The 144,179-nt window shown below is 42.7% G+C and overlaps 1 protein-coding gene across 2 annotated transcripts; it reads left to right on the top strand.

Moving 5' to 3' along the window:
- The first annotated feature begins 24,870 nt into the window (after nt 1-24,870).
- Nucleotides 24,871-139,222, top strand: LOC115466983 (uridine-cytidine kinase-like 1). 2 transcript variants are annotated; one of them, XM_030198593.1, is made up of 15 exons: nt 24,871-24,989; nt 42,205-42,398; nt 48,877-48,983; nt 49,328-49,498; nt 53,731-53,802; nt 60,118-60,307; nt 62,523-62,584; nt 93,628-93,647; nt 103,027-103,125; nt 119,453-119,546; nt 121,475-121,537; nt 122,335-122,457; nt 122,893-123,000; nt 127,907-128,063; nt 137,196-139,222. In XM_030198593.1, the coding sequence occupies exons 1-15, from the start codon at nt 24,886-24,888 to the stop codon at nt 137,273-137,275; spliced, it is 1,644 nt and encodes a 547-aa protein (XP_030054453.1). In that variant the 5' UTR covers nt 24,871-24,885; the 3' UTR covers nt 137,276-139,222. The 2 variants fall into 2 exon arrangements, with proteins under 2 accessions (XP_030054453.1, XP_030054454.1); XM_030198594.1 differs by lacking the exon at nt 93,628-93,647 and adding an exon at nt 67,575-67,591.
- The last annotated feature ends 4,957 nt before the right edge of the window (nt 139,223-144,179 follow it).

Here is a 144,179-nt window from a genome sequence, read left to right as displayed (position 1 = left end):
AATTAGACCATTCTCTTGAGGCTAGAGTAGTGGAGGAACAGGGGGAGACAGAGAGGTACATAAAGGAGACCTACAGGGACATGTAGAGAAGTCCCACCTCTAGTCTGGCAGCCCCTGTGCTGCCTTGGAGGAGTGTTTAGCCCCCCCCCCTCCCCAAATCCCTGGGAAGGATGATCAGTGGAAGGCTGTACAGGCTAGACCTTCAGGGGTGCTTCTCCTTGGATTCACTCTTTTACACTTTAAATCTTATCTGTTCTATTATCATCACAGGAAGAGATATACTCTGAATAAATTTGTAAAAGAAATTTCCTTTAATTTTTTTTTTATTTTAGATACCAATCAAATAAAGCCAATTATTGCATTGCAATTTCATAAAACATATATTCTGTAAGAAGCAATTGGGTCTCTTTCTTCCTGTGAGGGAAACTGAAGCACAATCTAAAGCAAAATGCTAACCAATTCTCCTAAAGTTGCCTTCTCTTTCTTCAACCCTATTTTTATAACTTTCTTCCTTTCACTTCTGACTGTATATGTGCAGAGCTCAATATCTACTGACCCCCTCCCACCTTCCTAGTTTCTGATGACACTGCAGTTAATTTCTTCTACACCCTACCCCCTTCTTTTTAATAAAACTCCTTAGTTTCATTCCTTCAGAAATGCTCGTCTTATCACTAGTTTGCATTCCATTCTTATCTTTAACCTGCACTTTGTCCTAGAGTCTGTCCATCTTCACCCTTCTGATATTCTGCTATGACAGGCTGTCATTCTTGTTACACAATCTCTCCTAATGAAACAGTGCTAGTCAGGCTCTGCTTCTGTCAGAGGTTAGAGTACACAGACTCAATTTTCATGAAAAGCAGCCATTAGATTTCCACAGGCAGGAGGGCTCCTAAAATGAGAACATCACCCTAGTGAAGTAAGAAGTAATCCTGTAGCTAGGAGCTGCCCACCAAGGAATGCAATATCCTCTTACACCAAGGATGTGTCTCCAGGACTTTCTGCCCAGGAGGGAAGGATTAGGACAACTGTTGTGGGTGATTCGATTATTAGACATGTAGATAGCTGGGTGGCGCTGGGACATGATCATCTAGTCACTTGCCTGCAGGTATGAAGGTGGTGGACCTCACGTGTCACCTAGATATGATTTTATATAGTGCTGAGGAGGAGCCAGCTGTCTTGGTACGTGTGGGTACCAATGACATAGGAAAATGTGGGAAGGAGGTTCTGGATGCCAAATTCTCTTAGGTAGAAAGCTGAAATCCAGATCCTTCAGGGTAGCATTTTCAGAAATGTTCCCCGTTCCACGTGCAGGACCCATGAGGCAGGCAGAGTTCTGCAGTCTCAATGCATGGTTGAGATGATGGTGCAGGGATGACAGATTTAGATTTGTTAGGAACTAGGCAACATTCTGGGAAAGGGAGCGCCTGTTCCAAAAGGATGGACTCCACCTTAACCAGGATGGAACCAGGCTACTGGCACTAACATTTAAAAAGGAAATAGAACAGATTTAAACTAAAATGGGGGGGAGCCAACAGTCACCCAGGAGCGCACAGTTTGGTGTGGAGTATCCTTGAACAATACTATTGAAATAGGACATTTAGGGAATCCCAATAGAGAGGTTTCAACAGTGTTGAAAGAAAGCCAGGAGTGTTTAAGGGAAGAGCAGACTAAGTAAAGGGTGCAAATTATCCCTGTCAACTTCTAAGCAGCTTCTAGATGGAAGGAAAAAGCACAATTTGTATACAAATGCTAGCAGCCTACAAAATAAGATGGGAGAGTTAGAGTATATTGCACTAAAAGAAAAGGTAGATATAAATAGACATCTCAGAGACCTGGTGGAAGGAGGACAATCAATGGGACACTGTGTTAATAGGTACAAATTATATCGCAGTGATAGAGTGGATCAAATTGGAGGGTGTTGCACTATATGATAAAGAGGGAATTGAGTCAAGCAAAATAAGCATTCTGCATGAAACGGATAGTAGCATGGAATCCTTATGGATAGAAATTCCATGTGTGAAAGGCTGGAGAATACTGGTAGGGCTGTATTACCATCCACCAGGACAGAAAGAACAGACAGATGAAGAAATGTTTGCAAAAATTAGGAAAGCTGGCAAATTAAGCAACAGTATAATAATGGGTGATTTCAATTACCCATCCAATACCAATACTTCTACAGTAATATTCTGTATCAGAGAGATTGACACAAAAATGTATAAAGTGGAGAAAAAATACCTCAGTAGAAAAGGAGACACACCTAATTTGTAAGACAAGCAAAAAATGGCAAAACAACTTACTGATACAGAATAAGCTAAGGAAATATTATACAGATACCAGTTGCTTTTCATATATTATTTATCTTGGAAGCCAATGTCTCTGTCATCCTGATGATAATCCAATATCGCCACTCGAATCCCGACGCTCCTTTAAGTGAAATTGAGCCAATTTCACTAAAAGGGGCATGCAGGACATGAGGGGGAAGAGAGAGCAGGGCAACGAGGCGGTGCTGGAGACCGGCGCTGACAGGGGTTGGAGATCCCTGCCAACAAAACCAGGGGCCAGGAGGAAATTTGGGGGGGCCCAGGCCCCTGTGGCCTGACTTAGCTATGCCACTGGGGTATAGTACGAGAGGTAATGGTATTGGATCCACTGGGAAACAGTGATCATAACATGATCAAATTTGAGCTATCCGAAGTCAAAAGGAAATCTACTGTAGCAGCATTTAAAATGAGGAAAATGGTTAAAAAGAAGGTAAAAGGATTGGCTGCAAAGGTTAGGACATTAAATCAGGCATGGACATTGTTCTACCCCCTTACATGGGGCAGCTTGTGCTGTCTGTGTATAACAGATTACATGTCTGTACATGCACACCATGATAAGGAAAAGGCAGAGATACAGCATTAGAGAAGGGAAGGGGAGCAGAGGCTTAGCCAGGTTTTGATCTCAGGGGGAGCAGACATTTATAAAATAGGCGCCAGTTGGTATCAGCTACACAACAGTGTCTGTGTTGTTGCTCAGGGGCTGTAGCAGGCACTGATTAAAACAGTCTGTCTCTGTTGTGTTGTGCCTACAAGGAAACAGTAAGTTACATCAGGAGGCAGGACACAGAAGAGGACCCTGGACTGGCCAGAGCAGGCAACCTGACTTCTTAACCACAAAGTACAAATGTTCAAATTGTGACCATCACCTCAGGAAAAGCACACACATTTCTTCCACTGCTAGACACCTTGTTTAAATCAAATGGGCTTTTGTTTGTGAGGTGACTCTACAGGATGTGAAGAACACTAGTCCTGAGCATTTTTATTTTGGGTGACAAAGGCCACCAAAGGTGGACCTTGCCCCACAGCCTACATTCAAATAGGGCTAGACACTTTGTGAAATAACACAAACCCCTGCAAAAAGACACCCAAAACCTATACTGAAAACTTACCACACCATAACAGCCGTAACCTACCTATGAAAATACAGTGCCATATATATTACACTGGAACACCAATATACCTACTATTGGGAAACTGGAACAAGCTGCACTGTTACACATTCCTACACAGACTACATGCTAGCAGAATCCTTCACCTCAGTCACACATACAGAACATGGACAGACCCTCATCTATATAACATAAGAGTAGCCATACTGTGTCAGACCAATGGTCCATCTAGCCCAGTATCCTGTTTCCAACAGTGGCCAACCCAGGTCACAAGCACCTGGCAGAAACCCAAATTGTGACAACATTCCATGCTACCAATCTAATACAGAATAGACAGCAACAACAACAACAACAAATCAACAAAAATTGAAATAGAGACCCCCCCCCTCCTCTCTGCCCAAGGAAGCCAGACTCTATAAACAGGCAATACTGGTAAAAAAAGAAACAGAAATGCATTTTCTCCTGTACTTTGCAAAATAAAAATAGAAAAAAATGTACTTTTTACAAAGCAGGTACATCTCAGTCTTTACAAAGTATTAAATAAAAATAATTGTTTTCTACCTTTGTTGTCTGGGAATTTGGCTGGTCCCAGTCTTTTTTTCCATGTTCCATGAATCAGCCATACAAATTCTTTTCCAGGTTGGCCTTTCCATTTCTTCTCTTGTCTTCTTCCTTTCCTTCTTTACATCTGTTGTTACTGATCTTTCGTTTTATGTCCCCACTATGAAATAGCTGTGCATAGAGCTGCCAAGTGATTGAGCTCCAGAGGGGAGATTTTTCAACCAGTCCTAGTGTGAACTGACATCCCAAATTCATGTGGGATTTGCAGTCCCTGATTCTACCCATCAAAATCTGTGTTGCAGTACATTCAAAATGACTTAAGAAAATGCATTCGGACCCCTGCAGTGTTGCTAATTTGAAGACATCGGAGATGTGCATTTTTAAATACTGTCATATTCCTAAAATCAAATTCAAAATAAAATACCTTTTTCTACTGTTTGAACAATTTATTTTCTCATTTGCTTTGGTCCCACTGTCTCTTTTCTGTTTTTCTCCGTTTCTTCTGCCTTTACAGGGTCTCCTGCCCATCTGACATTTCTTCTGTCGCCAAGTGCACCATCCTTCTTTCCTCTGCACCACTATTTGTCCTGTCTAGTATCTCCCTTTTGTGTCCCTTGTCCCTATCTTACCCCCAAATTCAGCTTCTGACCTTTCTGTGTCCCCATCTCCCTCCCCCCTTTTTCAGTACAAGCCTACCTGGTCTCCTCATCTCCCCTTTTATAATATCTGCCCTCCTGGTGTCTCCATCTTTCCCTTTTTCTAATATTGCCCTGTGTCCCCATCTTCCCCCTTTTTCCAGCATTACCTCTTTCTCCCCATCTCACCCTTCTCTCTATATTCCCATTCCCTCCTTCCAGTGGTGCCTCTTTGTGTCCCTATCTCCTCCTCCTCCCCATGCCAGTAGTGCCCTCTCTGTGTCCCTATCTCCTTACCCCCCTTTTTAGTAGTGCCCCTGTGACCCTATCAGTGAACAGAGAAGAAAAATGAGCTCTACCTATAGAGTTTATAATTGTGGTTTCTACCGGCTATAATAATTTTTGAAGCTGTTTAGTGATATTTGATTATTTCTTTTCTCCTCCAGCTTTTATTTGAATCATTTTATTAAGTTTTCAAATTTTACAAGCTTAATACTTGCAACAGGAAAAAAACAGATTAAATAATAGCTGGAAATTAACAAGTAATATTGAATTACAATATACATAGGAAAATCTTTTGCCCTCTTGTATTAGACCACCATACAGAGAAGACTAATCCATATATCTCAGGAGACAATTTTAAACAAAGAAATATATAAAAGCAATTGCTTAACACTAAATCCACTTAAATTTTCTTATTTAATAAACCCATGGTCAAGTTGCTTTTCCCAACTAGGTTTATAATACTTGTTTCTGTTCGATAAATTGCTTTAAATGTTCAGGCTTAAAGAAAAGATATTTTATTCCCATATATTTAACATTGCATTTGCAAGGATAGTTTAAATTAAACGTTGCACCCAAAGCTACTGTAGCAGTTCTTAAAGCTAAAAATTCCTTCCTCCTAAATTGGGTCTGTTTAGTCACATCTGGGAATACCCAGATCTTCCCACCATAAAATGGTACTTGTAAGTTCTGTAACGCCATTTTTCTGACAGCTTCTAAACCCTGATGGAAAATAAATGATATTAAAAGTGTTTGTCTTTCCATTATAGCTGCTGATAGGGAAGTTTCTAATAATTCTGATACATTCAATTCTCCTTGTGGTTGTGCAATCTGTTGTTCTTCCTCTTTATTCTTTTTCATTGGTAGATAATATATCTTGTTCAGGGGTGGTATATTTTCAGGCAAAAATTTTAAATTTTCAACCAAATATCTTTAAAAAATTTCTTGAGGCGAATAAACTGATGTTCTTGGAAAATTTAACAACCGGAGGTTCAATCTACGGTTATAATTTTCAAAAGTTTCCAATCTATTGTGTATCAGAGTGTTATCTTTAATAAGTTTCAGTGAAATTTCTCTCAGTTTTATATTTTCTTCCGTTATAGAATTTACTTTCTCATTTATTTCTATTTTCATCTTTGCAAATGCATCAGTCAATTCTTGAACATTTTTCGATAAAGTTTCTACTTTACCCGTGGAAGTTTTCACAGCTTGATCCACACTCTGGAGAGTTTCCCAAATAGCTTCCAGAGAGACCTTCGTCAGAGAAGCCTTAGTTGTTCCTGTTCTCGACGCCATTACGGCAGTTACAACCTCAGTTGGAATTGAGGTGTCAGCTGGTAACCCAGTGGTAGAGCCCTGACACGGCGCTCCTAACTCCGACTTGCGGTTCAGGAAAGCTTCGTCCCCGCTGAATACAGCTGGTTGCGGAGGTGGGGGTCTAACCGGAGGGGACAACGACGTGTCCTGCCCCTGAATCTCGGCGTCTCCTTGCGCCGTCGAGTCAACGGGGCCTCCGGTCACTATAGAAGTGGATTGCCTCGTTATGAAGCCCTCAAGAGTTTGCTGGATCGGCGTTGATGTTAGTGTCGGCGGGGCTCCGACTCTAACGGCTCCCTTCCTCTTATGCGGCATATCCGCCAAGAAAAACAAAAGCAGGTAAGACTTTTCGCTACTAAAGCAAGAAAAAAGAGGGTATCTCCAGCAGACTGAGGTGAGTCATTCACGAGGGATCGTTCGTGCCGCCATCTTGATCAGCCTTCTCCAACAGGTTGGTTTCTCCTCCAGCTTTTAAAGCACTGCCTATCCAACTGAAACTGCTTTAGCCTTGTTACAGATGGACCAACAATACAAAATTACAAGGTGGATGCAGCAGCTCATAAGTTTGCTTGCTTTGTTTCGTGTGAACGGCAATGACAACTGCGCGGGGGAGTAGACACAGATTAACCAAAACTGGCTTCCTTGCTTACAACGGACTAGATAGGCTCAATTCCACTCCTGTCTATTAAACCTTCTTGGGCAGGGGGTCACGTGATGCTGTGAGCTGGGAAGGAAGTGAATTTTCGGCTGCTGGGAGCCCTGCCCGAAATTCGAACCTTTAAAGACGTCTCCGACCCCAGAAAGTAGAGAATCTAAGGCGCACACGCTCTCCCAGTATATGGACAAATATTTAACGCGATCGGCGATGGCGCAAACCGCAAAAAACACGAAGAAAAAAGAGGAGAAACCGAGACTTGGCGAATCCAAGATGGCGGCCGCCTCGCCGGCGAATTCACCCTCCCGCCCGGCCTCTGATTTCACGCTGCCAGAACTTACAGAAGCAGTGGTGGGCGCATTGGCCCCCCAGTTTGATCAGCTTTCTGCCCAGATAACGGGGCTGTCGGCGCTCACGACAGAACTTTCCCGTCGGACTGGGGAGCTGGAGGCCCGGGTTGCGGAGGTGGAAGATGGTCAACAAAATAACTCGGGAGAGATAGAAAGACTACAACGCCTGGTCCAGGAGAATGTGCAGCGAGTAGAAGATTTGGAAAATCGCTCGCGCCGCGATAATCTCCGCTTTGTGGGATTTGCAGAATCCTTGGCAGATAAAGACTTAAAACGCACATTGGAAACATGGCTTCAGGCACATTTCCCGGAGGCTGGAGAAGGCCGTACGATCCGAATTGAACGTGCACATCGTGTAGGACCTAGGCCGACAAGAGAATCGAGGCCCAGAGTGGTGATAGCAAAATTTCACTGTTATGCCCAAAAAGCGGCAATATTGCGACAGTATAAAAGCTGCAGGGAAACTACAAAGTATGATGGAACCTTAATACGTATCTTTCAGGATTACTCTGCGGCTTTGGCAGCACAACGCCGTGCTTTTTCCACGGTTTGCACCTGTCTAGTGGAAAAAAAGTTCAAATTCACCCTGCAATATCCAGCAACCTTGAAAATCTTGGCGAATGGAACCTGGACAACTTATACTGAACCAGATGCTGTAGCGGAGTGGTTGAATCACCACCAGACCTGACATTGGGGGGATTGCCAATATATTCCACAGATGGTTTAACCACACAATATGTTGATGGAGTTCTTGGTTGGCAGTTGCCGGTTGGATTACTACTTTGCTTGAGTTCTAGAAAGTTCTTGTTGGGCTGCTAACGGCGAAAATTGACTGTGAAAAAGAGTGAGACCGAATGGCTGGGTGAACAAGATGGTAGACCAGAGACATATGGCGGAATGGCTCAGGAATGGACTGGAGCGGAAAGCTGTTCGAATACCTGACGGTGTGATCTTGGTGGCTTTCTGGGCTATGTGAGACACTAACTATGATACATTTATTTTGATATGAAAGAAGGGTAGGGCTCCTATAGCATCTAGACCTCTGCCTGCTACACTCACTGAACGCAGTGAGATTGGTAAGACAGGCCAGATAGTTAGTGGGGGGAAGATGGGGGGAGGACAAGGGGGGGAGATACAGGGGAAGGGGGAGGGAGAGGGAGGGAATGGAAGCAGAAGCGAGCAGATTGATGAAGGGACACAAAGAAGAGCTGTGGGCTTGGGTAAACCATGGTATGATTGTGTGTTGGTTGATATAAGGAGCCTTTGGTTGAGGCTGGGCAACCGGGGCGTTAAGTTAGGTTTGCTATATGTTAAATTGACGAAGTTAGAAGATTGCTTTGACTGAACATTTAAGATTAGTGACCTGGAATGTGGCGGGGATTACCTCTCCAATTAAGAGATCAAAAATTTTAACACACTTGAACCGCCTAAAGGCTTCCATAGTATGCCTACAAGAGACCAAACTCTCAGACGAGGAACACCGAAAGCTGCGCCAGCAATGGGTGGGGGAGTGTTATTACTCCTCCTCCGGGGCTAGACGGGGAGGAGTGGCGATATTGATTAGGAAAGGGCTCCCATGCACTTCTAAATTAATAGGGAAAGACCCTAAGGGAAGATACGTCCTACTTCATCTCAATATTATGGGACAGGAATACTACCTATGTGTTGTTTATGGGCCAAACGGTTATGATGCAGAATTTTTCCAGACATTGATAAATCTGGGTCTCAAATACGATACGGCCCCTTGGATTGTGGCGGGAGATTTTAACCAAGTGCTTGACCCGGACCTCGACCGCTCGACGGTCGGGGCATGGAGCGCACTACCCCGCAGTAAAGGATTACCTTATCTCTGTAAGTTAATGGACTTAGTAGATCCCTGGAGGTTACTATTCCCGCAAAGGCGGGACTATACCCATCTGTCGAAGGCCCACAAAACCTGGTCCCGTATAGACTACATTTTAGTTTCCACATCGCTTTTTTCTCGGGTAGTTAAGACAGATATGGCAACAATGGCGATATCAGATCATACCCCAGTCTGGGCTGATATAGCACTGGGACAAAATGTAGACAGATTTAAGTCATGGAGGTTCCCATCCTACTTAGCGGGGGATGGAGACTTTGGCAATTTCCTAGTACAAAAATGGAAATTGTTTGAATCTGATAACGTAGCCCACAAAGACAACCCGACATTGTTCTGGGAAACTTCTAAAGCAGTTATGAGAGGGGAAATCATCGGATACTTAAGCGCAAGAAATAAAAAGATCTCCCAAGGCATAATTTTACTGGAGCGTAAATACCAACAAGCTAAACGTGCGCACATACGATGTAGAACCCAGACCAATTATGACAATGTGATTGCGGCACAGGTGGCCCTAGACTCACTACTCCACGAACGGGCCAAGAGGCAAGCTTTTGGCCGTAAATATCACTATTTCAAATATGGTAATAGACCTGGGAAATTACTAGCTAAAGTTGCAAAGGCCTGGTCAGAGAAGACATTTATTTCTACGGTGTTGGCACCTGATGGTTCCCGTAAATCTTGTCCTAAGGATATATTGGCCATATTCAGAGATTATTTTTCCCGAGTATACCAACCGGAGGCGCAGCAGGGGGGACCAAAATTGGATGATTATTTGAGAGACGCAGGCCTCCCGGTACTGCCACAGGTGGTCCGGGATCAGTTGAATGCTCCCCTCCAGGCCCGAGAGATTCAACAAACGATCAAGGGTTTGTCCTTGGGAAAATCTCCGGGCCTGGATGGTTTCTCTACAGAATACTATAAATTATTGTCGACCCAACTGAGTGTTCCCCTGACACTTCACCTTGAAGCAGCTGTGGGAGTGGGGAGGCTGCCCAGGGATTCGAATGAAGCCTTAATTGTTCTCATCCCGAAACTGGGTAAACCACCCGACTTGCCAGGGTCTTACAGGCCAATATCTCTTCTCAATGTAGATGTAAAAATTTTAGCTAAAGTCCTTGCTGACAGGCTGGCTATACATCTCCCGGCTTTAGTAGGGGACCATCAGGTGGGATTCGTGCGGGGGAGACACCCAGGTCTCAATGTCCGTAGGGCCCTGATGGCAGTGGCGTATGCGGAAGCCACGGGTCATCCCTTAATGTTGGCAGGCCTGGACGCTACTAAAGCATTTGACCAAGTGAATTGGGACTATCTCTTTCAAACACTTAAATACATAGGGTTGTCCGGGTGGTATTTGCATGCAATTGATACACTATATACGGATCCTGGAGCCAGAGTCTTAGTGAATGGAATGTGTTCTCCACGTTTTTTGGTAAGACGGGGCACGAGACAGGGTTGCCCCCTGTCTCCACTTCTGTTTTTGATATACTTGGAGCCCCTGCTGCGCAATATTATAAAAGACCCAGAGGTGGAGGGAGTTCAGCTACCACAGCTTCATGTTAAAGTATTGGCTTATGCAGATGACATTCTCCTAGTGCTGACACAACCTCAGACATCGTTGACAATAGCTTTAGATCACATAGCAGAATTCGGATATTACTCGGGGTTCCAACTTAATTCACAGAAGTCCGAGGTGCTACCAATACCTCTCTCCGTGCGGGAGCGCTGGGAGGGAAGGTTCCCGTTGAAGTGGACCGCTGATTACTTGGTCTACTTGGGGATCAGATTGCCAACATCGCTCAAGCAACTTTATAAAATCAACTTAGCCCCCTTGTGGAAAGAGACTCAACACACTTTAGAAATGTGGCAGCGCCTTCCCCTGTCCTTGTGGGGGCGTGCAGCTCTGTACAATATGGTCCTGGTTCCGAAATGGCTATATGTGGTCCAGGTGCTATCTCTATTCTTCTTATATAAAGACGAGCGGAAACTACACAGATTACTAGCTAGATATCTATGGAATGGGAAGAGACCCAGGGCTACACTACAACAAACATACCTTCCAATACAAAAGGGAGGATTGGGTGTACACAGCATTCAACGTATGTCAGTGGCGGGTTGCATGAGACATCTTACGGATTGGTTTAGGGGCACATCCTTTTTTTCCTTTCCCACTCCTGAAACTAAACTAGTGAGCAAATATCACTTTAGCTATTGGTTGCATGCACCAGTTGGCAAAGCACCCACCGCCAAAGGATATGCTCCTCTTTTCACGCCGCTGAGACGTGCATGGCGATGGCTGGGCAAAGCTGGAGGGTTCGAGTGCCACTCTTCCCCCTTCCTACCGATTGGTGGCAATGTAGATTTTTCAGTGGGCACGGATACTGAGACTTTTCAGACATGGAGGGAGGGGGGGATAATATTCCTGTTTCAAGTATTAACAAAAGAAGGCAAATGTAAGTCCTTCAAGGATTTGTGTGAGAATGTTGGACTTCCAGCACAGGCTACCCTTTCCTACTTGCAATTGAGCCATTACATTGCCTCCCTCCCCCGAGCGTCGTTGACCTCGCAGAGACGAAGACAAATTACAGATTTGCTAGATTTGGAGGCGCAGCTTTCGGTTCCTCTAAAATTCTATCATTTTAAACTCAAAGAGCTTTGCCCGGAGATATCATATGATCAGATTGCTGGGGCCTGGACTAGAGACTTGGGCTGTTCTATTACTGGAGTGATGGTACAGGCTAATTTGGCAATGGGGTATAAGACCTTTAGAGAGGTGACACTGCAGGAATCCCAATATAAATTTAACATGAGAATGTACATTTCGCCACATAGAGCGTTTAGAGCTGCCTTAAGACCTTTGGATGACTGCCCTAAGTGTGCGGGAACTGGGGCGCATTTGGGACATATGTTCTGGTTGTGCCCCCAGGTCCGTGTCTTCTGGACACAGCTTTGTGCATTCGTCTCGAGTATCTGGGGGTTGCAGTGGTGCCCCTTACCTACCCTTTTATTTGACAAATATAAGGTGAGAGGGAACCGAAGGAGGGGTATGTTACCGTTCCTACGCAGGGCGACTGCTATGGGAAAGAAAACGATTTTATTGAATTGGATCTCATCGGAACCCCCTTCCATGCCACGGTGGCGATCCCTTATGATCTCCCTAGGAGCCCTAGAACGTAGGGAAATAAATGACTTAGCATCCCCAAAAGGAGATCGACTATTACAATGTTGGTTACTGTTCTGGGATACCTTGACTCCCATGGCTCGCAGTAGAATTCTGAATGGGTAAGCTTGCAGGGTGGAGGGTGGGTGGGAGGTGGGAGGGTGGGAGGTTAGATAGGCACATTATGAAAGCAAAAATTATAAATGACCAGGTTGACCATGGATGTAATTAGATTATTGGAACACACTTGTAATGCAATGTTTTTTTTTCCACTTTATTGTCACCTGTATCTTTTGGTCATTAATAAAAATGATATTAAAAAAAAAAAAAAAAACCTTCTTGGGCAGCTTTCTCCCTTCTCCAGCCCCCCCCCCCCCCCCCCGGTCTTACATGTTTTGTCTGTGGTGATTTTCATTGCCCTCCCGCGCGAATCTTGCACCTGCTCCTGACTCTTCCGCCCGCTCTCTCCCTTCTGCGTGGTCGCTCTCCCTCCGACACCGGCGATTCACATGGCCAGCCTTCTGCCAGCGTCGGAGCACGTCTCTGTAATAGCAACAATATTACATTTTTCTTCAAACATCAGGGCTTGCAAGTCTTGAACCTTTTTACCTAGACTACGAGCATTTGTACTCATTGCTTTCCATGTGCTTAGTGAGTTTAGGTGGTTTTCTATATTTAGGTGACCTTTCCCTCTGCCATCATGTTTATTATGGCGGTGACTTTCTGAATGCCCATGTTTTCTTTTGTCACCCCTGCCTTCTAGTTTAAATGTCTAGAAACATACTGTCTGAATTTCTTCCCAAGGATCCTTTTTCCCATCACGGAAAGATGTAGCCCATCATTACAGTACAGCCTGTTATTTTTCCACATATTACCCCATTCTCCTATGTATCTAAAACCTTCTTCTTTACACCACGACTCAAGCCACTTATTGAAATCCACTGTTTTGCATAGTCTTTCCTCTCCCTTCCACTACGTGGGAATTACTTCAGAAAAAGCCACAGTCTTGGCGGGGGTAGGATTGCTTTTTGTGAGGAAGAAGGATGGATCCTTATGACCATACATTGATTATCGCGGTTTAAACATGATCACCATTAAGAATAAATACTCCTTGCTGCTCATAACAGAGGTGTTTGACCGTTTACAGAGGGCCACCATTTTCACCAATCTGGATCTCCATAGGGCCTACAATTTAATCCATATTCAAGCTGGCAATGAATGGAAAACAACCTTCAACACACGGGATGAATATTATGAATACCTGGTGATGCTGTTTGGATTGTGTAATGCCCCTGCCAGTTTCCAGGACTTCATAAATGAGATGTTCTGAAACCTCCTGTACTCTTGTGTCTTGGTATATCTAGATGACATCCTGGTTTTCTCTACTTCCCTGTCCGAGCACCGAATTCATGTCTGTTGGATCTGGAATTCCCATGTGTGATGCATTGAAAAGAGCATTTCTTTTTACCTCACTATCAAAGAAGTTTGATGTTTTTAGGTCTGTAAATGAAGCCATTGAAGGGCAATCTTTTGAACAGGCAGCATCAAAACTGAGGCAGGAATGCATAATTAATGATTCTGAGGAGATGTGTTCTCAAAGACAGTCAGAGAGAAATGAAACAAATTTCTTGGCAAAGAATAGAGGAAGGTAGAGCTATGGGAAAACTCCACCCAAGGGCAAGCTGATTTGCTATTCATGTGGAAAGGAGGGACATGTATCTAAATGGTGTAAGGAAACACAAAACACCCCCTCTAGCTCACCTAAGCCAATGGAACAAAATAATTTTCCAAGCAATGATAAACATAAGAGCTTTCTAATGGTAGAAAAATCTTTGACTATGGTAAATAATAATTCAAATGAAAGTACTTGGATTTTGGATTCAGGGAGCACATGCCATTTAACCAATTGTAAGGATTTCTTTCAGGAAATGAGTCCAGAAGAAGGTGTTCTTCATACTGCAAACGCAGGGACTACTCAGATCCAAGCAAAAGGCATTGGATTCTTAAAATGCAAAGTGTCTAATGAAGTTAAAGAAATTCCTGTAAGTGATGTCTTGTATATTCCCCAAGCAGTTTGCAATATGCTTAGTGTATCTACATTAGATAAGAAGGGATTTGCGATTCATTTTGAAAACAATAAGTGCACAATCTCTAAAAATGATGAAGTGTATGCTGAAGCTTTTATGCATAATGATGTTTATAAACTGAGCATTTCAGGTGAAGCCTCACATATGGCGCAAGTAAGGAAGAATGATGGTAAATGTAGTCTGGAAATCTGGCACCGCCACCTGGGACATCGTGATTTTAAGGTGATCCAGGATCTTCACAGTGGGCAACTAGCCACAGGCATTCAGATAAGTGCAGATACTGGTAAAATGGAGAAATGCATAGACTGTGTTACTCAAAAAGGTGTGAGACCCTCATTTCCTGCATACACAGGAAATAGGAGTAATAAAGTACTGGACTTAATACACAGTGACTTATGTGGACCGTTTAATATCCCATCATTGGGAAATAACAGATTTGTGCTAATATTCTTGGATGATTTCTCTAGATATTGTGTGGCCTATTTGCTGAAAGAAAAAAGTCAAGTCACAGACATGCTGAAGAAATACATAGCCATGGTGAGCAATAAATTTGAAAGAAAACCAAAGGTTCTTCAGACCGACAATGGTGGTGAGTTCACTTCACAAAGCATGCGCACATTTCTAGAACAAGAAGGCATTCAGCATATCACAACAGTAGCTTATATATCAGAGCAAAATTCTGTTGCAGAGAGAAAATTTAGGTCACTTGTGGAAATGACCAGATGTATGCTGTCAGATAGCAATCTCCCTAAAAGACTATGGGGGGAAGCCATTCTCATAGCAGTGTACCTACAAAACAGAATGCCAACTAAAGGCGCTGAGCGCACACCACATGAGACATGGCATGGTAGGAAGCCAAACCTGTCGCACATAAGAACATTTGGAAGTACAGCATATGCTCATGTACCAAAGCAAAGAAGGCATAAGCTGGATTCCACAACAGAAAGGGGCATTTTAGTTGGCTATGCTCCAGGACACAAAGGATATAGAATTTTGAATCTGAAAACTGGCATTGTTGGCATAAGACATGTTACATATTTTGATGAAAACAAAAGGGTTGATAAAGGCTGGATTATCCCAGATGAGCCTTATCATCCAGAATATGAAACTAGAACCATAATAGACATGCCAGTGTATATAAATGCCATACCAAGGCAGATGTCTGAAAGCAACTCATCTGTATCTAACGAGGAACAGGCAGAGGAAGCAGACACAGAAAGGATCATTGCAGGAGACAGTACAGTTGGAGAAGGGGAATCAATTGGAGAAGGACTCTCAGATTTAGAGGATGCGGAAAGGTCAGACCAACCTGTTGTCAGACGCTCATCCAGGGAAAACAAAGGTGTTCCACCCCCAAGACTGTCTTACCTAACAAAGTCAGCAGAAGCTCAAGAGCCCTTAACATGGGATGAGATTGAGAAAATGCCAGCAGAAGAAGCTGCTGAATGGCGTAAAGCTGCACAAGAAGAAATTGATGCATTGCATAAAAATAAAACTTGGATTCTTACAAAATTACCTCCTGGCAAGAAAGCTATAGGATGCAAATGGGTATTCAAGTTAAAAAGGAATGCACAAGGAAAAGTGGAAAGGTATAAAGCCAGATTAGTCGCAAAGGGATATCTTCAAAAATATGGAGAAGATTTTGATGAAGTGTTTGCACCTGTAGTGAAACACACGACAATTAGAACACTTCTTAGCATTGCAGTCTCAAAAGGCATGCAAGTCAACCACATTGATGTGAAAACAGCATTTCTTCATGGAGATATAACTGAAGACTTGTACATGGAACAGCCAACAGGTTTCATAAATACAAAACAAAGACAGCTAGTGTGTAAATTAAACAAAGGTCTTTATGGATTAAAGCAAAGTGCAAAATGTTGGAATGACAAATTGCATGAAATATTGACAAATTTAGAATTTAAGCAAGGTGAAGCAGATAAATGCTTGTACACTAGGTGCAGAAATGGACAATATGCATACATTTTAGCTTTTGTTGATGATCTGCTCATTGCAAGCGAAAGTGAGCAAGAGTACAAGGACATTGTAAAATATTTAAACCTGAATGTTGAGATAAAAGAACTTGGTAATGTGTCATACTATCTTGGTATAGAAATTGAGAAACAAAATGATGGTTCTTATCTTCTAAGCCAGAAGCAGAAAATAAATGAGCTTATTGAAAGTTTAGGTATGCAAGATGCCCAAGTTGTAAGCACTCCCATGATCACTGATTTTCTGAAGGATGAAACAGTAAGAGAACCTTTACCAGATAACATCCAATATAGATCAGCCATAGGTAAGCTTTTATATCTGACTACCACATACAGGGCTGATATAGCAAATGCAGTAGGAATTTTGAGCAGAAGGGTCAGCTCACCTACCAAATCAGATTGGACTGCAGTTAAAAGGATGGTAAGGTATTTAAAAGGTACCATTGATTGTAAATTAAAGATTTCAGCCAATAGTAATCCAAAACTAATATGTTACTGTGATTCAGATTGGGCAGGGGATCATTCTGATTATAAATCCACAAGTGGATATGTGTTTATGTATGGAAATGTAAAAATTTCTTGGGCCAGTCATAAACAAAGTATTGTGAGTCTGTCTTCTACAGAAGCTGAATATGTGGCTGTATCAGAAGCATGCAGAGAACTGATGTGGATTGAAACACTTTTGCTGGATTTTGGAATAGCTGAACAGAGACCAATCCAGATAATGGAAGATAATCAGAGCTGCATCAGACTGTCACAGAATGACAAGGTTCAGCCATGCACCAAGCACATCGCAACGAAATACCACAACGTGCGAGAGTTGGCGAAAGAAGGGGTCATCAGTCTAGACTATTGTCACACCAGTGAGATGACAGCTGACATCATGACCAAACCGTTACCCAGAGAACGTTTTGAGAATCTGCGAATAAAGCTTGGACTTTGTATGAATTAATAATTGCATGACAGTTATGCATGAGAAGGGGTTTGTTGGAATAATGTATTGTATTTTACATGCATTGTCTGTCAGCAATGTTTTTCTCTGTGATTACTCTGTGACCTCTGATGTGAATTGCCTAGAGAGGTCACACCTATGCAACTTCCTGTGGGGGTTAGGCACAGCACATGGAGCTCATGATCTCTCCTAGCCTGAGGATCTATGGTGTGAGCATCCATTACCATCTAAGCACATGGAAAGAGCTGATAATCCAAATGTATAGTATTATGTTTATATAAGCCTGTCTGAATATAAATCTAACTACAAACTGTGAGTAAACAGATGTTTTGTTACTTCAACTTTAAAGTGACTCAGCAGTGAATTATTCTGGGGTGTATGTGAGAGAGATGAAGAAAAGAAATTAACATTTCTAAAGCTGAAGCTGTGTGTATAAAATCTGCTAATTATTTACTACAAATAATCCAACAATGTCAAGACAGTGCTACAGTGCCCGCAGGATAATGGTCTATATGCTAAGGTGGAAAAATGTTATTTTCAGCAGACGGCCCTTTCCTTTTGAGATATATAGTTTCTTCTTCTGGCCTTCAGGGGGAGCAGACCTTTTGTAAAATAGGCACTGGTGTGAGGCTGCAGGCCCAATCCACAGGCACAGTTTCATTGAAAATCTGTTTGAGGGAGCAACCGCTTCCCTTGCACCCCCCTCCCAGCTATGCCTCTGGTTTCAGTTCACGTCTCTGTAACCATTCATATGTCTGGGTTTGATCAACCTATGGTTCCTTTGATTTACCCTATATCACCATTTTCAGTAAATTTGATCCCTCTTCAAAATGCACTTTCCTCATTCGCTTGGTTAACTTCTCATAAACTTGTACTTAATCCTGCAAAAATAACTGCTTGTTGGATTAGTGGTTCATTTAGTACACCATCTATACCACTGATACTTTTTGATCAAATTACTCCTGTTGTTTCATTTCACTATTTAGGTAGGTGTACATATTGATTCTAAGCTTTCATTTGATAAGCAAATTTCAAATGTTGTAAAATCTGTGGGTTTTTTTGGTTACGTATTTTGCAATCAATCCAGTATCACTTAGATTTTAATTCATTACATATACTACTTCATGCTTTTGTCATCTCCTATCTGGATTACTGCAATACAGTTTACGCGGGTCTTCCGCAATTTCAATTATGTCTACTTCAAACTCTTCAAAATTCTGCAATTGGCATGCTGTTGTGAAGAAGGGAATAAGGGAAGAGAGAGGGGGGGGGGGGGTACCGGCGGAGGAGAAGATAAGGCCCAGAGGAGGGGACAGCCCAGATTCTTAGCTCAGGGAGTTCCACATGTCAGGAGAAAGCATAGATCATTTTCCCCAGAGGGCTGGAGGCAGGGTAAAAACTATGATTCCTAGCAGCCCTTGAGGAAGTCTTACAACAGAATCAAAGACTTCCTATCCCAGCAGCCCCCAGTGGAGCCCAAGGGAAAGGCAGGTAAAGATGAAACCCAAGACACGGAGGGGAGGCCAGGAATGGAGGGGGAGCCTCTAAGCAGAGCTAATCAGGGGGAGGAGGATCAGCTGGGGAATGGGTGGGGCGAGGAGCCCATGGAATGGAAGGGGGAAGAAAAGGAGGAAGAAGTGAGGCAAGAGGAGCCGATGGAGATTGCAGCCCTGGCAAGATCCACAAGTAAAAGGTTCAGACAGCAGGTAACCGCTTGGTGCAGGGTCTTGGTAAACAAGGGAAGGCAATGGCTATCGTGGAGGAGCCAGGGAGCGACTGGGTCAAGTGGGAGGAAGCCAGGAGATAGAGCTGGCCAGAGGAGGGAGGGGACTCCTGGGAGCTCTCTGCCTCTGAACTGATAAGTAGTAGTAGAACTGCTGATGGGATTTCTAAACTGCTTGTTTGAACTGCTTATTTTTCTTTGTGGAATGTTTTTTGCTTTTGGGATTACTTATTTTGAATTACATCATTGGGACTGCTGAGATTCATGTCCTGTTGGTTTATGAACTGTATTTTTTAAGCTGTGGAGATTCCTGAACTGCTTTGCTTTTGGAACTGCATTATTAAAAACTACTTTTTCTAAACTGTTTTTGGGATTGCATTCTTGAAACCACTGGGACAATCTTGGGAGCTGTGCAGGAATAGAACTGCTGACGTACCTCAGGTCAGAGGGTACACCTGGAGGATTACAGGGAGTTGTACCTAAGTGGAATATCACATATAAAACTTGGGCTGGAGGCCAGAGTTTTCCTGAGAGGAGTGGAGGGATCCTTCACACTGTTTAGGGCAAAACATTTTGATCCTGTAACTTCATTATTTCTTAAACTTTACTGGTTATCTGTTTTATATCGTATTTGGTTCAAAATTTTGTTTCTTGCTTTTAAGGCATTACATTCTGGCAGCCCTGCATATAATTCCTCTTTAATTATTCCCTATACCCCTTCCTGTACCCTTCGTTCACTTGTCGCCAACCATTTTGAATTGCCATTCCCTAAACAAGCTTGTTATGAGTCAACCCGGAATTCTATATTTTATTTTTTAGCCCCGTTTCTATTAAATAATAAAATTTAAAAAGCAACTTCAAACTTCACTTTTTTCATTTAGCTTTTTAGTCCAGTTTTTGTTAGCTTCAACTAACTTGTTCCTGATTGGATTGCACACATTATAGTTTGCAATTTTTAAATGTGTTCATTTTATTTTCATCTCCTTTTTGTTTGGATGATTGTCTACTTTCGTATTTATGTTTCAAAGTTTTTATTGATGATGTCACAGATTAATACAGTTCTTTGATTAAATACATAACAGTTTTAACTTTGTCAGTCATATGTACACCAATCCGCTACCATTATCATCAAATTGATTTACAGTTTTCTTCCCAGTTCCCCCCCTCCCCCCCTTAATACTGTCTTTAACCTATTCCTTATTCCAAAATAGAGTAATAAACATCAATAAACATTATCCGCCATCCGCACTTTCCAAGAATAATAACTTGTATTTGCGTTGCGGTTAACCCCTTATCTAATATCTCCCTCCCTTCCATCCCCTTCCCCCTCCCCCCCTTTTTCATGAAATATTCCACCTTCACTTCCTGAGCCATTCAGTTGCTTCACCCACTCACCCTTGTGTTACTGTGTTGGTTAAGATTCTCTACCTTATGTTGTGTTATTGAACTCTATTTACCATTATCCTCTCCCACCTTTATGATCCCCTATGTGGAAAATCTGTTTAATATTGCACTTCTCGCTTTATGGGATATACTTTGTATATACGTGGTCCAGATGGAGATAAACTTCTTTCTTTTCTTGGAATTGCCCTGGGCTTCCCTGGCCTCCCATAGCATCAATTCATGAAACCTATTTCTCCAATGCCAGAAGGAGGGCGGCACCTCCTGCATCCAGTGTCTAAGTATGTATTTTTTCCCCACGGCATAAGCCCTGCATACCAATTGTTCCAAATTCCTATCCGAAATCCCGTAGGCTGTCTTTCTATTTAAAAGTGCTCCTCTCCAGGATGGGAGTATTTTTTGATCAATGATGCTCTCTAGGTATTTATGCACCGCCCTCCAAAATATTTTTACTCTATCGCACCTCCAAAATGCATGCAAAAAGGTATTCCGTCCTCTGTTGCATTTGGAACATTGGGCATCGGGTGTCCACCCCGCTCTCGCTGCTTGTGTTTGTGTCATGTATCCCCTGTGTATTATTCTGTATTGACTCTCCTGCAGCTCTGCCCCCCCCCACCTGTTTTGGGATATCTATGATCAGTTTCGTAAAATTTACTCCTTTCAATTCATATCCCAAGTCCTTACTCCAAGCTGCAGTGAGTGCTTCATAATTGCGAGGTGGGCAAAGCGACAGAAGCGCCTTGTGTAAACTTGATATGGAAACCTGATCGTATGCATCCCCCTTTAAAAATTCCCTAAGCTTTTGACCCATTTTTGTACCCAGAGCCTCTTGATCTAAACTATACCAGTAGTGATGTAATTGTCTATAAGTGTAGTGATCCTTGTTTGTTAGGGATAGCCTCTGCTGCAGATCTTGGAATGTATACAACCTTTCTACTTTCGTATTTAAAATGGTGTTTTTTTCCTATGATGTGATTTTATGTTATTTTGTGTTTTATATTGTTAACCGCTTTGATTTATTATTGTGTAAAAGTGGTATATCAAGTTTTAAATAAATATAAGCATACACAAATGTGTATTTGTCACTTGTTTATATTTTTCTGATCTAATTTTCTTTTTTTTATTATTATTTATTTTCAAGAATGTTTCAATTTTTACAAGGTTACACTCTTGATTCAGAAAGTGTTATAACAATTTAGAATTTCAAAGTAAATAAGGTAATATAGGTAGTTTATAACACTCAAGTCCAACATAATATGGATCCAAGTTACATTATACAGGAAATATAAAGGAAAAGCATTTAAAGGTTTAGTCAGCACCTAGATAGGACAAAATAGATTAGAAACTTAAACTCCTTCCGTTCTTTTAGAAGATATGAAAGATGTCAATTGAGAAGGATCCTGGAAAACGTATTTAGAAGATTTATAATGAATAACACATTTACAAGGAAACCTTAGGTAAAATACACCTCCCAGTTGGAGAATAGCAGGTTTCAGCAACAAAAATTGTCTTCGTCTTTTCTGGGTTTTTTTGAAATATCAGGAAACATATTTATATGTAATCCCAGAAAGAGTTTATCTCTAGTCTTAAAAAATAAACGAAAGAGCCATTGCTTGTCAGGATTTAAGACCACAGTTGCTATCAAAGTAGCTGCTTGCACTTGCTCAGTTTCAGAAGATTCTAGAAATCTTGTCAAATCTAAAGATTCTTTTTTATCCCCTTGGGGAGTCTCTTTTTGAGGAATATAATACATCTGAGTGAAAGGTGGTATATTAGACTCAGGACTTTCCAACACCTCACGGAGATATCTTTTTAACATATCTATCGGATTAATGATTCTAATCTTTGGAAAGTTCACAAATCTCACATTATTACTTTTCCAGTAATTGTCACACATCTCCGTTTTCCTTCTTAAATTGGTAATATCTTTTAACATTGCTAACTGCAAATTATCCATGTCTGTAATTTTTTTCTCCATGGTTTGTCTTTTCTCAGTTAATAATTTTATATCCATTTCTGAATTCAACAATCTTTGTTCAACTTGGGAAACTTTTTCTGATATAAGATTTGATTTTTGAATAGTAGACGATATAAACTGCGATATTAAGTCCCACAAGGAATCAAGTGTCAATGGCTGGCTGCTGTCCCAACGCCTCCTCCCTGCAGAGCTTCCCTGATGACATCACTCTAGAGCTGTGAACTGATTGGATCTGACTTCCTGGTGTCCCCCTCCAGTAGTGAGTGGGCAGGACATCCCAGGGTGACACTGTCCAATTGGTTTTAGTCCCTCTCTGTTGTGCTTCTAGCATGGAGGATGCTGTTTCCACAGATGCTGTTTGATGGACCCTTGTCTTCCTTGCATTTTTGGTAAGTCACCATTACTTTTACGCTTTACATTTCAATACTGCCCCCCCCCCCCCACAATTTCTTGCCTTTAAAATGTCATTTGAAAAAGAAGCATGGCACGGCTTTCATACATGCAAAGAAGCTGTGTGTAAGCCTGTGAACTTTTTTTTTTTTGTGCTCCATCTTCCCTGCCTTGTTTCTTTTTTCTCCTACTTACAACAATGAAGAACGACCTCCCGTTAAAATGTCCACGGTAAAGGTAGGGACTGCTTTTGTGCAAGAGGTCAGAAATGGCTGTGCATTGCCTTGCATACAGATTATAATAGTAACTAGCACATTATAATAGCTTTGCATTCCGTTTTCGTTAGTTGCTACCATGACAGGAAAATGACGTCAGAGGAGGGCGGGCCCAGGAAGAAAGAAGGGACGTCTGAGGAGGCCTTCTGACTCGCCGATCAGCTGTTCTTGCCCGTGCAGCAGAGGTGAGAGGCGCTGCACGGGCCGGTAAGGCAAATGGGGGGGGTCGTTGGACGGGGGAGCGGCAGCCACGACCAAAGAGGGGGCGGCGGGGGCGGGGCACGGGACCGGAGCATGGCAGGAGGCGGAGCTAGTGTGGGAGAATACAGGAAGGGAGGAGGGCCGGCCCAGGGCTGCTAAAATTGGAGATTTTTCGTGCGGGGGGGGGGGGGGGGGGGGGCAAGGCGTCCATACAGGACGCTCATGACGAGTGCCTTTGCCCCCTCCCGAAACACACGTGTTTTTGTGGGTTTTTTTTTTTTGTTTTGACAGCTGGGCCTTTGTGGCATGCGCAGAGCAGCCAGCATAACGCTTGGGCTGCTCTGCGCATGCTTTAGGCGCTGATTAACGACGGGTTTAACGATTCTGTGATACATCCTACCTACTTTGCAATACCGATCCGAACATTTCTGGAGTGGTTTTGTAGTGCATGCCTCGTTTTTTAAAAATCGTTAAGCACTTTTACGATTCTTATTTTTTAACGTTTGGTTGATGCATCTGGGTCCTAGTCCTTAAGAGGGCAATTCTATAATTTAGGTGCCCACATATACATATCTCTTGCATGCATGCATAAATATATATGTATATAGAATATCAGCAGTTATGCACATTAGTGTACACTTACCCAGAGAAAGTGTCAGCAATTCGTTTTAAGTGATATTCTGCAACAGTAAGTTTAAGTACAACTCGCCTATTTAATTTTAGAACTGTCTCCTAAAATCTGCTTGTATATTACTACTTCGCTTTTCTCATCATGCTGACCAAGAACATGCAATACCAAATGTTTATTACTAACATTCTTCCACTACTCATGATGTATTGTAAGCCACTTTGAGCCTGCAAAGAGGTGGGATAAGGTGGGATACAAATGCAACAAATAAAAAAAGAAAGCAAGAAAAAAAGAAAGTACCATTGTGCATAAATACAAGAATGTTTTAAGCTATGCGAGTCCCTGCTGCATGTAGACATCTACAGTTGTACCAGATCTATAGCTGGTATAACTGTGGGCACCTAAGTGTAAGGTACACCTTTTGGATATACTAGTATTCCGTAATAGAACCTGGGTACCCAGACACCCATTGCCTTTATGGAATAGGCTCCCACTGCACTGCTCATCCCTGGGGCACCTAAAAATGGAGATGCCCTTGTAGAATTGCTTTCTAAGATGTAAGATGTAGTACCCCTCACCGCCAATCTTAGAAATAAAACAGAAAAGAGATTTAAAAAAAACAACCTGAAAATACACTAAGAATGAGCCAAACGAACATTTAATGATGATGAAGGTTTTATGTACGGCGAATCCGTGCACTGTATTTCTAGAAATGGAAATTCCCGGTTTCCGCGGCGCCGCTGAGTCACTCGTCTCTACTACACATTGTTGTTCATTACACCCTTTGTTCCTTCGCGCTTCTGTCTGCTGCCGCGATGCAAACGCAGCTGGGAGTTATAGTTCCCCGGCGAGACCTTCTACACGGGAGCTTACGTGGCTGAGACTACTAGTCCCGGCGGGCCGTGCGGGCCGTGCGGGCCGTTGCCGGTTAGAGTGGGCGGAGAAGGCGGGAGGGAGACAGACTACTACTACTACCTAGTAGCAGCCAGCAGCCAGTAGCAGAGGGAGCGAGAGATGGCTGGGAGTGGGGAAGGGATGGCGGAGGAGCGCCAGGAAGAGGAGGAAGCAGCGGTAGTGCAGGACGGAACTGAGGAAGGTGCCATGTCCCGCTCTGACAGGTAAATCCGGGGCTGAGTTGGGCGCAGTATGCCGGACGGGAAGTGTGGAGACGGACTAGTGCCTCCCGGATGCGCCTTCTCTCCTTCCAGACACAACACCCCATGCGGGCTAAAGACCTGAGGGAGGCTCTCCCTCCAGACACATCACTCCATGCGGGCTACAGAGCTGCCAGAGCCTTTTCCCCAGACACCGCCCCAAGTGGACTAGAGAGTTGCTAGAAGACTCTCCCTCCAGACACGCCATCCCGTGCACCCTCCAGAGATAAACCACACGGGTTACAGTCTCTCTCTAGATAGCACCGCTCCATGCGGGTTACAGAGCGGCCAGAGAGTTACTCTTGCTCAGTATGATCAAAAACTACACCTTCTGTTCCTACTTCCTAGCTCTGCTAGGCTATAACACAACGTATGTCCAGCGCTACCAGAGTGTGTTCAGTACCCAGCTCTGCCAGCGTGTAATCCAAATAGTACACCTAACCGCAACCAGTTTTTAATACAACAGACAACTGATATTGCTAATATAGAAGGTAATAAGATAACGCTTAACCGGTGACCACTACTTTTAATATACAGTATAATACAGTCAGTGATCAACTCTTCCAGTCAGTGATCAGCACTCCAGTATATGTCACAACCAGTAATTAAAGATGGCCAGCATACAATTTAGTACTCCTGGGGAATTCCGTGCAAAAAAAAAAAGAGAATTTTTTTTATTTTCAAAATAACACAGTATAATTATTTTTGAGTAATATATAACTTTTTTTTAGTATATTACCCAAAAATGTAGACTTTTTAATGTTTTGTGAAGTCACTTGAGTGCTGTAAAAGGACAATATAAGACCCAGCCCCACCACATAAATCTGGAAAACCCTCAGATTTCCCTCTTCTGTAGACTTGACCCTTTCACTCCACACTGAGTCCCCCACAGTTTTTTTCCCTCCATCTTGAGTTGATGCCCCAGATTCACTCTCTTTGCCCCCCCCCCCCAAAAAAAAACAAACAAACAAACCTGTTCTACCCACCTCAGGCTGAACTCTCCAGCTCATTGTTCTACAATACCCTTCAAGTTCACTCTTGCCCATCTTGCATTCTCTCCCCCTTCAAGGCTCAATTAATTTCTCCCTCAGCTCTTTCTCTCAATTTATCTCTCCTGCAGCTTGCTTCCTCTGTCATAGTAAGAGTAAATGATGGCATATAAAGACCAGCATGACCCCTCAAGACTGGTCAGAAAAGCAGCCAAGGTTGTACCTACAACTCCATGTGGGTTATCTCCCTTGTCTTTAGGGTTTGTGCTGACACCTGGTACAATCTATCCTCCTCTATGCCTCTTTATTTCCATTGAAATTGTGAAAGTTATTTTAAGGCATGGTAGAGTAGCCTAATGGTTAGTGCAGTGGTCTGAGAACCAAGGGAACTGAGCTCATTTCCCACTGCAGCTCCTCGTTGCTCTGGGCAAGTTACTTAATCCTCCATTGCCTAGGTTACAAATTAAGTACCTGTATATAATATGTAAACTGCTTTGATTGTGACAACAGAAAGATGGTATATCAAATCCCATCCTCTTCCCTTCCCTACCGTGAGTGTAAATGCTCACATTTTTCTTCCATCTTCATGCCAACTGGTTGGGTTTTCATAATGCCTGTAATGTATAAGCATAAGTTAGATTTGCATAGATTGCCTTCTTGGTTGTGCATATTTATCTCATGCATATTCATTGTGGATATCATGATAACCTGACTGGCTAGGTGTGCCCTGAAGACTGGGTTGAGAAGTGAAGAAAGCATTTCCAGATGTTGCGTTTCAATTTCCCTCCTTTCAAATTCATGTCCTATAGTTCTGTAGCCTCACAGTTTTTAGAAACGTTTGTTTTGTTCCTTATAATATAGCTATTTCATTCTTGAAAGACAATATCTCCCCTGTCACTCTTATCCTCCAGGATATACTGTACTTATTCAAATCTCACACATCCTCTGGCATGATTCATTACCGTTTTGGTCACTTTCTGATGAACGTTTTCATGTCTTTTTACATCTTTGGAAAGATAAGGTTTCCGAAACTGAACATAGTACTACAAATGCGGTCTCGCCAACAACTTGTACAGGGGCATTGCAACCTCCTTTTCTTTTTTCTGCTGGTTATGACCCTCTCAATGCGGCCAACTGATTCTGTGCTGTGTTCTTCATTATTTGCATTCCATCAGGTCTGCTCAATATGCCCTCTTAAACTACATCAGTAAGCAAGCATGAATATAAACTAAGGATACACATCAAAAATTTAAAAAATGGTTTATAAGGCCAAAGCATATAAATCAACTTATGTTATTTCAAAATAAAAAGGTACAGACTTAAAATAAAAAAAACATGTAATATTTAAAACCAGTAGCTCAATAAAAGTAGAGATAAAAAAGAAAGACATACAATAACATGTGTTTCCAATGTATAAAAAATCATAAACACATCACCATCTGGTTTATGAAACCTATATAAATAGATCAATGGCAAAGAATGCCTAAATCAGAACAAATGGATCAGTGTAAGCCTATATTATATAGGTGCAAATAGATGCAAAGCTAATCCATAAATCTATGAGTGTATAAAACGTAGGTGATTCAGACCCAAGTAAAATATTTTAAAAATGCAATGATAATAAATAAACAGAACATTTAAAACATGTGGATTAGTTATTAAGATGCTTATAAAACACGATCCAAAATAGATTGACAATTTGAATAACAAAAAGCAAAAATGTTAAAAATGTGTGTTCAAAATAGTGAAAACTTAAAGCACAGAAGAGTCAAGTTAGGATGCACAAAAACGTCAAGCACAGGAGAGTAAACTTCAGATGCAGAAGTGTGCATGAAAACATGATTCAGGAAAACTCAAAGTGAATAAGTGTCAACCAATATATATCAATGAATAATGTAAGTGTACAGTTATTAAACAAAGGTACTTATGAAATGGCAATATAAACAAAAAAAAACAACAATCTGATGGACACACAGAATGAAAAATGAAAAAATAAAATAAAAAAGCAAACTAATTGTAATAAGCAATGAATGTCAAAAAGAACTTACCATGCAGAAGTTGGAAAACAACTGTCAGTAATCCCGCCAAAATCTCTTACTAAAATAGGTCGCTTGTGTGATTAAAAAAAAAATAGGCACATTCACATGACGTCACGACATGCCTCCAAGGAAACTAATGCATAGATGGCTTTGGCATATAAAACAGGACAGTTCTAATAAAATTTTAAGAAAATGTAAACATCCATATTTTAAAAAATAGATATCTAAAAACCACATATGCTTAAAGAGCGTTTTTGATGAAATATGCACTGAGTCTCATCAGTGAGATAAAATATCCATGCCAATTATAAACATCATGAATTGGTGTATGTTGATGAAATATAATCTTCATCAATTTTAAACATTATGGATTAGCTTATAGTAATTATGAACAACCCAAAAACTACGCTAAAATGAATCCATGGTCATTTTAATACATACAGCTTAATCAATATAAGCTATATTTCCGTACTAGAGATAATGTAAATACATATCAGCTAGTCCACTGTAAAATAATGGAATTGTGAGACTGAAAGATGCTGTGAATCACTATATGGAAAATGATGAAGAAAAAGCAAATGTGCTAAACAAATATTTCTGTTTTCATGGAAGAAAATCCTGAAGAAGGACTACGATTGACTGGTAAAGGCACATATGAGAATGGAGCGGATATTGCACTCTTCACGGACGAGAGTGTTTATGAACAACTTGAAAATCTTAAAGGTGGACAAAGTCATTGGACTGGACGGGATCCATCCCAGGATATTAAGGAAGCTCAGAGAGGTTCTGGCAGGTCCTCTTAAAGATTTGTTTAATAAATCCTTGGAGATGATGGGGGTTCTGTGGAATTGGAGAAGAGCGGCTGCAATCCCTCTTCACAAAAGTGGTGACAGAGAAGAAGCTGGAAACTACAGACCAGAAGCCTCACTTCAGTTATTGGAAAAGTAATGGAAGCAATGCTGAAGGAAAGGATAGTGAATTTCCTGGAATCCAATAAGTTGCAAGATTTGAGACAACATGGTTTTACCAAAGGTAAATCGTGCCAAATGAATCTCATTGAATTCTTTGACCAGAGAATTCAATCAAGGACGTATGATAGATGTAATCTACTTAGATTTCAGTAAATCCTTTGACACTGTTCCTCATAGGAGGCTGTTGAATAAACTTGACAGGCTGAAGATAGGACCCAAAGTGGTGAGCTGGATTAGGAACTGGTTGACAGACAGACGCCAGAGGGTGATGATTAATTGAATTCACTCGGAGAAGGGAAAGGTGGAGTGTCTCAAGGATTGGTGCTGTTCAATTTATTTGTGAGTGATGTTGCTGAAGGGTTAGAAGGTAAAGTTTGCCTTTTTGTGTATGATACCAAGATTTGTAACAGAGTGGACACCCTGGAAGAAGTGGAGAACATGAAAAAGGATCCTCGGAAACTAGAAGAATGGTCTAATGTTTGGCAATTAAAATTCAGTGCAAAGAAGTGCAATATGATGCACTCAGGGAGTAGAAATCCATGGGAGATGTATGTGTTAGTAACATGGTAGATGACTTTCCACCTATCAGGCTCATTTTTGAAAGAGATGGACGTCCATATTTCAATGTAAATCGGAACATGGACGTCCATCTCTCAGAGGCGTTCAAATCGGTATAATGGAAACCCGATTTTGGACGTCTCCAACTGCCGTCCGTCGCAAGGACGTCTTAATTTCAAGGGGGTGTGTCGGAGACTTGGTGAAGGTGGGACTTGGGTATGCCTAACTCTTGGATGTCTTTGAGCCATAATCGAAAAAAGCAGGGACGTCCTAAAGTAAATCTTGGGACGTTTTCACCCGGACGTGTTTTTTTTACGAATAAGGCACAAAAAGGTGCCTGAAATGACCAGATGACCACCTGAGGGAATTGGGGATGACCTCCTGTTACTCCACCAGTAGTCACTAACCCCCTCCCACCCTCAAAAAACATCTTTAAAAATATTTTGTGCCAGCCTCAGATGTCATACTCAGGTCCATGACAGCGCATACAGGTCCCTGGAGCAGTTTTAGTGTGTGCAGATGCACTTCAGACAGGCAGACCCAGGCCCTTCCCTCCCTGTTTGTTACATTTGTGGAGGAAACAGTGAGCCCTCCAAAACCCACTGTACCCACATCTAGGTGCCCCCCTTCACCCGTAAGGACTGTGGTAGTGGTGTACAGTTGAGGGTAGTGGGGTTTTATTTTTGGGGGGGGGGGGTTTGGGGGCTCAGCACACATGGTAAGGGAGCTATGTACCTGGGATCAATTTATGAAGTCCACTGCAGTGCCCCCTAGGGTGCCCGGTTGGTGTCCTGGCATGTCAGGGGGACCAGTGCACTACAAATGTTGGCTCCTCCCACTACCAAATGGCTTGCATTTGGACGTTATAGACATGGATGTCTTTGGTTTTGAAAATTGCCGAAAGTCAAAGACGTCCATGTCTAGGGACTTCCAAATCCAAGGACGTCCTTGGTATTTTCGAAACGAAAAATGGACGTCCATCTTTTTTCAAAAATACGGTTTTCCCCGCCCCTGGATTTGGACGTTTTACAAAGACGTCCAAATTACAACTTGGGCATTTCTTTTGAAAATGCCCCTCTATTTAAATGAAGACCATGAGGCTAAGATATTCTACTGTAGTGAAATCAAATCAGTATCACCACCTCACTGTCTTTTCTGAATGCTCTTTATGACAAAAAAAATTTAGATCATCTGTCGAGTGATCCAGCAAATTCCAAAGGTGCAGAAGTCACATTCCTGAAAATACAGCTTCTATGTTCTATAAGTCTGGTTTTAATCACTTGGTTTTCCCAACATAGAGCAAACTGCAAGGACTACTGTAACGGAATCTATGAGGGATGCAAAGATCAAATCATAAAGAAACTTCAGACCGCCCAAAACACAGCAGCCAGTTTTATATTTGGAAAAACGCGTTTTGACAGCACCAAACCACTCCGAGAAAAACTACATTGGCTACCAATCAAAGAACACATCTCTTTCAAAATCTGCACAACTGTTCATAAAATTATGTATTGCGAGGCACTGGGATACATAGCAGACCTCATCGACCTGCCAACCAGAAACACTACAAAATCTGCACGATCATACCTAAATCTCTACTACCCAAGCAACAAAGGACTCGAATACAAATCCACTTATGCATCCAGCTTTTCCTACTTAATCGCACAACTGTGGAATGCACTGCCAAAAGCAGTAAAAACTACGCTCGACCACCTAAATTTCTGGAAAGCGCTAAAGACAGAACTGTTCAGAAGAGCATACCCCACCGACCCAACATAAAATACCTGGACACTTGCGACACAATGTAAGCAAAGACCGTAATGGACTTTACCTGACTCTTCCTCCCCTCTCTCTCTCTTAAGTTTCCCCAGTTGTAGATACCATACATGTACCTCATTCTACCACAATATCACTTTGTATTCATTCAAACCATGTATTTGTTCCAGGGCTTTTTTTGAGGGGGTACTTGGGGGTACTGAGTACTGGCACCTTTTTCATTGTCTGCTAAAAGTGACCCATGGTCCCCAATTTTTAATGAAAGAGCTCAAGCTCCTCACACCAATTCTGCCTTGTCATAGATTCTGTGACTGGTTGCAGGGGGCCTGGCTATTGTGGGGTGGGTCCCTTAGTGATCACCCCACCCCCTGAAGGGTGGCCTGGCATTTGAGTACCGGCACCTTTTTCGCTAGAAAATATGCACTGATTTGTTCGGACCTAAATTGGCTAACGCCGGTAACGGTAATATGTAAGCCACATTGAGCCTGCAAAAAGGTGGGAAAATGTGGGATACAAATGTAACAAATAATAATAATAGTATATCACGTGAGTTGAATTGCACATGGTGGACAGTGTTGTTCAAAATACTAGGCCAAAATACTTCAGTAAAAGTAAAAAGTAGTGAAGAACACATTAAAAAAATTTACTTATGTAAAAGTGTAAAAGTTATTGCCTAATATACTTTTTGAGTAAAAAGTAAAAGCACCACTACTACAATGAACGCAACTATTATTAACTTATTTGCCCAACAACTTTATTGCTCTGCATTTCAATCCATTTTGAAAATGATTGTCATTTATGCGAGTGTGCCTGTGAGTCATTAATCCAGCACAGCTAAAAAGGTTCAACTTCACAAGCAGAAAGTAGATTATTTAGTCTGATGAAAAGTTCTTTCAAATCGAGCCAGTTTGCAATATTAATGATGTCTTCTGACTGGGTCTGCAGTTTATGATCAAGGGAATCTCTGAAACATTTGAGTTTCATATAGCAAACAGTACTTCATCATCATTATTGTCATTATCATCTACATTAGAAGTAGTGGTGTCTGATTCATCATTTGCATCTTCATCTTTATCTTCATATCATCATCATGCTGTCCAATTACAAAGAAAGCTTTCACAAAGTTGGAATCGTTGTTCTAACAATTTTTCATCTGATGGCAAACTCTGTTTGAATATCTTTGAGAAATGATACAAGAACATCAAATTTGTGGGAACCCTTCAGTCTTAAGGCCAAACAAACAGACTTCCTCTCTAAAGAGTCTATCAATCCGATGGGCAATCACCCCAATGTAAAATTTCTCATGGGATGACATACAGTCTGTTGTGATAGAGGCATATCTGTTCACCAAGAACTGCTACCAGCTTCAGCTTCATCACCTCTTTATGGTTCAACAATTTTTATTGATGACAAAAAAAAACCACATATCAGTTACCAAATACTAATAAACAGACATCAAAAGTTTTACAGTTGTTCACTCCACTCCCAAACCCAGGTACCAAACTAACACCAGAAAATCAAACTCCTACTCCTCAGGAGAAGCACGAGAACCATACGAACTCCAACGACAACTCCCGAGAATAGTAAAAGAAAACCACAAAAGAATTTGAGGGTCTAAACTCTGGTGACCCTCCAACTCCCTCAACAAGCTAACCTACCAACCCCCCCTCCCCCCACACACTGCCTTACCCCTTCAAAGCCCCCCCCCCCCCCCATCTGTGGTACTGGAGAAGCAAGAAAGAAAAGATTTGCAAATAAAAGATCATGACCCCTTGGTAATAATATATATAATAATAAACCTCCCAGATTTTAAGAGAGCGAACTTTATGCTTAAAGGAACCCTTCGCCTCCCTTGCCTCCTAGGTGGCAAGCAGGTGAACTTGATTTCTCCAAGGCCAGTAGGACAGACCAAGTGACAAGGTCAGTACTGTAAGATACACTTCTGTGCCACCAACGTAAGCTAATGGAGCAACATGGCTCATTCCCTAGAGACTCCCTTATCTGGACTAGGTTGGTCCACGATCAACCATTTCATAGAGCCACAAATTGTACATCTAAAAATAAACTCCAAAAAACACAGAGGACCAGAAGGCTTGAATCCTTTTTCAGCACCAAAAAGAGTGGAGAAAGATGCCCTCAGCAGCAGCACATTTATTACAAGTAGGTGAGTGCCCCCTCCCCATCCTAGAGTTGAAGCTGCATAAGGAAGGACCCGAAAGTAGCACTCCTGAAGCCAGGTGCCTGAGACCAAACATGGAATGCCACCAGTAGCAGCCCAAATATTTCAGTCTCTTGAGGAGTGGCCCAAATCCCTATCCCATTTATCTTGGAGCTCTCTGAAGTCGGTCCCTGGCACCACCCATTGAAGTGCCCTATGAATAACCAGAAACAGAAACCCCTTGTACAGAAATATAAAATAAAACCCAACCCAATTCAATCTCCATACTAATACTAAGTGCTCCCTCATCCAATGGAGCAACATAATGCTTAATTTGACAGTATGCAAATCGATGCCACCAATGCACTACAATATGTTTCTGGAGATCTTCAAAAGACACAATCCTACCATTGCCAGCCAAAATATTCTCTATTTGTACTGTGCCCTGCCTCTCCCAATCTAGAAACACTACATTTTCCATTCCAGGCTGAAAATCCCCATTCCCCCTAATAGGTAATTGATCTGTAATCCTAGGATCCCCCCTCCCCCCAAGTAAACTGAATATACACCACAGTACACGTAGCGGCTTAAGTAGGACATTCCCTTGCACCTGTACTGGCAATCGAGCAAAAGTGCATGAAGAAGATAAAAACATTTATAGTAGGCAAAAAAAGCCTGTTCCCATTTCAAAGGGTTATGCCAGCATTTCAGACAAACCCAGTCACGCAGGTACTGAAAAAGGCAAGCCTGATTGTACCATTTAAAGTCCAGAATGCCCAAGCCACCCCAGCCCAGCTGCCCATCAAGAAAGAAAACCGCACTTTTGCCTTCTTGCCTGCCCAGTATAAGCGATTGAAAAGCCGATACTGGCAACCTAAGTCTTTCCGTGTCAGACTAAGGATAGGATCTGCAGAAGATAGAGGCACCTGGGAAATATGACCATTTGGATAAGATGAACCCTATCCAGTAAAGAAACTGGTAAATCCCTCCAGCCTTCCAACTGTTTCCGGGTGGTCTCCAGCTCCCAGGGTATATTAACAGAGTACAGTGAAGTTACCATAATGAAGAGTTGGATGCCCAACTAAGTAAAATAGTCGTCCGCCCACCTTAAATGAAATCCCTCACCCTACAAGGTCTTAACCTGCACTGACTACAGTAGCATCTTGGACTTAGTTTTAAATGAAAGCCCGTGTAATCCCCATATTCCTGAAATTATTCCAATAACTGACCATGAGTCCCGGGGGTGCAAGATTTGAACCAGAATATGATCCACAAAGGCTGCTGCCTTAAAACAATCAGAGCCTGTCAGGACACCAACAATATCTGGTCTATCATGAAAATCACACAAAAGTGGATCCAGCGTCAGCACAAATAGCAAAGGGGCAACCCTGCATAGTACCGTGCAAGATAGGAAAGCAATCAGATATGCAATCATTAATTGACAAAAATGCTTGAAGGGCAGAATATAAAGATTTAATAATTGAGACAGAATAACCCTGAAAACCGTAGGTCTCCCAAGTTGCATATAAAGTCCCACTTCACTGTCAAATGCTTTCTCAGCATCTAAACTGATTAACAATGATGCTCCCCTTATCCTTGCCCTCTGCTCCAATGAAAGAAGAAAATCTTCCTCATTTTTGGTAATAGATCTCCCCTTAGTAAAGCCCACTAGAGATTAATGGATCAAGGACAGAAGTAACCCCACCAGCCTATTCAGCAAGATTAACAATTTAGCCTCAAAATTTAACCTTAAGAGAGGCCTATAAGATTCCAATAATAACGAGTCTTTCCCTGGCTTCAGGAGTGCTATAATTTTTGCCAGGCTCAAAGAAGGAGGTGATGCCTCCGCATTAACCATAACATTAAGCATATTTGTAAGATCACCAACCACTTTCTCCCCCAATAGTTTTTAAAAATCTGGCTGGTAACCGTCAGATCCCTGGGCCTCCAGCAAAGGGGTCTTTCGAATGGCACCCTTCCAATCCTCTCGAACAATGAAAGGCACTGGGAGTGCCTGGAATTTAGATGTGTAAAATCTGCAAGCTCTCTATACTGAGGATCAATTGAAGTGCTCTAGGCAGAGTATGTTGCGGATTAAAAGATCATCTGCATATTCTAAAAGCATTATAGTCTACCCATGCATGTGTATCCCAGCTACTCCCGCATCTACTCACAACACACAAAGCAAAGGCTCTAAAGATAAAAGAAACGGGGGGGGGGGGGGGGGGGGGGGAACACCTGTGCCTTGGGCAATGTCAAAAGAAGGCGTGTGTATTCCGTTAACCAACAGGGAAGCCTGGGTATGAACATACAAAGTGGAGACCACCTGATAAAGTCAACCCTTCATGCCCACATAGCTCAAAGTATTAAAAAGGGCCAGTGAACCTGGTCAAACACCCGTTCGGCATCCAAACTTGCAACTAACAGAGGGACCTGTATTTGGGAACCATGTAATATTGCTAATAGGTTCCGCATGTTCACGGACGGACGTCCCTTGACAAAGCCAATCTAGTCATCCATTATTAACCCTGGCAAGCAGCCCGCCGATCTGTCAGCCAAAATCTGAGATAAAATCTCCATATTTGTAAGAGAAATAGGCTGAATGGCTGGCCTACCAGGCTTAAGCAAAAGACTAATAAATGCCAAGTTGGCATGTGGGGGGAAATTGGCTTTGCACAATAACCTGTATATAATAATCCAGCAAAGGACCTATGAGCTTTTGCTGCAACTTGGGAGATGCTATCAGCTAAAGATGTTTTCGTATCTTTTCCCACTTATCTTTTTTGAAATATCAAGCCTAAGAGAATATAAGTCATTTGAGGATTGTTGGGGAATATTTAAATGTTCGAGTATCTATCTATATTTTGATATTATGTAGTGATTCAACATTATAGTAGTTCATAACCAGTAAAATATAAAACAAAATTGGTAATGATAATTAAAAATATGAAGGGCTTTTATGACCAATGATGGTGATATGACTGTAAGGTTCTTCCATGCATTCCTTATTGGAAGTATGAGAGCCACTGAGATCTTTTCCCTTCATTAGTAATTAAGTATAATTACATGCTTGAGTATCTTTCTCTAGTGAGGGGTCTATCTATAGATTTGTATCATCGATAAGATTTAGTCCCTGTTAGTCCATTAGTAGATATTGTAGTCCCTTTTTTATAATCATTTGCATCACGTTTTATTTTTTCTAACTTGTCTTAATATTCCTAAAACTATCCAACTTTCTTTTTACATCATCTATAATCGTTTAAAAATTATCACTTCATTCTTCAGAACATCAGTCTTTTCATTCAAAGTGGCTTTCAATACATCATTTTTCCTCTTTGAGGTTTCATCTATCAAATCAAGGGAACATTTATTTAAAATGGCGCACCACTGATCTAAAAATACTTGGTCGTCTACAAGTAGACGAGGCCCCTTCATGCCCCTGAGGCCTCTTGGGATAAATTAAGAGCGACACTACTGTAGTAAAGTTGTATAATAAAGTTCATTATGAATAACATTCTTCCTTAACCATTTCAGTCCACTTGTTAACAAATGTTTCCAGGGTTGCTTCATCTTTATCAAAAGGTGAAGGTTCTTGCAATAAATGTTGGCGGCATTCCTCAGGAAAACTTAAAACATTGTCCCAGGGCTGGAAAGCCATGGTTGTCCTTCAATTGAACAAAGAAAGGAGAAAAATAGAGGGACTAGTCTCCACACCTTTAAAGATAGCAGCAAAACAGTGGAGATGACCAAAAGACCAGTGTGCAGCCAGAAAAAGGGAAATGGGACTTGATATACCGCCTTTCTGAAGTTTTTGCAACTAAATTCAAAGCGGTTTATATATATTCAGGTACTTATTTTTGTACCAGGGGCAATGGAGGGTTAAGTGACTTGCTCAGAGTCACAAGGAGCTTCAGTGGGGATCAAAGCCTTCAGAAAGGTCCTTTATTGAAAGCTGCTGAGATAACATTAATTGAGAGCAAATTTCTGTTCAAGGGACTAGACACGAGCCATGTTTTGCCTTTATTGCCTGCATCAGTAGCCCTCAATAAGTCTTGGGCACAGTGGAGTGCCACAGGCATCTGTCCTATATCTGATTCTGTTCATTATATTGGTGATGAATATTGTGAAGGGTTAAAATTTATTTATTTAAAAAATGTATAACCCGCACACACAGCTCAAGTCTTAGCAAAGTGACACATGGGCATAATGACTTACTTCTTTAGAGTTTCTGTTTATTGGGCCCTCCTTAGATAATTCTCTTTATTTAGGTATTTCTGCTAAATTAGTACATATGTAGGATTCAGCTTATTCAGAATACAGCAGCAAGATTGTTCTGTTGTAAGTCTAAGTTTGACCATGTTTGTCCACTGTTTGGAGAACTACACTGGCTTTCAGTGCAGGCCTGAATACATTTTAAGGTGGTGTGTCTGATTTTCAAAACTTTAGAAGGCCATTGTCCCAATGGTTTGGTCCTTTTTGATTAATTTGTTGGGCTTATTTATAGAAAGTCGTAAGTGTAATTATCATATCTGCTTTTGGGTTTCTCCTCTGCTAAAATTGTTAAATATACATTGTTAGTAAATTCATTTATGTATTAGCGAAAATCTGGAACGACTCTTCTATGTGTTTGTTTTCGAAAGTTGGTGAAATCATATTTGCTTCCTAAATTTTTGTAATAGGTTTTTCCTCCTTATTTTAGCGATGATTGTAATTCCTGGCTATTGTACCAGTAATTTCTTTTGTTACCCCACTTTGAACCTTATTAAGGGATTAGTGGGGTAATAAGTCCTATAAGATAAGTTAAAGATAAGTGTGCTGTAAATGAATACAGTGAAAAAGATGTTGGATGGCTTTGAAGTTTGTTTTTTCCCTCTAAGGAAGTAGCCTGTGTAATGTAGAGTTCATGTACATCATTATCTTTATATGATTTCATTGGTCAATTGAAAGGCACCATAGCTTACTTAAGGGGTCGATGTGGAAAGCGGTGCAGTAAAAGCACTGACCACACAACTTCATCATAAACTTTCCATAAAATTTCTGGTGGGATGCAGTATTCAATGAGCATGCACATTACCACTGTGTTAAAAATGTGGCAGTAATCCACAGTTTATTGCAAAACTAGGAATAAATGCCCGTTTCTGAGGGCAATGAAACGGGCACTAGCAAGGGGCCCCCTCCCTCCGAGCTACTTGCCTTGTTCGGTGTTGGCGTCGCTGTGTGTGGGTAGGGTTTTGTTTTTTTTTTGTTTGCTGCGCCTCTGTGGCCGTGCCTGTGGCGTTTCGGTTTCGGGCCTCGAGTGTTATAGCTCCGCCCTCGACGTCATGACGTTTTGACGCGAGGGCGGTGCAGACACTCCAGGGCACCCCGGATATCTCGGGCGCCTCAACTTCCGTGGAGGCTTCAGAACGTTGGGGTTGCCTTTTATATATATAGATGTTGCCCCACTTGTCTGTATGAGGTGATTCCCTGATGTTTAATGGCACCCCTCCCTAAGGCCCCCTTAGACCCCTGTATCTCAAAAAAGGAAGGAGTGATGCCCACTCGCTTCTGCTTTGGCCCCACAGTCTTTCAAAATGGTAGGCTCTGACCATGCGCAATTCATCCTTATTTCATAGTCTGGGCAGAGACACTAGGGAATTGTTTTATTGTTGGGAGAAGGGGAACGGAGTTGGTGCCATTAAACACTAGGAACTGATGCAGAAAGCTATCGGGGCAGACAGGTTGGATTGGGGGGAAGGAGTGGGTGCACCCAGACGCACATACCTCCTAACTAACCCTTCTACGCTGCCCCAGACCTAATGAAAAATTTCCTGCATTGTGTGAGCATCATAAACCATTGTTTCCTTCTGTGCATTGCAGCAGAATGCTTAATGGTCTCATTACCATCCATTTTAATAGAGTTTGCGGCCATGTCTTCCGGGGAAGTTAAAACCCTTGCTCAACCCTAATGTACACATACAAACAGTAATAACTGTGCTGTTAGGCTTGCGGTAGCTTTTTGCATTGGCCTCTTATGTTTACAGTGTGTGGAAAGAGTTGATTTCTTTCAGCTTCTTAGTTGAAGGGTGCCCAAAGCCATAAAACCAGTTTCACAGTTAGTAGTACCAGCAGATCCTTCCATTGGAAGTCCCGGCAGAGAGGCTAGGATTTGAATTAATCTGGAAGCTGAGTTCTTTTCTGACTCAGAGATGACCCCTTTTAGAGGGGGGTGAGGCATTTTAAGGGGAAGCTGACCATTCTGTATGTGCTTTGTGGTTTGACACAGCATGTTCAAGACTCCATTTTCCAGTACAGTGTTTTTCATCTTTTCAGACACACAAATGTAAATTAATCCAATCTTAATATTTCCTTGCATCTCCCCTACTTTGTCTGTAAGAGAAACAGTAACCACTTTTCTCTTTCAGCTCAAGTTCATACAGAATCATCATCCATGCCACTGACTGCCTAGACAGAGAGCATTCATTTTCATGTCTAAATTTAACTCGGGATAAGCTTGTGAAGTTGCTTCTCCAGATTCCTATGCCTATGTTTGGAAGTCTTCCCCCTGTTGGAGAGCATTTTTACATGGTCTGGTGAATGTAATGAAGGGGAGCTTGCTGCTCTTTCTATAGAGCCCCAATCGGACTGTGGCTGACTGGTTGGCTGCTGTTCCTGATAGATTCTGTCCTATCTCACTTGAAAAGTATGAGCCCTGAAGGGAGTGAGTACTGTTATGGAGCAGTGATCTCAAGCCACTCCAACTTCAGCACTTCCAGCAGGTAGGAAAGAACTCAAGTCTCCTTCCCTTCAGCACATGGTGCTATCCACCTACCCTGCTAGTGAAGGAGAACAATGATGCTTATTAGAAATCTCAGAATAAATGTCTTGGGGGGTGTGGGGGGGTGTCACCCCAAAGTTCGGTTTGGTTTGGGAGTAAGGGGGGAGGATTAAAAAAAAATCCTGTTATAGCATAGGAATAGCCATACTGGGTCAGATCAGTGGTCTATCTAGTTCAATATCCTGCTTCATTCGGTGGCCTATTCAGGTCACAAGTACCTGACAGAAACTCAAATAGTAACACGATTCATGCTGCTGATCTCAGGGACAAGCAATGACTTTCCCCATGTTTATCTCAATTTCAGCCTATGGACTTTTCCTCCAGGAACTTGTCCAAAACTTTTTAAAACTTGGATAATGTTAACTGCTGATACCTCATTCTCTGGCAACGAGTTCCAGAGCTTTAACTATTCATTGAATGAAAAAAATATTTCCTTCTGTTCATTTTAAAAATAGTACCATGTAACTTCCTTGAGTGTCCCCTAGTCTGTCTTTTTGAAAGAGTAAAAAATGGATTTACATTTACCCATTCTATATCGCTAAGTATTTTGTAGACCTCATCATATCCTCCCTCAGCCGAGTCCTAACCTCTTAAGCCTTTCCTCATATGTGAGGAGTTCCATCCCCTTAATCATTTTGGTCACCTTTTTTTGAACCTTTACTAATTCTGCTATATTTTTTTTTAAGATACGGCGACCAGAATTGCACACAATACTCAAAGTGTGGTCGCACCATGGAGCAATACGGAGGCATTATAATATTCTTTGTCTTATTTTCTATCCCATTTCTAATAATTCCTAGCATCCTGCTGGCTTTTTTGGTCACCGCCACACACTGGGAGAAGATTTCTTCGTATTGTTTACAATGACACTTAGAGCTTTTTCTTGGGTGCTGACCCCTAAGGTGGATTTTAGCATCAAGTAGCTATGATTTGAATTATTCTTCCCAATGTGTATCACTTTGCATTTGTCCACATTAAATTTCATTTTGCCATTTGGATGCCCAGTCTTCCATCTTCCTAAGGCCTTTTCAATTTTTCACAATTCGCATGCGTTCTAACAATTCTGAATAGTTTTGTGTCATCTGCAAATGTAATTGCCTCACTTGTCATTCCCATTTCCAGATTATTAATAAGTAAGTTAAATAGCACCAGTCCCAGAACAAATCTTTGGGACACTCCACTATTCATCCTTCTCCACTGAGAGAAATGGCCATTTAACCCTACCCACTGTTTGCTGTCCATCAACAAATTCCTAATCCACAACAGAACATTGTCTTTTATGACATGACTCTCTAATTTTCTCAGGCATCTCTCAGGGAGTTTGTCAAAAGCTTTCTGAAAATCTAGGTACACTATATTGACCGGCTCACCTTTACGCACTTGTTATTCACGCATGTTCTGGTGGTTCTCGAAAGTCTAAAACCAAGAATATATCTACCTTTAGCTTTCTTACTATATCTCTTCCTGGGCTTGTGTATGGATTTCTATCCATTATCAATTTTCCATATAGTAATTAATAATCCAGGCCATCACCAAATACTTTTTTATAAAACCTTTTTTTGAAAATGTGCTCATACGTTTTCAAAAGTACAGTCACAGACATACTGGCCTTAAGCTATGTGCACAAGCATTTAATCATTGCATATTTTACAATCATTTTATGTGCCAACGCATAGCTTATCATGTGCTCAAATACTTAGCTGCATTGAAATATAGGGTATAGAGGTGGGGGAGGCATGACACAGGGAGGATTGAGCTGCTTTAGCAGTGTTATGATGTGGCAGACCAGTGTTTTTCTTTTGGAATTAGATGGTTTTCCTTGGTAATGTGCTTTTTTGATCCATTTTCCTGTCTTTTATTCACGTCATCAGTGATAATGGGGAAGACTCCTTGGACACTTTGTTAACCCGCCTGCCACTGACTCCTTCTCCCCGAAAACGTTCCACCAGTCAGACTAAAACAGAGCCTTCGCTTCTCCGGACCAGCAAGCGAACCATCTATACAGCGGGCCGTCCTCCCTGGTATAATGAGACTGGGATCCCCTTTAAAGAAGCCTTTGTGATTGGTAAGTGTTCTCGCTCATCTGCATGGGGAAGGATGGGAATGGCTGCACTTGGAGCCATGGAATGATTCAAGTGGGGCAGTAATACATGCTGCTTATGTCATAACACATGAGGCAAATCAGTTCAGCACTGATAACTGAAATTGTTTAGCTTTACTCCACCAGGGACATTTGAGGGGATGCTGGGGGGGGGGGGGCTGGAGACCCACTGAATCTCGATCCCCCCCCCCCCCCCCCCGAAATTCTGTTGAGGGGGGGGGGGCTCGAGGGGACCGGAGGTCCACTGGACCTCCAGTCCCCGTTTCACTTGGTTCGTGATGGGGGTACTTGCGGTCTGGTGGTCCCATGGACCTTCAGCCCCTGTGTTGACAGGTCTGGGCTTTTGACAGCCCAGACCTGTCAAACAAGAGCGGGAGGGTTGTGCAAATCTCCCGCACTTCTACCCTATGATCAGAGAGAATAGCGTGCTTAAATTTGCATGCTATTATCTCAGATCATGGGGGTGGTAAAGCCCCGCGCTGTTCCAGCACTATTTTTAGAGCGCTGTTTGGAACAGCGTGGGGCTTTCAATCATCTGCCCATCTGTGCTTTACTTCCAAAGAAGTCTATGTACTCTTTAATAGCTGAAGGCAAAATGCACAGCTTTTGCAGAGGGCAGATCTGTTGATGTAGTAACATAATACAATGATACATAGAGGCATATTTTCAAAGCACTTAGCCTTCCAAAGTTCCATAGAAACCTATGGAACTTTGGAAGGCTAAATGCTTTGAAAGTATGCCTCAAAGTAACATAGTAGATGATGGCAGGTAAAAACTTGTATGGTCCATCCAGGCTGCCCAACAAGATAAACTCATAGCATAAGGTACGATGTGATGCTACATATGTATATTTGATCTTGACTTGTCATTTTCATGGCACAGACTGTAGAAGTCAGCCCGGCACTGGCCTTGTTCTCCAACTTCTGAAGTTATCATTGAAGCCTCACTGCAGCCCATCCAAATCTGTCCAGCCTCGGTCAGGGCACAGGCTGTAGTAGTCTTCCCAATGTTGGCTTTGCTTCTCAATTACTTGTGTTGCCATCTAATCACCTCTAATCTTGATTGGTTCCATGCCTTCTATACAGGATTCCAGAGAGGGGAGGGGAGGGAATGGGGGATGAGAAGGCTGACTCAAACCTTTTACTTGTACTTCTGCAGTGCTTGTTCAACTTCTGCACTCACTGAGCATGATGGCAGACAAAGATCAAAATGATGGGTAGGTGCACTTACAAATTCTTATTTGAACTCAAAACCCAATTCTCTTTCCTCAGCTTCTTGAAGCTAGTACTCCTGCCTCTTAGGGCTGTAATTGCATCAGGTGTTGGTGCCGATGTTGGGGCATGCAGTACCCCCTTCTACTTCGGGGGAGGAATCTTTCCTGGTGTCTGAGGGCACGACTGCACCTCTGGGCTCTTCAGAGCATGGACATAGTTCCACAAGGTCGAAGCCGGTGCAGACTCAATCTCCTGATCCTCAGTATGAGGAAGAGTCTGATTGGGACCACTCTTGAGAGTCAGGTGAAGATCCACATTACTTCTCGGAGGAGAAGTCATAAGGTATCCCACCTGAACCCTCATCTCCTTAAGAGAGATGAAAATCTCTTCCAGATGTGCTTGCTTTCACCAGTTTTGTCAGGAAGATGGCTATAGCTGTCCTGTTTAAGTTGGAGATGGAGGAGAAGCTCAGGGCGGAGATGTTATCTGTTTTTGACCATGTCTTCTCCTAAGGAAGGAGTCACTATGCCATTCACCCTATCCTTAAGGATGCACTGTTGAACAACTGGGAGTCTCCCTTCACAGTGCAGGTTGCACCCAAGAAGGTGGATACACAATATCATATTCAGAAGGCTCCTGGATTAGAGAGGGCCCAGCTGCCTCACTACTTCATGATAGTCAAATCTGCTCTCAAACAGGCCAAGAGTTCCTGGTCTCATGCCTCGGCACCCCCGGGTTGAGAGGCCAGAACTTTGGATTCATTTGGGAGGAAGACTTTTCAGACCTCGATGCTTGTTGCCTGCATCGAGTCCTACCAGCTATTCACGATCGTGCACTTGGAGGCTCTGAGAAACAGTACACTTAGTCTGGCAGACTCTATCCCTTTGAAGCAGGCTGCTGATCTTTGCCAGTTGGCCTGCAAGCAGATGGAGAGTAGGCATTATCTGGCCATGGGTGCCGATGATACTTTTGATGTTGCTTCCAGGCTCTCTGGGTGTGGGGATATGTAGACTCTCCTGGCTGCATGTCTCTCACCTCAAAACAGGCTGTTAAAAAGAGACTAGTGGACATGCCATGCCTAGGGAACAATTTGTTTGGAGAGAAAGTAGAAGAGGTCGCTGACGCAATCCATACTCTTTCTTGGCATCCTCCATCTACATCATCTTCAACAAGAACATTTTCAATCAGGCAGCGATATCGCTCCTACTACTCTCAAAGGCGTACATACCTGCCTCCTGCCCGCTCAGCTCAGGCGACTTAAGCCTAGCATCCCACGAGCCCCGTCCCCAGAAGTCCCAGCTGGCTTCCCAATCAAAGCAGGGTACAGGCTTTTGACTGGCTCCAGCAGAGCATAGCCGTACAAAGAGTATCTGTTCCAGATGACTTAACGGTCAGAAGGAGGCTAATTTTTTTTACCAACACAGATGGCCCCTTGTAACCTCCGACCAGTGGGTTCTTCAAATAGTCTATCACGGGTACACTCTGAATTGGTGTCGACAGCCTCAAAATAGAGAAAATCTTTGCCCCTTTTACAGGCCCAAGCAGTCGAACCCGTACCACCAAGGGAAGAAGAGAAGGGATTCTATTCCAGGTACTTTCTTGTGATCAAGAAAACGGGGGATGTGGGGATTCTGGCTCATCCTAGACCTAAAGGCTCTAAACAAATTTTTGGTAAAAGAAAAGTTCAGGATGGTTTCCCTGGGCATCCTACTCCCTGCATGAGTGGGAAAATGTGGGATACAAGTGAACAATAAATAAATAATTCAGGAAAACGATTGACTATGCTGTCTGGACTTGAAGGATGCCTGTACCCACATTTCGATACTTCCAAGTCACAGGACATATCTCAGATTTCGAGTGGGGAAACACCACTATTAGTATCAAATTCTGCTGTTTGGCCTGGCATCTGCCCCCAGAGTTTTCACCAAGTGTCTGGTGGTAGTTGCAGCATATCTACACAGACTGGGGGTGTATGTGTTTCCCTATTGGGCTTTCAATCATCTGCCCATCTGTGCTTTACTTCCAAAGAAGTCTATGTACTCTTCAATAGCTGAAGGCAAAATGCACAGCTTTTGCAGAGGGCAGATCTGTTGATGTAGTAACATAATACAACCAGTGGTCCAATATTTCTTTCTCCTCCTCCTTCCCTACCCCACCCATTGGTCCAGCTGATCTTCTCTCCTCCCCCCCCCCCCCCCCCAACCAACAACTGGTCCAGTTTTTCTCCTCCCCCCCCCCCCCCCCCCGCCCATCATTGGTCCAGCTTTTACTCCTCCTTTATCCCCCACCCACAAACCAACAACTATCCAGCTTTGCTCCTTCTTCCCCCACCACCCACCACTGGTCCAGCTTTTCTTCTTCTCTCCTCCACCCCATCCACCCACTACTGGTCTAGTTTTTCTCCTTCTCCCTCACTTACCTACCCACCATTGGTCCAGCATTTCTACTTGTCCCTCCCTCCCTCCAGCCAGCCCCCCAAACCATAGGTCCAGTTTTTCTCCCCCCCCCCCCCCCCACCCCATCCCCGCAGTCATGTTTCTCTCCCTTTTGCTCCTTGTCTAAAGTGTGATGGCATCTCTCCCTCTCACCATGCCCCCCCCAGTACCTTTTCAAATCTGTCTTCCTGTTTCAGAGGTTGCCAGCAGTGAGCAGCAATTCACAACACACTACTCGTGCCGACATTGGAGTCTTCTGTCTGATTCAACTTCCTATTTCCACATAGGCGTGAGATCAGACAGAAGGCTCAGATGTTGGCGCAAGCAGCTCGTTGTGAATTGCTACTGGCAACCTTTAAAACAGGAAGACAGCTTTGAAAAGGTGTGGGAGATGGAATGGGGAGAGGAAGAGAGGGTGGGATGCCATCAGGCATTAGAGAGAGAGCAAATGAGAGAGAAAACCGACTGGGCATCACTTCATGAGCCCAAAAAGGTACCGGAATGATGTTCTGCTCCATTCTTTGGAAAGAGATTGCTGGAACGTTTTCTCCTTCACAATCATATTTCGTGTTTCGAAAGAAGATAAAAGCTTTCTTATTTAAAAAGTATCTATTATTAATGATTTCTGCTTGCCTCCAAAGGAGCTATTGTAATTCTCAGAGGAGTTTCCTGATCTCTATATCTCTTTAAGATGTTTGTAAACCAGCTCATTGGAGTGCCTGGGAGTCATAGGAGCCAGTGTCCTAAGACAGCAGTCATCTTATTTTCCCCGTTCAGTAGACTGTTCTAGGGAAAAGCTGAGCCAACCTTACTTTGATGGCCTACATGAAAAATCTCCAAACTGCCCAAAACACAGCAGCCAGACTCATTTTTGGCAAATCACGATTCGAAAGCGCAACACCACTTCGTGAAAAACTTCAAGGAAAGAATAAACTTCAAAACTCACACAATGATCCACAAGATCCTCAATGGTGAATCTCCAAGCTACATGTCCAATTTGATCGATCTTCCAGCCAGGAACTGGTCCAAATCTTCTCGAACATATCTCAATCTTCATCTTCCCAACTGCAAAGGCCTCAAATACAAAACCTACTACGCATCCAACTTCTCTGTTATAGGCAGCCAACTCTGGAACGCCTTACCTAGACATATCCGAAAAACCAATGAACAGCTACCCTTCCGAAAGCTGCTGAAGACTTACCTCTTCAAACAAGCCTACCCAAACGACCCAACTTAATCCTCGAACCTAGACCACACCACCAGTACTACCCACACTCCAATTCTTTCCCCACATCTTTTACTATTGTCCCACTCTATATAGCTATGTTATCTCTGTGATACATTGTACCATACTTTGTATTACCTCTGTGATACCTTGTACCATACTTTGTATTACCTCTGTGATACACAGAGGCATATTTTCAAAGCACTTTGGGAGGCTAAGTTCCATAGGTTTCTATGGAACTTTGGGAGGCTAAGTGCTTTGAAAATATGCCTCATTGTAACATACTTTGCACTGTCTCTGTGATACTTTGTAACATACTTTGTATTGTATCTGTGATACTTTCTACCATACTCTGTAAGCCGCACTGAACCTGCTATCAAGTGGGAAAGAGCAGGGTATAAATGCTACACAAAAATAAAACAAAACATTATGGTCTTCTAGATTGCAAAATGGAGACTTGTGTGCCAGCCTATTGGGTTACCTGTTTGATAATATATGTATTGCAGTTGCATTTACTTGTAGGATCCAGCCAGTTTCATCTAATTTACACTGGCTATTTATAGCACAAAGATGTGTTTTAAAATCTGGACTTCAGTTTTTAAGGCTCTGGCTGGTGATGGTTCTCCTAACCTACAGGAGCTGTTCGTTCTATACACTCCGTCGATCTCTACAGTCACATGATTCTAATTTGGCACAGGTTCCCTCTTTTAGAGTCATCTTTTTTTGTAATAGGACCCATGTTATGAAATTTGGTGATGGATAATTGAGGCAGGAAAAAACTTAGTTTCCGCAAGTACTTGAAAGCCTGGTTGTTGACCAGGCTTTCAGTAACTGCTGATGAGTTCCCCCCCCCCCCCCCCCCTTCAGTATTTGTCATACTATGTGTGTATTGCTTGATTTTATGGATGTTATGATGTAACCCACTTTGGATAGTCTTTTTGACTAAAGTTAGTGGAATATAAACTGCAAATAAAATAAGAAAATAAATGTATCAGTGAATTCTAGGATTGCATTAGGTCTTGGGGTTCTCGATAGTCTGCATTCAGTGGGCAAATAGGAAAATGTTTAGGCAAGTATGTATTTGGCAGACTTGCCAGTATGGCACTATATCTTTTTAAGATTCCAGCTTAGCATGATTTCCCATGGAATTGCATATGAGGGATACTAGATAATAACTATCAGAAAACACAGTCCTCTGCAGTCTGCCCTATCACCTGGTAAGGAGTTGCTCATGAACAAAGAATACTACTGGACTTCTAAGGCCAGATAAATTCCAGAATTTTTACATCTGCCTCCTCTGGGTCCAGAACAAACCATAACTTACTTCTGTGGCCAGATGTATGCAACTTCTGTTCATGCCTATATAACCCACTCTAGCAGAACATGATGTCCTGGTCAGAGTGAGGAGTAAAAGTTCCTACCTGGCCCCCAAAAATGTATGTCATATTTAGTTCTTATTGTAGTCTGATAATGGTATCAAACCTGCCAAAAAAAGTATGCACATAACTATTTACACAGATACTGGAAGGAATGTGCTCATTACACTGTTCAATGTTTGTTTTCTTTAGGTCTCTGTGGGGGGAGTGCCTCAGGGAAGACCACTGTAGCTAATAAAATCATTGAAGCTCTGGATGTTCCTTGGGTAGTGCTGCTGTCTATGGATTGTTTCTACAAGGTGGTACCCCAGTGTGATCCTCCTCCTCCTTTTGCCATCCTTTTCTAACTCTCTAATAGTGTTCCCCCACTGCCTCTCTTCTGCTTCACTGTATCCATGGCATGCTTTAACAGGGGACATTCCGTTGGTTCTCTCTTTCTCCCCTAATTTATACTCCCCCACCTCATCGTCATCATTGTTCTACACTTCGGTGGCAAGTCCAGCAGCTGTTCTTTTCATCCATTCCTTCCTCTTTCTGTGAAACTATGTCTTTCTGTATCCTCCTCTCTGTCTACTCCACATTTATTGTCTTGTCTTTGTATGTCTTTGCGGTATTTTTAATTGTCCACTTATTTTTTGCTTAGGTGCTGAATAAGGAGGAACAAGAATTGGCAGCAAAGAATGAGTACAATTTTGACCACCCTGATGCCTTTGACTTTGATTTGCTAATTAATATTTTGCGGAAACTGAAGAAGGGAAAAAGCGTGAAAGTGCCTGTGTATGACTTCACCACACACAGCCGCAGAAAAGAATGGGTATGAACATGCATCAGTAAGACTTAGTGCAGCTGTTAGAATTAAAGTAGGAACAAGTGTGTTTACAGGGTACAACCACAAGAGGGGTTGCCTGTGAGGGATTCATAGAGTGTTATTTCACACAGCCACAGGGAGGTGTGTAGGGACTGGCTCAGCAATAAGTATGGAGATATGCTGCATTTCTTTGTGTGCGCATTCAAAATATTGAGACAAAATAAAAAAGCATGACTGATTTAGCTGGGATAATGCCTGTAGTGGTTTGGGTTGCTGTCCACTGAGACCTAGTCTGGCCTTTTTGTGCTGTTCACAAGGAAAAGGTTTCTTTATTAACACAATGGTTTTTATTCAAAACTGCCCAGAGGATCAACCACCAAAATGGAGGAACAAGGAACACTACGAACGTAGGAGAGCAATCGAGAGAGTAGTGTAGACAAAATACGCTTCCAGCAAACTCAAGGGAGTTGAATCATTCAAAGAATTTATTAATCAGCTAACACTAATTGACTCGACATGGTGCTGTGTTTCGGCGCTGAAAAGCACCTGTCTCAGGAGTCTATAAAAGTACATTCAATATTACAATTAGAATACGAATAGATACATGAAAAAATGAAAAAACAAAAAATTATATGTTAAACACATGAGTAAAAACATCTGAGAAGTCAATAAAATTAATTATTAACATATGACTAAAATTAGAACATAAAAATCTAAACACTTAAAAATGTGCTCGACATGAGCATGTTACACCCAGCTTGGGGCTGCGTCATGGGACAAAACAGCAAGATGAAAAACAAACTCCCTCTGAAAAAGTTGAGCACTGATGTTCAATTCACCAGCAATTACAGTGGAAGCAAAGCAGCTCACAGCACTTCAGTGATCTGCATTATTTATACTTTTGCCTCTTGTGGATCTAAGAAACCTCTCCTGTTTGGACTCCTCCTGTGCTGTGACATGCCAGTGTCAGGCGTGATTCTTTTAGTAGCTGCTATTGCAATATCAGTTCATTGAAATAATTTTCTGGAACTTTCTAATACGTTTGTATTGCTCAGTAAATAAATGTATAAAAAGTTCATTATTTTTTTTAAATTTATTAGATTATTTATGTTTCTTTTTTTTTAATGTTTCTAGATTATTTATATACTGCCTTTCTGTGGTACAACCAAAGCAGCTTACTTATATATAAGTACTTTCTCGTTCCTAGTGGGCTCATAATCTAAGGGGCAATGGAGGGTTAGGTTACTTGGCCAGGGCATTAGGCTACTCATTAACCATTAAGATGAACAGGTGTGACCTGTTAGGCCTAGAACTTCCATATGTCATCAATTCCAAGGTCTCTACTTGGCAAAAAGCATTAGGAGCCACCATCATCTAGTGATGCTTCAGGAAAGATATTGGCAGATCTAATACCTTGGCCTGCTTTAATTTACATTTCCTGCAGTGTATGTTTTTCAGCTCTTTTTCCTTTATTGGGAATAAATGCACTTGACTAAGCTTAGTTTATCTCTTTTATTAAAATAATAATAATTATACCCCATTGTAACCATCATTTTGTTTCATCTCCAACCCTTTCAATTTCAAATATATTTGGTTTATAAACTGCTTAGATAATTTTTATTTATTTGCAGTATATTAAATAAAATTGAACTGTGTACAGAATTGCACAGAAAAGTATACAACACTACACATCAACAGGAAACACTCACCCTTAACAAACATAAACTGATAAGGAAAGGACATAGAAATATAAAATTGTATAAAGAGAGGGAGAGAGAAGTCATGTTTCCGTAATATTGCTAGGACAAAGTACTCCTTCCCACTTGACTAGCTCTCACAGAGGGCTACATACCCAGGAGATATCAGGATAATCCTGTGAGTGTGTTTATTTTTGTTAAAATTTGAGGTACCACCCTTCATCATGCCATCTAAGCAGTTTACAAATAAGCATGACATAATTGGAATAAAACATAAGAGCTAATATTTATAAAAACAAACAATATTTAAATTACATAACAGGAAAGGGTAAAGGAAATACAAAAGGACATAACTAGTCAATCACATCATAGTTCAAAAATCCAAAAAAGGGCTTTAATGGGACAATTCCAGTGTCCAGTCACTGCATGTTGCAACAAGGAGATGGCCATTGGGAACTTGTTTTCCAGACCTTATTTGGCAGCTTGACCCTTATGTTTATTTAAAATTTGATATACCGCTTTTACACAATAATAGATCGAAGTTAGCAATAAAATACTAATATAAAATTAAATCAAGGAAAAAGAACGCCATTTTCAGTAGGAAAGAAGACAATCATTCATTCAGACAAAGATAAGATAAAAAACAATAGTTGAAAACCGCAAGCCAGAGTGTGTGCAATCCAAACAGGCTAAAGTTAACAAGAACTAGATTGAAAAGCTAAATGAAAGAAATGAGTTTTGATCATAGTGATAGTACTGTGAAATTGCCACTAGGGGTCAGGAGTGCATTTTGAAACAGATGCTTGTTGGGGTAGGAGCAACTAAGGATTTCTCCTGCTTCTCATTAGAAACCATGGAAAGCCCTAGTAAGGCCTGGGGAGGGTGTTTGTTGGGGGATATGCTTTATGTTGAGAGATGTGAGGGAGAATGGAATGGGGTTCCATTGACTTTTGTACCTGCCCCTTCATTTAGATCAATTTTCTAATTGGGTGCTGACACTTGCGTGTGCCTCAGGACACGCAAAAGTCAACATGGACATTTGAAATTTAGATGTAGCTTTCTATGGTAAAATGGAACGTATGCACCTAAGTTTGGAGTGTGCTTCTGTCATGCCACCTTTAAATTTCTATGTCTAAGGAGGTTATGCATGTTCAAATGCAGTAGCAGCTTTCTAAAATTATTTGGACATGCATGCAGTCAAGTCATGTAAATGCCACTGTTCGCATATCTAGATGCCTTTTAGATAAAAGCCATAACCTGATATTTGCATGTTGCAAAGGAACGACTTTTTAAAACGACGTGAAGCTCTAAACAAATTACCCTCTGTGGGCATGGTGTAAAAGTATGCTTACACAAAACTAGCACATATATACAGTATCTCCATGTCACAGTATAATCTCTGTGCAAATAATGATTTTTCTGCAGCTAACACCCAATACAATAAACTGTTTGTGGCAGCTTTCTCACCCCTGTTTGTGTACAATTTGTTGTGTGCTGTAAAGAAATCATATGCAAATAATGTGTATCAGGTGTACATTTTTTAAGTGCATGCATTAGGAAATTGCACAGGGTTCTTGTGCACGGTTTATCACATCAACCCCAGAGCTGGCTGTTCTGTACTGATGCCTATATTTCTTGGCAATGTAGCAACCGAAAAAAAAAAAAAAATTCTGCTAGGTCTTGTAATTGTGTCCTGTGCTGTCTTCTCTATGCTTGTTGGAGGATGGGGCCAGACTGCTGGAATTCTGGACAAAACAAGCATGCTTAGCAGTATTTTGAAACTGTTCTGCAGCCATTCTTCTTGCTTGTTTCTGTCTTTGTTGGGGAGGTGAGCATAAATTGGAAGAGTGAAATAAACTAAAGAAAAGAGGCGAGTAACCATGCTTTTTGCAGACATGGTTTACAAGAGGAGATCATGTCATCTCCAAATTTTTATGGCAATGTGTAAAGCAGCTCTTGTTGTTTCCAAAGTCAACAGATCCTCAGTTAAATTATTTCCTTAATTATGCAACCATGATGAGAACTGTATGTAAGTACCGGAGTACACAGCAGGGACATGAACGGAGCTGTGGTTGCAGCAGGATTTTATTTATTTATTTGTTGCATTTGTATCCCACATTTTCCCACCCATTTGCAGGCTCAATGTGGCTTACAAAGTTCCATCATGGCATTCGCCATTCAAGAGTAAAGAAACAATAGGTATTACATAAAGAGCAGTAGGTATTAAATAAAGAGCAAGTATAACGTAATAGATTTAAGCACTTCGGTATATAAGGAAACAGTCCAAATATCAGGTAAGTAGTGATGCGATAGAATTTCTATTATTAATCATTATGGTATGCCTTGTTGAAAAGATAAGTCTTTAGTGATTTTCGAAAGTTGATTAAGTCGTAAATAGTTTTCAAGTTAAGTGGCAATGCATTCCACAGCTGCGTGCTCATGTAGGATTTTCCAGTCTAACCTCTGCTTTGTACCCCACAATATGTTCTGTTACTTCCACTCATTTTTAAACTAATTCTGTTCTTTTTTTGCCCCCACCAGAAACCTGTCTATGGAGCAAATGTTGTTATATTTGAAGGCATTTTAGCCTTTGCCAACAAGGAACTGCTAAAGGTATTTAGAATGCTTGAAAGAGAGTATGACAATGACTGTGTAGCTATAAGAGTATGATACTGGGATGTACCTTTGAAAGGGTATGTAGAGCTGTGATCACATAATGGTGTGTGAGCAATTGGTGGTTGTTATGATGTGATTGTATATTGGTTGTTGTGATGGGATATCTTGTAGCTGTTTGTGTTATGTGTGTGCATAGATGTGTGTATCACAGTTTGAGTGTGTGCAAGTGTCAATATAACACCGGGTAATTTTTGTAAGGCTTTTTTCTCCAAGCAGGCCTTAATTCTCACAACTGAGTAATGCGACCTGCGTTGCCCAATCCTGAGCTTATGACAAGCTTAAAAGAGCTTTGTGGAGCACGAGCAGCGCTCCACTGCTCACGAGCAAGTGCCTTCCCCCCCGCCAGAAGAGCTCAGTTTCTGCAGTTCTTCTTTTGCGTCAGTTTGGACAGGACGTAATTTTTTCTTGTTCTTCACAGCTCAGTCTGGTAGAGCTTTTTGTGTGCCTTTCAGCTAGTTTTTTTGGCTGTTTTTTTTTTGATCTGTGTTTCCTGTGTTTGAGTTTTTTCTTCCCCTCCCTTTTATTGTGTTTAGTGAATTTTTGCCTGCTTTTAATTTTCCTTTTTTTTTCTGCATCATCTGGCCACTTTTAGGCCTTGACTCCAGTTGGGTTCTCTCCGTTTTTCTCTGGTTCTTGGCTCCTATTTTGGCATCATCAAGTTGTTTGATTTGGCCATAGAAATTTTTTCTTCCATGTCCACAAAAGTTCCCAGTGGCTTTAAGCGCTGTACCCGCTGTAGTCGGACCATCTCTGGTACAGACATCCATTCTTGGTGCCTTCAGTGTCTGGGGCCTGACCATAGCCCTTCAAGTTGTGTCCTGTGTCTTCGTATGAAGAAAAGGTCCCAATTGGCCACAGAGGCGCTCAGCGTGAGAAGAATTTTGGAGCCTGGTCTGAATCTTCAACATCAGCGTTGACTTTATCAAAGTCAGCATCCAGTATTGCATCAGGGGCATTGGTATGTATGGCTGCGAGACCCATTGACACTGGAAGCAGTTGTGCATAGAATGGGTCTCCACCTGCCTTAGTGCCGACTGCTGTGCAGAGCCCACAGGTAGGACCCGACCCCAAGACAGCATGAGGAATTGATGTTGTTCTCTGAACCGAGGAGCCTTGATGACCAGCGTCAGGTAAAGGCCAAGAAGCATCAGCATCGATCCCCCTTGACTCACAGTGCCAGAAGTGTCGGGAGGACTTCTCTCTCCTTGTACAAAAGGCACCTTTGCAGGGATCTCCGTGTAGCCAGGACCAGCCTCCGTCTTGATTCCAGCAGTTCTGCAGACTGTCTCTGAACCAATGCCCCAGCCTTTCTTGGTGTTTGCCCTTGATGAGTACATCTGGGCCTTGCTCCCTGAGCTGCTGTCTGGCTTTATACACCAGAGTGCATCGGCATCGAGGTTGCTTGCTCCAGCCATGCCTCTGGTTGCAGCCCTGGTTGGCCCGCAGACTGGTGAAGTCTCCGATGCCGGTGTCGCATGCGGCCCCAGCATCAACTGCCGACCACGTTGGCACCTCTCTGTTGTTGGAGGAAGATTCTCTAGAGTCCATGCAGGAGCTGACTCCTCGATGCCCCTCTCGAGGACATGGCTCCTCTAGGTCAAGGCAGTCTTGTTCTCGGCTCTCTCCACAGGAAGTCTTGGCTGATGTCGACGAGGAGTGCTCTTGGGGGTCAGATGATGACTCTCGATACTTCTCGGAGAAGGAGTCTTATGGGATACCAACCATCTGACCCCTCACCTCCACAGAAAAAGAGACAATCTCCCCCAGAGAGCATTCCTTCTCCTCTTTCATTAAGGAAATGGCAGCTGCCGTTCCATTTCCTTAGAAGTGGAGGACGAACCCAGGGCTAAGATGCTCAAGGTCCTGGACTACAAATCCCCTCCTAGAGAAACTGTGACGGTCCCACTTCACAAGATATTGCAGGATGTTCTCGTGTGGAATTGAGAGTCCCATCTGTCTGTCCTGATACTCCCCCCCAAAAATTGATACTATGTACCAGATTCATAAGTATCCTTGGGTTTGAAAAGCTTCAGCTGCCTTATCATTCCCTGGTCGCCAGGAGTTCTAGAGACTATGCTTCGGTGTCCCCAGGCAGAGAAGCTAGAATCTTGGACTCTTGGGCGTAAGATGTTCCAGGCCTGTATGCTCATGTCGCTTATTAAATCACACCAGCTCTTCACAAGCGTGTACTTGTGGGACTTGGTGCACAAGTTGCTAGATTTGGCAGACTCTTCTACTGGTGCAGGCCAAATCGCTTCGCCAGTTGGCCAAGCAGCAGAAGGCATATCGAAAATTCTTGACAAGGGGTGCTTACAACGCTTCTGATGTGGCTTCCAGGATCTCTGCCCAAAGTGTAGCGATGTGCAGACTCTCATGGCTGAGTGTCTCTGACTTGGAACTGGCGGTTCAGCAGAGGATGACAGATTCCCCATGCTTGGTGGTAGCCTTTGGTAGCCTTTTTGGAGAGAAGGTTGAGGTCGCAGACCAAATCAAGAAACGCACTGATACCATCCGTTCTCTCTCCTGCCGGGCATCTTCTGCATCTGCTGCCTCCTCTAGGAGGTATTTTGGCATTGAGGAAGGATGCCTACTATTCGCAGAGGCATAAGTACTCTACCTCCTCTCTCCCATCTCAGCAGGCTCAACCCCAGCCTGCTTGTTCCTGTCAACAGCATTTGCTGAAAGCCCCAGTAGCTCTCCAGTCGAAGCAAGGGTCGAGCTTTTGACTAGCTGCAGCAGAGCATAGCTGCAGTACCAGTGACATCCTGGATTTCTTGCCAGTTGGGGGGAGGCTAAAATTCTTTCATGAAAGGTAGCCCCTTGTAAATGACCGGTGGGTTTTTCAAATAGTCCATCTTGGTTACGCCTTGCATTGGCAACAAAGATCACCAAATTGCCTGCCGAGAGCTCATTACTTCAGCTCTCGGTACAAGCAGGTACTTGCAAAGGAACTCTCAGCCCTTCTGAAGGCCCATGTGGTTGAGCCTGTTCCACCAGAAGAGGTGGGGTGGGGATTCTATTCCAGTTACTTCCTTGTGCAAAAGAACACAGGATACATTCCATCCTAGATCCAAGGTCCCTGAACAAATTCCTGGTCAAAGAAAAGTTCATGATGGTTTCCCTGGACACCCTTCTGCCCGTGATACAGGAAAAAGATTGGCTATGCTCTCTGGACTTGAAGGATGCTTACACTCATATCCCAATACTTCCAGATCACAGGAAGTATCTCTGATTTTGGTTGGGAATACAGCACTTCCAGTACCGCGTGTTGCCTTTTGTCTTCACATCAGCCCCCAGGGTATTTACCAAATGTCTAGTGGTAGTTGCAGCGTTCCTATGCAGACTGGGAGTCCATGTGCTCCCTTATCTGGACGATTGACTGGTAAAGAGCATGTTGCAGGACGGTGCTTGGGAATCCATGCAAAGGACAGCTCGGGTACTCGAGCAACTAGGGTTCATTTTAAACTACCCAAGTCCCATCTCCACCCTGTACAACGGTTGGACTTCATTGGAGCCCTGCTCAATACGCAGAAGGTTTGAGCCTTTTTCCTGGAGTCAAGAGCAAGCACTCTAGTCGCACTGGCTTCTCAGGTTCGATTCTCTCAGCAGGTCATGGCTCGGCAGATGTTGAGGTTCTTGGGCCACATGGCATCCACAGTTTGTAATGCCCATGATATGTCTTCACATGAGAACTGCCCAGTGGACCCTAGCATCTCGGTGGTACCAAGCTACAGAGAACCTGGCAGATGTTATTCAAATGTCAGTGGAGCTGACTCACTCCACGTGTTATCCAAGTGTCCCCGGAGCTGACTCACAGCCTGTTGTGGTGGACAATTCGATCTAGTTTGACTCTGGGACTTCCATTCCAAATTCCTCAGCTGCAAAAGGTGCTGATGACAGATGCATCTCATGTAGATGGGCTCCACACTCAAAGTGCTTATCTACCCAGGAAACAGATCTCCAAATCAATCTCCTGGAGCTTTGGGGTATTTGGAACGCTCTAAAGGCTTTCAGATATTGGCTGTTTCACCAAATTGTACTGTTCAAATGGACAATCAGGTTGTGAAGTATTATACCAACAAGCAGGGGGACACCAGATTGCGCCCTTTGTGTCAGGAGGCCGTTCGGGTGTGGCATTGGGCACTCCAACATGGTATGCCCCTCCGCGCCACTTATCTGGCGGAAAAAAAACAATAGCCTGGCTGACAGACTGAGCAGGGTCATAAAACCACACGTGGTCTTGCAACATGGGCTTCGCCTGTGAGATCATCTGAGCGTGGGGCACCCTCTCGGTGGATCTCTTTGCCACTCATTTCAATCACAAAGTCCTTCAGTTCTGTCCCAGGCTCCAGGCCCATGACAGACTAGCATTGAATGCCTTCCTCCTTCCTTGGTGGTCAGGTCTTCTATAAGCGTATCCTCCCATAGTACCTCTTGTGGGGAAACTTTGCTGAAACTCGAGCAAGACCACGGGACCGTTATTCTGATCGCTTCTTACTGGCCATGGCAGATCTGGTTCCCTCTTCTTCTGGAGTTGTCCTCCAAAGGAGAGTGGAGTGTTTTCCGACCCTCATTATGCAGAAAGATGGCTCTTTTCTAGATCCCAACCTCCAATCTCACGGCCTGGATGTTGAGAGCCTAGAATTTGCTTTCTTGTGTCTTTCAAAGGGTGTCTTCTGGGTCTTACTGACTTCCAGGAAAGATTCCAAGAGGTGTTACTCTTTTAAATGGAGGAGGTTTGCCATCTGGTGTGAGTTCAAGGCCCTAGATCCTGTTTCCTGCCCTACACAGACCCTGCTTGAATACCTTCTACACCTTTCTGAGTCTAACCTTAAGACCAGTTCCGTAAGGATTCACCTCCGTGCAATTAGTGCTTATGTGCAGAGGGTAAGCCCATCTCTGGACAGCCTCTAGTTGTTTGCTTCATTAGAGTTTTGCTTTTGTCAGAACCCCCTATTGAACCGCCACCTATGTCATGGGAACTCAACGTCGTTTTCAGCTTATGAAAGCTCTTGAGCTGCTGGATTCCTGCCATCTTAAGTACTTGACCTGGAAGGTCATATTATTGGTGGCTGTTACTTCAGCTTGCAGGGTCTGTGAGCTTCAGGCCTTAGTGGCGGACGCACCTTATACTAAGTTTCATCACAACAAAGTAGTCCTCCTCACGCAGCCTAAGTTCCTGCGTAAGGTGATGTCGGAGTTCCATCTGAACCAGTCAGTTGTCTTGCCCACATTTTTCCCCGTCCTCATGCCCATCCTGATGAGAGTGCCTTGCACACCTTGGACTACAAGCAAGCATTGGCCTTTTACTTGGAGCAGACTAAGCCGCACAGACAGTCCACCCAAATTTTTGTTTCTTTTGATCCCAACAGGATGAGGGTTGCCAATTGACCTATGGTGGTTGTTTTCGATGAGCCTAGGTGCTAGGGATTCCCCATTTGACAGAATTATGGCCTGCTTGTCCTCGGAGAAAGTGAAGATGCTTACCTGTAGCAGGTATTCTCCGAGGAAACAGGCCTTATAGTCTCACAAACCCTTCCTCCTTCCCCTGGAGTTGTTTCATTTTTTTTCTTTTGCTTTAGTATTGTACTGCGGGAACCTCGCTTTTGCGGCTGGTGGGAAGGCACTCACGCATGTGCATTGGAGTGTGGCTCATGCTCCACAAAGCTCTTTTAAGCTTATCATAAACGCCAGACTGGGCAACGTGGGTTGTGTTACGTGTGAGAAAATAAGGCCTTCTGTTCTTGGAGAATACCTGCTACAGGTTTGTATCTTTGCTTTTTATGTGCAAAGCTTGTTTTATGTGCAGAAAAGGCCTTTTATGAAATTGCATCGCTGCATATGCCAATAGAAAGTAAGCTTCAGAGCAGGTTTAAATAGGGCTGGATCTGAGATCTTACTTTATAAAACTGCCTTTATAAAATAGGTGCCTTTTTTGTCTTCTTGGATAGGGCCTGATTTTATAACAGTATACTATACATGAATCTGTGCACGAGTCTACTTTTGTAGATTAATGTGGTTGACCAAGTGTATGTTAAGGTGTGAGCTTTCTTTGTCTCTTAATTTTTTTCCAGTCCTAGTTAGACGTCTGGTTTTAATGCTGTAGCTGAGCCCTCGTATTATAATGGTGATTACTTTTTTAAATACTGAGCCAGGCTTGGGTCTGACACGGGACCTTTGTGTGGAGGTCAGAGGATACACTATTTTCTCCTTCTCTAGTCTGGGCTGTTGAGTTCTTTTTTCTGTTTGCAGCTGTTGGATATGAAGGTTTTTGTGGACACAGATTCTGATATTCGTCTCGTCCGCCGTCTCAAACGGGATATCACAGAGCGAGGACGGGACATTGTGGGTGTCATCAAGCTGTACAACAAATATGTGAAGCCAGCCTTTGAGCAGTACATTGAGCCTACTGTGCAGGTGGCTGACATTGTTGTCCCCAGAGGTAAGATCTCCAAGCCTTCAGATTATAGGGGTGTTGAGGAACAGAGGGCTGGAAATGGGCTTAATTTATTTCAGTTTTTGGTTTAATTTAATTTTAAGTCAGTCTGAAGTAAAGTTGGTCCCTTGTACACAGGGCCAGCCCGTTCACTAGACATCACGTAGAGGGGCACAATTAAGGGACAACGCTTGTCTCTAGTAGTCAGTGTGGTAATATGACATTTGGTTAATCCTGGTGATAGTTCCATTATGGACTTGAAAACATAGCAAATATTTCAAATAGTTTTGTAATCAGTATGTCTGACTTTACCTAAGAACTTTGAGCTCTGTTTTCTGACTGCCTGGAGCACTTCCTGTTTTGTTTTTTTGTTTATAGCTCCTCTTATGTGGAAGGATGACCCCCTAACAGAAGTATGATTAGACTACCTCTGGGGGGGTCATCAGTGCCATTTTGAAGCAAAGCCAGCTCCAGGATGGGAGTGGAGGGGTACCACTCCCATTTCTTAACACTAGACTACCAGGGAGACTCACGAGTAAGTCTCAGGGGACAATCGGGGAGGGGATAGGGACAGGGGGTATGGGAGGGCTACTTTTCAAGATATTGCACTCTGGGGGGTGGGGGGGTCACCTTTGATGGGAGTCAGATGGGAGGTTAAGCTCTGTGAGGTTGTATCAGGCTGCATTAAGCTGTTTGGGGAAGGGGAGGGGGAGGCGGTTGCCATCATGGATATTCATTTTGTATTTTTTTCTCTAGCCTAGCACCATGTTATATGCTTTGGCATCACAAGCGCTCACATACTATCTGCCAAACTGTGTGACAGTGTGCCTTTGTGGTGTTTGGCCTGTTCAGTAGATACAGGGCAGATGTTTTATATGCCCCTGCATTTTCAGCAGGGGCTTTGCTCATACTGTATCTTAACTTTTGCAGTTAATGTGTGGTAAGAGCAAACATTTATCACATTTTAGTTTAAAGCACGCCAAAATCCCTTAAAAAGAACTTTATATGATCATTTCTACATTGCTCCTTAATATATCTTCCCCATATAGGCTTATATTTCGAACAAATTTCCTATCACTTTGGTGGACACATACCAGTTAACCCTGCATCTAGATCTGATGAATTAACCAGATCTTCACACTTTGTCTAATTGAAGATGGCTTCCTAAAAAAAAAGGCCATAGACCATTATTAAAAAAGAATTGGGGAAAATCCACTGCTTATTTCTAGGATATAACAAAATATTTAAACACACATGAATACAAGTGTATTGCTTCTTCAGCTTATAGAGAGTGGTGATAGGACAGAGTAATGCTGCAGTTGCACTTGAGACAGTTACTTGAACTGGTGACTCCCCCTTGAAAAAGTAGCCACGAAACGGGGACCTGTCGGGGTTTTAAGAGCACCAACTTGTTCAAGCTAAGTGCTGCATAAAAGTAGATGATAGCATATTGATAAACAGAAATATATTTTCATATATAAGATTAGCAAAGGGTGGTGGAGGTCAAGTCAATGATTAGACAATACACACAGATAATACACCCAGTCATTGGGTGAAAAATCAAATAATCTTTATCGTGTGTTATATATGAGACTACTCCACTCTCTATAAGCTGAAGAAGCAATACACTTGTATTCATGTGTGTTTAAATATTTTGTTATATTTTGATGCTCGACAGAGCACAGGCACAATTGTTTATTTCTAGGATAAGCAGCATAAAATGTATGTTTTTGGGATCTTGCCAGGTACTTATGGCAATACTTATGTACTTATATATCAAGTGCTAGCCAGTGGGCATGAGTGAATCTTCATATTATTTTGCTTTTTTTGACTTGTTAATTTTTACTGTGTGAGCTAGTTTCTCTTGAAGTTGAATAGAGTAGGGATGGACTACTGTTTTCCAACAATGTAGAGAGGAGGCAATAGAGGTATAACGTCAAATGGAAAAATCTTTTTTAATCAAAACCAATAAATACTGGCAAGGTACTGATTTGACTTTTTGTACCTTGCATGTTGATTGACGTACATTGCCATATTTATTGGTTTAGATTTAAAAAAAAAAATTTTTCCACTTTGTGACCTCCTTGTTGGCTTCATGTGGAGTGATTCATCTCCTTTGTTTTGTGTTTTTCTGGTTCACTAGTTTTTCTTGAAATATGCCCCACTGTAATGGTAGACACTCTGATAATGACAGGTGGTGATGTTTCTCCTTGACCCACAGGTGGAGAGAACTTTGTGGCTTTAGATTTGATTGTACAGCATGTGCACAGCCAGCTGGAAAAGGTAAAGTACTGAGCCTAAGCCTGTTTTGAAGCTTGGGATATTTGGGCAGGAAGCATTGGGTAACAAGTTATAGACCAGGAGGAGAAGGGCACTGTCAAATTAGGTTACCATTTCGTTTTGTAAGTGTGTTGGTTTATGAAAGCTTTTTGTATTTGAGTTTTATTGATGGGGTAACTAGCTTTCAAATGTAATATCCCTCCTTTAACTTCCAGCCCCCCCCCCCCCCCCCCCCGGCCCCACTCCATTTCCAGGTTAACCTGAGGCACACAAACAAAGTGGAAGAATCATTTTACAAAATAATCTTGTATGAGCAGTTATGTGGTGATAGTGCATTTGGGTTGTTAGTTGATCTGCTTGGGGGGAGGGGAGGAATGTTTCCAGCAGTTTCCATCTGTTGTAATGCCACAGCTGAGACACATTCTTAACAAGTTCATTTTCTGAAAGTTGTAGCCCTCTTAGTATAGAGGAAACAGCAGAATAGTTACTTTTGATATCAGTGAATGCTTTCTGCCCTTTGGTCTCAAATATCTTGAGTAAGGAGCAGTCTGGTGTTACAGCCCTCTGCTGGGTTGCTAGCAATAAATGAGAACCCTACAGTGGGCCACAGTATTTTTTCAGGTACTTACTGTGACCACATTAATGATTTCATGGGAATGTAACAGTAGGGTCCTCTGCAGAAATGGTACTCATAGCACTGGGGGTTTATTCCTAAATGAACACATTGATATCCTCCATGAGAAGAGCATTTTGTAAGAGCTCCCTTTAGAGTCAGGTTTTCATTGGTAGGGAAGTTCTGTGGACTTGCCATTGTCAAAAGGTGGAGAAAAGGACCTTAGTAGCAACAATATTAAGTTTATATATAAGCTAAAAAAGAAATGCCATTATAGATCTAGAAAAACTCCACCTAAAGACATTCTCTCATACACAATTCAATTCAATACATTCAGTAAATTCAGTATATAAATGGAAAAAGTGTACTTAACTGAAATGTTTCAAAGATATGCAGCAAAATTTGAGGCACTTTGTCTCCCAACAAAAAAGAAGTGCTGGATTCCACATATACCAATTCTCTTTAGCTAACATGCTTTCAAAAAAGGTGTCCACTCTCGACAAGTGCCACTTGTTTCGCCAGTTACAGCTGCCTCAGGGGATATAGTGTAAAACAGAGTTAATTTTCAAAGGCAAAAACCATGAAAAATAAACTCTCACACCATGTTGCAAGTAGGCTCCAACTCCAGGTAGAAAGAATGGCTGCTCAGTGTTCTTTAAAAGCCACTTAAAAACTCAGCTACCAATCTTCAAACAACCAACAGAGCTCCTCGTATCTGATTGGATCATAAATTAAGACATTAGAAAAGCACCTACTCAAAAAAATGCTTCCACTCAGCCTCCAAATTTAGCCCAGAGAGCTTTACAGTATGTAAGCAGTAAATCCATTATTGTCTTTGAAGAAGTATCCATGTGATGTCACCTCTGTGTGCCAAATTAGTTATATGTTGCAACCCCCAACAATATAGGCTTGAAAAATCATGTGTCTTATTAATACAGTGTTTAACCAGAGGTGCAGACTCTTCACAATTAGTGACACAATACCTATGCTCAACATTCGAGAAGTTTATCTCACATACAAAAGGGAACAGGGCCATTAAATTGCATACATAACTGCATACCTAGCCATCAGAAGCTCTTGCTCCATTTTACAAGAGATAGAGGTAGCAACTAATTTTTAGTTTAGTTTGAATTCTTAACCCCTTCCTCCCTCAACAAAAGTTCTCTGTCATTTACCATAATCTAAAATAAAAAAAGATAAATCATCTTGAATTATTTTGTTTTGTTAAAATATTTCATAACTTGATACAATCAGCAGATTGTGAGAATCCTTTCTCTATGAGCTCCCTTTAAATTAACAATCAAATATCTCCCTGGTTAGGGTTTGCTAACACCCTGTGTTCTGTAGTCTTCGTTATAGAGACTTTAAGACAACCATGTTTTTGCTGCTGATTTAAAAGAACCCTATTGAACATCCTTGTGAGAAGTTTCTAGACCTTAGAAATTACAAATGTTAAGCGTGGATTTTGTGAGCATGCTAATCTTAACATCATTGATCAATTATTACACACAGCCAGTTTTCATTTTATGACTGTAAAGAATGAGCTGAGCAATATGCTTTAGATAAATTGGTGAGATGTTGCACTTAAATGCTAGAATCACGTTCTTAGACTTAATCTGTGCTTCTACTGGAAGCCAGTGAAGGTGCTGTAGGGATGGGATTTGATATATTGCCTTTCTGTGATTAGAATCAAAGTGGTTAAATTTTTATGGTTGTGTTCTTGTTCTCTCCCCACCCCCCACCTCAACAGTGGACTATAAATATTATAAGATTCTGTTCCATAGTTTTGGGATATCTTTTTTTGTTGTTGTTTCCTTTTTTCAATTATTTCTGTAATTTCTTTTCAAAAATGATTCCATGAGTTTGTAAAGTTTAAAAACTAAATTTAAAAAAAATTCCGTTAGAGTAAAAAAAAATTGTCATAAATAGTTTAAATCCCATCCTTTTATGTAAAAAAAATAAAGAAGTTACAGAAGATCAAACATGTAAGTTTTGCCAACTGCTTATGGACCCATAATGTGAAAAATGAGCCATTCTCAACACTACTTTAGTCATCTTTTCCCCAGAGATGGGCATAAATTGTATCCTGGCTTAGGATTGAGGTGTTTTACTGTTGTGCATGGCACAGAACTAACTTATTTTGATATATTGCCCCCAGAGATCAAACTGAGTTAGTTGCCAGCATTGCTAATGGGAGTAGTAGTCATTCCAGGCTTATTTATAGGATAACTGCCATGTGTAACAGACAGCATGTAAAATTGGGAGCAGCTCCCTGGTGAGCAGCCTTGCACGGTGGAGCTGGCCTGTAGAATCGGAACATCAAAAATGTATGGCTTATCCTTGCCAGCCCCCTCCACCAACTGGTGGGATGGCAGGCAGCACCAAACAGTGTCAACATCTGCCCACAAGTTCAGTTTATATGAATTGTGAGATCAGTGGTCCTGCAGTTTATACCATAGGACTGGCACAGTGAACAGGAAGCTGCCTCTTTTGTTAAGTGTAGCTCCTTAATGTAAATGGTGTCTAATCTCCACTGGGTGATCAAAAGGTAAAGAGAATCGGAGAGCTTTGGAGCGAGTGTATTGAGAGCTCTTTGAGGAGGGGAGAGGAAAATATGCAATTTTATGAGTTGGTGTCAGCTGTGTGGTCACATCACGCTGGCCAGTGAATACAGCCTGCTTTCATCAGCTAGAAAAAGAGTGTTTTCATATGTGGAACCTTCTCTTTGGAACTTTTTACTTGAGGAACTACAAAGGGCTTCTTTCTACCTCAGTTTTCGTAAATTGCTAAAAACTTGGCTGTTTCGGCAATTTTATTTGTAGTGCTGTTGAAACGTTTTATTATGGAATGTTTTTGAAATGTTTTATTATAGAATTGTATGATTACTGTATTTTGCATGACTAATGGTTATTGTAAATTGCTTTGACACCTAAGCATAAATGTGGTATATAAAATGAATAAATCCAATCCAAACTATTCCTAAACATGAGTGGTGACCAGGGCTCAGGACTTGCTATTTTTTCTCTCCTCTCAGTTGGTGATGCCTTGTGAAACGGTAGCACAAACTGCTTGCTGAGTAATGGTGTTCCTATTTAATCTCTTTGGGTAGGGGAAATGCCCTGCATGTGCATTAGCCGCTTTCGTGCTCCAACATTTTCCTTGTATAAAACCTTGGCCCAAGGACACACTAATAGTAGCTGATACATGTAACTGCAGATAAAACTAAATCTTGGGGCTGGGAAGAGGGATGAGAAAGAGGAGACTGTTCTGGGGCTGAGGTTGGGGAATAGAAAGAAGGAAATGATCTTAAGGCTGGGAGGAAGGGAGAAAGAAGAGAAATTTCTTTGTTAGGGGAGGGACAACTTGTACATCCAGACACCCTTTTGATGAAATTGTTCTCTCTTAAGGAGAATATACTTGGTGGTATACGTTAATCTCCAAAACCATCGGATTTGACCAAGCACTGTTCCGGTGTATTGTTGTGCTGCCTTTTTTTGGAATCTGCTGGAATGCAGCTTTAGTTTCAGTGTTACTGACTTAGTATTGGAAGGGAATGATTTCTTCTTCCTCTCCTCCCTTGGCTCCATTCATAGCCTTTATTACAAATCCTAACCACAGATTTGTGAGGTTTTTTTTTCTTTTGTGTTTTTGTTGTTATAACACTTCATTGAATTTTCAAAGGATAATGTAAAAGAAAAAAGCTTCCTGTAGATATATAGTCAATCAGCAATTTTCCATAAAGTAAAAGAAGAAACACACATAACTAGTATCTTTATAGAACATAATTTCCTTCTATACATCACCAAAAGTACCATAGCCCACTCTTTCCAACTTAGTAAACAATGTGGTATCCGGGCTATATCAACAATGGAAAAACCCCTAAATCTATCCTCCCTCCATACCTAAATATCATCCAGATGAGACAGTGGTTTACTACTGATAAAGTGAAACATTCAATTTAGCCAGATAAGAATAAGGAGGGAAATAGTCACAGATCTTAACCAGCACATAAAAGAAGTCATTTGTAAAGTTAAATTCATCCACAACATCTTGAGCACAGTGAAAAAAGGTGCTTAAAGATCCCAAAACACTAGACTTTTGTCTATTTGTGAGTTCTTCAGTGTAGGAGAACTTAGGAGCATGGGCCATTGCATTAGTTGGAGCATCATTCAGGCTCCACTTAAGTTTCTTTGAACAGTTTTTTTGTTTTGTTTTGTTTTGCGGATTGGCTTGGCCATCCAAATGACTCCTTATTGTCTGTTTTATTTCTCTCCTCCCTGTTGTACCCCTGGCCTGGCCCCAATCCGCCTCGCTCCCACGTGTTGTAATGAATTACTTGCCATGACCTAACCTTGACTGACCTTTCTCTTGCCATCTCAGCGTGAAATCACTGTGAGGTAGGACGCCAGCAGGGGTAATGTAACCTCTTCTCATTTTACTTTATCTGCCTTTCTTTTATCTGCCCTTCTTAGTGGGAAAGGGGAGAGTGAGAAGATGCTGTGGAGCACAACCAAACCGGAGTTGGAGGGAAAAGGGGCACCACTTCTATAGCATGGCCCTTTACTACAGATAATCTGTTTGTCAGATGGCTCTCCCTGCTGGATTTTGTATTAGCTACATAGCTGTGCACCCTCAACAGGTCACACATACCAGTGCCTTAACCCACCAGCACTTCATAACCAGTGGCACACATACACACACTGTTAAAGCACCTCCACCCACCGACACAGCATACAACACACACACACAGCAACACATACCCTCACATGTTATTCATATACGGACACACACTTTGACACCTCATATACGCTGATTTATGTATTTACTCTTAAAACAGCATTTTATGCACACTGTACATTGTAAATCACTGAATCTGAAGGTACATCTGCAAGGCTCCTTCTCTCCCTTCATGCATCACAAGGAAATGACCATCTTTGAATAATGTGTTCTTGTCAGCAAGTACAATGGCTTATAAGTCTTCATACCCCTGTGCATTTTTTTCACATTCTGCTACCTAAAAAATGCAATTGAAACTGGACTAGGAGTTTGTTTTAATGATCTAACCTATGCTATGTTCTCAACAAGAAAGAATTATAGAAATATTCAAAATGTTCTTAAGAATAAGAAACCAGAAAATATTGACTGCGTAAGTCTTCACACCCTTTGCAAGCCAAAATTTGCTCCATTTCCAAAATTTGACTTAAGGTCCATACTTTAGATATAGCCCACATGTCCAATTACAGTAGTTGAGCTGATTCAAATACTTCTTGATGAAGAGCCAAGAAATTTTCAGTTGGGATTTAGCTCATAACTTTCTCAGTAGTTAAGGCACGTTATATCTGGATACAGTAGGTGTTTTCCTGTCCCCAGAAGGCTTATATTCTTTGTACCTGAGATAATAGAGGGTTTAGTGACTTGCTTATCAACACAGAGGTGAGATTTGAACCTAGCTCTCAAGTTGTTTCTGTTGTATGAAATGAATTCGAAGCAAAACATGCCCAGTATGAAACAGCTGAGGAAAGTCTGGGAGAAAGTTATTCAAAGGTACACATTGGAGAAGGCTATAAGAAAATTTCAGTCTGTTTTGAATATCCCTGGAGCGCTGTCAGGTCTATCATTGTAAAGTGGAAACAGTTTGATACTACTATGACACTGATTAAATCAGTAGCTGTGGGTTAAAGAACACCTGAAGAAGGTCACTGTGAGACCTGAGATTATTTTAAAAGAACTGCAGAGGTTTCTGACTGAGGACAAATATCGACTGTTCATTATGATCATGACGCAAACATGGCCTGTGTGTGAGGGCAGAACTAGCTGCTTTTTTGCCAAAGTAAAACCATATGATGTGCTCGTGATGGAGTGTGTAGAGTAAACCTGTTTGCCCCCAAGTACAATCCCTCACAGAGCCACATTGAGAGATGTAGCTCTAGACTGCTTAGCCAAGAGGACATAGTCTAGCCGGGAAAGTTAAAAAAAAAAAAAAAAAAACCTGAACAGGAAGGAACGGCCCTTCATGGTTGGCCTCCACAAGGTATTGGCAAGGAACCAGAAGAATGGCGTTGGTAGGGAAGTTGAACATTGTGAAATGCTGACCTCGTGGCTTGACAGAAGACAGGGCTTTCCTTGTCTGTTATTGTGGATTTTATGTTTTTTATGTGTGCTTTTTTTTTTTTTTTACTCTGCCCTGGATAAGGGTGGACTAGAAATAAATTCTGTTGTAAATGCTGACCTTCAAGTTGATATTCCTGCGTATACAGTGACTAATGTAGCCTGGCAGAAGTCACTTCTTTTATATTAGAACTAAGTTATAAGAGGATTATGCTTGCTTCTGAGTTACCAAACCTGTGACAGGAACAAATCTTTGTGTATAATTGATACTCAACTTAATAAGTGTTTTGTTCTACTTTATTCTGTGGTTTGGCTGTGTTTATAAAGGGTCTGTGCTTGACTTCCGGTGGAGCTGCCGGCCAAGATGGCCGCCGCAAGAGAGAGCTCCAGCTAGCTGCGACCGGGGACCCCACCAAAACGAGATAAAATAACTCCCAGAGTCGGCGGTTTTGCTTCCCCTCCCCTCCGGAAGATGCAGTGGCGCGATGGAGACCCGTAAACCCCGATTCGGGGGCAGGAAAGGAAAGAAAGGGCGAGGAACAGATCGACGACGGATGTCCGCCCACGTGGTAGTATAGCGCCGAGAAAAGAGCGCTGAAAACCGCAAGCCGAGAAATCTTCTTACCAGGCATAAAAGTGAGTAAAAGAACTCGGCGAAGTTAACGGCGAAACGAAGGGGGAGAGGGGAGGCGTGCCGCGAGGCACGGAGGAAACAACAAACGCAGCCCCGAATGGCGATCGCGAAGCAGAATGTACAAGGTTCAGAGAATTTAAAGAACTAACAATAAAAAGAATCGTAAACAGCTCTCCAACCCAGTGCAATAGCCAGCAAAATCGGAAGTCTGGGTCTGGGCTAAAAATTTGAGCTATCACAGCAGTGAGCCACGAGGCTCCCCAAAGTAGTCGGTTAAAGAAGTGATATCAACAAACTCCACAGACAGATCAAACTGTGGTTATCCCCAAAAACTGTTTGCATGGCGACTAGAAGTACAAAAAAAGAGCTGGAGAAGGACAAAACTAAGAGCGGAGGACCAAAAATGTCGGAGAAAAATCCGCCTCCATCGCCGCCAGTGAGCTCGGTTTGGGCCTCAGAAATAGTAGCAGAGGTGAGGATGGCGGTAGAGGAAACCATGAGCCACAAGTTACAACAAATAATTGATAAGCTTGATGGCATGGACCAAAGGTTTACTACATTTACTAATGAACTCCAGGAGGTCCAGCAGCGGATAGGTGACGTAGAAGATGCCTCACAGGAAGCCTCCAAATCTATTGAACACCTCCAAAAAACGATATTAACTTTAGAAGAGAAAGTGGACGATTTGGAAAACCGTTCGCGTAGAAATAATCTCAGACTGATAGGCATACCAGAGTCAATATCAGATGCAGATCTGAGAGACTTTCTGGAACCCAGGCTCACTAAGCTATTGCCAAATCAGAGCACAGTGGGACAACTGAAGATAGAACGGACGCATCGTCTGGGGCCGAGGAAGGAGGCAAATGCACGCCCACGCGTGGTCATACTGAGACTTCTTAATTATCAACATAAGATGGAGATCCTAGCAGCTCTTCGGAAAGGAGGAACGTTGGAAGTGGAAGGACAAAAGATATTATGCTTTCAAGACTACTCCACTAAAGTGTCCTTTCAACGTAAGCAATTTTCGCCCATTTGCGGGCGACTACACAAAATGCGGATAAAATTCAGCTTACTATATCCAGCTAAACTCAGGATTCAACATAATGGGACAGTGAGAATCTGTGACACGGTAGAAGCCGCTCAGACACTGGTGGACCGCCTGGAGAGAGACAGTTCGGAAGCATCAAGAGACACATGAGTAAAAAACCCGAGATTCATCAGTGGGAGTGACATTGCTGAGGCAGAAGATCTGTAACTATAACTGTTGTGATTACTAAAGTTGGTCTTGATACTGTTATTTGATGTTATACAAGGGGGGCTGTGAATTTAAGGGGGAGGGAGGTAATATGTAACATAAGCAAAAAGTAGGGGTGGGGTCCCTGATCGGTAGCACGGAGGCAGACAGCACATTTGGTGCTGTTCAGACTTGGGGAAGGGGGGAAGACGGGAGGATGGGAGAGGGGAAGGGGGGAGGGAGGGAGGGAGGGTAGAGGGAAGATTAGGTATTACAGGGCAGAAAGGGAGAAGGGCAACACAAGGAATACACAAAGAGCTTCAAAAGGAGGGGAATCTAGAGAATTCTTACAACATCAGAAGTGGGAGGGGTATAGGCTGGGAGACCCCTCCTGCACACAGAGAGATAATTGCCAGGTGCTCAAAAAATGCTTGAGGATATGTGATGGTCCTTAAGGTGGTGACATGGAACGTGGGAGGTATCTCATCACCGATTAAACGGCAGAAGATCCTCCAAGCACTTCATAAGCAACAGGTATCGGTAGCAATGCTTCAGGAAACACACTTAACAGCCAAAGAACATGAGAAATTATGTCGATGGTGGGTAGGATCATATTATGATTCACCAGCACTGGGGAAAAAAGCAGGGGTAATAATACTGATCAAGAAAGGGATCCATATCGTTACCCATAAGATCATAGCAGATAAAGAAGGAAGATATGTGTTGGCACACCTGACAATAGAACGTCAACCCATGGTTTTGTGCAATATCTATGCTCCAAACACTTATAACAAAACATTTTATAAAAAACTTCTACATCACCTAACAGGTCTAGAAGGAGTTCCCCTGCTGATAGGGGGAGATTTCAATGAAGTAGGAGATCCCAACTTGGACAGGTCACATGGGGATAAAAAGAGGAGAGCGGGAGCAGAATCTAGAGGAATTGGGCTACTGAGTGGGGTCCTTGACCTGGTGGATGTGTGGAGAACCTTACACCCGTTGGAACGAGATTACACCCACCTGTCTCGGGCGCACGACACCATGTCGAGGATCGACTATATTTTTATCTCCCGTTCACTATTTACAAAAATTCGCAAGGCGGAAATAGGACCCATAAAAATATCAGACCATGCAATGGTAATGGTCTTATGGGAACCCACAGAGAGTAAGGCTAGCACATACCAATGGAAGTTCCCTACAAGGTTATATAAAGACAGAAAATTTCGGGAATTTATACTAGCCAAATATAGACAGTTTCAAGACACTAATCAGGAGCATAGGGCGACCCCCATATTATACTGGGACACAGCAAAGGCAGTATTAAGAGGTGAGATTATTGCGTATACTAGCCACCAGAAAAAGATATGGGAAAAGGAACTGCAAAGGTTAGAAAAAGAAATCACCCGCTTGAGGCGCGAGTATGGACGCCATCATGATATACAGCTGAAAGTTAAGCTTTTAGAAATGCAGCAAACACTGAATGAAAGAATACACGATAAAACACAAAAAAATTATATGTATTATAGGTATCAATTATACAAATATGCAAATAAAAGTGGTAGGATGATGGCCAGGATGGCAAACCCAAGACAAGGAAATTATAAGATAAACGCGTTATATTCTTCAGAAGGGGTGTTAGAAAATAAAGATGAGTGTATAAATCGTATCATGCAAAAATATTATCAGAGGCTTTATGCCTCACCTGACCCGCCCCCGATGGATAGTGAGATTTACCTGGCGGGACAGGAGCTCCCGCAGATGGACACACAAAGTCTGGCCATGTTAAATGCTCCCATGTCAACAGAGGAGGTATCATGGGCAATACAGCAAGCGCCACTAGGGAAGGCCCCAGGCCCTGATGGATATAGGGGAGAATTATATAAATTGATGAAGGAGGAAATAGTAGAACCCCTTACCGCAATGTTTAACATGATAGTGCAAGAGCAACGAATGCCCACGTCACTACGAACAGCACAGATTATAGTACTTCCAAAACCAGGAAAAGATGTACAAAAGCCTGAATCATACAGACCTATTTCGCTACTAAATTTTGAAGCAAAATTGTTTGCAAAAGTCCTGGCAAATCGTTTGTCCCGAATATTACCAGATGTTATAGAAGAATCACAGGTAGGGTTTGTACAGGGCAGAACTATTACTAAAAATGTAAGAAAGATATTGGTAACATTAGAGGAGGTATTTATAAAGGACACGCCCTCAATATTAGTAAGTTTCGATGCCGAAAAGGCGTTCGATAGGGTGGTCTGGGATTTTTTATTTGGCACACTAGATGCATATGGCATAAGAGGATTATTCCAGGACGCAATCAAAGCCTTATATTATCTTCCACAGGCCCAGGTATGGGTTAATGGAATATTATCCCCATCATTCTCAGTCCATAGAGGGACCAGGCAAGGATGCCCCCTGTCACCTTTACTGTTTGTGTTAACACTGGATCCACTGCTTAGAGATATCCAGCGCAACCCTGATGTGCAGGGAGTCAGAGTTGGCACAGAAATTTTTAAAATAGCTGCCTTCGCTGATGATTTGCTGGCTCATGTAATTTCTCCAGAGACATCACTGAAGGCGCTATTAGAATGTATGGCAGAGTATGGGGATTTCTCTGGCTTTAAGCTAAACCTGGAGAAATCAGAAGTATTAAGTAGGAAAGAGGCTCAAATGGGAGAGTGGCACAGACAGCTGCCATTGAGGAGGGCAGGGGAATCCTTTCGATACTTAGGGGTACGATTAACTATGGATACTACCATCCTGTACAGGATAAATATTGACAAGCTGCTACAAGATACCAAAAGGGTTCTGGAAAGATGGAATTACCTGCCTTTATCATTAATAGGCAGAATAAATCTCTTCAAAATGATCATATTCCCGAGATGGCTCTATATCTTGCAGGTGTTGCCAATACATATACTGAGTAAAGATTTAAGGAAATTAAATAGGATGTGTCGGCAATTTGTGTGGGGGGGAAAGAAGTCTAAACTACGATTTGAATACTTATATGATGGATGGGCTCAGGGTGGATTGGGTTTCCCCTGTATTAGACGTTACAATCAGGCATGTCTTTTAAGACACATCAGGGATTGGATACTTAACACACATCAACACACGCCAACTAGCTGGGAGCGTGCATTCTTTGACCCGTGGCACTTGAATTTCCTTCTGCAGGCAAAAACAAAGAGTTTACCAACTACCTGCAGAAGAAGTATACTGTTGCAACCATTGCGACGTGCTTGGCAGTCTCTTATGCATAACTGGGGACAAGACCCTAATGTTAGTGACCAACTTCCAATACAGGGAAATAGGGACTTCCCCCCCGGATTGGAGAAAGGGGTAATGGCTAGATGGTTGGAAATGGGAATCACTCTATTTGAACACTTAATGAATGAAGAGGGGAATCTGCATAGTTTTCAGGACCTGCAGCAGAGACAGGTATTGGCCCAGAGGGATTATTATACATATAGACAATTGCATCATTACTGGCATAGTTTGGATCAGGCAGCCCTGGGCGCAAAACTGGGTCAGAGGGTGCGGGAATTCCTGGAAGGGGACGCACATGGACAGGTATCAATATCGAGCCTACATAAAGCCCTGGTCCCACTTGGACCCCCCAGAACATATGAGAAGCTCAAAGACAAATGGAGCAAAGACTTGGGATATGAGCTGAAGGGAATAAATTTTGCAAAACTAATTGGAAGCATACCTGGGCAGATGGGGGGGGCAGAATTACAAGAGAGTCAATTCAGGGTTATTCACCGAGGCTATATAACACAATCTCAGGCTGTAAGGGCGGGATGGAGCTCTGATTCTCAATGCCTTAAATGCCACAGAGAGAAGAACACATTTTTGCATGCATTTTGGTGGTGTGATAAAATAAAAACATTCTGGAGAGCGATACAGGAGTACTTAGAACAACTATTGGGACAAAGGTTACACCCCTCTTGGAGAGGAGTACTTTTGAACAAAACTAATGCATATGGGATATCGGATAAAAATTTGGAGGTATTTTTATGTAAAGCATTTGCAGTGGGCAAAAAATGTATATTGAGACATTGGATGCAGGAAGAACCACCATCTGTATGGTTATGGAGGAATAAGCTACATGAGCTAATGTTGTGGGAGGCAAGAGAAGCATATGACAACTTGAGGAGAAGAAAGAAATTTCTTAACGTTTGGAATCATTATTTACAAAATATATCCCACAAAGCCAGAAGTGCTGTACTTAACAGGCTGGGGTCGATATAATGAAGCCAGAAGCCCACGTGTAAGCAATTAAGGATTGGGCAAGGTTTGATGAGAATGTTAGTAGGAATCATGAAGCTCAAACTCAGAGGTTGTTGCTTCTCATTTCTTGGAAGGGGGGAGGGGGGGGAGGGGGGGAGGGGGGAGGCAGTAAATGTTTTAAAAAAAAATGATGGGATAGACATGTTGTAAGTTATGTTGTTAATATAGAAATATTGGAAAAGATATAAAATGTAAACATTTCCTATGCTTGAACTGGAGTATGTCCATCAATAAAAACCGTTTATATATAAAGGGTCTGTGCTTGCTCACGCTATCAAAGTACATGATAGCATTTGCAAAGAAAAGGGGAACGTTGCACACATGTGGCAGAAAGTTTTCCAGTCTGAGACCAAAGTGGAACTTTTTGATCTCATTGTTAAGTGATTTGCATGGTATAAATTGCAGTACATCACTCTGCTAATGTCATTCATACAGTAAAGCATGGTGGTGATTAGCATTCTCCGAGAACAAGCAACCTTGCTTCTTCTCACAACTGGGTAGATGCCATCCCACATCACCTAGTTTGGCAAATATGCCATAGAAAAATTGAGAGCTTTTTGGAGTGCGAGCAGCGCTGCAGCACGTATGCTCGAGTGTCTTTCCGCCTGCAGCATGAATGCGCTGATTCAGTTTTGTTTTCATCTTGTGAGAAGCAGCGGCTTTTTTGCTTGCTCCTCACACATCTGTTAGAGAGCTGTTTTTCAGTGCCTTTTGGCAGTTTTTGCTACTCCTTCCTTTTTTTCTTTTGTTCTGTCTAAAAAAAACAAACAAACTAAAAAAACCCTTACAGGCTTATTTTCGAAAGAGAAGGATGCCCATCTTTTGACACAAATCGCAAGATGGGCGTCCTCACAGGGTCTCCCAAATCGGTATAATGGAAAGCCGATTTGGGCGTCCCCAACTGCTTTCTGTTGCGGGGACGACCAAAGTTCCTGGGGGGGTGTCGGAGGCATAGCGAAGGTGGCACTGGGGTGTCCTCGACCCATAATGGAAAAAAAAAAGGGTGTCCCTGACGAACACTTGTACGTCTTTACCTGGTCCTTTTTTTCTTACAACCAAGCCACAAAAGTGCCCTAAATGACCAGATGACCACCGGAGGGAATCTGGGATGACCTCCCCTTACTTCCCCAGTGGTCACTAACTCCCTCCCACCCTCAAAACAAAAATTTAAAAATGTTTTTTGCCAGCCTTAAATATCATACCCAGCTCTATGACAGCAGTATGCAGGTCCCTGGAGCAGTTTTAGTGGGTGCAGTGCACTTCAGGCAGGTGGACCCAGGCCCATCCCCCACCTGTTACACTTGTGGTGGTAAATGTGAGCCCTTCAAAACCCACCAGAAACCCACTGTACCCACATCTAGGTGCCCCCCTTCACCCGTAAGGGCTATGGTAGTGGTGTACAGTAGTGGGTTTTGGGGGGGCTGAGCACTCAAGGTAAGGGAGCTATGTACTTGGGAGCTTTTTCTGAAGTCCACTGCAGTGCCCCCTATGGTGCCCGGTTGGTGTCCTGGCATATCAGGGGGACCAGTGCACTACGAATGCTGACTCCTCCCGCGACCAAAGGGCTTGCGTTTGGTCATTTCTGAGATGGGCGTCCTTAGTTTCCATTATCGCCGAAAATCAGACGACCAAGTCTAAGGACGACCATCTCTAGGGACAACATAAATGTCAAGATTTGGGCGTCCCTGACCGTATTATCGAAACGAAAGATGGATGTCCATCTTGTTTCGATAATATGGATTTCCCCGCCCCTTCGCTGGGATGTCCTGCGAGAACGTCCTCAGGAAAATGTGGGCGCCCCTTTCGATTATGCCCCTCTTAGAGGCATATTTTCAAAGCACTTAGCCTTCCAAAGTTCCATAGAAACTGATATGATATCCAGGATCTCTGCCCAAGATATAGCAATGTGCAGACTCTCATGGCTGCGTGTTTCTGACCTTGAACATTCTGTTCAGCAGAGATTGGCGGATGCCCCTTGCTGGGGGGATAACATTTTTAGAGAGAAGGTCGAGGAGATCGCTGACCAAATCAACAAGCATACTGATGTCTTCTGCAACCGCCTCCTCATCCAGTAGGTATTTTGGTAAGTCGCAGAGTGCTCCCTATTTCTTCTCTAGGCATAGGTACACTTCTGCGGCTCTCCAGCCTACTCAGGCTCAACCCCAGTGCGCTCGTTCTTGTTAACAGCGTGTGTCCAAGGCCCCTGCCGCTCCCCAGCAAAAGCAAGGGACAAGCTTTTGGCTGGCCCCAGAAGAGCATAGCTGCAGGCAAAGTGTCTGTCCCAGACAACTTGCTGGTTGGAGGGAGGTTAACGTTTTCACCAAAGGTGGCCTCTCATAACCTCCAGCTGGTGGGTTCTTCAAATAGTCCAGCTCAGATACACCCTCAATTTGCTTTCCAAACCTCCAAATTGTCCACCAAGAGCCCATTCTTTCAGCTCTCAACACAAGCATGTAATTGCAGAGGGACTCTTTGCCCTTCTAAAGGCCCATTCAGTGGAGCCCATTTCACCAGGGGAAGAAGGCCAGGGATTCTATTCCACGTACTTCCTTGTGCAGAAAAAGACAGGTGGACACGTCCCATCCTAGACCTAAGGGCCATGAACAAATTCCTAGTCCGAGAAAAGTCAAGATGGTTTCCCTGGGTACCCTTCTTCCCATGTTTCAGGAAAATGATTGGCTATGCTCTCTGGACTTAAAGGATGCATATACACACATCCCGATACTTCCAGCCCACCAGAAGTATCTTCTTTTTTGACTGGGAACACATCACTTTTAGTACCGCCTATTGCCTTTTGGCCTCACGTCAGCTCCCAGGGTCTTTACAAAGTGTTTATTGGTAGTTGCAGTGTTGCTATGCAGGCTGGGAGTTCGTGTTCCCTTATCTCGACGATTGGCTGATGAAGAGCACCTCGGAGGACGGTGCTCGGGAGTCCATGTGGACGACTGTTCGGGTGCTGGAACTACTAGGGTTCGTTATCAACTACCCCGTCTCATCACCATCTGATTCAACAACTGGAGTTCATAGGAACCCTGCTCGATACGAAGACTGTCTGAGTCTACCTCCCGGAGACATGTGCAGACAACCCTCTTTCCCTAGCGTCCTCGGTTTGGACATCACAGGAGGTCACAGCTTAGCAGATGTTAAGATTGTTGGGCCACATGTCTTCCACATGCACGTTACACCCATGGCACGCTTGCACATGAGATCTGCTCAATGGACCCTGGCTTCTCAGTGGTACAGAGTCATGGGAAGTGTAGAGGATGTCATCCAAGTGTCCCTGGAACTTATGTGCTCTTTCAGTGGTGGACAATTTGGTCCAATTTAACCTTGGAACTTCCATTCCAACTTCCTCAGCTGCAAAAAGTGCTGACGATGGATGCATCTCTCCTGGGATGGGGAGCTCGTATAGATGGGCTTCACACTCAAGGAGCTTGGTCCTTCCAGGAAATGAATCTTCAGATCAATCTCCTGGAGCTTTGAGCGATCTGGAACGCTCTAAAGGCTTTCAGAGAATGGCTGTCCCATCAACTTATTCTCATTCAGACAATCGGGTTGCAATGTATTACACCAAAAAGCAAGGGGGCACCGGATCTCACCCTCTGTGTCAGGAAGCTGTCCAGATGTGTCATTGAGCTCACCAGCACGTCCTGTTTCTCCAAGCCACTTATCTGGCTGGCGTAAACAACGACCTGGCAGACAGACTGAGCAAGATAATGCAACCTCACGAGTGGTCTCTAAATATGGGCATAGCCCGCAGGGTCTTCTGAGCATGGGGCACCGCCTCGGTAGATCTTTTCACCATTCAAATCAATCACAAGGTCCCTCAGTTCTGTTCCAGGCTTCAGGCCCATGACAGACTAGCGTCAGATGCTTTCCTTCTTCATTGGGGGACAGGCCATCTGAATGCATATCCTCCCATACCTCTAGAAGGAAAGACTTTGTTGAAACTCAAGCAAGACCGAGGAACCATGATTCTGATCACGCCCTACTGGCCGCGACAGATTTGGTTCCCTCTTCTGGAATTGTCCTCCGAAGAACCATAGAGATTGGAGCGTTTTCCGACCCTTATCACACAGACAAGGGATCACTTCTACATCCCAGCTGCCAGGCTCTGGCTCTCACAGCCTGGATGTTGAGAGCCTAGAATTCGCTTCCTTGGGTCTTTAGGAGGGTGTCTCCCAAGTCTTGCTGGCTTCCAGGAAAGATTCCACTAAGAGGTGTTATTCTTTTAAATGGAGGTTTGCCATCTGGTGTGTCAGAAAGGCCATAGATCCATTTCCTTGTCCTACACAGACTGTGCTTGAATACCTTCTACACTTGTCAGAGTCTGGTCTGAAGACCAACTCCATAAGGGTTCACCTTAGTGCAATTAGTGCTTATCATCAATGTGTAGAAGATAAGCCTGTCTCTGGACAGCCTTTAGTTTTTTGCTTCATGAGAGGTTTGCTTTTGTCAAAGTCCCCTGTCAAACCTCCACCAGTGTCATGGGATCTCAACATCGTTCTCACCCAGCTGATGAATGCTCCTTTTGAGCCACTGAATTCCTGCCACCTGAAGCTCAGCAGATCTTGACCGTTTTCTTGGTGGCAGTTAGGGCTTGTAGGGTCAATGAGCTTCAGGCCTTAGTAATGGATGCACCTTATACAAAGTTTCATCACAATAGAGTAGTCCTCTGCATGCACCCTAAGTTCCTGCCTAAGGTGGTGTCGGAGTTCCATTTGAACCAGTCAATTGTGCCAACATTCTTTCCCTGACCTCATGTCCATCCGTGGCGAAAACAGCTTATACACCTTAGACTGCAAGAGAGCGTTGGCCTTTTACATGGAGCAGACGAAACCCTTCAGACAGAGATGCCCAGCTTGTTTCATTTGATCCCAACAGGATGGGGGTCGCTCTTGATTTTTCTATAGCATATTTGCTGAACCCGGCAACACTGGGTGGCGTCAACCCAGTTGTGAGAATAAGAAGCCTGTTGTCCTCGGAGAATACCTCCTACAGGTAAGTATCTTTGCTTTATGCATTGATACTTCATTAAAATTGAGACAGGTTGGATTGTGAAGATTGAGGGAAAGATGGATGGGGAAAAGCACAGGCAGGTCTTGGAGGAAACCTGTTCCAGTCTGTTATAGATCTGGTACTAGGGAAAAGGTTTACCTTTCAGGACAATGCTCCTAAGCACAAAGCAAAAGCAACAATGAAGTGTCTCGGCAAAAAAGAAAATGAATGTCCTTGAGTAGCCCATTCAAAACCCAAATCTAAATCCAATAGAAAATGTGTGGCAAAACTTGCACTCTACAGATGATGCACTCTACAGATGATCCCTAGTAAACTTGAAAGAGCATGAGCTATTCTGTTAAGAAGTGTGGGCAAAAACTCCACCGTCCTGCTGTGCAAAGTTGGCAAACACTCTAAATAAGCCATGGTTATTACTGTTGGTAAGAGACTTCCATGAAATATTGAGTTACTAGGCGTGAAGGCTTATGCAGTCAACACATTTTTTGGTATTTTACTCTTAATTATTATTATTTTTTAATATTTCTATAATTGTTCTGTCGTGTTGAAAGTAGGTTTTGTAAATCAGATAAACTACTTTGATTCTTTTTGGATTGGTTTTTTTTTATAAACAGCAGAATGTGAAAAACGTGCAAGGTTGTGAAGCCTTTTACAAAAAACTGTATTAACAGAAAGAAAGACAAGACAGCAAAAGCAAATAGAAACAGGTAAACAAGGCAAATATAAAAAAAAATACTGTCTTCTTTGTGTCTGTATATTATTTGCTAGGACAGATGTACAGATTCATATAATCTCTTGCTTATTCTAGGTTTCTGTAGTAGATTAGACCTCTATCCTCTGATATATCCTGGCTCTTCTCCCAAGCCTTTAATGGAAGGGGCATCAAACTTGCTAGTCACACACTCAAGGACTATCACTGGCTGTACGTACTGTAGCAGGACTTGCTTCACTCCTATCCTAGCTAAGATCATATTCATGTACCTTTCTGACTTTATGTGCAACTTTATGATGTCTTTTATTTTCTATCTAACTCTTATTACCTGTTTATATGTTCCACCTCCACTTACAACCTAGGCAGTCTATTAAGTTTTATTACATGTTGTACTGACATTCTAAGTAGTGTACTATGCACTGTTGTTTTAACATTATTACTGCTGTGGTTATCTGTTGCCTATGTCCAGATTTTTCTTGCTGTATACTGCCTTAGGTGAATTTTGTTCAAAAAGGTGATAAATCCTAACAATATGTCTAATTTTGATTAGTGCAATAATCAGTCTCTAATGCTATTTAGCAAAGGCATGCAAGCTCAGCAGATCTTGAAATGAAATGGCCAATTACTCTGTTACTTGTTGATATCTACTCTGTTGTTCCTTCTCATGGCTTATAAAGAGAGTGGCTGGAAACACAAATTGCTTTGTGTTATAGCAAGGTATTTTTTTTAATCTCTTCCTATCATCAAAATCCCTGCCTCCCTGTTCCCACTGGCAGAGGGGTGGTGGTGCAGCGTTCTTGCCCATCCTGTCTTTTCCTCTGCTGGCTTCAATCAGAAGTCTGAATATGTGGGAAGGAGGGAAGAGGGTGGAGAAAGCAATCATAAGTAAGAAGCAGTACTGTCAAACTTCTATGCATTTGAACATGCTGTGTGTTATCTTTGCCAGCATGTGTTTATACGTGCAGCTTTATTGCCACTACTGTCTTGATTACAAAAGTTTATTTAACTGGGCTGGCCCTGGGTTTGATTCCTGGCTCTCATCTTCTGCTTGGTGGGTTGGACCTAGCTGAGAATGTTGTGCAGACCACATTAAACAGCACCTGGCATAAGGGAGCTCCAGCCATCATGGATGCATTTATTGATTACGTGATTACGTATATGATGATGTGATCCGCCTAGAGTTGTAGGATAGTGCATAATGTACATTTTTTTTAAAATAGAGCCCATGATTATGGAAGGAGCTCTAAACATGCATACCTACCGGCAGGGAACTTTGACTGCAGTGCCATGACTAAAAGGAGTTTTAGGGGGGGAGGGACCTTTTGAGCAATTACAAATTGTCTCATGATGTCAGATCCCAGACCTGGTTCTGATTTAAGTTGGAAACCCAAATGAGCAAGAGAAAACTGCTGGTTCTAAAAATAAAATGAAAACTCCACAGAGCCCAGCATAAATAGTCCACAAGTCCATACCGTATGAAATAATTATATGCATATCATAATTTCAAACTCAGAATTTTCAGTCTGGAAATTTAACTGCAATGTATAGTCTCATGCTGTTTTCAGTTTCCTTTGTGATTTTGTCTTTCTTCTTTCATCTGTAATTTCCATAGCCTTTCCATCTGTCTCTTTGAAATTATCTTTCATTTCATTTGACCCTGTCTCTTCCAACATTTTTCATATCTTTTTCATCCATTTCTCCTGCCCATCTCATTTTTCCATTTCTACACCTACATCCCTCACACTGTCTCTACCCCCTCTCAACCCTCCAGTTTCCAGGCTTTTAAGTCATGCCCCTCTATCTACCTTCTGTCTCTCCATTTATTTTTCATTTCTCTATTTCTCTTCCCTTCTCACCTCCCTTACTCAGTCTAGATTTTCTTAGTTTCTATGTCATTTATAGTCCAACAAAACAAAAAAAGTGGAAAAGGAACTTCAAGAGATCAATCCAAATACCATTTATAGTCCACCAACTCCCAGTATGACCCAAAGTGGATTACACTGAAGAGATTTCACTAGAAAAGAGCAGATAATAGAAAGTTAAACTAAGCTACCTCTCTCTCCCCTTCTTTGTCCCAGTTCAGTTACTTATTATTTCCTTCCAATCTTCACAGCTTGAGCTTTGTCCTTTGCCTGTTTTGTCCTCTCCTCCCACACAGTTTTATTCTGGGCCTTTTATTAGCAGTGCATACTTCCTCCTCCCCCTGATCCCAGGTCCGTTTTTGCTGTCTTGTCCACTGCCTTGCTGTAGAACTTGGAATTTGGTGCCATATTATACACAGCACTCCATTCTGTGAGGGCCGAGCATATCAGACCTCAGGCAGCTGAGATTATCTGGTAATTGTAAGAATGAGAACCCAGGGAGAGGATGAAACGTGCTAAATGTTGACTTTGTCCATGATTGTGGCAGTGATACGTGAGCAACAGAAGCAGCTACATAGGTCAGGGAGGGATCATAGAGGATCATGCCTGTTCCCTGATGTATGTATGTATATGTGTGCGTGATTCCTAATAAATAAATATATATTTCTCTGAGGACAAGCAGGACTGTGAATCCTCATTCATGGGTGAAATTAGGGGTGGCTGAAGGGATAGTGCCCTCCCCCACCATCGCATTGTTTCAGGTGTCCCCCTCATTCCTGTGGGTTCAGCATTCCCCCCCCCCCCCCCCCCCCCCCGGCAGTCTCTCTTTCCCCCTTCTCTGTCCTCCTCTGCAGGTCTGGCACTACTTCCTCACCTCTCACTCCCCTGCTTTCCTGTAAAGCTAATGTCGGTCTCAGACAAGCTGCCTTCGGTCAACCTCTGATCTTCCTTCTGCTGTGTCCCACCCACAGTAAATTGCATCAGAGGAGGCAGGACACGGTGGAAGGAAGGCCCAGGGGCTGGCTGAAGGCAGCCTATCATGCTGCTACTTCCACTGGCAACTAGTATAAGCTTTACAGTACCGCAAAGGAGCGAGAGAGGTGAGGGAGCAGTGCTGGACCCATGGGGAGAAGGGGGAAGAGTAAAGGGGATAGATCAGACAAGGGTGGTGGTGGAAGAAAAGGCTTTTAACCTGTAGACCAAGTGAGGTCAGAAATTGGATATTGTGGCACTGTTAATCACTGGTGCCCTGGACCAGAGCTTTACCTGCTCCAGTAGGTAAGCCAACCCTGGGTGAAGTCACCAATATAGCTCAGCGTGAGAAACAGTGCCAGCAGCATCTTTTTCTATAAGCATTTGGTCCATTTCACTGCATATGCACACCCATTCCTGACTACTTCTGTCATGTGGGACCTTTTCAGTCTAATTTTTTCCACTAAGCCAATCAAACCTGTTTTTCTTTGCTGTTGCCTCAGTGTCTCAGAACTTATTGTTGCTAAATGTGTAAGTCATGTCCTTATTGTGTGGTGTTTCACATCTATCCAATAGATCCTTAAGATTTTAAAATTTGGCGAAATATCTATTTTTTTTCACATATTTTTTTCATATCAGCACAATGTAGGCCGCTTTTTAGCCTTGAGCTCCTGTCTGTGATATTTTTGTCACCTTTGAGCTGTTTAAGTTTGTTGTGGCTATTTTTCTGGACAGAATGTTCCAAAAGAAGAAACTAGTGGCTTCAGGAGATGTTCTGATACAACAGGACCATATCCATTACAGGTATGCACCGATGATGCCTCAGACCTGACCAACGAGAACAATTCCTGGTAAAACAGAGAAAAGCTCTTTTGTGATAAGACCAGTCTGTTGGTATAGAAACATGGATCTCCATGTATCCAAGAACTGCTTCAGACACTGGGGTGTATTGATATTGAGAGTGTCTTGGTCACACTCAACACTGAGCATCAGTAGAGCCCACTGTGAGCAGTCATTGTTCAGTTCTCACCTGAAGAAGAGGAAGGAATTGATTTCTTCATTGTTCAGAGACTGAGGAGTCTCGACATCGCTCCCTATCGGAGCATGGCTTTGAGAGCACTAAGGTTGCCGATGTCCTTGAAGCACCCTTGACATGAGGACCACTCATCCTCCATGCTGTCAGAGGGTGTGCCAGTCTCCACAGAACCGAGACCCTGGTTCCAATACTCCTCAAGTGAATCAGGAGGATGTGGCCATTCTTATTGTGATCCCCCACACCTTTGTCAATGGCAGCTTTCGAAGAGCAGCTTATGCAGAAGTTCAAGGAGCAGATGGGGCACTTCTTCACGGTATAATTCTGTAGCTTCAAAAGATGTTGAAAGCAGGGACAATTCAGTCAATACTTGAGACTATGACAGGGAAAGGTGGGGGGAGGGGGCACCATCCGAAGGCTTCTTCTGGTAGGTTAGCTTTCCCTGGAAAACAAACTCCAAGGACTGTATATTCTAATCTACGTGCTCAGTAAAGCAGCTTGAAGGATAAATCTAAAAGAAAATTAATAATACCTGCATCTGTGCTTGGGGAAGGGGGGAGGGAGAGAAGAGACCAATGGGTTTCCGTGGGAGCATAGGCAGTACGGTCTTCACCCCAGACCAAGCGAGTTTGGTTCCTGTTCTGCTTTAAGACTGGGGAGGGGGGATAAGTTTTGTTGACACAGTTACTGTGTACTTTAGGAGGGAGGGGGGGTTCCAGCTCTATGTAGCGACTACTTTAATCTTTGCTGGAGCAAATTAACTGACACAGAATTTGGAAAGGGGAGACAAGTTCCTTTTTTGGGGAGTCCGCTAGAGGGGGAGGACTTTACGTACATGGTGTTTAAAGAGGAAAAGACATATTTCAGGCTTGTACTGTGGACGGGGAAGTTCCAGGCACCTCTGGCTGAGACAGTTGAAAAACAGGATTCTCTGCAGCTGAAACCTGGGCTGGCAGAGGTTTGTAAAGCACCCTTATTTTGACAAACTTATCTTGGAAGAAAGCCTAAGACTGTAAACTTTGGAGGAGTACTGAATATTATTGAGAACTTGATTTAAACTTATAAACCTACTAAAGAGCACCCAACCACTCTGAGGCTTTTATTTAAAGGAATGTCCTGAAGATATTTTGGTTATGTTCTTTTTCTACCGTGAAAGCTGACCTACCCACCTCTGGGAGTGAGGTGTGTTTGATTGAACTTTGTCCTATGGGAACTGAGTTAAACTAGTTCCAAAAATACATGAATGTTAGAACTCATGGGCAGGGTTGTTGTTGGTACTGAGAATAGATAAAAGATTATTTGTCAAGGGCACTTTTGTGCCATGCAGTTAACAAAAGTCTTATTTCCCTTGGATTATAATTTGTTGAAATTTTACTGATTAAATTACTGGTTGGATGCCATTGTGGCAGACCAGCAAAGACATCCAGTTATCAGGTGACCTCTCATCAGGCCAACATTCATAGAGCAGCACTAAGCATGACAAGATGTATGCCCTGCCTGAACGAGAAGTTTGAGCACCGAGGCCTGAAGGGGGCTTGGGAATCTAGGTCAGCTGTATAGGTTTTCCTTTCCAGTTCATCAGGGGAGGAAACTTCAGAGGCACTGGGAATCATTGGTGTCTCAACACTGTAGGAGGCCTGATGGTTCTGTCAGAGAGACCTCACCAGCTGATTACATCTGTGAATTTGAGTCAGAGCACTCCTGGGAGTCTGATGACGATCCAGGGATCTTCTTAGAGGAGACATCCACTGGTCTCTTATTTCCCTCCCCACCAGAGGAGGTTTCTTTCATTGATTTTATATGAGAGATGGCTCAGGCCATCCCATTTCAGTTAGAGACAGAGGAGAAGCCCAGGGCATAAACATTAGATATCCTCAAATTCCTTGTCATTCACCCTCCATCAGAAGCTGTGACAGTACCTATTCACAGAATCATAAAGGGATGTACAGATGAGAATGTATTTCCTGTTAAGAAGCTCAATTCTATACATAGAACCAGAAGGCTCTGGGATTCGAGAAGTAGCAACTTCCTCACCATTTTATGATGGTTGATGCTGCTCTTAAAAGAGCCAGGAGTTTCCAACACTTGCTCCTTGGTGCCCGTTGAGAGGGTGGCTCAGTCCTGTCCAGGCACATTGAGAATCTACCAGGAAATCGGCCTTTTCATGCACCTGCTCTTTGGAACACACTTCCTTTGTCCCTACATTCCATGACATCATATTCTCAATTCCACTCATTATTAAAAACTTTTTTAAGCAGGCTTTTGATAAAGGCCATGAGGAATAACTGATCTTTTTCTTTTCTTGCCTTTCTAAATTTCTTCTGGGGTGGGACAGGCGAATGCAGAGAGAGACGTTGCAAAACAATTTATATATTTTAGAATTTGTTGTACTTTTGGTATGTATGTATTTGGTGTGACTGCGTCTTTCCTATTATAAAATGGAGTTCCTTTCTTAATTTTTTTCTGTTCATTTGTGTATTGTTAACCACCTAGACTTGTGTGGCAAACGAAGTGGTATAGGAAATTTTAATAAATGATGAACAATGGAGGCTGCCATCAGCAAACGCATACTTTCCACTTGCCTACAGACAGCATTTCCTTCAATTATGCCCAGACTGGGCTGACTCTAGAGCACGGATTCTCAACCCTGTCCTCAGGACACACTCTCAGCCTGTCCAGTTTTCAGGATATCCACAATGAATATGCATGAAATAGATTTTACAATGGAGGTAGTACATGCAAATCAATCTTATGCATATTTGTTGTGCATATCCTGAAAACTGGACTGGCTATGTGTGTCCTGAAGACTGGGTTGAGATCCACTGCTCTTAGAGGGTCATTTCATGGCTTATAATGGCAGAGCTCTGGCTGTGTCGGTAGCCTACTTGAGGTCAGCCTCCATAGAGAAGATTTATGGAACGATGACTGAGATATCTCTCCATGCATTCACATTCCACTACTGACAGGACTCTATGTGACAGATTTGGCCAGACAGTCCTCTAGAACCAATTTGAGGTATAGAACAAAGTCATTCCCCTCTCTCCCCCCAGGTCCTTTTCTTTTAGTTTCAGGCTGCCTCCCCCCCCCCCCCCCCCCCAAAGAAAAAGAAAAAAATGGTTTAAAAAAAAAGCCTTTTGCTACCATAAATATTAGTGTCAGCCTGTTGCATTTCCACTTCTATTCTTTCCTCCCCTTTTTTTTTTTTGTTGAAGTGAGGATTCACTGTCCTGCTTATCCTCAATATAAATGAAGTTACTTACCTTTAAAAGTTGAGGACACAGGACTTGAATCCTCACAACTCTCCCACCTATCCAAGGAGTTGTATTCCTTTAGCTAATAATAGATTGAAGAAATCCTATGTCACAGCAACAGGCGGGAATGGGTGTGCATGCACAGTGAGCCAGCCAAAATGCTTCTTGAAAAAGTTACTGGAATACTGTTTCCCATGTTGAACTCCATCAATGATATCACCCATGAGTGAGGATTCAAGTTCCACTGTCCTCCGAGAACACATGCTACAGATACAAGTAGCTTTGTTTTATCCACTTATGGCCACAGCACAATAGTTCAACTCTTACTGTCGGCAAATAAAACACCACAACCTAAGAGCTGTAACATTTTCTTTGTTTTCCATTTGCATTCTCATTCACATAATACCATACAAACATTCACATAATGTGTACATACAAAATCAGCACTTTCTGTTATGTAGCTTCCCACTATTCCAGAAACTGGGGGATAGTCATGTCCATCAACCAGCAGATGGAAATAAAGAACTGAAAATTGAGCTGAGACATCTCTCTCTTGGCATCCAGTCCAACTCCTCAGTAATTTCTGTCTCCAGCAGGTGGATGGACATGCTTTTCAGTCTCTGGGTCTGAGTGCTTTGCTCCTGGTCCAGTTGGTCAACTGTTCTCCAGTTGAGCTTTGTGGGTAGCTTAAGTTTGCAGAGTCATATCTGGAGATCTTCAGATTCTTGTCTCTGGTGTCTTGTGAATTTACTTATTCCCTTCCTTCACCTCTCCACTCTTTCCTGTAGAGCTCTACTTTTTCCAGCACAACAACCTTGAAGTGGGGGGAGGGGGAAAGAAAGGAGAAGAAAAGAGGTTTGCTGGAGAGTGTGTGGCAGAGTATCAGTTCTGTGCCTTTCTCATCTGTGGTATGACTTGTGGAAACTGTCAGCTTGGGGGGAGCAGCCGGTAATGTTAAGTCTGACTTGAGTTTGACTCAGAACCACGTGGAGGGCGGCAGGTTCTACTTGGTGCAGGAGAGGGATCCTGACACACCGCTTGGGACATGTTGTGCTGTGCTTGTGACAGTCGGGGTGAATGGTGACTCCTGCAGAGGCAGTTGAACAGTGTTCCCATTGTGGGACCCACTGGCCAGTGCCAAAACATTGCAGTGCGTGCAAGCTGGGAATCCTGCAGAATGAGGAAGAAACAGTCAGTGGCAGCACATCTTTGGATTTGTCATCTGAATATGCCAGGTCTTTGGGCTGTCCGGCAGGGCCGGTGCGCAGTTTGATGCAGGAGAGCATGGGAGCAGGCGCCATTTTGTTGGGGCCAACCAGCAGTGAGCAGCAACCTCTGTCCAATCATGCACGGAGCATAGCCACCATTTTACAGCCTCAGAGCTTGACGAAGCATTCAGCGGCATCAGGATCTCTTTTTTCCAGAGTTTGTTGCTCTTACAACAGGCGTATTTACTGAAGCAGGTACAGTCAGAATTGCTGCAAAGTGTGTGTTTTTTTTGTGCCCCGCTGCTTCTCTTAAGAGATCTCATTTAGACATCCAGGAGGGGCAGATGAGGCTATCTACTACTACTACTTATCTCTGCTTCTCCCTCTTTATCTAATGTGGCCTTGGTCTATTCAGAGGAGCCATTGTCGAAAGAGCTGTTAGAGGAAGGGAGAGCTCCCTCTTCAGGAGGGGGATGATCCGAAAGTACTGAGGTAGTTTCATAAGAGTAACTCGGTGAAAGACCTGGGGGAAACTAAGCCACAGCGGTTGTTGGAGGATGAGCTGAAAGCTTTGGTCGTCCATGTTTAGGGGGCTCTCTATTTTGAGATAACAGATGGTACCGACCTGATCATCAGCAATATGGTCAGTAGTCCCACATTCAGGCATGCCAATCTTCCTTTCGTGCAGACAGGAAGTCTTCCTTCCAGTCAACTAGAGCACCCAAAGCCTCCAGAGCTTCACAATGATACGAGGCTGGTCCATTCTTTTCCTCTAGTGGGAGGACGTCTTCAGGAGTTTTGGGAAGAGTTAACCAAAATCATGTCAGACCAGTGGGCTCTGGATATTCTTACAGAAGGGTATAAGTTGGAGTTCTCCAGCCTGGTCGCTACTCTCCTTCAGTCTCCTTGTTGGAAGGGAACCAAGGCAGTCAATTTTCAGACCACCATAGATTCCTTGCTGGCTCTCCGGGCCATTGTTCCAGTTCCCCCGGCCAAACAGGGACAAGGCAGATACTCTGTCTACTTCATTGTCCCGAAGAAAGTAGGCACTTTTTGTCCAGTCTTAGATCTCATAGGTCTAAACCGCTGCCTCTGAGATTCCTGCTTTTACCAACAAGCAAGGCGGGACCCACAGCAGTCCAGTGGCAGTGGAGGCAGCCTCCCTCTTGAGTTGAGTGGAGAAAAATTTTCTTATTTTCGGCAGATGGAAAACAAACGAAGCAGATCGCAAAAATAAAACAGTAATTTATTATTAAAACCTGAAGTTATATATACATAAATAGCCCGACACAGGCCGTGTTTCGCCCGACAGGGCTGCTTCAGAGGCTATACAACAATCCTTTACTCACAAGTTTAATTGATAATATTTGATATGTGCTGAGATGAACTGAAATTTCATACATAGGAGATCACCTTAATTAATTTAGAAAAACAGCTCTATCAGAGATGCCAAAAGAGTATTGACATAACGATCAGTCTCTTATCTCTGAAATCTCAGGTCATATTATGGTGTACTTAATATGGAGGCAGACTTTCTCAGCAGGCAATTCTTGGACCCAGGAGAATGGGAACTATCCAGTCAGTGTTTTCAGCTGATAGTGGACCGATGGGGTTCTCCACTTTCTGGACTTGATGGCAATGAAAAGGAATGCTAAATTGCTCAAGTTCTTCAGTCGTTGGAAATAACCAGGCTTAATAGGGATTGATGCTCTACTGCAGTCCTGGCTGGAGACGCATCTACTGTGTTTTCCATCCTTGGCCCATGGTAGACTGTATGTTGAAAAGCATCGCATTGAACCTGGGTCGAATAATTCTTGTAACCCCAGATTAGCCATGGTACGTGGGCCTGATTTGATTGCTAGATGGGGTCCTCTCCATCTTCCACAGGTACATAGCCTACTGAAGCAAGGTCCGATGGTCTTATGGCTTGGCTGTTGAAAGGGCTCAGTTGAGACAAAAATATTATTCTGATTTGGTCAGTGCTAGCTTGCTTTAGGCTCAGGAATGCTCTGCATCCATGGAGTATGCGAGGGTGTGGAGCACATTAGAGGACTGCTGTTCTGAGTGCGGAATATCTCCTTTCTCTGCTCAGATCATGCACTTTGTAGTACTTCTTCAGACAGGTCTTCAGAAAGGATTGGCATTGGGATCTTTAAAAGTTCAGGTTGCGGCTTTGGCCTTTTTCATGGGCCGACTACAGAAGACATCTCTTGCGGCTCACCCAGATGTCATTCGATTCATGCAGGGAGCAGGCCACTTGTAGCCTCTCTTTTTTTGTATGTGGTGTCCAGAGAGGAACCTTAATTTAGTCCTTCGATCTCTTCAGAAGCCTCCTTTTGAACCACTCCAGAAGGCCTCCTTGAAAGATCTTACGTTCTTGGTGGCTTTTGCTTCAGCACACAGGGTTTCAGAGCTTTAGTCTCTCTCTTGGGATCTATTTCTTTGCTTTTCGGAGGCAGGAGTCTCCCTGTGCACGGCTTCTTCCTTTCTTCTGAAACTGGTATCAGCATTTCATCACAACCCATCTGTGGAGCATCCTTCTTTCATAGAGAGTCAAAAAGACTCAGTATTCTTCCTTGAAGTTTCTTGATGTGCATAGAGTCCTCAGTTATCTGGAAGTCACAAATGAGTTTCACAAATCGGAAAGGCTGTTTGTGCTTTTTGGTAAACAGAAGCTTGGCCTCGTGGCTTCCAAGCCCTCAATTGCTAGATGTATGAGGGAGACTATAGCATCAGCTTATTTGTTTGCAGGAAGAAGGCTCCTCAGGCCTTGTGGGCTCATTCTACGAGGTGTACAGCGACACCCTGGGCAGAGACTACCTTACTATCTGCGGCGTATATTTACAAGGCGGTGACATGGTCAGCGCTACATACCTTTGCAGTGCACTCAGAAGCCAGTTTTGTGGCTTTGGTCCTCAGGGCTGCAGCATCAGGATCCCACCCACTCTAGGGATTGCTTTTGAACATCCCACAGGTTCTGGAATAGTGGGAAGCTACATAATGGAAGGAGAAGTTAGGTCATACCTGATCATTTTCTTTCCACTAGTTCTTCCCACTATTCCAGAGGTCCCACCTGACTGTCTTCTTGCATGGTGCTTCCTGCATATCTCCTGTTCTCTATAAGTTGTCCATAGATGAGAGGTTCACACCTGTTTGCTCGTCTGGTTAGTGTTAGATTATCGAATTGTTTAAGGTTGTTGTGTGTGTTCTTAGTTTCTCCTTAATGCTTGTCTGCATAAATACTGAAGAGCTGGACTGGATGCCAAGAGAAAGCTGTCTCAGCTCTGTTTTCAGTTCTCTTTCTCCACTTGCTGGTTGGTGGACACAACTGTCCCACAGGTTCTGGAATAGTGGGAAGGACTAATGGAAAGAAAATGATCAAGTTAGACCTAATTTCTCCTTAGTGCATCTACTCACATGATTGTTTGTTCCTCTGCGATGGAGCAGGTAGATTCTGGGTTCCTTGAATTTGTGCTAGTGCTCCACAGAGGATTCTCCCTGCTTTTTCCCTTTTTCTTTACTATGAAAGGGACGCCGGAGGTACCCTTAGAGACACTCGGGTGGCATCTTGAATTGTGTCACTGGCACTCACCTCTATGCTCGTTCATGCCAGACACTTGGGAGGACATGGTTATTGTTTCTGTTAGCTGTTTTATTTATATCACCTAGTCACCCTTTCCACACACTTACATTGCAAGATCCTTATGGGCCCTTTATTCTGGAATGAGATTGGTTTCCTAGTATGGAAAAGTAGAAACATTAAGGAAGAGCTTGAGCCCAGGAGCAGGTTCTAGATGCCATCTGAAGAGCCGGAGCAGAGAAGCTGCCCAAATCCCTTTATTCAAAAAAGAAAAGAAAAAAGATAGGGGAAAAAAAAAAAAGAAACCTGCTGTATTAATCTTTTTCTCTGAAGTAGTATGTGAGTAGAAAGGTATAAGGGTTCATCTTGTTTGGGCAGCTTCTCTCTCCCTTCTCCTGGTCTGTAATCCAGGATGCCGCCGTCATCTCTATGCCACTGTCTAATGGACTGTCTTCTCTTTTTTTTTTTTTTTAATCCATCTGTTGTGACTTGTCCCCAATGTTGAAAAAAAATCGCAACTCCAACAGAGGAAACTGCGCTGGGATGTGTGAGGATAAACTTCTCAGTTTGCTTCTTGTGTCATTGCAAGGCTTTCTAGATAATTGAATTTGGGGAAGGGTAATTTTTTTTGGTGTGGGTTTTGTTTGTTTATTTTTTTTTTCCATTGGGCTTTGTGTTTTTTTTTTTCTTATCTCTTCACTGCTTGTCTTTGCTCCTTGCCTCCTTCCTCTCCTCACCCTTCACTAATTTGCTGTTGACTTTATTTTATGTGTGTGAATTTTCCTTATTTACTTACTAAACTTTGGATGTATTTGTTTTTAATAAAAGGAAGAAAAACACTGTTAATTGTGCACTCCGCTTTTGAAAGCCAAGGGGGATAACCTGATAGTGGCTTTTGGGCAACATTTGCTCTGCTGACTGGTTAAAAACTCTTTCTTCCTGTCCCTCCAGATTGGTCCAGACTGATGGGTTATGCATTCCTACTGAGAACTCCTGACTTCTGAGTGAGCTTATAACTGTCCTGTGCAGTTCTCAGTGAGTCAGTATTTCTAAGTTTCCAGCAGATGGTGGACATGGTAAGTCTGTGTATTTAATGGGTAAGGCCCAGAAGAGGTAGTCCCTTTCCAGGGGGGGGGTCCCTTATTTTTTTATTTTTATTTTTATTTTTTTTTTTTTGGGGGGGGGGGTTGTTTGTCATATTTTAAAAGTACATCTTATTGATTTCTCTCTCTCCCAATGAGCACTGTAAGGCTAGTGTGAATTTTTGGCTGAGAGGAGCTGAGATCTGAGGGTGATACACCTGGGTGGACAGTTCTCTCCCCCTCCCTTTCTGCCTGAGCTTTCCTGCTTAGTTCCTCCCCCCCCCCCCCCCCCCCAAATATTGGGGGAGGGATTGAGAGGGCCAGAGTTCTTGTCTTTGTGGAAGCTTAAACGCATCAAACAGCTCCTGCCAAAAGATATTTTTCGAACCCTGATTCATTCCCTGGTCTTAAGCCACATTGACTACTGCAGTGGCATTTTCGCTGGTTGTACACACTATATTCTAAAGAAGCTCCAGACGGTTCAAAACACCACAGCCAGACTGTTCTTTGGTAAATCACGCTTCGACAGTGTGCAGCCTCTTCGTGTGAGACTTCACTGGCTTCCCATTAAGGACCGTATTGATTTCAAGATCTGTGCCTTAACTCACAAGATCATTTACGGCGAAGCACCAGTGTACATGTATGATTTGATTGATTTGCCTGCAAGAAATTCCATGGTGTCATCTAGAACTTATCTTAACCTGCAATATCCTTCATGCGGGAATCTGAAATATAAGTCGCTGTACGCTTCTTCCTTCTCGTTCATCAGTCCACGAACCTGGAATGCTTTGCCGAGACTCTTGAAAGAGTCATCGGATCATCAAACTTTTAAAAAACTTAAAAACTTATTTGTTTACTAAAGCCTACCCCGAAGTCAGCAATGTTGTTTAACCTCTTTTTTTCCTGTTTTGGTAGTTCACCTGCTCTTTACTCTCTGTCAGCTTCTCCTTGGTTGCTCCTGTTTTCCCATCTGTATTCTCTTATTTTAGCTCCTCTGTTCTTCTTTGTATCCTATTACTGGAACAATTTTCTCCTGTTGTATTATGTAATTTTCTTGTAACTTTGTTACCCACATTGAGCCCGCATAAGCTGGGAAAATGTGGGATACAAGTGGACCAAATAAATAAATAAACCTCCCTTAGCCTCTTGTGAGCAGTTGGTCTTCAGTACCTCTGGGAACAGTGTTTACACTGTGTGTGTGTGGGGGGGGGGGGGGATAAACAAAAGCAAACAAACAATAGAGAAACTAACTGAATCCTTGCAGTGCTGTGTTGCCTGTGTGCTATCCTGGGCTGTTTACAGCGGAGTTCCACAGTGCTTGATACCAGGGAGTGAGGCAATGTGTGCAGCCTGCAAAGTGCATCATAAGCTTAGACGCTTTAAGAGAGGGATAGGCAGCCTTGGTCCTTGAGGGCCGTTGGGATTTTAGCATTTCCCCAATGAATATGCATAATATCTATTTTCATACAATGGAGGCAGTGTATGCAAAAAGATCTCGTGCATATTCATTGTGAAAATCCTGAAAACCCAATGGGGTTGCAACCCTCAAGGACTGAGATTGCCCACCCCCTGCTGTAAGGCGTGTGGTCACTGGAGACTGCATGGATTCAGAGCTGCACATAAGTATTGCCATACTGGGAAAGACCAAAGGTCCATCAAGCCCAGCATCCTGTTTCCAACAGTGGCCAATCCAGGTCACAAATACCTGGCAATATCCCCAAAATGTACAAAACATTCTATACTGCTTATCCCAGAAATAGTGGATTTTCCACAAGTCCTGCGATGCACTTTAGGGTAGAAGTCCAGCAGTATTGACTGGTATAGATTCACAGCTTATACTGGAGAGCCGCAGGCACTGTGATTAGGCAAATATGCGGTGTACTTCAGACTTTGGCAGGAGCTGCCACCATCTTGGAACTCATGCCGGCTACGGATCTGCCACCTCAGCTGGAAGTGGTACCACTCCTGGAGGGACAGGGGCACGCTAGTGAGGAGTGGGAGACCTTGGGGGTGAAGTTTTCCCCAGACTTTATCTTGACCATGTACAAGGCCTTTTATTTCAGGAAAACTGGGGGGGGGGGGGGTCAGCCAACCCTGATGCAGAGTTTCCTTTGAGGGGGAAGGGGCACCAGTGCCCTGAAGAGGCAGGGATTGGACATAGAGGAGGACCTTTTGGAAGAAGGTTCTATAGTGTCTGAGCAAGATTCCGTTCTGGGTGAGGAATCTCAAGAACTATGTGAGGTCAAGGGCAGGATCCCTGGATGGAGCATTTGCCCACAGGAGAAGATACATATCAGTGGTACATATCTTTCACAGGATGAGCTGCAAGAGATCATTATGCAGGTATCTTGGCTCTTAAATTTTGAGGTTGACCCACATGGAGTGACAACCCATAAGGTGGATCCACTTTTGAAGGGCATCTGTGCATTAGGATATCAGGGTAATTATTGACACAGACAAAATGGAATTTTATGGATACACCATTTAGAGTGGCATAGTCCATGGTGAGGTCATACCCATTTTCGGAACAAGATAGGGATACCTTGCAGCCCCTGATGGTGGATGCGGTAACTAAGAAGATTAACATTAACACATGATCTTATATTCCGCTGTAGCCTCACAGTTCAAAGCGGCTAGCAAGAAAAAAGAAGCTGGAGCAGACCTCCAGGATGGTTATACATAACTAAGCATAATAAAAACAGTAATCGGAGGAATTACATAGCCTTATATAACACAAATTTTCTAAATAACCAATTTTGGTGTTTTTCCTAAAGTCTAAATAAAAATGAGCAGTAAAGAGTAGAATGGAAATATTATTTCAAATTTTAACAAATTGAAATGCCCAAGAGAGCTCCAACAACTTTAGCCACTTTTTATCCTTTGGAGAAGGGAAGCCTATGTAATTGGAACTATATAGCCTACGATTTCTAACTGACATGTCAAAAATCACATGTTGGTATAGGTAGAACGGTGCTAGACCATATAGTATTTTGTAGCGGAACAAGCCAAGTTGGTGGCATGGCTCTAGAGGATCCTCAGGACCATAGGATGGAGACCCTGCTGAAAGAGTGTTGATGTTTCTGCCTTGGTTATACAAGCGGCTATTTGCAGAGGCTTAGTGACTAGGGCTTGTTTTCTTTACATAGAGACAGTTCTCAACAGGCTGGAGGACGTGTCAGTGTTGGTGAACTTAGAAGTTTTCTAAAATTGAGATGGGTCCTCCTTTATACAGATGCTTGTGATTTGCTTAGAGCTTCTTCAAAGTCGGTGCCCATATTGGTGGCGGATCAGAGGTTCTTGTGGCTCCGAGGTGGTTAGCAGGCATAGCCTCCAAATCAAAATTGAGCAAGTTTCCCTTCAAGGGTATACTTTTGTTTGGAGAGAGCTGGATAAGCTAGTCAGGAGCCTAGGAGAAGCTAAGGTGTTGAGGCTGCTAGAGGATAAGTTAAAAGCCAGGCAAAGGTGTAGGTAGAGGCAGCCAAGAAGCTTGACATTGCTGCCCTGGCAGAGTTAGTGGCAGCAGAGCAGGTTTTTTCAGCAGCCCTGTCCTTTCAAGGTGACCGCAGAAGGGGACATGACTCTATTCAAGGAACATGAGTCCCAGTGAAGGTGTTCGGGTCCATCCTCTGGTAACGGTCAGGGCACTGCAGCGGAAACTGCCAAGGAAGCATGATCTAAGGGCATGGTGAAAGGCGGAGGCTATCGCTCCTAAAGAAGCACGAAGCGAAGCAGAAGCTTAATGTAGAGCGTCCCCGACCTGATTAGAGCTCAGATAAGTGCATTTAAGATAATTGTATCAATAATAAAGTCTGTAAGGGAGGTTTTTTAAGACTAATGAAGAGCTTATCCATATATCCTGTTAAATACAAGGAGGTTCCTTGAACTTAGGATAATTTGGTATCAACCAGGCGAAGTCAACTGGTTGAGCTTCTGAAGTCTTTTTTCCTCCATTAAAAAACCTACACAAACGTGATTGAGAGAATAGATTGCTGGTTATTGATAACATAAGTTAGTTTGCAATCCACCATCAAATATCTGAATTCTTTCTTTGTTACTACAAGCAGTTCTTTGCATGTCCGGAGCAAATTGTCACTGAATGTTTTGTACTGCAGGTCCCATTCCTGCCGTCGCTACTCCACCTTGCTCCATCTCTGGAGGTCCCTTTTTATGTCTGTGAGAGTTTAGTTTTGCTCCATCTCTGGCCGTCGATGCTTGCCCCATCTCCGGGCATCGAGCCATTGCTCCGTACTCGGACATTGAGCCCTGTGCCGTCTCCGGGTCGCCAAATATTCTTCCGTCTTCAGATATCTCCTCAAGACTTGTTCCGTCTCGGGGCGTCGGGCCCTGCCCGTCTCCGGGTGTCGGGTCCAGCTTCACCTCGGGGGGGGGGGGGGGGGGGGGGGGGGGGAGGAGTTCTGACTAGTCCTGCCACTGCAGGTCATCTCTGGCTCCGTCTGTAGTTGTTGAGCCTTCCTCCATCTGGTTATGTCATGCCTGTTTCACCTTTCGGAGACCGTGTCCCCATTTTGGGGGGGGGGGGGGCCGTGTTTTGCTCCGTTTCAGCTGGTGGCGCCTGGCTGTCTCAGGCCATTGCATTTTGCTTCTTTTTTTACGGGTCTTGCACAGTTTCTGGCTGAGGAGCCCTGCTTCGTCTTTGGCAGTCAAGATTCCATCTCTCTGGGTAGAGTATGTAACATAGTAGATGACGACAGAAAAAGACCTGCACGGTCCATCCAGTATGATCCCGGGAATGAGAGGCTCCACCTCTTCTTAGGGGTACAGTCCCTGTCTCTGGAGGTTGGGTGTATGCCTTGCTCCTGGATGCCAAGTTTGCCTGTCTGTGGCTGTCCGGGCTTGTCCTGTCTCCAGTTAATGGCTTGCTCTGATGCCGAACCTTTTTCTTCTTCTTTAGACATCGAGCCTTGATTCGTGACTAAGGTCAGCACTGGCTTCGTCTGATGGAGTCTGGCTGTAGTTCGTCTCCAGAGATCGTTCAGAGGTCAGCCTCTGGTTTCTGCATCTTTCTCTGTTTCTAGAGCCTGGCCTTTCGCTGTAGCTCCTTATAGAGTGCGCTACCGTTCAGCAGCTAGCACTTTGCTCCATTTTCAGGACCTGAGCCTGGCCGCAACTCGGGATGTGGGGTTTTGCCCTGTACCTGGTGGTCTAGTCTGCCTCTGACCCTGCCTACCAGGCTGGATTTGCCAGGCGGGCCTGACCTTTGGAGGACAAGATTGGTACTGTCTCTGACTTGGGGGTTTGCATTGGCTCTAGAGTCTTACTCCCGCCCTGACCAAGCCCGGTTTCACTGCTGGTACTTGGAGCCATTGCTGGTTGTCACCCTTGCTCTCTCCCTCTCTTTCTCGGTTTGTTAGACATTGGTCTTCTCCATGGAGATCGACCTGTGGACCGGCTCTGTGGGCGAGCCTTGCTCCTTCCCAAGGGGGGTGGGGGCGAGCCTGTTCTTCACTCTGGATTTCAACCTTGTTCTGTTTCCGCGTACCCTGCCTAGCTTTCTAGGGATCATTGTTTCGGCTGTAGGTATTGGGCCTTGCCTGGTCGATGGTGGGTGCGACATGGGCCACCCATGTAGGTTGGGTTAGCTCCGTAGCTGGCTTTTGGGTCTTGTCGAGCCTTGTTTCATTACTGGCTGCTGAAGTAGGCTCCTTGGTGGCTGGCGTGGCTGATCCGACTGTTGTTGCTGGACTGCTTCCATGGTCAGGTGGTTGAGCCTTGCTTCCTCTGCGGCTGTTGAATGGCCTCATTGCCTGATTTTCAGGTCCTTTTTGAACGCTGGGTGGTGCCGCGGCCCATAGGTCTATAGGCCTTTCTTGAGTAGTCTTGAGTGGTCTGGTTGCACGAGGTTTTGTCCTTAGTTCTGCCTCTTCTTCTGGGAGCTAACGCCAGTGTTGCCTTTGGAGGCTGCTTCTGACTTTGCAATCAGACTTCACTTGGGGACTGCTTTGGTACATCCCACTCATCTCTGGACTGATCTGTGGGACGCTATGGAAAGGGAAATGGGACTTGATATACTGCCTTTCTGAGGTTTTTTGCAACTACATTCAAAGCGTTTTACATATATTCAGGTAAAATTAGTCCTTTACTTTTCTTTCCATTAGTCCAGATCAATCCAGAGGCCTGCCCTTCTCATACTTGTCTTAAACATGTTGTCTGGATTTCTCTCTTTCTTCCAGCTCTGAATTGCTCTAATTATCTCAAAGACGCAGTCCTAGAGAAGGATGGTACAGGAAGAAGGTTGCGATTGTTTTAGATAGGGCCGCTGGCTCTCTCCCTGGTGGCCACAGAGGCAGGAGTGTACTTCCTGGACTTAGGGTCTCCTTACTGCTTTGGTATCGAGCATACTGAAAGTGAGGCTTCTGTACAGTATCCTTTATGGCAGATCTCTGACGTTCGCTCTATCTCCACCTGCTGGTAGGGGGACATAACCCACTAGTCTCTGAATTGATCTGTTGGGACTAATGGAAAGAAAATTATCAGGTAAAGACTAAGTTTACCATATCCAGCTCAACTCCTGTTCTCACAAGAGGGTGTAGTAGGATTGCAGAGCATTTAGAGGGAGAGATTGGGTGTTCCAGTATTCTTCTTTGTTAAACGCTGTCTCTCTGGGGACTGCCTAGGTCAATTATAGGCTCACTCAGAAGTCAGGAGTTCTCAAACTGCATCTGCTGGTAGGAGTGCATAACCCATCAGTCTGGAATGGTCTGGAGGGACTAAAGGAAAGTAAATTAGCAGGTAAGATGTAATTTCTTCTTTTCCCCTCTTTAATCACTGCAGATTCAAAATAAAGGGCTAAATCAGAAAGGGAGTCACATTGTTGGAAATGACTTATTTTCTGCTGATGGCTCCAAAAAGAGCACATTCTGTGCTTTTAATTCTGTTGTTTTTATGCAGTAACTGAGAACTAATTTTGTAAGCTGTAAATTGAGTAAAATAAAACCTGAATATCATAAAAAAAAGAAATTTAAAGCACAATTTTTAAAAACTTTATTCACCAGGAGGCCACTTGAACCTTGGCTGAACTGTATCCTATGGGGTCCTGGAGCTAAGGAAATGCTCCAGAAAATAATGGACATGTAGCAACAGTGTGGAGATCTCATGGCAGGGCTGTAGTGAGATATGTACAGCCACAGAGAGCGCAAGAGAGGCCAGGGGTGCCAAAATCGCACCCTGTCTCTTGCCTTCCCTGCTTCACTGTGACATAATGAGCGGGGTGGGAGCACTAGGAGACATGTTGCACAAGGCATGTTTCCGGTTAGGAGGCTTCTGCTTCATTGATCAACCTATTCTGAATGCCATTCTGTCTGAGGCTGCTCACTGCAGACCATGAATACAAAGACAGTGAACCAGAGACTATTCACCAGTTCTTGTGCCTCAGACTGGAGATGGTTCATTCCATTTTGCTGCCTTTAGTGTCAGGCTTTCAAGTTAGACACAGCAGACTAGAGTGATTCATGTGCATGTTGAGAGGCATGAGAGCTGGTGAAATGTCACTGGGTCATAGTCCTTGTATGCACACTCAGCAGAAGTGGATTCAGAATAGGTTGATCCATGAAGATCTCCAGGCTGCTGCTTACCTGCCTGTTCATTTGTTCCCTTCCCCAGTACAGTACAGAAAGATCAGTGCTCCCCTTTAACCAAACTTAATCTGCTTTTTAAATTAAAAAAAAAATGAATTATTGTAGTTATGGATGACGGTTATGAACTGATCGTGCCACATTTCGTAGCAGTTGTTCTCAGGCAGCCTCTAGCCCCCATCCTTGAAACTCTATTAGCCCCAGTACCTGAGAGGCACCCGAGAATCATAGAAACATTTTTCCTTAGAGGAAATGTTGGGCTGGCTGCTTATTGTGGCTTCATAGCATTTCCTTTTTCTTTCTATCTTAATGCTTGCTTAAAGAGGGAAGCCTTTACTGGACTGGGTGGGGCATACCTGATTAAACTTTTTGACCTTTTTGGTTCAGATCAAATGTAAGGTCTGTACCATGAAATGAAGCACCGGGGTGAGCATAATTCCTTTTGTTTGACCCACAGTAGACACAAAATGTTTTAGACCAAGACTGGACTGGGACCAGGCATCCCGTTACAAAAAAAAAATTGCTCATTCTACTGGTTAATAGAATCTGACTCACTGTATCGTAAACATTGATCCAAAGTTTGGGATGTGTTCTGTACAGTGATGGTGTGAGTTCAGGAAAGAATAGTTTTTTTCTCAGAAGCCACATAATCAACTGATTTTTTTTCAGTGTTTTATTCTCTTGCTATATATAATGAATAACAATGGGAATGTATAATACAAGTAATTTTTCCTGAAATTTACTGACAGTAGCCATAAGAAGGGATAGGATGCATTTACAAGTCATCCAATCTCTTTTCTTAATCTGTGGCCAAAAAATGACCAAGGAGGCTTGAGAAGTCCAGTCAATTTCTTTCCTTCCTTCCTTCCTTTCCTTTCTCAAACCCCTAGTAGTATCTTCTGTACTCAAATTGGAAACCATTGCAGATGGCTGTTGGGGAAAGGGTGGGAGAAAAAAAAGCTAATACCTTGCATGCAGAACAAATAAACTGGAGTAATTTTGCATAGCTGAGAAGTGTGTGTGTATGCACATGTCACAAGTAAGCGTATATGTGCATTCACAGTAAATATTTGCATCCATATGTACATGCGTAGATGTGTGCACTTATGACCTCCCAGTGTACATGCATGTATATTCATGTGTTCGTTCACATGAATGTATGTACATGTGTGTTCTCTGAGGGCACCTGAATATGCATGTTTTGATGTTCTTTCCATACTGTTTATGTTGACACGCCTTTTGTTGTCTGCAGAGCTGCTTTGGCATCTGCCCATCAGGGACAGCCATTACCAAAGACTCTGAGTGTTCTGGAGAGTACCCCTCAAGTCCGAGGCATGCATACTATTATCAGGTAACATTCACATGTACTCCCTATGGCTTATACAACATTCTTGGACAACACACAAACACCGAACTTAAATCTACTTGTTTCTCCTTCAGCGATGAGTGTTTGTTTATATTAACATGTGACAGCCTTATTTTTTTAAACTTTTGTTTAGAAATCAATTTTCCAACCGAGCCTTGAGGGGGGGAAGAAATGCAACTGCAATCAGAGAGACCCCTTCTCCTGCTAACAACAAATAATCAGCACTTCTTCCTCAGCAGCAGCAGCAGCATGGGAACTCGGTGTGCCTTTCTGCTCCTTGCAGGTGCTCTTCCTCTGCCCATGCACACTTCTCTTCTAGCAAGAGAGAGCACAAATAAAGTATAGAAACGAGCAGCTGCAGGGATCAGAAGGACATACCTCATGCTGTTGGCTGCATTCTGGCTGTCACTAATGCAATGGGGGAGCAAATTATATCAGGTAATTGGAGGAAGAGCACTAGAAAAAGAGACATTTGAAGGAAGAGGGGTAGGAGAAGAGAGATTGAAAGAGAAAGTAAATGGATAACCTGAAGTGGGAGGACAAAAGAGAAATTTGAAAGAGGGAGAAAATAAACTTGGAGAGGAGGAGGAGGGATATCTGACTGGAGAATGGGGGAGGGGGAAGGAATCTAGGGAGAAAAGGCGAGGAGGATGGAGAGAAGTACTTGTAAGTGAAGCTACTGTAAGTGAGAAGAAGGTGGTAGGAGGGGACTCCCCTCCTAGAGAGGCTGTGACAGTCCCGTTTCACAAGATCCTACAGGACTTTCAGGTGAAGAACTGGGTCCCCTCTGTTAGTCCCTGTCCTACCAAAAAAATATTGATAAAATGTATCCAGAGCTCCCCTGGGTTTGATGGGCCCTGGTTGCCTCATCAGTCCTTGGTGGTGGAATCTGTTCTCAAAAGAACCAGGAGTTCTAGGGATTATACTTCGGCGCCCCCTAGCAGAGAAGCTAGAACCCTGGATTCTTTTGGGTGGAAGATGTTTCGGGCCTCTATGCTCATCTCCCATTTTCAATCTTACCAACTCTACGTGAGCCTATACTTACGGAACTTGATGCGCAGTATGTCTGATTTGATGGATTCTTTCCAACAGAAGCAGGCTGAATCTCTTCACCAGTTGGTCAAGCAGCAGAAGGTGTCTAGAAAGTTCTTGGCCAGGGTTCTTATGATGTGGCATCCAGGATCTCTGCCCAGAGTATAGTGATGTGCAGACTTTCATGGCTACGTGTCTCTGACTTGGACCCTGAGAGAGAGAACCTTTTTTTGGAGACAGAGTGGAGGATGTCTCTGACCTCATCAAGAAACACACTGATACCATTGACACTCCTGCCAGACGTCTTCTTCACCTTCCTCCTCATCCGGGAGGTTTTTGGGCAAGTCGAAGAGGGGTCCCTACTACTCTCAGAGACATAGGTACACTCCTTGCCAGCCTCAGCAGGTTCAGCCCCAGTGTGCTCGTTCTCATCAACAGCATGCGCCTAAGTCCCAGCCTGCTCCCCAGTCAAAGCCAGGGACAAGCTTTTGACTGCCTCCAGCAGAGCATAGCCGCAGTAACAGTAACCAAACTGGATGACTTATCGGATGGGGGAGGCTGAATTTTTTTCCAAGAAAGGTGGCCCCTTTAACCTCTGACCAGTGGGTCCTTCAAATAGTCTGTCTCAATTACGGCCTGCATTGACGTTAAAGACCATCAAATTGCCCACCAAAAGTGTGTCACTTCAGTTCTCGGCACAAGCAGGTAATTGCAAAGGAACTTGTTGCCCTTCTAAAGGCCCATGAGGTTGAACCTGTTCCACCAGGGAAAGAAGGGAAGGGATTTTACTCCGGGTACTTCCTTGTGCTGAAGAAAAGGGGGGTATGCTTCCCATCTGACTCCTAAGGGCCCTGAACAAATTCCTGGTGAAAGAAAAGTTCAGGATGGTTTCCCTAGGCACCCTTCTCGCCATGATTCAGGAAAACAATTGGCTATGCTCTCTGGACATATAGAATGCTTACACTCACATCCTGATATTGCCAGGTCACAGGAAGTATCTTTGATTTGAGCTGGGGACACATCACTTCCAGTATCGCGTGTTGCCTTTTGGCCTCACGTTAGCTCCCAGGGTTTTTACCAGATGTCTTGCATTAGTCGCAGAGTTGCCACTCAGACTGGAAGTCCATGTGTTCCCCTATCTGGATGGTTGGCTGGTGAAGAGCACATCGAAGAGTCCTTGCAGAGAACTATTTGGGTGTTAGAGGCACTTGAGTTCATTTTAAGCTACCTCAAGTCCCATCTCTATCCCATTCAGCTGTTGGAGCTGCTAGACATGCAACAGGCACAGGCTTTTCTCCCTGTGCCGAGGGCGGACACTCTTGTCGCTCTTGCCACTCAGGTCCGAGCCAGCCGCCAGGTCACAGCTCAGCAGATGTTGAGGTTGTTAGACCACATGGCCTCCACTATCCATGTCACACCCATGGCACGTCTTCACATAGGAATAGCCCAGTGGTGCCAAGCCTCGGGGGACTTAGTGGATCTCATCCGATCCAAGTAACACCAGAGTTGGTTCAGTCTCTCCTTTAGTGGACAACTTGATCTAATTTGATTGTGGAACTTCCATTCCAAATTTCTCAGCCCTAGAATGTGCTGACGATGGATGCATCCCACCTGAGCTGGGGAGCTTACTTGGATGACACACAAGGTGCATGGTCAGCCCAGGAAACAGATCTCCACATCAACTTTCTGGAGCTCCAGGCAATCTGGAACACTAAAGGCTTTCAGAGATCAGCTGTTCAACCAAATTGAACTAATTCAAACAGACAATCAGGTTGCGATGTACTGCACCAACTGGGGGGGAATCGGATTATGCCCACTGAATCAGGAGGCCATCCGGATGAGCACTGGGCAGCTGGAATGCTCCTCAAAGCCACTTACCTGGTAGGCAAATTCAACAACCTGGCTGACAGACTGAGCAGGGTCATACAACCACACGAATAGTCACTCAACACGGGCATTGCCTGCAAGATCTTCAGAGTGTGGGGCACCCATTGGTGATCCTCTTTTGCCACTCAATTCAATCACCAAGTCCCTGAGTTCTGTTCCAGGCTCCAGGCCCACGACAGGCTAGTGTCAGATGTCTTCCTCCTTCATTGGGGAACTGACCTTCTGTATGTGGGAAAGAATTTGCTGAAACTCAAGCAAGACTGAGGGATCCTGATCCTGATCTACATACTGGCCCAGGCAGATCTGGTTCCTTTAGTTGTCCTCCGAAGAACCTTGGAGATTGGAGTGTTTTCCAGCCCTCATTATGCAGAATGAGGGATCTCTTCTACATCCCAAACTCCAGTCTCTGGCTCTGACAGCTTGGATGTTGAGAGTTTAGAGTTTGCTTCCTTGCTTCTTCCCGATGTCTCCAAGGTCTTGCTGGCTTCCAGGAAAGATTTCACTAAGAAGTATTACTCTTTCAAATGGAGGAGGTTTGCCATCTGGTGTGAGGCAGGGCCCTATATCCCCCTTTCTTGCCTTACACAAATCCTGCTTGAATACCTTCTACACCTCTCTGAGTGTGGTCTTAAGATCAACTCTGTAATGGTTCACCTTAGTGCAATTAGTTCTTACCATCACAGTGTAGAGGGTAGGCCCATCTCTGGATAGCCTTTAGTTGTTTGCTTCAAGAGAAGTTTGCTTTTGATAGAGCCCCGTCAGGCCTCCACCTGTGTCATGGGACCTCAACGTTGTCCTCACCCAGATGATGAAAGCTCCTTTTAGACCACTTGATTCCTGTCATACGAAGTACTTGACCTTGGAAGGTCTTGTTTTTGGTGGATGTTACTTCAGCTTAAAGGATCTATGATCTTCAGGCTCTAGTTGAGGGATCCACCTTACACTAAGTATTATCATAATAGAGTAATTCTTCACACACACCCTAAGTTCCTGCCTCAGGTGGTATCGGAGTTCCATCTGAACCAGTCAATTGACCTTCCAACATTTTTTCCCAGACCTAATGAAAGCGCACTGCACACCTTGGACTTCACGTGTGCATTGGCCTTTTACTTGGTGTAGACTAGGCCCTACAGACTGTCTACCCAGATTTTTGCTTTTGATTCTAACAGGATGGGGGGGTCGCAATTGGGAAACACACCTTTTCTAATTGGCTAGCAGATTGTATTTCATTCGCTTATGCCCAGGCTGGGCTGACTTCTGAGGGTCATGTCAAGACTTATAATGTCAAAGTCATGGCTGCATCAGTAGCCCACTTAAGGTCAGCCTCCATTGAAGAAATTTGCAAGGCTGCAACGTGGTCTTCAGTCCACACATTCAAGTCTCATTGCTTCCTTCAACAGGACACCCAAGGCCATAGTTGGTTTGGATAGTGTTGCAGAATTCGTTTGGGTTCTAGAATCGAACTCCACCTCCCCTAGGGCCATCATGTTCTGTTTCAGGCTGCACACTTGCACAGTTGTATATAGTTTCAAGTTAATTACTATTTTGTATTTGCCTTTGCAAGGCCCAGTTGACCAGTGGTAGTGGTTTTTGGTGAGCCTGGTAGCTAGGGATTCCCATGTGTGAGAATATGGCCTGCTTGTTCTCAGATAAAGCAAAGATACTTGCCTGTAGTAGGCATTCTCCGAGGACAGCAGGCCATTCATTCTCACATACCCTCACACCTCCCTTTGGAGTTGATTCCATGCTCTTGCAGTGGCAGGAAGGCACTTGTGCATGCGCTGTGGAGATGCTGTGCGTGCTCTTAAATCAGTATTAGGTTTATTTAATTCTCCACCGAGCAATATGGATGACGTCACCCACATGTGAGAATGAATGGCCTGCTGTCCTTGGAGAATACCTGCTACAGGTAAGTATCTTCACTTTATCCTCCTGTGACAACTTAGGGTGTGAAATGTGGTTATGATACTGCTAAATGTTATCTAGATCTCCATCTTCCTCTTCATTATATAATTTTTGGTATAACATTTCAAAAATTGCTTCCTAATTTCCTCATCCATATAATATAGTACATCTCCCTTTCCTTTAATCTTAGTTATAGTTTGAACCCTTATTTTCTTCCTAAGGTGTCTGGCCAGCATTGTACCTGCTTTGTTGCCAAATTCAAAGAAATGCTGCTTAAACAATCATCTCATAAAATCTATTAGATCTATTTGAAACTGCTCTACTCACCTGAGTGAGTTCATTAAGGAGAGTCTGCTTCATAAGTTCATTCATTAAATGTACCAGAAACTATGTTTTTCTTATTTCCCCCACCACTTGTATAATTTAATACATTCCTACCCCTGACTCTTCAGAGCATCTGGAGCGAGTCATATAAATTAAAATCTGAAATAACATTATGCACAGGAACATGTTTAACATTATGTAGGTATTCTGTTGAAACTGTTAATCAACTACAATATAACACCTCTGGACAAATTACATGTCAGTCTTGTGGCCTGTAACGTTTTTTCAGGTCAGACTTGGAACTTGCACAGCAGAAGGTATGGGGTTCTTAATGCACGCAGAAAGATTGGTGCAGGCCATCTCATCAAGAACTTTACACATACCAGCAGTAGTTTGAACTCTCTTAGGTTTGCCTGAGACTGTAATTAGAAGCCCAAAAGGGAATATCCATCTGTATCTAAGATTAGCAAGCTGGCAATACTGTGTCACTGCATTCATGTTCTTGTGCTTTAAGAGCATAGTGCATGCCATATCCTGATAGTTATGTTACAGTTTTCCCATATATTCTTTTTGCTTGCTGGCTTTGCGAAGAATCTCTTCTTTCAAAGCAAAATTGTGGAATTGTAGCGCTTATACAGATAACACACTTTTGGGTGTTATTGGGTACCCAACACAGTATAAATTCTAAGAGAAATGGGTTTCAAACAAGACTAACATTAGTGAGAGGTGTCAGAAGCGAATGTGTTCCCCAATCTTTAGATCCAAGTTCACAAGGCCCAAACAATAGAAAGAACCAACTCCACAACCAAGAATAGGGCAATTATTTTATTTACAATAGCAGCAAAGATAATGTGCAAGGAACGCAAGAATATAGACACATCAGGTCTTATCCTAGAAATGACTTAGAGCAAACGCATATAAATCCCTATCTAGACTCTGAAGTAAAAGAGAGTCACACAGAACCCACAGCATGTATATGAAGGAACTTGGCACACATACAACCTGGTGCAGTGTGGTCTTCAGATGGTCAGTTAGGGCCGCCATCCCAGATCTGTTCCTCGGATGGGATGTGAACACAACAACCCTTGTCTCTGATAAGAGTTCCTTTTTATACAGAAATCATGGTCTGCAGCTGTACTAATGATGCACATTCTGGTCTTGAGTGATGCACACATAACATTGTTATCCCCATTGTTGTAACTTCAGGGGCCACGTGATTGTCTCACTGGCACCTCATTAAGGGGGGCACCGTGACAGAGGGCCAGGGTTTCATACACAATGTACAGTTCTGCTAGCCACCGCATCTCTCCGGCTGCAAAGGTAATTCCAAGAGTTCTTGGCTGTTCTGGCCATGACATCAATGCTGATAACAACAATTCTAGCACATCGGGACCCTTGCCAGCAGTCTTCGGCTGTATGCAAGATCGCAGCTTCAGCAAATAGACTTTGCATTGAAAGATTGAATAAGCTTGAGTCTGCATTTTTGAAGTCAGGTTATTAATGCTGGATAGTACCATGTGTTATAGTCCCATATATCTTTGACATATGGGAACATATATAGTGCTTGTTCTGCTCCTACAGGAGCATGCAATAAAATTTCTAGGTGCTGAATCTCATCTTTGTGCCCTGTTCGGCTGAATTTTCTTAAAGGTAGAGCTGTATGCCTGAATGTCAATATCTCTCAGTAATTGTGCACAGATACTAGTGACAACTTGCACACCAGTCTTCATATTGTTCCAATTCTGGAACTCCTTTAAACTGTAAGTTACGCCTAGGCATCAGTTCTCTATCATATCCAAAAAACCTGACAATCCTTCCGATGCTTTGCTTTGACTTCTTGAAGCCCCTGAACATCTATTGCAATAGTATCCAGTCGCTTATCAGCTCTGAAGTACACACAGGAAATCCAATATGTTAGCATTTCACTTTCAAAAAGGAGACTATGATAAAATGAGAAGAATGGTGAAAAAAAAAACTTAGAGGAGCAGCTCCAAAGGTCAAAAATTCACATTAGGCGTGGATGCTGTTCAAAAATACCATCCTGAAGGCCCGGGTCAGTTATTTTCCATGTATTTAAAAAGGAGGAAGGACGGCCAAACGACAGTTGACATGGTTAAAAAGTGAGGTGAAGGAAGCTAATAGAGTTAAAAGAAAGTCCTTCAGAAAATGGAAGAAGGATCCTACTAAAAATAATAAGAAACAGCTTAAGGAATGACAAGTCAAATACAAAGTGCTGATAACAAAGGCAAAGAGAGACTTTGAAAAAAAGATTGTGTTGGGGGCAAAAATACATAGTAAAAACTTGTTTTAGGTATATTAGAAGCAAGAAGATGGCAAAAAGAGTTAGTTGGACCGCTGGATGACCAAGGGATAAAAGGGGCACTCAGGGAAGACAAAGCCGTAGCGGAGAGATTAAATGAATTCTTTGCTTCGGTCTTCACCAAGGAAGATGTGAGAGAGATACCGGTGCCTGAAATGGTATTCAAAGCTGATGAGTCAAATCTCTGTAACCTGGAAGATGTAATGGGGCAATTTGACAAATTGAAAAGTAACAAATTGCCTGGACCGGATGGTATTCATTCCAGAGTTCTGATAGAATTGAAAAATGAACTTGCAGAACTATTTTTAGTAATACGTAATTTATCTTTAAAATCGATCATGGTAACGGAAGATTGGAGGGTTGGAAATGTAGTGCTGATTTTTTTAAAAAAGTTCCAAAGGTGATCAGGAACTTATAGGCTGGTGAGCCTGATGTCGTGCTTTTTAACATATTTATAAATGATCTAGAGAGTAACTAGTGAGATAATCAAATTTGCTGACGACACAAAGTTATTCAAAGTCATCAGATCACAAGAGGTTTGTGAAAAGTTACAAGAGGACCATACGATACTGGGAGACTGGGCATCCAAATGGCAGATGACTTTTAATGTGAGCAAATGCAAATAACCTGTTCTGACACTAGATATCTTTTCATCCACATGTGGTCGGAAATTCTCAGTGGTCGTTTTTTTCTTGTCTCTGATCTCCTTCCAAACTCTGGGAGGTGCCATTTGTTTCAGGTTGGCACTTAGGGAAAACTTAATTAAAAAGTGGTCTGTCCATGATAGGAGTGTTATCTCAAAACTGCTATCCTCGTATTCTGAGATATCAACCTCTTTGTAGAATACCATGTCTAATATGTGATCCTTTTCGTGGGTTGGCAAATTGATCACCTGTGTGAATCCTAATGCTATCATCATGTCCAGGATAACATCTGTGGTGGTATCTGGGGTTTCAGTGTGTAGATTGAAATCTCCCATGATCACCATCCTAGGGTAATTCAGGGTCACTTGTGTAATCAGATCAAGTTCTTGCACAGATGTTGTGTTGTTACTGTTGGATTATTTGTAGTAAATAATTAGCAGATTTTAGTACACACAGCTTCAGCTTTAGAAATGTTAATTTCTTTCTTCATCTCTCTCTCATTCACCCCTGAATAATTCACTGCTGAGTCACTTTAAAGTTGAAGTAACAAAACATCTGTTTACTCACAGTTTGTAGTTAGATTATAATCAGACAGGCTTATATATACATATTACTATACATTTGTATTATCAGCTCCTTCCATGTGCTTAGATGGTAATGGATGCTCACACCACCATAGATCCTCTCAGGTTAGGAGAGATCATGAGCTCCATGTGCTCCATGTGCTGCATGTGCTGCATCTGCTGTGTCTAACCCCCACAGGAAGTTGCATAGCTGTGTGACCTCTCTAAGTAATTCACATCAGAGGTCACAGAGTAATCACAGAGAAATAATAGGTGACAGGCAATGCATGTAAAATACAATTACATTCCAACAAACCCCTTCTCATGCATAACTGTCATGCAATTATTTATTCATACAAAGTCCAAGCTTTATACGCAGATTCACAAAATGTTCTCTGGGTAACGGTTTGGTCATGATGTCAGCTGTCATCTCACTGGTGTGACAATAGTGTAGACTGATGACCCCTTCTTTTGCCAACTCTCGCACGTTGTGGTATTTCGTTGCGATGTGCTTGGTGCGTGACTGAACCTTGTCATTCTGTGACAGTCGGATGCAGCTCTGATTATCTTCCATTATCTGGATTGGTCTCTTTTCAGCTATTCCGAAATCCAGCAAAAGTTTTTCAATCCACATCAGTTCTCTGCACGCTTCCGATACGGCCACGTATTCAGCTTCTGTAGAAGACAAACTCACAATACTTTGTTTATGACTGGCCCATGAAATTTGTACATTTCCATACATAAACACATATCCACTTGTGGATTTATAATCAGAATGATCCCCTGCCCAATCTGAATCACAGTAACATATTAGTTTTGGATTACTATTGGCTGAAATCTTTAATTTACAATCAATGGTACCCTTTAAATACCTTACCATCCTTTTAACTGCAGTCCAATCTGATTTGGTAGGTGAGCTGACCCTTCTGCTCAAAATTCCTACTGCATTTGCTATATCAGCCCTGTATGTGGTAGCTAGATATAAAAGCTTACCTATGGCTGATCTATATTGGATGTTATCTGGTAAAGGTTCTCTTACTGTTTCATCCTTCAGAAAATCAGTGATCATGGGAGTGCTTACAACTTGGGCATCTTGCATACCTAAACTTTCAATAAGCTCATTTATTTTCTGCTTCTGGCTTAGAAGATAAGAACCATCATTTTGTTTCTCAATTTCTATACCAAGATAGTATGACACATTACCAAGTTCTTTTATCTCAACATTCTGGTTTAAACACTTTACAATGTCCTTGTACTCTTGCTCACTTTTGCTTGCAATGAGCAGATCATCAACAAAAGCAAAAATGTATGCATATTGTCCATTTGTGCACCTAGTGTACAAGCATTTATCTGCTTCACCTTGCTTAAATCCTAAATTTGTCAATATTTCATGCAATTTTTCATTCCAACATTTTGCACTTTGCTTTAATCCATAAAGACCTTTGTTTAATTTACACACTAGCTGTCTTTGTTTTGTATTTATGAAACCTGTTGGCTGTTCCATGTACAAGTCTTCAGTTATATCTCCGTGAAGAAATGCTGTTTTCACATCAATGTGGTTGACTTGCATGCCTTTTGAGACTGCAATACTCAGAAGTGTTCTGATTGTCGTGTGTTTCACTACAGGTGCAAACACTTCATCAAAATCTTCTCCATATTTTTGAAGATATCCCTTTGCCACTAATCTGGCTTTATACCTTTCCACTTTTCCTTGTGCATTCCTTTTTAACTTGAATACCCATTTGCATCCTATAGCTTTCTTGCCAGGAGGTAATTTTGTAAGAATCCAAGTATTATTTTTATCCAATGCATCAATTTCTTCTTGTGCAGCTTTATGCCATTCAGCAGCTTCTTCTGCTGGCATTTTCTCAATCTCATCCCATGTTAAGGGCTCTTGAGCTTCTGCTGACTTTGTTAGGTAAGACAGTCTTGGGGGTGGAACACCTTTGTTTTCCCTGGATGAGCGTCTGACAACAGGTTGGTCTGACCTTTCCGCATCCTCAAAATCTGAGAGTCCTTCTCCAATTGATTCCCCTTCTCCAACTGTACTGTCTTCTTCAATGATCCTTTCTGTGTCTGCTTCCTCTGTCTGTTCCTCGTTAGATACAGATGAGTTGCTTTCAGACATCTGCCTTGGTATGGCATTTATATACACTGGCATGTCTATTATGGTTCTAGTTTCATATTCTGGATGATAAGGCTCATCTGGGATAATCCAGCCTTTATCAACCCTTTTGTTTTCATCAAAATATGTAACATGTCTTATGCCAACAATGCCAGTTTTCAGATTCAAAATTCTATATCCTTTGTGTCCTGGAGCATAGCCAACTAAAATGCCCCTTTCTGTTGTGGAATCCAGCTTATGCCTTCTTTGCTTTGGTATATGAGCATATGCTGTACTTCCAAATGTTCTTATATGTGACAGGTTTGGCTTCCTACCATGCCATGTCTCATGTGGTGTGCGCTCAGCGCCTTTAGTTGGCATTCTGTTTTGTAGGTACACTGCTGTGAGAATGGCTTCCCCCCATAGTCTTTTAGGGAGATTGCTATCTGACAGCATACATCTGGTCATTTCCACAAGTGACCTAAATTTTCTCTCTGCAACAGAATTTTGTTCTGGTGTATAAGCTACTGTTGTGATATGCTGAATGCCTTCTTGTTCTAGAAATGTGCGCATGCTTTGTGAAGTGAACTCACCACCATTGTCGGTCTGAAGAACCTTTGGTTTTCTTTCAAATTTATTGCTCACCATGGCTACGTATTTCTTCAGCATGTCTGTGACTTGACTTTTCTCTTTCAGCAAATAGGCCACACAATATCTAGAGAAATCATCCAAGAATATTAGCACAAATCTGTTATTTCCCAATGATGGGATATTAAACGGTCCACATAAGTCACTGTGTATTAAGTCCAGCACTTTATTACTCCTATTTCCTGTGTATGCAGGAAATGAGGGTCTCACACCTTTTTGAGTAACACAGTCTATGCATTTCTCCATTTTACCAGCATCTGCACTTATCTGAATGCCAGTGGCTAGTTGCTTACTGTAAAGATCCTGGATCACCTTAGAATCACGATGTCCCAGGCGGCGGTGCCAGATTTCCAGACTACATTTACCATCATTCTTCCTTACTTGCGCCAGATGTGAGGCTTCACCTGAAATGCTCAGTTTATAAACATCATTATGCATAAAAGCTTCAGCATACACTTCATCATTTTTAGAGATTGTGCACTTACTGTTTTCAAAATGAATCGCAAATCCCTTCTTATCTAATGTAGATACACTAAGCATATTGCAAACTGCTTGGGGAATATACAAGACATCACTTACAGGAATTTCTTTAACTTCATTAGACACTTTGCATTTTAAGAATCCAATACCTTTTGCTTGGATCTTAGCAGTCCCTGCGTTTGCAGTTTTAAGAATACCTTCCTCTGGACACATTTCCTGAAAGAAATCCTTAGAATTGGTTAAATGGCATGTACTCCCTGAATCCAAAATCCAAGTACTTTCATTTGAATTATTATTTACCATAGTCAAAGATTTTTCTGCCATTAGAAAGCCCTTGTGTTTATCTTTGTCCTTCATACATTTCCTGGTTTGAAAATTCTTTAGTTCCATTGGCTTAGGTGAGCTAGAGGGAGTGTTTTGTGTTTCCTTACACCATTTAGATACATGTCCCTCCTTTCCACATGAGTAGCAAATCAGCTTGCCCTTGGGTGGAGTTTTCCCATAGCTCCGCCTTCCTCTGTTCTTTGCCAAGAAATTTGTTTCATTTCTCTCTGACTTGCTTTGAGAACACATCTCCTCAGAATCATTTATTATGCATTCCTGCCTTAGTTTTGATGTTGTCTGTTCAAAAGATTGCCCTTCAATGGCCTCATTTACAGACCTAAAAACATCAAACTTCTTTGATAGTGAGGTAAAAAGAAATGCTCTTTTCAATGCATCACACATGGGAATTCCAGAAAGTTCTAACTTTTGAAATGAAGACATAAGATGCATAATGTGATCATTACATTTACTTTTATCCCTTAATTTGGTTTCATTCAACTCTGCTAACCAAATTGGTTGCTGCTTTGCATATGTAGTTGCATACATAGTTCTCAGTTTATATAAAATGTCCTTTGGTGTATCTTTTCCCTCCACTAATATGGCTTGTTTCTCTGAGAGAGCTTCCAAAAGCATGCACTTCACATAATAGTTTGCATTGTCCCATTCAGCCATATTTTCAGCTGTTCTGTCTTGGTCTAAGCATATATTTAATCTTTTTGCTCGAAGGAGACATATGAATCTTAGTTCCCACTGCCGATAATTAAACTCAGTTAATTTAGGCACCTTGAGAGAATAGAAAAATGGTGAATTTCTTCCCTCAGCCATTTTCTTAGCCTTCTGTCTGCTGTGTGGGGGGAGAGAGAGACAGACTGAATCTTTCCTTTAAAACTTAAGAGAAAAATGTGGCCTTTTTTTCTGCCTGGTAATATTTCTCTTCTTTTTCAATTCCTGGCCCCTGGGCCCATAACCCTTTTGTTGGATTATTTGTAGTAAATAATTAGCAGATTTTAGTACACACAGCTTCAGCTTTAGAAATGTTAATTTCTTTCTTCATCTCTCTCTCATTCACCCCTGAATAATTCACTGCTGAGTCACTTTAAAGTTGAAGTAACAAAACATCTGTTTACTCACAGTTTGTAGTTAGATTATAATCAGACAGGCTTATATATACATATTACTATACATTTGTATTATCAGCTCCTTCCATGTGCTTAGATGGTAATGGATGCTCACACCACCATAGATCCTCTCAGGTTAGGAGAGATCATGAGCTCCATGTGCTCCATGTGCTGCATGTGCTGCATCTGCTGTGTCTAACCCCCACAGGAAGTTGCATAGCTGTGTGACCTCTCTAAGTAATTCACATCAGAGGTCACAGAGTAATCACAGAGAAATAATAGGTGACAGGCAATGCATGTAAAATACAATTACATTCCAACAGTTACAAGGTGATAGGTATACCATGAGCAGCCAGATTGGTTTCTCTTCTTCTAGCTGGATTAAAAGAGATTCTGATTCATGTAGCTGGGGGATGGCGATTCTGCACAGTTTGTATCCCGAATCAAGACTGGTACCCCTCCACCCCGTCTTCTTGGTCTTCGTTGATGTTGGCTGTTGAAACCTGTTGGGCATAGTCTGTTCATGCTTTCCAAAAATACTAGGACTAGGGGGCATGCGATGAAACTACAGTGTAGTAAATTTAAAACAAATCGGAGAAAATTTTTCTTCACCCAACGCATAATTAAACTCTGGAATTTGTTGCCAGAGAGCGTGGTGAAGGCGATTAGCTTGGCAGAGTTTAAAAAGGGGTTAGACGGTTTCCTAAAGGACAAGTCCATAAACCACTACTAAATGGACTTAGGAAAAATCCACAATTCCAGGAATAACATGTATAGAATGTTTGTACGTTTGGGAAGCTTGCCAGGTGCCCTTGGCCTGGATTGGCCGCTGTCGTGGACAGGATGCTGGGCTCGATGGACCCTTGGTCTTTTCCCAGTGTGGCATTATGTACTAATTAAGACCAGGCCTGGAGGTCAAATGCTTCCAGTAATAGAGAAACAAATGACTGTACTTTGCTCTTCTATGTGAATTTCTTTGGACACAATGCAGAGGAGGTTGATGGTGGACTTTAGTTTTAACAGAATGTAACAGATTCAGAATTTTAGAAATACTTAGTTAAAATAAAATCTCGGCTCACGGATTGTAGTTATTCACTTTGTAGTTTCTGTTTCTGATATCATTGGATGGTCCAGTTGAGGCAGGTTGCTGTAGGCTTTCTTTTGTTAGAGTGTTAGATGTAAATATAGATCCAGCTGACATCACAGGACATGAGGAGAGTTGTTTGTAATATGAAGGGAAGATAAAAAGTTTCCTTTCTCCAGACAAAAGTTCAAAGTAAAAGTGAGGACTGGTGCCTCAACACCGACTGAGCAGAAGTCTGTAAAAGTTTGAGTTGTAAATAAGCAAAAAGTGTATTATGTAATGTTTTACCTTCTCCACCTGCACACAGCAATACTCATGATTGTGATTGTTTGATGTAACTTCAACATCACTCACGGCACTTACCACAAGGTCTTCCTCCTCCAAGTCAGTTTGCTCTGGTGCTATCTTGGAAGATTCCCTGGGTGCCTTGCTGGTCAAAGAGCGCCGATTTTCCTCTCTCTCCAGTATGTATTTAAATTTGTCCAAACACTTTTTAGTCGCCATTGCAATCCACGCTTCTCTTCCACCACAATAGGGGTAGCACAGCGCTGTATGAGGGAAGAAACACTTTTCTTAAACAGCCCTGACGGAGCTTCACTCTCAGGAGTCTATTCCTTCAGGATGATATCACTTCCTCCCAAATATGTAGTTATCTTATGAAGGAATGTCTTAGGGTTTTTTTTCCCGCTGAGGGGACAGGTGGAGTTGGACACTCTTGAGGTTTATGAGGGGGAAAATTCCTCATCCTCTGGAAAGATAGGAAAAGCATGTGGTGGAGAAACATCCTGCCACTGCGGGTGTAGAGAAGATGGACTTTAAGATACATGGCCAGTTGTTGGTGACAGGTTGTGAGACTAAGGGAAATTCTTAGTCTGAGCCAAGTCAGCTAAAGTATCCCCTTGATGAAGAAAAGGAGAACCTTGAGTTACAGGCTGTTGTAAAATTCTCTGGAAGAGTTGTATTAAAAGCATCGCAGTGTCCTGGGTGGCTTGAGAAGCCTGGCAAGGGAAACCACTGGGAGTGGTAGAAGTGCCTAATGTAGATACAGGTGCAGAAATAGAAGTATGCAGGACAGCAGATACAACAGAAGATGAAGTATATTTGCTCGATGGTTTATGAGATGTTTCTGCCTTAGCAGTTTTCTTTTTCTTTTTTAGCTGGGAGTTCCAGTTTTAAGTCTCGCAGAACACGAGGAGATGGCATGCAGAAGTAGCGGCCTCTATGGCAGAACTGTGCCATGTAGAGGAAATATTTTTTCATGTAAAATGTGATGAGTGAAAGGCATGCCCTCCTGATGGAGATGGTAGGGACAAAAACAGGTGACAGAATTCAAAAAATTATGGGATAAATATAGAGGATCTCTATATAGCATGAGGCTAGAGCCAAAGTATAGAGCTCAAAGCAAAACATTACTTTTGTGCTTAAAAAAAAAAGCATGGAGAGGAGTAGCAGTTACAACTCTGACCTTATTGGGCAGACTAAATTGATCATGCTGGCCTTTATCTGTCTTCATTTACTATGTTACTCGCTTTCTGTTTTTTCTTTGATATATATCATATTGTCTTGGTTCTTGGTGACCAAAATGTGGGTAGTTTGAAAGGAATTTGGATATTACACTGTGGCTTTTATACAGTCATGAGCCCTGATGGATTCCTTTACTTCTAGTCTCATTTAGCATAAAAAAAAAAATCACTGGTCCCATGAGAAACAGAAATTATAAAAACAAACTGGTAATATTGTCAGTCTCAATCAGTGATAACAGGTGCACTTAGGATTCGTACTGAAAGTCATCCAATTCATACTGAAGCCATCCACCTGCTCCCAACACTTAACCACTTAAATGAGTCTTTGCTTACCTGTATATTTCTTGTTTCACCAGGAATAAAGACACAAACCGTGATGAGTTTATTTTTTACTCCAAGCGCCTGATGAGGCTTCTAATAGAACATGCTCTCTCCTTCCTGCCACTCAAGGTGAGGCCCTCTCATTTCTGACACTGTTCACTTAGATCTGTTCCTGTTGATTGCACCTTCATCAGAACAAGCAGCCCTCAGTGACTGAACACCAGCAGCTTCTATAATTCCTGTTGTTGAAGTTTAATGTGTTGCAAAGGAAGCCTCTTGTAGTGGTGGCAAAACTGAAATATTAAAAATAAAAGTAGTGATGTGATATATAGTTTATTACTAGAAATAAATTGTAAAGTTCCACCAATCTGTCGAAGCATCATGGTCCTAATGGAACATTTAATGATTTCATAAAGTGAGAAAATAAATGTACTTTCAGATTACATACATGATGGAGTTTATCTGACTCATGATGGATTTATAGCCCCACATCAGAAAGAAAACATATGTTATTGTATTGCTAGCTCTTGCAGACGTTTTTGAGATCTTTCTCCTTCCAGTTATAATCCTATAAGGGCCATGATATTTAGCTAGTTTGGAATTTTGTGACGCAGTGTTAGTAATTGCATGACATGGTGTGGTATAGCTATTGGGTGCTTGCTCCTGTTTGTGAGCAAGTCTACTCACAACCCTCATGAGTCTTGGAGAACCAAATTAGTTCCCAAGCTGCATCTGCTGGAGTTCAGATACAGCACTAAAGTTGCTCTTTATTGCCTATTGCACCTTCTAAATATTGTGCAGTGCACATAACAAGTAGATATACTTGCCTGTCATTTCAAAGTTTTGCTGCCTGATCATTGTGGGATTTTCTAGGATGTTTTTGTGGTTACCCTGAGATTTCTTCACAGAGGACCATACAGGAAGGTCTTGTTTTTCTTTAGCATGGAACAGTTGCCTGGGAGTGGGAATTACACATTACCTCATGCTCACCGCATTTGATTGGTCTGTGTTGGTGTTGATGTGAAATATGGCATCACACTTAGCATATATAAACCGATCTGGTTCCATTCTATGTGAGAGGCTATAGGACACCACAGGAGACCTGCTTTGAGAGTTTAAGAAAAAAGTCTTGGCAGTAAAATAGTAACTGATACAGAATGGGAAGCTTTTCCATGGGTACAGAACCAGCGTTAGAGGGATGCAAACAGGGCAGTTGTCCTGGGCCCCAAGCCTGCCTGAAACTGAAGGAGTCACAGCCCTCTCCCTAATTTCTGCCCTGGGCCCCAGCATGTTTAACACCAGCCCAGTATGGAACAGCACACAGCAGGCACATTTTGCTTTTAAAGGTGACCATAAAGCTGTGATTTAAACAAAGAATTCTGTCTTTTGATTGACTGCACAGCAGCTTTCTTTGATGCAGTATGATGTTTTTTTCCATTCTGAATTTTTCTGGCTTAGGGCTCTTAACTGAAAATGCTGACAACAGTGTTATCTGAATAAAAGCATGTCTACAGTGCTGTTTTACACACTGTCAGTAAACCCACTATCAGCAGCTACAAATTCTTAATACACGTTAAAACCAGAAACTAAATGTGTGTTGTGTGTAAGATAGCCACCTTATCAGGTATAAGAGGAAAAATTACAGTACAGTCTCGATTATCCAACCTTTGCTAATCCATCTGGCATATCTGACAGACACCTTCCCCCCCCCCCCCCCCCCCCCCATGACATCATTGTGTTGCTGTAAAGAAGTGCGTAGGTTCTCTTACTGTTTTCTGGCTTCACACACTGGTTGCTGGTTAATATTAATAAACAATATTTTAAATACAGATACTCTATGCCTTAATGCATAAAGTATGGTTTCCATGCATTTTTAATGGGTTACCATTGTTTTCCGTATTATTTAACTTCACTTATCTGACAATGGCTCACTTCTATTTATGTCAGATAATCGAGACTGTACTGTATATTTTCTATTGTAGGTCACAGGCCAAATCATCTGAGATGGTATGTTTATTGTACTGTGTATGACATAATAATGTGTGATCTTTTTCCAGCCTGTGACAGTGGAGACACCTCAAGGAACCATTTATGAGGGCAAGCGATTCCACCAGCAGCGGGTGAGATGCTGGATTTGTATACACTTGTGTGAGAGCATAGCAGCAGTCAGACTATTCTGCTCTTGTAGCCCTGGCAGATTTCTTCCCCTTTCTGCTCCACTTGGAACTTGCAGCTACAGAGAAATTGCTTCGCTATCATGAGTCCTACTCGTTCTTTTAAATGTGGTGCAGGCAGATAATTTCCTGCCATTTCCATTTAACTGCACTTGTATGGCTGTAGCACACATTTCTGACCTTGAAAGCAAACCTTTGCTGAAGTACAGCATGAGACGTGGCATGCATGCGTGCTTATGTTCAAATACCATTGCAGAGCAGCACTATGGCTGGGGTGCCCACTACAGTCAGTGAATGCCATAAGGCTGAAAATCAGAGAAGGTGGCCCGCATGCCTAGTGCCTTGCTCTGAGACTGAATGACCTTCACCCCAGTTGAAAAGCAGTGTTTTCTTTCATTCAGTTGAGTTCATTCAATTGAATATTTGAAAGAGGTGAAGGTGTGAATGAGTGTATAAATTATTGCGAGGTGGGGAAGAAATAGGTTGTATAGATAGTCAGGGATTTTTTTTCTTATCAGTACTTCAGAATAAATGTATCTGTGATCTTCTACTCTGGAAACCCTTGAGGAAGGCATGAGATCTGGCTCTGTATATATCCTTGGGAGAGGTTTACACCTGGCACTCAGATCTCCAGGGTAGGATGGGCGGTGAGAACATGACTCAGAATTGCCAGATTCCATTCTAGCACCTGAGCTTCATTGTTCATTATATAAATACTGATGTGTCTGAGTATTACATTTCAGATTACAGGAGTGTCCATCTTGCGGGCAGGAGAGACCATGGAACAGGCACTGACAGCTGTGTGCAAAGATATTCGGCTTGGAAAAATATTAATCCAAACCAACCATGACACTGGAGAGCCTGAAGTAAGTATATACCAACCAGAAGTTATACATGTGATTAACTGAGCTCCTGCTCCAGTACATGGGGTTGCACGTCAGCTTGTTAGGTTAGCTATGATTGTGACTGAATAGATAGGGATGGGCTGGAGTGTAAACTTTAAGGGGCTTCAATGTTAGCTTCAGAACTTAGTACAAGAACAGTACTGGGCAGACTTCTACAGTCTGTGCCCTGAGAAAGGCAAGGACAAATCAAACTCGGGTATACATATAAAGTATCACATACCATGTAAAATGAGTTTATCTTGTTGGGCAGTCTGGATGAACCGTGCAGGTCTTTATCTGCCGTCATTTACTATGTTATATGTCCCCAACCTCACGTTATCATAAAAAATCTTCTGCATCCAACCATCCACAAGTACGTTTTCCTTCTTAATGTATTACTGCTCTTCCTTTTTGTAGCTGCATTACCTACGTCTCCCCAAGGAGATCAGCGAGGATTACGTCATCCTAATGGACAGCACTGTGTCCACAGGAGCTGCTGCTATGATGGCCATTCGTGTCTTACTGGTAAGCATGTGACAGCTCTCCTTTCTTAACCCTCTCCTTTTCTGCACAGTCTGGTGGTGGGGTTTTTTGGTTGCCTTTGCTTCCTTTTCTGGAGTTAGTCGTCTCCTTATTTCACACTTGCTCCTAGGTGGGGAAGAAGTCTTTCTCCTATGGCCCTTGGCCACAACACAGTATTAACACTAGGTGGCTTATAAGTGCATTTAAGTAGATTTCAGTAAGGATGAGAGGGAGGAAATAAAATCAAGGGAAGAAACTTAAATAGTCATGAATGAAGGCTTATGCTACTGTACTTGGGGCAGGTTCAGTTTTATTGGAGGTCCAAACCTTTGCAATTAAGTTGCTGAGCCATTAAAAAATTAATTGAAAAGCAGCATTAGTTAAGAGGTTCAAATGAAACTTGTCCATGTTAAGGTCATTTTAGCAGATAAATAAAAATATGGAGTCGATTATTCAGCATGATTTAAGTTGGCTGCCCCTTAAACCACACTATTCAGCAGTGCATAACCAGGCAGTACCGCTGAATACTGCTCATTCCAAAACTGAGCATTATTGGAGGAATGAGTTGGGGAAGACCCAGCGTTTAGGTGGGCACAGGCCATAATCACTGCCAGTGCCTGCATAGCGAAGTAGTCAGATAGGACCGCCTTTTGTGTGGTCCTGTCTTTGACTGCTTAGCTATGCGGGTGCCGGTGCTGAATATCAGCCAGCCCCACATAACGTCTAGGTTGCAGTTGCCAAACCGATCCTCCTCCAGTTTCCACCTTCCCATCCCCCTAATTCTCTGCTATCCAGAATGTCTGATTTTTTGTATTGTTCTCCAACGGTGGTGGGAGGCGGGGATAGTGCTGGGCAGACTTATACGGTCTGTTCTCTGAAGGGGACAGGTACAAATCAAAGTAGGATATACACAAAAAGTAGCACATATGAGTTTATCTTGTTGGGCAGACTGGATGAACCGTGCAGGTCTTTTTCTGCCGTCATCTACTATGTTACTATGTAAAGGAAACATTTGACCATTCACACACCCACAGAAGCAGATTTTTAAAATATGCCTTTTGATTTTTGCATATTACGTATTTCCACAAGATTTTATGATGAATTTTGCAGAAGATCTGCAAGGCTTTGCCCCTTTATATGCCAGCTTTCCCCCTCCCCCAGGGGTCAGCAGGTGCCATTTTTCATCTGGAGCCAGACATGGAGGCGGACCAGTCCTACCCCCTCCCATTAGATTACCAGGGATGGCCCCTAGGAAAGATATGGGAAGTTCACAAGGAGTTGAGATAAGTGAGAGGAGCACTGGGGGGGGGGGGGGGGGGGGGGGGGGGGCTTTGCAGTTGGGCAAAGGAATAGTTTGGGGGTGGTCAAAACTGGGGCCACACCTTTTTGAATTCCGTCACTGTTTTTGTCTCTACCACATTCCAGGCATCGACCACCCTCTCTGTGAAAAAGAATTTCCTGACATTATTCCTAGGTCTACCACCCCGCAGCCTCAGCTCATGGCCTCTAGTTTTGCCATTTCCCCTTCTTGGAAAAGACTTGTTTCTATGTTAATATCTTTCAAGTATTTAAATGTCTGTATAATATCTCCTCTGTCCCTTCTTTCCTCTAGGCTATACATATTCAGGTTTTCCAGTCTCTTCTCATACATCTTGTGGCGCAAACACCAAATCATTTTTGTCGCCTTCCTCTAGACTGCTTCTAATCTTTTTACATCCTTAGCAAGATATGGCCTCCAAAACTGAACACAATACTCCACGTGGGGCATCAACACCTCCTTTCTTCTGCTGGTTACGCCTCTTTCGATGCAGCATAGCATCCTTCTGGCTACGGTCACTGCCTTGTCACATTGTTTTGTTGTTTTAAGATCCGCGGATGCTATCACCTCAAGATCCCTCTCTCTGTCTGTGCATATCAGCCTCTCAACTTGTAGGACATACGACTCCCTTGGATTTCTACTCCCCAAATGCATCACTTTGCACTTCTTTGCATTAAATTTTAATTGAAACTATCTCCAAAAACACTCTATAATATATCTTTAGACTGGGCTCTTCGGGATCAAATGTATAAATAAACTTTAATAAATACAATAAGCCTCAAAAGCCCAGGGTACCAACATCTTAGGACACCACTGTATTGGCTAACATCATAGGCTCCACCAACCTCCAAAAAAAACAACAGAGTAAAAACTTCCAAGAACAATATAATTGGAAGAAAACCTCTGTAGGTAAAAAAAAACGAGAGGAAGGATGTCAATTTTTAACAATATCTTCACCAAAGTGCTCAGATCTAAATTCTTCTATCGCTAAGGATGTAAACAACTCAATTACAAAACTTCTGACTGTCCAGTCATCCCACGTTGTTAATCAAACATGCAGGCAAACAATGCTGTAAAGATCTACATTCATTTGATGGACCATTAATGCTGTGGTTAATAAGTCTCTTAATCATTAGCTGTATTTCCTCATCATCAACTACATAAGTTCTCATCAATATTAATCCAACTTAACTTTTTTTCTTTGAGTGGAGATCGAAAACTTCGTTTTCACCAGCGCTTTTCCTGCTCGTGAGTTCTCGCTGTGACTGACAGTCTAGAAGGTATCATTGGTCCCCCATAGGACATGTCATTTCAAAATCAACAGATATTGTCTCTCATTTTCTGAATTTCTCGACAGAAAAAGGACCCTTCTGTTTCGCGTTCTTCATCAGGAGAAATATAACATAACCAAAAAACTTCTTGTTACTTCAATCCTTCGCGAACAAGCGGCTCAAAATGGTGGAGGTTTATTTAGGACGCCTTCATCCCAGCGCCCGCCTTGTCTTGACGTCATCATGCGTGACCACCAATCAGATGATCCCCAAAGTTCAGCGGTAAATCCTAAACCATAATAAAACAAAGTAATGACATCATTGTGGCCATGCCCAGATCGCTCTAAGTGGTTAAATTTAATAGAATGCTTCCCATTCTAATGGTCCATTCAACCCTCTCAGGGTTGCTGTCTGTAGATAGTAAATCCATTTTTGTTCTTTTTGGTGCAACACTCGTGAAATATCCCCTCTTCTTCCATTGACTTTTAACTGTTCAATAAACATTGTAATTGGGCAAATGTATCATTTTTCTCCACACAATGTTTAGCTAAAGGCAGTTTTCCAGACTGAATGCCATGTTTATGTTTAGACAGTCTCATTTTAAACATCCATTTCGTTTGTCCAATGTATCGCATGCCACAAGGACAAGTAATCATATATACTACTGCTTTGGAATCACAGGATGTATTACTTCTTAGGAACACCCATTTGTTTTTTATCGGGTCCCAAAATCTGTCCGTTACTTCCCTGACATCGCACATGATGCACTTCCCACATCTAGAGTGGCCAATTACACCCGTTTGAATTCGAGCAGTATCTGACCTAATATCAGAATGACACAACAATTAAATTTTAATTGCCAAACAGACCATTCTTCTAACTTTTGCAGATCCCTTTTCATGTTTTCCACATCCTCCGGGGTATCCACTCTATTACAAATCTTGGTATCATCCTCAAAAAGGCAAACTTTACCTTTAACTGTTTGAGAAGTGGTGAACTGGATTAGAGACTGCTGGGGCCGATTCTGTTTAATATATTTGTTAAGCTAAGTAAGCTAACAATTTCACCATCCACTTTTATCCTACCCCCCCCCCCCCCCCCACTCCCAACTTCCCTAACCCCTCCCCCAACTGAAAAGTAAACGTTTCCTAAGATTATGTTCAGTAGTAATAACTTCACCAACAGTCCTCAAACAGTAACCCCTCCCCTAACAAAACTTCCCTTCCTCCCAATAACCCAACTCCAAACCATAATAGAGGGATTCTACATCCTCTAGCGTGAATAGAGAGCAAGGAGGGAAACCCCCACTTCTCCACCCCAAGCAGAGCCCCACCTTCTTCCCTACCGCCCTAAATCCATTCCCCACTATAACCAGAACCAGTTCCAATTACCAGCCACCCAACTAAGCCCTCCTCTCAACTTCCCTTTTGAACCCAAACCGGTCCCATTTAACCAGGTCAGAAAAGAACCTACAGGTTCAACCCAAAAGACTTTGGGAATGATAGGGCAAAGATGAAACCACTGTACCCCTTTCTCCCCCTGTAATTGTAGAGGAATGAAGAATTATACATCTGGGTTCATCCCTCCTGAGCTATGAATTAATCAGCAAACTACACCCTTTGGATAGCCGGGGTACTTTAATGACCATATAATTGTTCTAAGTTCATGAAAAATTTCCACTTTATAGTTACAATGCAGCATGGAAGGTTACAGTAAAGTTAGAGGGTCTCTGTAAAATGTACACAACACTGAAGGGACTTGTAGAACCTAGAGAGAAATGTGAAAGAAGCAATCCATTTTGATCATACTTATATTTGCAGCATGTGCCAGTTGTGTAATTTCAGTGAGGATAAGCATGTGCAGCAACAAGCCAAGGTGATAGTTGTACCTTTTGTGGACAGTTCAAAGACTAGGAGACACTCAAAGTTACATGAAAATACTTTTAAAACAAATAGGAGGAAATATTTTTTCACTCAGCGAATAGTTAAGCTCTAGAACTCATTGCCAGAGGGTGTGGTAACAGCAGTTAGCGTATCTGGGTTTAAAAAAAGGTCTTGACAAGTTCCTGGAGGAAAAGTCCATAGTCTGCTATTGAGACAGACATGGAGAAGCCACTGCTTGCGCTGGGATTGGTAGCATGGAATGTTGCTACTATTTGGGTTACTGAGAGGTACTTGTGACCTGGATTGGCCACTGTTGGAAACAGGATACTGGGCTAGATGGACCATTGGTCTGGTCCAGTATGGCTGTTCTTATGTATGTTGTCTTGTGTTTGCTGAGATGTGAGAGTGGGTAGAAACCTTTGTTGGTTTCTTTCCAGGATCATGATGTGCAGGAAGAGAAGATTTTCCTGCTGTCTCTCCTAATGGCAGAGATGGGGGTTCATTCCGTGGCATATGCTTTTCCCCATGTACGTATCATCACAACAGCTGTGGACAAGGGAGTGAATGAAGAGTTTCACATCATCCCTGGCATTGGTGAGATATATCTGGGATCATATTATTCTTGTGTCCAGGTATATATGGAGGGGAGATGTGTAATTGTGTACTATACAAGGGTGTGAGTGTATAAGTGACTATATAGTGTCTTGTAAAAATCCTTTTATTCTTGTACATTTTTCACATTCTGATCTTTAAAAAATACAATTCAGAACGCATTAAAAGTCGGAGTTTATTTCTGTGAAGGGATGTATAAATGAGATCCCTGGTCCTCCTTAAGGGACAGTTATCACAGCCTACCTTAAAAGGGGGTTTACCTGAGATCAAGAGTGGAGCTTAGGCTAGAAACTTAAATAAGCCCAGAGTGAGGCGAGAAGGCTTAGATCATGAGGAAGTCCCCAGATACTTACACAACCTGTGTACATATGAACAAATGCTATACTGTGTTGTGAAGCTTACAAAAGGTAAGACAGGTATTTTTGTTCTGCCTTTGAATAAAGACTTTTTGTTCTGAGCCTGGGCTCTGCTAGCCTTTATAACAAAGGGGCTTTGCCACTACCCCAGAGCCCAGGCCACTCGCACATATTAGAAGTGGGGGTCATCTGTCCTCCCACCTAAGACAAGCGGACCCAGACCAATTCCCTAGATTGTGACCTCTAAGGACAAAAAAAAGTACCTGTATATAATATGTTAAACACTTTGTACCACAGAAAGGCGGTAAAGTAGAGTCTCGATTATCTGACTTAATGGGGACCAACAGGTTGTTGGATAACCCAAGAATTGGATAAGGCAGAGACTCAATGTATCCACCCATTCACCCACCAGCCACACACAGCATAACCTAGCCCTGCCCACCCACCAAACAGCTTCTGCCTCCCTAGTATTCCCCCCCCCCCCCATGCCTTCCCAGGTGCCCAACGAAGGTAAGCTCTCTCCCACCCCCCCCCCCCACCCCCCCAAGGGTCTACCTTTACAAGCCCTGGTGGTCCAGAATTTACAGCAGCCATTTTGAAGACTAAGACTGCACAGGCATAAGTGAGTAGGGTTCGCTCATGCTCTGAACTCACCAGGACCACTAAGGCTTGTAAAGGTAGACCTTGGTCAGGTGGCCAGTGAGGCACTTCATTGGGGGAGGGGGCATACCAGGGAGGTGGCTGCTGTTCAGGTGGGTAAGCGGAGCCTGGTTATCCAACTGCTGGTTAATCTGAAGTGTTGGATAACTGAAGGTCTGTTAACCGGTGCTCTACTGTATATCAAATGCCTTTCCCTTCCCTAAGGAGCTCTGGGCCTCACTGCAGCAGTTTTGTTGGGCTTAGCCCTGCCCATTTAAGAGACAGATCTGGACAGGTTAACTTTTTGTTTTCTTTAAGACCCTGTGATTTCTGTAGAACTGGACTGTAGGCTGCTGCCAACCATGAAATGTTTACTCCATGCCCTGACAGAAGGGCTGCAGAATATTGTGTAGAATTAATGGGAACAGCAACAAGCCCTACAAATGCATTTGGAACAACAGACCTCACTGATGCAGGTAGCCCAAGCTGTTCAAGCATCTATAACTTGGTGTACACTTCTGCTTCCACTATTGCCCAAAATAACTCCAGGAGAGAATACTGACTGCTTCTTAGTAAATTCTGAATGAGCAGCTTACCTTGATGGAGAAGCCAATTGGACTACCTGCATAGATGACCTGCTTACAGGTAACAGCCAATCCAAGCCACCTTCTAAGCTGCGAATCCAGAGGGGAAGAAGACTTGTGTTAAAGTCAAGGCAGCCATTTGTGACTGTGCAGGGTGTACCCCTGAAGTTTACAGACAGCAATTCTGGAGTAGAGTCCTCCAGTCAGGGGAAAGTCCAAGCAAATTCTTCTCTTGGCTGAAAGATGCTGGATGGAAGTGGCTGCAATGGGCAGGCAAACTGCAGTTGAAGTGGCTAGGTTTGTTTTACTAGAACAGCGCCTGGATGGCTTAAATCTCCCTGTGGGTACACCAAAACCTGAGGTTTGTACTAGAAGGAGTCCTGGAAGTTGATCATGATTTTCCTCAAGCTCAGTTAATGCCTGACTCCTGAACCCCAGGCAATAGGGTAAAAAAAAAAAAGCCCTCCAGGACCCTGGAACCTACTGGTGGAAAGTGAACCACTTGCAGCCAAACTTGGAGAAGGGATGGCTTCTAGTTGCATAGTGGCCCCAGGACCTGAAACAGTCATCCTGTTTTTAACTGTGGAGAAAAAGTCCACTTTTGCAGGGAATGGCCAAGGGTCTTTCAAGCAGCAGCAATGGATGTTAACCTGACGGCACCTCACAGTTGTAACTTTGTTGATGCTGCACATTCTGGAGCAGATAACTGTGGTCCCTGGAGCATTAAATGGGTCCTCCACCCAAACACTAGTAGTCCATGAGAGCATCAAAACCCTTATTCAAAGGTTGCTGGTTAAAATAATTCAGGTTGATTATGAACAAAGGGTAATTTTAGCTCATGTCTGTAGAAATCAATGACACTACTCCACTGCCAAATTCACAGTATAAACAGCTATGGCCAGCCTTGAAGTAGGATTACTTCTGTGGCTTCCATATTCCATCATTTTGGAGTGGGATTACCCAGACTTTGGGCTCAGCATAATGCTAGACCAGCTGGCTGTGTGAAGGGGTCATTTTCAGAGATCTTCCCTCTGAATGACCCAAGCCTATATGTCATGGAGGCTAAGATATCCAAACCCCACTGGTAATGCTAATTGGAGAAGGTCCAGTATGTCAAGAATTTAAGAGCAGTAGATAGGGGTCCAGGGATGGACAAGGACACGCATACTCAAGGGACCCTTGGCCATCATACACAAATGGGTTGGGGAGGGTAACCCAGAGAACTTTAGGAGGCTCCAAGTTGAGAATGACGCTCAACCTAGGGCAAATTCAAATGATAGATGAGAAGCCCATTCCTAGTATAGAAACCCAGAAACTCTCTCTGCCCTTTTTTGTATTTAAAAAGGGCCTGGTATATAGGAATGTCAAGGGAACCTTGGTTGGGCGGGGAGAGAAGTATATGAGCAGCTCCTGGTACCCTGAGCCTACCACAGACAGGTGCTTCAGCTGATACATACCTATCTGCTAGGGGAATAGTAAACTTGGGAGTGAATATTAGGACAGTTGTATTGGCAGGGGTTGTATAAGCTAGTTCAGCTTTATTGCCAGTCCTGCCCTATATTTCAGTTAACCAAACCTGCTAGGATCCTATCTGCTTTCTTGATTCCAATGCCTACAGAATCATCATTTAAGAGGATTCCATGAATTTGGTAGGACCTCTGGATAGGATTTCCTGAGTAACCAGTACATTATCATTATTCTTAATTTGTCACCTGATATCTACAGTGCTGACTGGGAGACCTATTTAAAGCAAGTGCAAGTTGTCCTTACAGGTCTGCAAATCTCAATAAATGCTTTCTAGGTGGACAAGAGATCCACTACCTGGGTTATTCCATAGGGAAGAGTAGAAAGTAGACACTATGCAGTGAGTGCCCCTCTCTCAGACAAAGAAACAGGTGCGTGCCACTCTATTGACTCGGTTATTGCCAACATTTCATCACAAACTTCATTGAGAAGGTAAAGCACTACCCCCATCTATTGCAGAAGAGGGCATCTTAGAAGATGAAGCACTGTGCTCAGAACTGCTTCAATTGCCTGTTCCTAATACAGATGGATGCTTCAGAAATAGGCTTGGGAGCAGTCCTGGCCCAATACAAATCTGGCCAGGAACACTCAGTAGCTTTTATAAGCTAGGAAGTACTTTAGGAGAGAGCCAATGTGGTAATGAAGAAGGAAGCACTGACAGTAGAATGGGAGTTGGAAACAATTTTCTATTCCCTGCTGTGACCAAGATTCATTCTAGTAGTGTATCAACCCCTCAAGTGGATAGCTAAAAATAAAGAGACTAATGCCAATTATGTGATAGTTCTTTTTCTTCCAACCCTTCACCTATGAGATTTGGCATAGGACGGGTAGGTAAGGAAAGGATCATCTGATTCAAGATGGCTGTTGTGTGACTTACCTGCAGTCTCTCTGATAGCGTTTACTCTTGGCGATGCTGAAAAGAAGGGGATGGCCCCCCTCCACCGCTCCTCAGCGGCAGAACCTTTCTTCGAATCCAGCAACTATTCAATCCTTTTTTCAGAGAAACATGGTTCCAGCAGTGTCGGGGAATGGTCTGCTAGAGCGCTCCGAGGTGGATGGAGGCCCCGCAGCGCTCCTTGGACTAGAACGTTTGCTCAGCCCTGATGTCAGAGCTCCTCCCCCCAACCTACTGGCTGTAGTACTCCCCGGTTGGTATCCCCACTCCTGAGGCCCGAAAGTGGAACGGGAGAGGAGAGACGGGAGGTGGTGAAGCAAGCGGAGAAAATCCGGACCGAGGGAGATTTACTCAACCAGGCTGAAGGAGTAGTTTCTGACGCTCCCGGAACAACAAGAGAGACACCAGTAAGAGAGGAACAAGGTTTTTTTCCTAACACAGAGGTAACAACGACTTTATTACCTACTTTAATTGATAAACCAAATGAAGTCACGTTGGATAGTTTGTGGTCATTAATAATGGAATTAGGAAAAATACTTTGTCCCCAAACACAAAACTTGACCCAGGATTTATCTAAGTTAGAACATAAGACTAAAGATATTGAATTTAAAATGGATACTTTAATGAACAAAAATAAAGAATATGAAGAAGAAATGAAAAGTTACAAATACATCAAGAATCCATGACTAAGGACTTAATTTTTCTTAGAAGAAAATCCAAATCTCTGGAAAATTCGATAAGAAATAATAACCTTTGTTTTTTGAATTTCCCCAATCAATTTGCGACTTCTCCAAGAGATATGCTGAGAAAATATGTAAGAGACATTTTAGGAGTTGGCCGAAGAGGCTATTCCTCCGTTCTCACAAATATATTATTTGCCATCAAAAATACAAGAGAACCAAATTCAAGAACTTGATGTTTCAGAAATTTTGGAAGCCTCTGACAGTGAAACAGCGACACCTTCAACTTTGATTGCGGTTGTTGCATTGGCCCCAGATAAAAATTGGCTAATGAGACAATTTTTTCAGAATAGAGAAAAACATTTTCTGGGTTTGAAAATTTGTGTATTTCCTGACGTTACTAAAGATACTCAAAAACGTAGACAACAATTTCTTATGATGAAACCAGGAGTTATACAGCTAGGGGCGACATTTTTCCTAAGATATACCTGCAAGTGCGTTGTTAAATACCAGATGAATAAATATGTATTCTTTGATCCTCCTCAGCTTACAACATTCTTAGCGGCTAAGGGCTCTATTGGGAGGGAAGGTATTAGCTCTGTATAAATAGTTTACTGGTACCATATAGGGAACCAGACTCAGCAAATTCCTAACTTCTATCGTTAAAAATTGAATATCCATATATGTAACATCTTGCATCCAAATTTGAGGACTTGAGTATAACCTGGTGTAATAATTTCCTTAATTTAATATTTTTTTTTTTGTGTTTAATATAATGTAACCAGGACCTTTTCTGTACAAGTGTATACTTGAATATAATTTAAAACTTAATAAAAAAAAGGAAAGGATCATCAAAATGCTGATTTTCTTTACCTGGAGAGGACTCGGGAAGATCAAGCTGAGGAGGGGGAGGGATGTATAGACTGGATCCCCAGCCCTACTTAAGGGGCAACAGCCCAACCCACTTAAGGGGCAGAGCTAAGGTCAAGAGCAGGGTCCACACAAGGAGCTTAAAAAACCAGGCTCAGAGTGAGATAGGGAGGCCCAGACCAAGAGAATGAAAGCCTTGAGACTGTGAATATACATGTTATACTGTTTTGTGAAGCTTGTGAAAAGGTAAGACAGCTATTCTTTTTGTTCTGCATTTGAGTAAAGACTTTTCTTTTGTTCTGAACTCAGCTCCCCTGACCTTTGAGACAATGGGGCTTTGCCGCTGGCCCAGAACCCAGATCAATTTCCCTGATCTGAAAAACATACTGTACACTTTCATTGTGAAAGAAGAATTGTAAAAGTATTCAAAAAGTAATAAAAAAAAAAAACAAACTAAAAAATCTTGATTGGTTGTCTTCATGCCCTTTTTGTCACAGAATACCTAAATTAGCTCCATATCAAAATTGCCTGAACAGGGCCTATAATCTATTGTCCAGTCACAGTTGCTGAGCTGATTTAAAATTGCCTGCATGAAGAATCAAGCTGTTTTCTGTTGGATGAAAAGAATTTGAAGGAAGGTTTAAATATGCTGAACATGGTGCTGCTGAAGGACTCTAGAATGAAGTTTTTCAAAGGTGTGGGAGAAGGCTATAAAAATACGTTTGAATTAAATTTTAATCGTAATTGTATGATTAAAGGTGTCACCCCCACCCCCCATTGCAGCTCCTTGTGACTCTGGGCATGTCACGTAATCCTCCATTGCCCTGAGTCACAAGTTGCTTCAGTGGAGGGAAAAAAAATAAATAATATACCATGAATTGCATGATTAAAAATTTTAATTGAAATGCAGCCCTAAAAAATAAATATTAAAAAGTAATGAAAAATAATAAATACAAATTGAAAAATTACAAATTAAATAATCTTAAACAGCATGCAGAATAACTATAACAGCCCTACGGTTTTCACAGCCTACTTCAGAAAAGTAAGCCTAGTTTGAATATAAGGTTTATTATATTTGATTAACTGCCTCTCATGTTTAAAAACATCAAAGCAGTGTACAAATCAATAGTAAAATTCATAAAATATCAATGGAAAGCTAGACAACTACTGGAAAATCAATTATATTAACACACAAAGTGAAATTAATAGTGGTCCAAAAGCAGATACAGACTACAGCCAGGTAGTTTATACAATGTTGTGCTGTTGCTAGACCCTCATAGAGATCTGAAAGTACAAATTACCAAGGCAATAGGAATATAAGGGGCACTGGGAGCTCTGTCAGATCCATCATTGTAAGGTGGAAACAGTTGGATTACCACCTAAGACACTTCTTCAGTCAGACCATCCTTCCCAATTCAGTAGCTGTCGGTTAAGGAACTGCTGAAGATTTCCACTATGAGGCCTAACTACAGAGGTTTCTGGCTGAGACTGGGGAAAATGTTAACTGCTCAACAATTACAAGATTACCCCACAAACATGGCCTGTGTGCGAGATGGCAAACAGAAAGTCAATGCTGAAGAAAACTCATTTGATTTTCTGCATAGTTTGCAAAGAATCTTAGGTCAAACTTGGTCTCCCATCACCCTACTAATGCCATGCCTACAGTAAAACATAGTGGTGTCAACATTATGTTAAGAGGATAAGTAGGCTTGTCAAGGTCAGTGGAAAATGAATAGTACAAATTACACTCGGGTTCTGGAAAACCTGTTCCATGTTGCCTTAAATCTGGAACTGGGGAGAATATTTACCTTTCAGCAGTACAACAAGCAAAGACAACAATGCAGTGGCTCAATAAGAAGAAAGTAAAGTCCTTGGTTAGGCCAGTCATAACCCAGATATGAAACCAACAGAAAATCTGTGATAAGACTTAGACTACAGTCTACAGATGATCTCCATGAAAAATGTGAAAAACTGCAGCATTCCAGTGGGCAAGTTGGTAGTCAATTACCTAAAGGGATTTCCATGGATGGAGTCAAGGAGTATGAAGAACTATGCAAATCTTAATTAGTTTGTGGATATTTCTATAATTGTGCTTTTATATTGAAAGTAGAAAAATGTCAGGAAGTATTTTTTCACAGAGAGAGTAGTGGATGCTTGGAATGCCCTCCCGCGGGAGGTGGTGGAAATGAAAACGGTAACGGAATTCAAACATGCGTGGGATAAACATAAAGGAATCCTGTTCAGAAGGAATGGATCCTAAGGAACTTAGCCGAGATTGGGTGGCAGAGCCAGTGGCAGGAGGCGGGGATGGTGCTGGGCAGACTTATACGGTCTGTGCCAGAGCCGGTGGTGGGAGGGGGGACTGGTGGTTGGGAGGTGGGGATGGTGCTGGGCAGACTTATACGGTCAGTGCCAGAACCGGTGGTGGGAGGCGGGGCTGGTGGTTGGGAGGCAGGGATAGTGTTGGGCAGACTTATACGGTCTGTGCCCTGAAAAGGACAGGTACAAATCAAGGTAAGGTATACACAAAAAGTAGCACATAGGAGTTTATCTTGTTGGGCAGACTGGATGGACCGTGCAGGTCTTTTTCTGCCGTCATCTACTATGTTACTATGTTGTATAGATCAGTGAAACAAATGACTAATGCGTTTTGAATTGTGTATTTTTCACATTCTGTCTAAATGTATAAGGGTTTGAAGACTTTGACAAGGCATTGTACTTGTAGATGCATGGTTGGGAGTGAGAGAACATATCAGGACTGTGTGAAAGGAATGTTTGCCACCAGGTTTGCCAGTACCGGGAGGTTAGGTGGATGATGTAGAATTAATGATATAGAAATATGTAATATTGATACTAACCCTTTGTACTGTTTAGCTGAGTACACTGATACATCTCTTGAAGCAGGCTTGCTGCTCCAGCACACTAACCCTTCCTTGGATGGGACAGACTTGCCATTTGCTGCCTCTCAGGCATGCAGATACACTCTACTTCATGTCAGTACCATGTGCTGCTGTATAGGCAGCGAACAAAGCAACTGCAGGGTGGAAAAAGTATTCACTAGCACAGCAGCAAGCACAGATAAATACACACAAACCTGCTTAGCTGCCATATACCTATGGAGTGTTGTCTGGATGAGCTGCTGGTTAGAGTCAGCAACCTGTGGATAGGGGTTGGGTAGTTGCTAATGACCACTAAAGAAGGCAACACTATAGAATAGTGGCAGTTGATGGGCAGTAGAAATATTGAGCCTCGACCAAACTTTCTGAGTATTCATCATGTCCTTCTCTGGCCCTTTGCAAATCCAGGCTAAAAGCCCAACTTTTGAAGCTGGTTCTAATTCATAACCTCTTCGCTTGTTTAATACCCATATTTTTCATCTTTCCCAATAATAAGTAGAACTCCCTAATCTCTTATTTATTCTGTTTGTCTTCTAAAAAGATTGTAAGCTTTCTTAAGTAGGGACTGTCTTCCGCTGCATATGTTTAGTAGCATTTTAAGAAATGATTGGTAGCCCTGAATATAGCTACCACTTTGCTGAGTTGGTGACTTTTTTTTTGTTTGTTTAGGTAACTTTGGGGACAGATTTTTTGGAACAGATGCCCCCTCTGACTGGTATGAGAGTGATGAAAGTAGCATGGATTATTAAGCCTTCCCAGATCCCACCGAGTACCCTTTACACTGCACAAAATGAAGATGCCCAAGGGATCTTCCCAGGGAAGAGAGCAACTGTCCCACCTTTTTCACCTCTCCAAGACACCAGGAACCTCTTGTGTTCTTCTGCAGCACTTTGAATCCTGGAGCCTCTCGCCCTCTACTCTGGAGGGGTGCAAGAAATTGGTCTATATAAAAAGCAATTTGTTTTAAGTTATTTTATGAATATATTTATTTTGTAATTTTATTGCCATTTACATTACAGAACATCCCCTTTCTAACATCATGTCCTTGTACACAATTCCTTTGGCCGATGACAAAGCTGTCACTCCTGCATGCAGACTCTATCCAGTGAGCAACTCGTACTCTTTTGGCCACAGTGAGTTGACATGGGAAGGTCCCACAAGTAAAAACTGATTCTCAGTTGAATATGGGCACTGAAAGTATCTATTTTGGTAGAGGCAATCTCTCTTCCCCAGGATCACAATTTTATTCCAAACTTCTATTTGTTTTTAAACCACTATTGATACTAATTTGAAGAGTGGTAATGCATCCCTTTAGGCTTTTGTACAAATGAGTTGTGAAATATGTCTTGCCTGGTATAGGTGGGTATGAGAAGGCCGGCTAGAGAAGCTTACACACCTACATCTATCTATATGACCCCACCCGTTCTTTCTTTTGGGGTGGAAACACAGCCTTAGCTGCCAAATCTACAGTGTTAGCAACAATATCCTACCAGTTTCTTATCAAGTGTCTCACCAATACTGTCCAAATTAATTTCTTGAGCTACACATTTAAGACAGCAGTTTAACAAAGGTCCATCACTAAATGGCAGTCTGCCTTATGAGCCCTGCTACTGTAACTAATTATGGGAGTTCTGTTATAATCCAGATGTCCCAAACTATGTGAGAACTGTAAGAGGTAGAGGTATACTGATAGCCCCCTCCCCCCAGCCATCACAGAGAACAAGAGAGGTTTTAAGTTGCATCAAAAGGCCAGTATTCAGTTCTGCAATTAAATCTCACCCAAGAGCTATGTGGGAGGTGTTACTTGAAAAAAAAATAGTTCTGCATACTCTGGGATGGGAAAAAGGTGGGCAACATAGAGTTGAACAACTTGGGGATGGGTTGCAAAGTTCTTGGAAAACACAGCACACGTTTATCTCCCACCCCATAAGAAATGCCAAAATTTGATTTTTCTGTCTGGCATTACGTCAGGAGGGACTGTCTTGGAAGCATGGCTGCACAGATTTCTGGGAGATAGTCTGGACTATGAAATAAAAGAAGTAGCTTGGTTTTATTTATGTGGTTTATTTTTAAAGGAAAAAGATAAAAGGGACAAATGTGCTATACTGTCTGGAGTGACTGGGAATGCATTTTAATAATTAAATCAGACCTTAAAGGAAAAAGCTTTGTGAAGTGTTTCATGGTGGATATTTTATAATATGTGCCAGAGGTCCTTGTGTAATGGGTTGGGGGATTATGTATTAAATTCTTGAGTTTATTTATTCTGAGCTGCTTTTTATAGTTACCCTTTTTGCTTTGCAACTGAGCTTCATCCAGGAAACCCTTCCAGAATATAATGCAGTTTTATCCACTTAACACTGCAATGGAGCTGGAAGAAGATAGAGGTTCAGGGTACGTGGAATCCTGTATTCCAATCCCTGATGCAAGTACAAAGCAAATCTTGAACAGTTTTGCAGACCAGCTTTTCTCAGCAGGCACCTGTAGTTATCCATTGCCAAAATTTCAAATATGTCTTAATTACCACCTCCAGTGTTCTCTCGGTCTTTGCCTGAACTGTGTGCACTTGTATGTAGATAGATATAGATGCACCTCCATCAACATTGATGTAATACTATTGGAGTTCCAGGTGCATGAGAACATAGAAATCTGCTTTCTTTGTTTCATTATGTTTCAAATTGTAAATGTATTGCCAAATAAAACATATTACTACTTATCATTTCTATAGTGCTACTAGACGTACGCAGCGTCTAGTAGCGTACACTTGAACATGAAGAGACAGTGTAATTAGGACAAACAAGCGATAAGGAATAATAAAGTGAGGATGATAAAATAAGGGTTCTGAACAAGTGAATAAGGGTTAGGAGTTAAAAGCAGCATAAAAAAGGTGGGCTTTTCATCAGAAAAATATGAAAACTGTAATAAAGATTGAGGTCTTTTTACCACCATCCCACTATTCATACATATCCTGAGAAAAGGAATGATAAAAGATCAAGGTCATGTAACGTATGAGAAAAGTAATTTATTAACTTACCAATAGAGTATACAGAATTAAAATACATTTTCTCATAGGAGTACAGTTCTGCTTATACTAAAGCGTTGGCTGAGACTGTCTCAATATTTACTAATCAGATTGCTGCTTATATGCTGTTCCTACACAAAGCCCTTTCATAAAACATTAGTTCATTCTTTCACTCAACTTTTTCTCTTATGTTGTACAGCCAAAAACCGCCCTCTACTTATCTATTATCTCATGTTCTGTTTCCTGAACTCCCTGTGCACATACCATTCTAACTACAGTCTTTGTCTGGTAGTTTGGTCAGCCTTCACCTTTACAACATCCCTTGATCCAGAACCGTGGCTGCCATTTCTTCATCGCCCCCCTTGGAGGCCTTCCTGGAAGGGCTTCACAGTGAACTTGGGAAGTAGGCCTTGTTCCCTCTGGCTTTGCAAAAGCAACGCCAATTTTTGTTATCCATGTTACTAAAGGTTGCGACTTGTAAGTCGCCGGAAACATGAACCACAGCCTAGGCCTGCACCTAGGACCTGTGCCTCGCCTCTGTTTCTGTACTAGACTGTAACCAGTTACCATATTAGTTAATAAGATATGGTATTATGCCCCAGTAGTAAGGCTGTCCTTAGGGTGGATAGGCCACTCAAGGAGTCCTTAAACAGGAATGGTAAGTCGTGAACCTATCTTACCCGTCTCGCCATACTACCTCATGAGCACTCAATATGGCGAGTTCAGTTTCCTGCATGAATGACGTATAACCCTTCACAAGGTGAATCACAAGAATGGTTGGCAACAGTGGCTGGACAAATTTAAATACACAGAGCCAGAATGACAAGGTGAGTAGAAACAGGTGAGCAGAAACAACTACACGGTTCAGGCACATATCTGGATGTTCCTAATACATTAGTGCTATATTATACCTAAATTAAATATTTAAAAATGTTTAAAACACATGTGAACAACATCTTTATTAGCTACGAGTGTGCAATGGTTAAATAGTTAGCTAGATTATACAGAAGTATCGTCACTATCAGTAGTTCTAACCTTTAAATGCTCATACAATATATAGCAGGTTCTGCAGTCATTTTTTTAACGCAGTTTTCAATAAGGCGTTGCATCTAAACTACATACACATGGTATAATACAATAGCCAAATAAAACAAAAATAGGCAATGACAATAATAATAATAGTGGTTAAACCAGACAAAATAAAGTTTTTCCATTTTCCAATGCATTGTCTATCCATGATGTAGCATCAAGTGTGAAGCAAATACCATTGACAGCTCTCTAGTGTAATTGATAAACAGTGTTGATTATACCACATATAATTAATCCAATCAACATTTTTATTTATAGTGACCACCAAACAGTGAGGATTCAACTCCTGCAGCAATCTGGTTTCTAGCTTTAAACTCATCTGACACCCCCCCTTGGGACTCCTATAGCATCATATAGTATTAATAATAGGTGAATTGCTGAAAAGTGACAGAATACAAAAATGCCATTAGGGTCGTATGCAGGTAAGTGGAAAGGGAACAACGTAAGGTCAGTGGTATATCTAACCCAATTTAACCAACTATTTGTGTCTCCATAGCCTGTTACTAAAAAGATTGTCTCTTTTAAAGTAGTTACGTTAATATTTTTAACTGGAAACATTACTTGAATTAAAGGGGCCTTCGGACCGTGACTTAGTAGGGTTGGTATTGGATATTTTACATGGAGAAGAAACCATGCTACAGGATCAGTACCTGGACATCAATTCCTATCATACCTTTAGTCCAAAAATTCTACAGTTTACCAGTGTTTGAAGGTGATAACACTATATAAACATTGTAAGATGGTGGAGAAAAAAAGACCTCAGGGAAAACCGGACACCACATCTTACAAAGGAACTCCTTAAATAGAGAGGGACCTTCTTAATCATTAGTCTCAAAAAAAAACTCCACATACTACTCTTTCATGTTACAAAACATAACACCCTTTCAATCACTGTAAAGGAAGGCAAAAAAAATGCAGCTAAATGCCATTACTTAACTTGGATAGTAGATTCAGTGTACTCTCTTTCTTCCGTGCAGTATCTATCACAGTCCATTCCTGCACTGAGTCTTTTTTCTCCACCTCTTACATGTTTATATAGTGTTATCACCCTTCAAACACTGGTAAATTGTAGAATTTTTGGACTAAAGGTATTGATTGGATTCTACATATTCCATACACTTTAGTGATACATCAATTCCTATCCCATAAGTCCATTTGTGTGATCCTGGATTTTTAATGCTACCTAGGCATATACATGTTTTCCCTCTTGAAAGGCCAAAAGAGCTTATGGCTTAGAGCCTATTGGCCTTTCACACATAAGATGGTGAGGGACTGGGTTCTTCAGAGAGTATCGTACCCAAGTTTTCAGAGACAAAGTTCACAAGGGTTAATAAAATTAAAGTAATGGGACAAAAAGGATTTGTAGGAGAGGTTGATACTACAGAGAAAGAGCATTAATTAAAGGAAATGTTTCATGAGGAATGGATAGACTATTAACAATGTGTCACGTCTGTGGTCGTGACCCCTCACAGCCTCTACCTGATTGCTGGGGGTCAGCTTCAGAGCTGGCTTCTGCCTATCCTTTCTGGAGTAGTTCTGTCTTTGGGAAGATCTGTTCGGTTTCCTATCTCTGCGCCGCCGTCATCTGGATTGGATCATGGCGGCAGCCATCTTGGATAGATCATATCATAGGAAGCCATCTTGGAGTAACGAGGACGGAGGAAGCCCTTATTTGGTCCTTCGAGATCTGTGGGAACAGCCTCCATTGTTACTCAGAGTTGCTGCATCTGCACCTCAGGGTGGATGGGGCTTTATTAATCACCTAGAGACTGCAGTCAGTTGCCTTGAATTGCGTCTTAGGGCCCTGATATTGTGGGTGCTGGTCGCACTTCTGCCTGAGAGCTTTGTCTGGACCTGATTCTGCTTTTGCTGGTTTCCTGGCTTTTGAACCTTTGCCTGGACCTGGACTTTGCTTGTTGCCGCCTGCTTATTGAATCTTGCCTGGACCTGGACTTTGCCTTTGTTTGCCGCCATGCCTTTTGAACCGTGGCCTGGAAACGGTCTTTCTGCTTGCTGGCTGACTGCCTAGAGACCTTGCCTGGCATTTCGCCGGTACGTCTGGTCTGCCTTGCTTCTGGTGTGGGGTGGTTTTGCCTGCCACTGCTGCTCCTCAGCAGTGGCCCAAGGGCTCACAAACCTAGTTTCCAGCTTTGAGTACGTGACACAATGAGAACCTTAGTAGCATATTTCTTGTGACATGAAATAATACATGAAGACACCAGAACAAAAGAAGAGCAATATGAGAAAACCACATAAGTACGGGAAGAAGAAAATAAAGAGTCCATAATTGCTCACAACTAGAAAGCAGTCCAGGAAGTGTCACTTAAAAAAGTTCATTGCAGTGATAGGCAGACAGTCCTGAGGACAGAGGAGACTGCAGTGGTCAGGCTTGGTTCTGGAATTGTGGAGCAGCAGTCCTAACGCAGTGAAGACTAGTGCTGGCAGTGGTCACACAGTCAGGGTTCAAATGATGTGATGGATGTGATGTCCTGCTTGTACTAGAAGGTGTCAAACTAAGGTGAAAGGACAGTTTTATGAACCTAAAAAAATGACCCCAAACAATAACAATTCACTTAATGTCTGGTCAAATCCTCAACAAAATGCCATTAGCGCAATTCTATGCTCAGATTTTATGCTTTATACAGATCTAGTGATAGTTATTCAGAATAAAACCTATTGCTATTCTGGCCTATCCCAAAAGAGTATAACATAATTCATATACACAGTGGCGTAGGAAGGGGGGGGGGGCGGTCCACCCCAGGTGCACGCCGCTGGGGGTGTCGGCTCCGCTGGTTCACTGCTCTCTGCCCCGGAACAGGTTACTTCCTGTTCCGGGGCAGAGACAGCAGGGAACCAGCAGAGCCGACGCAGCTCCCAGCGACATGCACTCAGGGCGGAGGAGCCCTCCCGCCCGTCCCCTTTGGTAAGAATACGCTCGGGGGGGGGTGTGCAGTGGCGACCCGCCCCGGGTGTCAGCCGCCCTCGCTACAGCACTGCATATACATATTCCTGTTCAAACACTTCCACATATATTCACTTCCACAGACCTTCTAACTTACAGTGTACTTTCTAGATACGCTGCTTTGTATATTAGCATGCACTCCTGCCATGTGATTAATAACTTGCACATTGGCAACAAATAACTTTTACAATGTCCAAACATCTCAGTAACCTTTCACATAGAATTACCCAAGAATGAATGGGAATTTTCATCCATCTTCACAATTTGACTCCCTACAATTTAAAACATAAATTTAAATATTTATCATGGTAGATTTCAGTTCTCTGGATAACCAGGTTTAAGCGTCTGCTTAAAATCATGAGATTTTAGGTATGGAAAAAACATAGGGAAAAAAAGAAAAATGACATCAGCAGCCTAAGGTGGACAATGCAGAGTAAGGAAAATAAAATTCTATACTTGTCCTAAGAAAACTAATTAATAGCTTGCATAACAAAGAAAATTAGGGAACCAAGTAATCAAATAGGAGCACAATTTCTCCATGCATAGAAAACAAAGCTGAGAAAAGACAAGGTTGACACATAGG

This window comes from Microcaecilia unicolor, chromosome 3 (assembly GCF_901765095.1).
Source record: "Microcaecilia unicolor chromosome 3, aMicUni1.1, whole genome shotgun sequence".
Classification (NCBI taxonomy): Eukaryota; Metazoa; Chordata; class Amphibia; order Gymnophiona; family Siphonopidae; genus Microcaecilia; species Microcaecilia unicolor.
Note: the sequence above shows the minus strand (reverse complement) of the source record. Positions and strands in the feature narration are given on the sequence as shown.

Bases quoted from the DNA above. Each gene is read 5' to 3' on its own strand.
- LOC115466983 (XM_030198593.1), top strand. From the start codon at position 24,886: ATGGCTGGGAGTGGGGAAGGGATGGCGGAGGAGCGCCAGGAAGAGGAG. The intron at 119,547-121,474 runs GTGAGGCCCTCT...ATCTTTTTCCAG, and splicing joins TCTCCTTCCTGCCACTCAAG to CCTGTGACAGTGGAGACACC. The intron at 121,538-122,334 runs GTGAGATGCTGG...ATTACATTTCAG, and splicing joins AGCGATTCCACCAGCAGCGG to ATTACAGGAGTGTCCATCTT.